This window comes from Sminthopsis crassicaudata, chromosome 3 (assembly GCF_048593235.1).
Source record: "Sminthopsis crassicaudata isolate SCR6 chromosome 3, ASM4859323v1, whole genome shotgun sequence".
NCBI classification, from domain to species: domain Eukaryota; kingdom Metazoa; phylum Chordata; class Mammalia; order Dasyuromorphia; family Dasyuridae; genus Sminthopsis; species Sminthopsis crassicaudata.
This window is the reverse complement of record NC_133619.1, coordinates 65,860,040-66,001,453: the sequence shown is the minus strand read 5'-3', so window position 1 is coordinate 66,001,453 and position 141,414 is coordinate 65,860,040. Positions and strand designations below refer to the sequence as shown.

Below are 141,414 nucleotides of genomic sequence, written 5' to 3'. Positions count from 1 at the left end.
TTCTAGAGACGTGGCTGCTTTCTAGGAGAAATACAAGTGCTTGTTCTAACAGGGTCAAGATATCTCAGAGGAGATGGGGTAGCTGAAGCTACCAGATCCCAAGAGGGTAAAACTAGTACCTCAGGAATCTTAAAGAACTCCTTAAAGGCTGAATGGCTTTTCCAATTATGAAAGGAGGTTTTGGCCAAAGGATCCATGACCCCTGGTACCAGTCCCACTGAAAGTAGTTATTATGAAGTCCACACTCATTGTGGCCTCTCAGGGGAGACAAATGAAGTCCAGAAGCAGAGACCTGAGTGGGATTCCTGATTCTTCCCTCGTTGAAAGGCAGTATGAATTGTGAGACAGAGCTAGCCTTGGAGACAGAAACCTGGATTCAGGTTCTGCCTCTCCCACACCCTGGTCATGTGATCCTGAGGAAACCACTTAACCTTAGTGTTTGGATATCTGTCTGCTACTAAAAGTGTAGAGAAGGTGTTGGCCTTCTTTGGTAGCAGAGGTTTCATGGAAAGCATTCCCTGCATCAATGAAATCAGAGATCTGATTTCTCTCTCTTTCCTCTGGTAGGTGAAAACATTTCTGTTCAAAACAGATCACATGGGGTTGCATGGGTAATCTAGACTGAAAGAGACCTCAAGTGTCCCAAAGTAATTTCATCTTACTGAGATCTAGCTAAAATATAGCAACAACCACTATCTCCCAGAATTTTCTTCTGTAATATACCATTCCCAATTCCTGCACCTGTCTCTATGGCCTAGGACCAACAATAGATGATAAAGCATTCTGCAACAGGTTGCCCACCATACAAAGTCAGCACCCATCTCATTCAGGAAGGGAACAAACAACTTTTTTTGCTCACCAGATTTTCACAAATCCTGTCTCTGCCATAAAATAACTACCTATGAAGCATTTGTTGAGGCTTGTAGTTCTGCCCTAACCCTCTTAACAACCACAAAAGCTTCTGCCAGCTTCTCCTTCCCTTCCTCAGGTTTTCTACTCAAACCACCTTTTTGTCTTATCTGTCATACAAATGTTATTTCCATTCCCTGGAACTTGTGAATTTGCAGAACATTTTCTAACAAATTGCATGTTCAAAGCAGTGTGGAAATGGGACTGGACAATAGCAAGAAATGTATTTATGGTTCTGCTCCAAAGGCCAGGAACCCCAAATCGTTGTCTTTTCACACCCCAAAAACTCTTTCTAACCATTTTGTTTTGAGCAGTTTTTTCCCTCTTCTTCATTCCCAGCTCATCCTGTTTTTACTGGGACAGATCCAGATCTCTCTGTTGGAATTTTTAATCTGAGAGTTGCCTTGGTAAGAATTGGCACAACTCAAGACTTTGAGGAAACATGGCTATTTCCCAGATGTGCTAGATATGCCAAAAGGCAAGAGGAAGTTCAGGATTTTAGAGAGGTTTAAGAGGAGTAAATCAGGGTGGCAGGACAGAGGAGAAAAGAAGCAGGAATTGTGGTCAGAATCCCATTAATAAGGTTATGTATTCTTATTGCCAAAAGACCTCATTGAATGGTCCCAGACTTTAGAAAGTCTTTCTACCCAAGGGTCTCTCCCTTTGGTTTCTGAATATAGACTGTTCAAGAAGCCATAAGTTTTAGATTCTTTAGAAAAGAGGAGACTTGCTAAAAAACACCATTCCATCTTTCTATTTAGAAAAACTTTAATCTCAATCTACAGTCATGGTAAAGGGAAAGGGGAAAAGGGAATAGAGAGGTTTGTTTGAGCAAACTGTATCCTTTGTATCCTAATGGGAATGTGAAAAGATGGGCACTTTAAAAAACAAAGTATTAAGGCTAGGATGCTCTTAAAATAAAAAGCACATAATCTGCTGAGGAAAGCCAGAGGTCTTGGAGAACTTGTGGCGACTGAAAAAGTCTACTGTGAAATTGGTCTTGAGATATGAGAGAGTGTCCCTCTGGATAAAGTTCAGAAACCTAAATGGAAGCCTGAAAAAATAATCATTGCTAATAGGCTTCCTTACCCTAATGTTTTTTGGACTCCTTATTCTTGAGTTTGAGGCTACTGAAAAAAAAATCATTCTGAGTGGGGCTGGGGTAATATCCTTGAAAAGGGAAATATTAACAACTAATATATGTCAGTATACCAAAGAACTCTCTTCTAGAGTCACTTCTCTCCATTCCTTTTGCTATTAAGACTGCTAAGATACCACTTGGATAAGCTATTGGTAAAATAATAGGAGAGACACAAAAGATTCCATCCCTTGGCCACCTGGCAGAACTAAAGAGAAGGATCAACAACCATTGATGAATCCCTGAAACTGGTAATGTATCTTTTGGGATGTTGAAGTAAAGAATATCTGATATTGGGCTCGTCCAGGGCCTAAGTTAGGGTTCATCTAAAATAGGTAGGTTAGTAACTATGCATCTGCAAGGCCCACAGGATGCCAAGGGGAAAGGTAAGAAGAAGAAAAAGGACTCACCTGTTCAGGACCCTGGAAGCAGATCCTGCAGAGGGGGGTCCTCATGCCACTGTCCAGGCTGCTGCCAAGTGAATAGCGGTCCTCAGCCTTCCCCTTACAGAAGTCATCTGAGGAGGTGCTGCTGAGCAGGGAGGCAGGTGGCTCCACAACCTGGCCACCCCAGTCGTCCTCTGCAGAAGAGGGTGGCAAGGGTGGCGGAGGTGGCAGAGGAGGAATCTCCCCGCTGGCCCCCTCTCGAGGACCCCTCCAACCGACCCATCCACCAGCACCCAGGGCTGGGAGGGTGTTGTTGTTGGCTGCCAAGCCAGGGGGCTGGGGGTCACCGTGCATGGGCAGCTGGGTCGGCGGTGGGCGCCGAAGCAAGAAGACCTTCAGGTCATTGAAGAGCATGCGACATCGGCACTTGAGGAGACCCTGGTGGCGCAACATCTGGGGAGCCTGATAACACCCTCCACAGCAATACCAGCAGCAGCAGCACCACCACCACCACCAGAGGAATCCACTCAGGGGCATTAGCATGTGCCTATGGTAGAAAGAGGGCCGAGCTCCCAACTGGAGTCTTTGGGGGTTTGGGGACTGGATGGAGTTGGGGGGACCACAGTGTATTTGTGCTATGGGATTGAGGGGGACTTTACTTTGTCACTCCCCTCTCTGAAATTTCCTCCAAATCACAAAATGCTAAATGCCCCTGAGGGGTGAACTTCCTAGGATCTGTTGTCACTAAATTCTCTCCCCCACCCCCCACCCCCAAAAAAGAAAAAAAAATTGTCTTTATCTTCTTTCTTCCCTCAAAACCAGAGCTTGGTTTGGACAAGGAGATCTCCTTTCTGTCTTTGGGGCTAAGTGGGTAGGGTAGGGCAACAGAGGGGCTGTGGAGTGAGGCTGAGAAGACTGGGCCTTTAGCCCAAAGCCTTTTTAAGTTAGGAATTCCTTTGCAATGGGAGGTAGGGTAGGGGTTGGAGAATCACTCAATCCTCCTCAGAGTCCTCATTAGGAGTTTGGATTGGAGGGCTGGGGCCAGAAGAGTTTAAGTCAAATAAAGAAATGGACTGAGTTCAACTCAAGGAAAACCTACTCTTAATAAATGGTTCCCAGTGTATGGAAAGGGGGTGGATTTTCTTTAGATAACGGGAACAGGGCTGGGAGGGGGTGGTGTGTTGGAAGTTTCAAGCCCTGGATGAAGAAGTTGAGGAGATTAATCCCAAAAGCACCAGAGAGGCTAGGAGGAGCAGAGCTGAGTTAGGAAGATTTGGGTATTTGAACTAGGGAATTGTGCTTTGCCTCTGCTGCCAAAAGGATGGAGAGGGAGTGGACAATAAGGATTTTTTTTTTAAGAGAAGAGGTGCAGAAAGCGACTAGGTGGTGGTGGCTCTTGGGGTGAGGGTGGGTCGGGAGAGATTGGAAAGCACGTTTAACTCTTGCGGTGCCGGCTCCTTCCTGAGCTTGGAGGTCCCTCCCTAAGGAAAGAGGGAGGTGAGCTTAAAGGGGAAGAAAAAAAGGGTGTGTGGAAAGGGAGGAGGAGGAAAGAAGGGGTGGTTACATGATCTCGGCTCCCAGACCACCCTTGCCGTAGCTTGTAGATCCGAGGTCCCCTCGCCTTGGCTCCATTAAAGGCCCCTGCTGGAGGGCAGCGAGGGCAGGGAGAACTGGAGATCAGGGCTGACCCTTTGCTCTTCTTCCTCTTCTTCCTCCTCCGCCGCCTTCTCCTCTTCGTCGCCGTCCTCCTCCTCTTCTTCCTCCCCCTCCTCCCCCTCCTCCTCCTCCTCCTCCTCCTCCTCTTTCTCCTCTGACCGAGTCCGGCGCTGCTGTTGCTGCGGCGGCGGCGGCGGCTGAGGCTGTGGCTGCTTCTCGGCGGCGTCCGGCTGTCTCCGGGGCGGGGGCTGCTCCGTCTCGTCCTCTTGCTGCCAGCCGCTCGGCGCGGCCGCGGGTCCGAGCTTCATGATCCTCCTCCTCCTCCTTCCCTGGGGGCCGGCCCTGAGCCCCAGCTCCCCGATAGCGCTGCCATGCGACCGTAGGCAAGGCGGGCGTGGGGTGGGGGTGAGGAGTGAGGGCCGGGAGGGACAAGGAGAGTGGAGGATGAGGAGGGCCCACTTGGAGAGACGGAATATTGTTTTTTATATATATGCGTATATATATGAAAAACAAAAGGAGTGTAATAATGCAATTAAAAATAATAATAAAAGCGTGCAGTCCGCGTCTGGGGTGGTTTGGGGGAGGGGGAGGGGGAAAGGGAAGGCTGCTGTGTCTTCGCCTGCAGCTCCTACCCCTGCCCCCTCCCCCCACCAGCCCCCCCACCCACCTCTTGGCGCCCGACCTGGCTGGGTCCCTACCCCCCTCCGCCCTCCCCTCCTCTCCGCTTCTTCTGGCTGGCTCTATTCGCTGTTGCTACCTCTCCTCGCAGATGCAACGAGGTAAGGCTTGTTTGCGGTGCAAGCTGGAGACTGAAGGGAGGGGAGGGTGAAGGGAGAGATGTGGCGGCGTTTGGGGGGAGCCAGGATGTGGCTTTAGCTTCCTGCCCTTGACTTGCCAAAAAAAATGTATAATATATATGCAAAAATATTATAAAAAGGGAGAGAAAGCAAATCAGCTATAAAGATGTTGGGTGTCGTCTTGTCTTCTGTGATGTTCAGAGCCCGCCGCCTCGGCTTCTGTCCCCCAGCTCGATCTGCGGTGCAAAGGCAAAGCAAAAGGGTGGCGTTGCAAGAGAGGCGATGGGGGCGGCGAGCTGCTGGTCCCCGGACTGAAAAGAGAGGTTCCGAGTGTTGTGGCTTCTGCTGTCTCCACCACCGCCTCCGTTGCCTCCGCTGCTGCATTCAGCACCCTGGGCTGCTGGACAGCTCCCACCCAGACCCCGCGCGTCACGCTACTGGGGGACTGACGCAGCCTGGGAGGGGTAGAAGAAAAGAGCAGGAGAGGGGGAAAGAGAGGAGAGGGAGACAGAGAGAGAGAGGGAGAAAGAGACTGAGAGGGATGGAGATAGGGAGGGAGGAGGAGAAAGAGAGGGAAACAAAAAAGGGAGGGAGTTAGAGAGAAAAGGGGTGGAGGGAGAGAGAAAAGTGGGAGAGGGAGAAGAGGGTGGGGGAAGCCAAGAGAGATTCACATGCTAACTCTAGCAGCTTCCACACTTGCTCTGAAGTGGAAGATTAGGGTGCATGCCATAGTGTAAATGACTCAACAACTACCTCACCATCTCCTGCACTAGGTATTGTTGACCTGCACATTTAAGTGTCAGTCTTAATTGGAAGTCTTGTCTTACAGGCCTTGGGAGGGGATATGGAGGGGGAGGTGTATGAAGTTTTGAGACTCCCACACAAAACCTGGAGGATACATAAACGTGGTGACGGAGAGAGTGCGAATTAAGATGTTATTGAAAGGCAACGATCTGAAATTTATTGGCTAAATATAAGCTGTAACAAAGAAGATGATTGCAATCATCTCCTTATTCTTTTTATCTTCATCATCTCGCATTATAAGAGTCTTGTTTATGATCTAGTGGATCCTGGACATTTAAATACACAGACAATACCATAATTTTATTTTAATCCAGCATTTCTACTGGCTATCATTCTCAACTTTTACTGAGAAACAGTAATATTCGTGCATTTCCATTTCTTTTTCTGCTTCAGTCCTCAACCCAAGAAGAACTGCTAGCAAACAGGAAAATGGACAGAAAGGTGAATTACAAGATCAAGGAGGAGAAGAAATAAAGGGATATGAGTAGTTAGCACCTGGATTAGTGAATCAACAACTTGCATGAGCTGGTATGGCTCAAATTATAGAAGACACATGAGCACTTCCTCAACCATTATTATAAGCTTCTGCCCTATTCCCAGCATCATGGTCTTAGATGAGTAACCCCTGTGAGTTATTGGCCAGGCATAGCAATGCTTCTAGATTTTTGTGAATTAGAGAGAAAATATCTAAAGGATCCTGCCCCTCAACATCATTGCCATGAAGCAATCTTCTCTTAGATGCAAGAAAATCACCCTTATTGCCATAGGAGTTACTGGTTCATTCCTAAAAGCTCTGGGGGCCAAGAATCCTGCATCTGGGCACACAAATTAGCTACTTGTTGGAATGATGCCCCTTTCCTTTCATTGTTACTATTAAATTCCATCATATCCCAAGGACAGAATATAAAAAAAAGTTTATGATGATACTAAATTTCCCCAAAATTATAATGATCATATTATTAATAAAAGTATGAGCATTGAAAGTATTTTCTCTGAACAGTAGAGATAAAAAGAATCTAAGGGAAATTAATAAAATGTCATCTGTTCCCAGTGAGACAAATCAATGACCTTTTTTTGAGTGAGAGAACCAGATTTCCATTCTATCTACCCACTCTAGTAAACTTGAAGATAGGCATTTGTGTGTTTAATTTTTTCATGATTTATAATTTGGGGTATTCCCTGTACCACAGATTGTAATCCTTAAACTCAGCAGATGGTCTTTGAGAGTTTCTGGGGCCAAAAAAATTATAATCCTGTAGCCAATCTGATAATGATTCTCTCCAAAAATTAATTAGCTTTGTATTCAGACAACAAATATACAATTTATCACCAGACTTATACTTGAAGATTTTCTAGCTTGGTTGAACCTGCCAGAACTTGTGTCCCATTGATACGGTCTTCTATACCAGGGTCAGTCACATCTCTACCATGATGAGGTACTCAAGGAATGCTTAAGTGGAGAATGTGGATCTGTTCTACTTGGCCTAAACTTGCAAGATGCGTCCAATTCAATTTAACAGTCATTTACTCAATGCCTACTATGTGCAAAAACATTGTGATATGTGATAGGAATATTTTAAAAAAACAATAAAACAGTCACTACCCTAAAGTTCAAACTCCAAATGTACAGAGTATATTCACTAATTGGCAAGGGGAGGAAGTACACTTATGTCTATATTCAGGATAATTGACTTCTTCATCCTCTTTTGTGAAAGCAGAAACAGATTGAGGGCCAAGGTGCAGCCAAGGATGGAGGAATCGTAATAGAACTGTCTTCTGAAGAAATGGAAAGGCTTTTGAATCTGATTTAAAACCTACTCAATACCACCCTGGATTTGAGTCTTCAAATGTCAACTTGTGTGTAATAGTCAAAAGGTCTGATAAGTGAAAACTACAATAAATGGTACACTGAATCCATGGACCTTGACTCTGGGAAATTATTTGTCCAACATTTGAGATATTTATTTCAGAAGGTTTTGAGAAGAGAGGATTGGGAAGGGGATAAAGATAAACTTTACATCTAAGCAGGTCATTTGGCTAGAGGAAATTTCACTACTAACAGGTGGGAAATAATCAATATTCTTCATTTCACACCAGGAGGTTTCCAGCTCATTAATAGATTTATTTGTTTAAACAAAATTATTTGGGGGCATATTTCACTACAGGCTGAGATGCTAGGGACAGATGGATAAGTGTAAGAGTACAGGATGCCTCAAGAAATCCTCTTCAGGAAGAAATATTGAAAGAAGAAAGATTTCTCAAGAGTTCAAGGGAGACACATAGAGGTCAATGCCTTCAAAAAAATTTTCCAGCTATAAAGAATAGTTGAGGGTACCAAGCCTTGCTGCTCTTACAGCAGCCTTACTTGCCTCATAATAGACACCTTGGGCTCAAATAATAGAGTGGTTGCTGCTGCTGCTGCTTTTGTTGTTCAACTGCATCTAATTTTTTATGACCCTATTTGGAGTTTTCTTAGTAGAGATACTGGAGTGGTTTGCCATTTCCTTCTCCTGTTCATTTTACACATGAGGAAACTGAGGCAAACAGAGTTAAATGGCTTGCCCAGAGTTACACAGCTACTAACTGTGTGAGGCCAGATTTAAATTCAGGAAGATACAGTCTTTCTAAGTCCATGTCTGAACTTTATCTGCCTCACTACCTAGTTGCCTCTGCTACTCTTTTCATGCTATTACATCTCTTGTCAGCTGTGCCACAATGAAAGATCTTAGCATCAGACTCTAGATCTGCAATGAGTCTCAGATATCAATTAGTAATTTATCTCCCTCATTATTGTATATTGAGTATACTGAAGCTTCAAAAGATTATCAGATTTGCCCAAGATCACACAGAAGAAGATTGGAATCTAAAACTTCTGCCTTCATAGCTAGTGTTTCTTCCATTAAACTGCTCTTGGAATCAGACCGCATAACCCCATGTATTATTATTATTTGTTTAGAATTTCCCCTTTGGGGAAAAATGGGCATGGGCATAGCTGACATCTACTCTATGTTTTCTTTCATCCCAAGTGACTCAGCTATAACTCCTGGTCCAGTGATTCCAAATCTAGGCTAGCTCTTCTTCTCCACATGGTTATTTCTGTGAGAGATGCTTGTTATGATAGAGGTTGGAAGATGACTAACACCCAGAGTCCTCTAGGAACTCGAGGTGTTTGAACCTGCCCATCCACTTGATAAGATCTGAATGTGTGCCATAGTAGGTAAATGACTTCACTAATAATTAGAAATCTCTGCTATCCATAAAGCAGGTTTTCATGCCTTCCACAAAGCCCCATGGACACAACTGATGTTCTTGCCACTCCCCTAGTATATATTACTATTCTTCTTTAAATGAGTGTGTGATTTCCAAGTCTATGTCAGATAGAGACAGTGTAGTTTGTAACGGAAACAGGCCTGGAATAGGAGTCAGAAAACTCAGATTCTAGCCCCAGCTCTACCGCTTGTTAAACAAATACAAATAATTTGTCCCTACCTTCTGTAAGCGTCAATTTCCTTAACTGGAAAAAGGAAAAGGGATGGGAATGGGAGTGTGTGAGAAAAAATGACTCTGATGGTCTCTAAGGTCCCCTCTGGCACTAACATTCAATGATTCCCTGAGCTACACTTCAATACCTTCAAGCTGAGCATGGCGTCAAGAGTCATGAGTATGTAGCTGGTAAGTTTTCTCAGCCTTCTCGTTCATCTTTTTGGCAGCCTGCCCCAGTCACTCTCATCAGTATTTGCTCTTCTTGCTCCTGTTTGGTTATTGAGCCAAACCAAATGACTACCTCACTTGCCACACCCTAAGGCCAGACCTATCTCTTACAGCCAGGCTTCAGGAGGCTCCTTGGCTGGAAGCTTTCTGATAGGGAGACTGTGGCTGTTTCCCCTGTTTAGCCCCTGGGCACTGAAAGGCTTCTTCAGGCTCCTTTTCTGGGAAGGCAAATGATATTATTAAATATTCAATAAGCCTGAAATGAGGCAGTGAACATGATAGACTGAAGCTGATTCCCAATTGTGCTGAGGCAGCAATTGCAAGCTGAGAGTCAGGCAAGGGAGGTGTTGGTAGGTGGTCCTTCTGTTCTTCCCACTAATCTCTGGGCTCTTCTGGTGTATATCTATGATATTGCCCAAAGTCCATAGAGCTTCCACCTTCTAAGGCAATTCATAAGTCTTTCCTCTATCTAAAGGAAAACATCTCTTTTTAAGTACAGCTTTTCTTTCTAGCAGTGCATCCATATATGTGACATATATACAATACTGTACACAATTTGCATCATTATAAGAATTCATCTTCAAATGAAAGGTTCATAAGACAATACTGGAAGAAGTATTAGAGATCATTTAGTCAATTCAACACTTGTTTGTTGAATGGAATTGGTCTAGCCTTGTTCTTTTTCAGATGAAAAAACTGAAGGTCAAAAAAATTAAAAGGCCTGTCCAAAGTCATGCAGATAATAAGAAGACAAGCCAACATTGGAATCCAAGTCCTTGTCTGCAAACCCAGAGCTCTTCCCATTGTATCATAATAGTTAGTATGTACACAATGACATATTAACTCAATCTAAATATGTATCATCCATTTAAAGTAGACTTTCTTTAGTGCAATGTAACTTTAAAATCAACTTGCTTTAAATAAGCTACCTGGTATATATATATATATATCAATAATCAGAAAGATAGCAATATTTTATACATAATAATAATCTTGAATTTTTATATTAAGAATTCAAAGGGCTTACATAGTAGGTTCTTGATACAGCCTGGTTTGAGGGCAGGAAATTGTATTTTTTCAAGATTACATGGTATAGAGCTTTAACATAAAACATATTCCTACCACACTCTGTTTTAAAACACCTCTCTCATATAAACTCATGAATCTGAATTGATGTGGTCTTCAAAATAGGGGAGAATTTGAGTACTGTTAATTGTAATTAAATAAATAATTATATTTTTGTATAATTGTCTATCAATGTAAAAAATAATAGCTGACATTCATATGGCACCTTAAAGATGGAGAATATTCTTTCCTCACAATATCCGTGTGAAGTACTTACAGCAAACATTATTGTTCCATTTTTATATGAGCAAATTGAGGCACAGAGATGCCTGGAGTCATGCAACTAATAAGTGAAAGATCCTAGAATAAGACCCAAATCTTCTGGCTTAAAGACCAAGGCTCTTCAATATGGAACTATGCCCAAAGAGCTATCAAACTGTACATATCCTTTGATCCAGGAGTGTCTCCTGGGCCTATATCCCAAAAAGATCATAAAAAAGAAAAAAGGACCTGCATGTGCAAAAATGTTTGTAGCATCCATTTTTGTAGTGGCAAGAAACTGGAAACTGAGTGGATGTCCATTAATTGGGGAATAGCTGAATAAATTATGGTATGTGAATGTTATAGAATATTATTAGTTCGATAAGAAATAATCAGCAGGATGATTTTAGAGAGGCCTGGAGACTGACATGAACTGATGTTAAGTGAAATGAGAAGAATTAAGAGAACCTTATACACAGCAACAAGAAGATTATGTGATGATCAATTCTAATAGACATGGCTCTGTTCAACAGTGAGGTGATTTAGGCCAGTTTCAATAGACTTGTGATGGAGAGAGCCATCTTCATTCAGAGAGGGGACTATGGGGACTGAGTGTGAATTACAATATAGTATTTTCACTTTTTTGTTTTTTTCATTTTTTTCCTTTTTAATCTGATTTTTCTTGTTCAGAATGATAACTGTGAAAATATGTATAAAAGAATTACACATGTTTAACATATATTGGGTTACTTGCCATCTATGGGAAGGGGGAAGGGAGGGAGAAAAATTTGAAACAAAAAGTTTTGTAAGGGTGAATGTTGAAAATTATCTATGCATGTGTTTTGAAAATAAAAAGCTTAAAAAAAAGACCAAGGCTCTTTTCCATTGTCCATTTCTAGTAAATATGATGGGTAGACAAAAAAAATGTATATTTACTATAACTACTTGCAACATTTGCAATTATCTCAAATCTGAGCAAGGTTGATAGTATACTAGGAATATACTTGGGGTAGGTCTTAGTATTCTGCAGAGAAATAGACCAATTGCTTGTTTGTCCCTTCATTTCATGCATGTATGATAGAAGAGGAAACAGAGAAACACACCTCAAAATTTTATGATGTCATTCCCATCATATATATGGCAACTCTGACATTCAGAGGCAATGAAGGACAAATTAGAAATAAATGTGGTCCAGAACATTTTTTTGCCCTGCTCCTAAAGAGTATGTGATAGGATGAAAAAGAACACTGGATTTGGAGTCAGAAAACCTGAATTCAAATCCTGAATTCTATTTATTGCATGGCCTTGAACTATGCATTTCCCTTCTTGGGAAATTTTCCCCATTAGTTTCCCATTTGTAAAATGGGGGACTCAGACTAAACTGTACACTTTCTTTTAACTCTTACAACTATTATTCCTCTTCATTCACTAAGGCCATTGTCAGTCATCCTCATCTATATCTTGCTACTGGATCCAGATGGCTCCAGAAAAGAAAAGAAAAGGTTGGTGACCTTGCACAGCCCTCCCTTATTTAAATCCAATTTACTCATATCCATAATATCAGGTTTCTCTTAAAGAACAACGGACAAACAACAGCAGCAACTGGTGCCTGTCCCATACCAAACTGGCAAGATCTCATTTCTGCTTCAAGCAATCAACACAGCTGATTCTCCATCCAAATTCTGACTTTGTGAGCTCCCAGAATTATGTTGCTACCAATGCGATAGGGTGAATTCCCATTTTTTCAACTGCTTTTCCATGATTCTCACCAAATTGAGCCCTTCCTTCCAAGAAAATACCTCAGAGAGAAAGAAAGAATGAGAGAGAAAGAGAGAGAGAGAGAAAGAAAAAGAGAGAGAGAATAGGGGATGGTAAAAGCAAAGAAAATATCCAAAGATCTCTTTAGGAAAATTTGAAGAAGGAAAAAGAATTTTAATTTGAGATTGAAAGCAACAGATAAGTTTATTCATATAAATGTCCTCCTCACAAAAACCTAAGAACCTTAGTTCTAACAAATAACTGTCACTAGAAAAAGAAGTGTAAACATGTGAATACTAAAGAATTTTCAATTTCTTGATCATATGGTCATATAAATAAAACTCATATAGCAGAATTATTGAGGCAATGTTATTTACTAAACTTCTTTAACAACAACAACAACAAAAATTGTCTGTCCATTGTTGATGAGGAGTACAAGTTCAGTGACTTGATTTCCAATGTAATCTTGTGAAATTTCTGCACTAAACTTGGTGGTCTGTGATCTATTAAACAAAGTGCCTGCTGAATAATTATTCACTTCCAAGGGCCCATTGAATTCAGATATAAATACATGGTCTGGTGATCTCTGGGATATGGAGTTGGGAAGAGAAGGTGCAAGGAGAAAGGAATGCATGTGTTATTCTAGGTGGACAAAAAGTTAAGTTCCAGAGAAATCCTCTAGCTCTGGAATGACGAGATTGGAAGATGAATGTGATTAATGATGACAATTGCCCCTAAATTGATCACTGCCTGTGGGAGGAGGGCCAGATACGTATAATGATTTGGTAGTGTTCATAAGTTAGGACAACTCTACTTAAGTATCCCTTCTTTCTCCTCGTGGGATGGGTGATGATTTTCAATAGTTTCTGTTAAGGGAAAAGGATGATCAATTTTCTGGCTGAAGACAAAAAACCAAAAACCTAGAGGTCCCCTGTCCATATACATTGGGTCTAGAAAGTGCTCTCTGTCTGTCTTTGTCTCTCTATCTTTATCTTTTGTCCCTGTTTTTATCTTTTCTCTTTCTCTCTGTCTCTCTAGATATCTCTGTCTCTCTCTTTGTCTCTCTTTCTTTGTTTCTGTCTATCTCTGTCTCTCCTTCTCTATCACTTCTTTTTTTTTAAGCCTTCTTAAAAGCAAACTCATACTGTCTTTTCTTATTCCTCTGTTATTAGTCAACTAGCCAGATATCACCTTTCCTGTGCTCCTTTTCTCTTTGTCCAAATTTCCTTCCTTCAAGAAGCCTTATTGACTTAAATAGAAGATAGGAGTAAATTCCTACATATGTTGTACTTTAGCCAAAAAAGGGAAGAAAGGTAAATATGATTATTTTTTGACAAAGAAAGGACAGATACTGTGTATTGTGAGCATCTTTTAACTATTCAATATCCTAGAGTATAGTAAGCATGTCTCTGTATATTATTTTACATAACTAGAACATTGTGGGTGAGAAATAATAATAATAGATAGGATAAATAAATGAATAATGAAAATAACAATACATATGTTTTTTTTTTTCTTTTCCAGTTCCTTCTGCTTAGTTTGACCTGGCCAGGCCTGGCTGTTGTAGCGCAGTTTAATTCTTTGACTATCTCTATTCTTTTTCTGATCCTCTTGGCTCTCACTTTGCTAAATTTACTGAGCATATCCTTAGGTGAAAAATGGTGGCTTCAGAGAGAGGCTTAAAGCCTACCATATTCTCTAGAGTGTAGTCTTGCTAGGTAATTGGTAGATACTAAATTTTCATAGCTTGCACAGTTCATGTTATACAGTTTTTTTATATATATATACCATTTCCTTATACAATCTCCAATGATAACAATCATCATCAACATTTGTTTTTGTAAAGAATGAAATCAAAGAGTTCTATTCCTCTCCTGGGAATGTTTGTATAACAACAACAACAACAACAACAACAACAACAACAACAATAACAACAACAAATGCTAGATATAGCAACAATTGATCTGGGTTCAAATCTCTCTGGGAGAAAAAGTTGCATAGAGGATATACTTGTAAGTTTAACCTGCCTTGTTAACATTTTCCCCACCATTTTCTTAAGTCTAGATGACAAACAAAATAACAAATCAAATCCAGTTTTTTAGTGTTTGATGATTTCTAAGATGTAAATGCTCACATTGAAAATTGAGAGCGTACACAAGCTTAACTGTGCCTCAGTTCAAAGCCCAGCTTTGCTAGCTCTGCCAGTGTCTTTTTCTGTGAACTTAGGAAAAAGATATAATTATATTCTGGCTCTCACTCAGTTTCCTCTTCTATAAAATGAGGGGGTTGAACTTGATTAATCAAGAATTTATTAAATCCCTACTCTATGTCAAGTATTATGCCAGAAGATGACTTTTAAGGTCTCTTCCAGCTCTAAATCTGTAAACTGAAAATAAGTAAGTAAAAAGAGAGAGCCGGGGGAAAGTAAGCAGATCCATTATGGACCTAGGAAAAAGACTGTTTTCTCCTTAACTAGGCTCAAGACCTACCAATCATCTCTGCATTATAGAACTAAGAGCTTTGGGTTTCTTTTGGATAAGAAACTGGAATATTGTAGGAGAAGACAAAAGGAACTTTCCCTGGAAAGTAGAGAATGAGGGGGGATGTAAAGGTGTCATCTTGCAGGCCATATGAGCTGCCATGAGGTCTCCTGTGTCTGCTGCTGCTACTATAGGAGTGAAGCTTAAGAGTCTTGAACTCATCTATTCTAAAGGGAGAAGAGTAGGTGGAAAATCCAACCTTGAGAAAGTTGCCATATAGTACATGAAAAGGGAATTAGCACTGAAATAGCATCTATCTTATCCAGCTCTCCTGGGAAACAGTTAAGACTATGTGTCAAGGGAAGTAAAGAATTAGAAGCAGTTTTATGGATAATTCAAAGATCTTTTTTTTGGGGGGGGAAACCCACCCAATTCTATTATGCATATACCTTGGGGAAGTTATTGAAAAGGACAAAGTCCCCATGTACACCATAATATTTATAACAACACCTTTTGTGGCAGCAAAGAACTAGAACCAGAGATGACATCTTTCCATTAGGAAATGGCTAATCAAATTGTGGTTCATGAATATGCTATAAGAAACTTGAAAGTGACAAATTCAGAGAAGCATGGGATGAATTCCATGAACTAATAAAAAGTAGAGAAAACCATATACACAATGGCTTTAATAATTGGAAATGAATATTGCAAAATTTGCTAACAACAAGCATAGCCCTAAAAAAAAGATATGAGGGGCAGCTAGATGGTGCAAGGGATAAAGCACCAGCCCTAAAGTCAGGGGGACATGAGTTCAAATATGATCTCAGATACTGTGTGACCCTGGGCAAGTCACTTAACTCCAATACCTTAGCAAAAAAGAAAAAAAAATATGAGAAGGTACTTCTTTGCAGAGGTGGAGAAGTTGACAAGTGTGCAAACTGCATTTGTTGTCAATTTTTTTTTTTTTTACTGGTTTTGATGATTTTTTTCCCCCTCTTTTTCTTTAAAAAAAAATTATATTATGTAAGATGGTTCTCTGGGAGGGGCTGAAAGGAACAGACAAATTGGGATAAATTTAAGTAATATAAAAATAAAAGTTAGCAATAAATATTTATTTTTAAAACATTTCTGCTTGAAATATCCACAAAGTTAAGGGATGGTACTTTCAGTCTTGAAAAGTATCCAAATAACTGGATATCTATCTATCTATCTATCTGGATAATTATATCCGGGACCCTATGAAGATACTCATTGAATATACCAGATAAGCATTGATTATTGAATGTGCAAGGCAGAGGCAACTTTAAAAACTATATAGTCTAAGGTGTAATTTTAATATGAGTAACTTGCTTCCCAGAGAGTTAGTTACTTACCTACATCCCATGGCTAGTTAGAGGCAGAATCAGGACTCAAATTCATCAGTGAACTCTTATTATTTTAAGGTTTTACCATATCCCTTTCTCCCCAAGGTTGGAAGCCTAAATGTTATGATCTTTATTTTACAGATTAAGAAACTTGAGATCTAGGGATTTTGTCACTTGCCCAGGATCCTATGATGAGCAAAAATATGAGCTGGAATTGAGCCCTTAATTCAAGGTCGAGAACCTTCTCATTATTATTCCACACTAATAATATTATTCCTTTCTTAATAAACATCAATCAGCTAGTCTCCTGATAGCGGATCCTACTTTCTTAAATGGCTGTTGATCAGAGAGATGGTCTAGGGAATTCTGTGGCTTTAAGAATTAGGAATTAAATTTTGTGGGTTCTCCACCGCACAAGCAGCTACAAACCAGGTCAGTTGCTGACTGTGAGGATAGGATCGACCGTCTTCCTGAAGCAGCTCTGTTATGTCAGCAGATTCAGGAAAGCCACGGGACTGGCAGGACCACCACCCTCAACTAGGACAGATGGCCAGTCTGACAAGGTTGTCCCGGCTGCCTGATCTCGTGGAGGTTGCTGCCGAGCCAGCTGGAGCTTAGAGAGGAAATGGAACCAGCAACGGTGGAGTGGGAGAGCTGGGCCCTCCCAGTGGCAGGCAGCTCAGTCTTTTGTGCCACCAAAAGCTCAATCCAAATTTAAATCTGCCACACAGGTGGAGTAGGCGGACACCTGTGATTTGATGGGCTCTGCACAGCTCCATCTGCCTAAAAATATCTTTTCTGCCAGCCTGCTGGGGCCACCCTCCCCACTTATCTGACCTGAAATTCCCACCATTTTATAGTCACTAAGGATTTAGATAAAAACGGTGGGGACACCGATCTTATGAAGGCTACTGTTCAGAAGTATCTTCAAAGTGACAACAACACTTGCTCATCCCCGCCTTTTAGCACAGATCAGCAACTTGATGCAGAATCCATAGAGAAAAGGAGTTTGGGTCCAATTTGCAATTATACCTATCTCATAGCCACATTTATCTTTCCACCATTTCTCATTCACATGCCCAGAATCTGGAGGAGACCCAACAGAGAGTTTTAAAAGAAATTAAGCAGCCCCCTGGAAGGAAAAAAAAAAAAGATGATCTGCCTCTCAGTTCTATTCCGTGAACATCAGTTTTTCTGTGGAATTCCACAAGTATGTATTAAGCATCTATTATACATTAAATGCCTGGCTTGGCAAAGAAAGGCCAAACAAACAAACTGTTCCTGCTGTTAAGGAGCTCACAGTCTAATGGCAAAGACAACATACAAACAGCTATGTACAAACAAGCTATATACAAGATAAATTGGGATGATCTTGGAAGGAAGGCACTTGCATTCAGGGGAATGGTAAAATTTTCTTGCAGAAAAATGAGATTTTAGTTTAGATTTGAAAGAAGATGGGAGACAGCAATGAAGAGAGAGAGAATTTTAGGCATGGGGGACAGTCTGGGGAAAGCAACTAATTAGGATACCAAGGCTAAAATGGGATGGAGCAGTTGCATCCCACCCTTGTCTGTGTAATTATACGTTTTAATTATGCATTTAATTATGTAATTATACATTTGGGGCCAAAAAAAGTAGGGTCCTTAGGAGGTGGAGTGGGTAGTGGGTCAAACAGCAAGAAAGTCTGTGTTGTTGGGAGTAGAATATAAGGAGAATGGAAAGGTAGAAGGGGCCAGATTATGAAGGACTTTAAAAGTCAAATACCAGATCTTATGTTTTATCCTAGAAGTAATAGAGAGCCACTGGAGTTTATTGAATTGGAATGGTGAAGTATGCCATGGTTAGACCTGAAAATTAAGATCAGTTTGACAGCTGAGTGGAGGATAGACTGAAATGGGGATAAACTTAAGGGAGGTCAGGATAAGGATGAAGGAGTTATTAGGGTTATTGTTATGAGGAGGGGTCTACAGGCTTCACCAGTATGTCAAAGTATCGATGATACCAAAAAAAAAAAGTAAAGACTTTCTTTAACTTATCTTCTGTTCTCTTCCTTGGGCTGGATAAAAGTAGATTAGGGAATAAAGGACAATCAGGAAAGGCAAAGCTAAAGACAAAGTGATAAAAGGAAAGGGAAGGATATCAGACAATAACCAGAGAAAAATAACAGTGGTAGTGTGGGAATTTTGCTAAGGAATTTTTAACTGTATTATAAAGATGGAATCTATTCAAATAGTTAAGCAATATTTTCCTTATGTTTAATACAGCGTGAGTTCTTTGACTTTGGATCAAGTTTTTTCTTTCTTTTTGTTTTATTGATGTCTCACATTTTTGCATCAGGTTGACTTCCTAATATACACCCTTCCCACCCCTAGTCTGTTACCCAATGTGGCTTTTATTGTAACAAAGATTTTTAAAAAAGAAGAAAAACCAAGCTACACACCAAATATAGATTAACAGTATGTACAATATTCCACACCTATAGTCCTTGTTTCTGTCTGTGATTTTCTCAGGGGATGCCTATTATTGAAATCTTTGAAAAATATGGGCATTTTCTTCACTTTTTAAAAGTGTAATTCCAACTGCTTATCAGAATAATCAAGCCAATTCATAGCTTTAACAGAGAATAAATATGCCTATGTTCCTGAAATCCCTCCAGACACTATTTCTACTTTTGTCATCTTTGCCAATTTGGTGAAGCAAAATCTCAAAGTTGTTCCAACTTGCATTTCTCTTATTAATGATTTGGAGTCATCTTTCATGGTTGTAAATAGTTTTCAGATCTTCTTTTGAAAACTGCTTAAAGATGATTAAATGTCCATCCTATTTGCTCTAGGGACTCTATTCCTAGGCAAATAATCCAAGGATGTCAATGACAAAAAAGAAAGGATCCATATGTAACAAAATGTTTACAACCATATTTTTTTGATGTAGCAAAGAACTGGAAACTAAGTGGAAGCTCTTTGATTGGGGAATGGCTAAATGAATGAGATGAAAATAATATTATACTATAAGAATAACTATAACAATTACTGAATACAAAGAAGCATAACCAAGGTACAAGAACATCAGTTCATATAAAGTGAAGTGAAACCAGGAAAACTATACACACAAGAGCAACCAAACAAATGAAACCAAATGTAAGATAATAATGACCATGCTCAGCCCCAGAGAAGAGATATGAGAAGGCACTTCCTTTTTGCTGATACAGGGGACTACAGGTACGAAATATTGAAGATAATGGAAGATAATGTCAGAATTTTTCAATATGTGGGTTAATTTTGTTGAACTGTAAATTTTTAAATTCCTTCTTACAAACAATCAAGATATTATTTTTTTTAGAATAATTTTTAATTTTTTTTTGTTTTTATTGTACCTGAATTTCCTCTTGGGAGAGAGGAAATATATATATATATATATATATATATATATATATATATATATATATATATATATGATTTTTTTATATATCATGATGAATGCAGGTGATTTGAAAATAAAACCCAACAATAAAAATGTATTTTTGAAAAGAAAATTGTTCAAATCCTTTGACCACTTATTTATTAAATAATATATATTTTGATTTTGTATATTTGTGTTAATTCCACATACATTTTGAGTATCAGAATCTTATTAAAGATATTTGATGCAAAGATATTTTCTGTACTTGACAGCTTTCCTTTTTAATCTATATGATGATACTTATTCAACAGATGAAATTCTGCTTTTCATAGTCCATAGACTTATAGTTAGGTGACACCTTTAAATATGATTTAATTCCTTCATTTTACAGAGGAGGTGATTGAGGCACAGATGGGGGGTGGCTTACCACCTAGACCTTGAACTAAAACCCTAGTCTCCTGAGTCCCAGTTCAATGGTCTTTTCTATTACACCTCCCAAGTTGTCTGAAAAAAAAACAATCATTCCTGAAAAGAAAATGACTCAGTCTCTCTGTTTTTATGTTGTCTGTGTTGGCGGATGCAGCGATAAGTAGCTGGGGATATTCATGTCAATCTTTGCACCAGAAGTAACAGTTTTGGCTGGGTGGTTCAATCTTTGCCTGACACCAGCGGTTTAATTCTCAGAGAATTACCATCAAACAATGAAGGCCATTTTTTTTTGTGTGTAAGAAGGAGTCAGACTTGAAAGGGTATCTTGTTTAGAGCAGAAGTGTCAAATACTCTCAGTCTGTAACACTCTTGAGTGGAGCCAGGATTACATTAAAATATAATTGAGAAAACACACACACACACACACACACACACACACACACACACACATATATATATATATATATATATATATATATATATATATATATATATATATATATATATATGTGTGTGTGTGTGTGTGTGTGTGTATATATATGCTCATATCCATGTATATATGTTACATATATATAAAAACATAGATAACATTATATATATTTATAAAAGCTTTTTATTTACAAAGCATATGCATGGATAATTTTTCAACATTGACCCTTACAAAACTTTCTGTTCCAAATTTTTCCCTCCTTCCCCCCCCCCTAGATGGAAGTCCAATACATGTTAAATATGTTAAAATATATGGATAACATTATATTTTAAAACTAATTTAAACTTTAGCCCATAGGGATCTTATGTCTGGAAAGATGACTCCTTTTTCCCCCTTTATATTAATGGTTTAGAGGAACTCCATAACTATGGTACATACCGTTCTTCCTCTTTTGGAAAACCCATGTCAAAATAGCATCTTGCTCACTTTAATGTATTTATCAATCATCAACAGCTGATTAAAATACTCATATTGAAGCCTTAAATTTCAACTTTCTCTTTCCAGTTTACTTGGACCTAAAAGAGAAATCTTGGAGCAGAATAGGATATGTAGTTGGGGCTGAGAGGGGCTCTCTGTCTGAAGCAACAGCTTTTCCTCTCCATCACCTTCCACACAATTCATCCTCTGCTTGACAGTGCTAACGAGGACAAGAACACTTAGTGTTCACAGTTCTTTGGAAGTGTCCATGGCCTGTCAGCTCTCTGTTAAGAATGGCTTACCTTACTCTGTTCTGTACAAATATGCTACCGAGTTTCATTCATTCAAGTATTTGTTAAGAACCTACCAACTATAAGAAGAGCTTAGAAATACACAGAAACATAAAAGGAATGTCTCATGCTCTCAATAGCTAAAATCGAGAGGGAAGATAAGGTACATTTACACTGTTCACTACACTTATGGTGCCAGCAACTATGAAAACACAGTTAAGAATGTCAACAACATCTGTTGTATTTCCCAGGTGTAATAAATAATCCTTTAAATACCTGAAAATCATTTTTCTGTGCTGTTCCTTTCCCTAACATGTGCCCTTCCTGTTCCCTTCTTTTCTCAGGCCAAACCATACTAGTTCCTTCCCCTTTAATGGATCCCTTATTTCAATGGTGTGGGAATTTCCTTCAATGGAACCGAGTCCAACATATCAATGTCTTCTCATCATGGGTGATTCCATGCCCTTCCATCAAATCCTCTAGAAGAGATCTAATCAATATGCTAGATACTTTCCTTTAAATCTTTGAATATTTCTTGTGTGCCAGCAGAGTATTTGGATTGCCTATTTATTATGTACCTTTATCTTGTTACACACCCAGCCCAGCTCCTTTGAGCATACATTTCCAGGTGATACATTTAGGATACTTCCTGATTACAAGCTATCACTGGCAAAACCGTGATTCCAGAAAACCAATGATGAAGTAATCTGACAAAGAAGTAAAGAATACAAGATACTAAAGAGGCACATATTATTTAGATTTGTTCAATACAGGATTTTGTGGTAGTTGTTGACTGTGTTTTGATGATAAGGATTTTCTTTTTCTTTTTTTTAATTAGGGGGTTTGTGCGAAGACAAGTAAATCAACTTTTGTTCACTGAAAAAAAATTAATTAAAAAAAGAAAAGAACACTAATATCTTATGGCAATCCATTTATAAAAAAGAAAGAAAGAAAGAAAGAAATTACAAGGGGAAATGTTCTTACTGCCAATATGCTGCAATTGACTTAGGCTTATCATACAGCTTTATGTTGCCCTTCAGGACACAAAATTTAAATTCTTTGAAAATAATATTCCATGAATTGCAATCATGTAGCATCATTACATGGATAATATTATTTAAGAGGTGTGTGTGAATAGTCATTTCCCAAATGAAATAAAGCCTACTCTTTTCTTCCCCTTCAATTTTGAGCACAGTTCACTGCTAATTGTAGTGCCAGTCCAGCTTATATGTCCAGATAGACCAATTCAATGAACTGTTCATCCAACAGCATGATGGGTACAGTTGTTCATTCTATCTGGACTTTCATCCACTTGGTTTTTCCTCTATAAATTACCAAGCCTGTATCTTGAGTGGGCATGGCTGCAATTAGAGATGTTTAGCAGTTGACTGGGACTTGGTACATAAGCACAATTTCATCCACATTAAAGAGTATCAGGCAGACTTTACTCTCTATGTGGAATCCCTTATCATTTGAATTCTCCATTGGATTCACCATGATAGGACTGGATACTTTTAATGAACATATGTCTCTACTAGATATTTATAATCGAGGGTCACTGAACAAAGTCATCTCTGTGACTGTATTTATGAAGGGATCTTGAACCACCTTAATATGTGCATATGAGATTATACTGAAGCAGACATGGTACTTAAAGCTTGGGTTTGATAAGGGAGAAAGTAGCAATGAGATATGGCTTTTCTGAGTATCATTGCTGTTATAGAAAGAAACAGAAGAAACACCATTCTGGATCATCATGGAATGCACCATGGGAAAAGCAACATGATATAGTGGACAGGATACTGGACCTGCTGGAGTCAGAAAAACCAGGGATATTTATTGTCTATATAACCTTGGGCAAAAACCTTCTCTATACCTCCACTTCCTCATCTATAAAATGAGAAGATTGGATTCAATGGTATCTATAGTCTCTCCTACCCTAAATCTATAATCTTATGATCACAGGAGCAAGGTCAAGGTCAAGCTCTAAATCTTTGTTTTGTCTTTCTAGCGATGAAATTCCCAACCCATATAGATATGGTGTCTAGCCAGGGAGGTTCCAGGACAAGTAATCCCCCTTGCCCCTAGAAAGGACTGTCCTCTAAGTCAAGATTAGATGGATACAAGTCTCCTCTCTCCGCTCCCATGCTCCTTAACACTTTTTAATCTTATGCTGACTTGGATGAGGAATGGAGCTGGAAGGATCAGTGACCAGATGGTAGGGTTATAAATGACTTGGATTTAACAATTTGCTGCTCTCCTCTTAATTAAAAGACTAAATGACTTCCTGATCAGAAAGCAGAAGTCACAAGTTGGGAGAGGACAAGAAAGTGAGGGAAATCTAGGTCTGTGAGGGAGGGTAACAAAGAGATGCCAGATGAGCTAAGGATATTTGCAGATTTGGAAGGACTCAATCTTTGGGCCTGGGCCTCCCTCTCCCTCTTCAATTTGAAAGAACCCTGCTGATATTAAGGACTTAAAGCAGTGGTTCTGAACCTTCATGAGTGTTTTTAACTTGTACCAATCCTCTCATGATAGTAGCTGTACTATTAGAATCCCTTGATCGAGATAACATCTGATGACCAAAAAAAACTACCCCGAATTCAGTAAATCTTTTAAATTAATTTGCATTTTATTAACCATAAGATCATCTACATATATTTGAAAAAGAGTGAGACAAATGTGAGACATAATCAGTATATGGAACATATATATGCTTATTTATGGATTTATATATGGATTCAGGGTCTTTCTGCAAAAAACGCTGCAGCTCCTATGGGATGAGAGAAACACTGATACACTGTGGGTGATACTATGAATTGGTCCAATTGTTCTGGGAAACAATTTGCAGTTATTTGTTAAAATGTCAAATGTTTATAACCTTTGACCCTGTGATCCCATGATCCAACTACTGTGCACACATATAAAACACATGTATATGTACATGCATATGTGTGTGTGTATAAACACACATAAGTAGCTAGATGGTGTAATAGATCGTCAGGAAAATATGAGTTTAAATTTAGCTTTAGCCACTTATTTGTATAATCCTGGGGAATTCACTTCTCCTGGTTGCCTCAGTTTTCTTACTTCTAAAATAATAGTAATAATAGCATCTATCTCCCAATACTCAAGTCAAAAATAGAAGGAAAAAAAAAACCCTATCTATACCAAAATTTGCAGTGGCACTTTTTTATGGTAGCAAAGAATTGAAAAACAAGGAGGTGCCTATCAATTGGGGAACATCTGAACAAATTGTGGGATATCATTGTGATGGAAAACTATTATACTATAAAAAATGATGAGCAGAATAGGTTTAGAAAAACTTATATAAACAGATGCAAAGTGATTTCAGGGGTCAATATACAGTGTGTGATGCCTTTTGACTTGAAGAAGGTGGATTTGCAAGAAGTTGTCAGCCTCATTCTTTCTTTCGGAGTCATTGAAGTTAACTGAAGTCCACTTGCAAGGCCGACTGGAGATATCCCAGAATGCAGTGCATGATCTTGGAGTCATTGTAAGCTCTAAGAACTCCACAGCATGTGCTTCTGCTACCTTCATGGTTTGTGAAACAAAATTTTCATTTTGTTACCTATTCCACAGAAGCCTTGTGTGTATGAATTGATGCAAATTGAAGCTCATGATTAATAACAAAAGCATCAACAAGCATAATGACTACAAGCATGTAAATGAAGAGCAATAATAATGACTGATCTTGGTTCTCTAGAAGAGAACCAGCAGAAGGGTGGAGGAATATGGTGATGAGGAGCCATAGTGCACAGAGTGGTAGGCCTGGAGTCAGGGAGATCTGAGTTCAAGGCAGGCTTCAGATACTTACTAGCTGTGTGACTCTAAGCAAACTTCTATTTGCCTTAGTTTCTTCAACTTTAAAATGGGGATAATAATAATATCACCTATCTCCCAAGATTGTTGTGGGGATAAAATGAGATAATATTTGTGAAATGCTTTGCAAAACTTAAAGATCCATGAAGAACTTAAAGTATTAGGGTATTGTATATACTGCCAGAACTGATCTCTTCATTGATTGTTTATGCTTAACTTGTCCTTTGGGTTCAAGAGGTTTCAGTATAGGATATAGGGGTGAGGGAAGGAAGAGGAAAAGATATTTAGAAATGACCATAACTTTTTTTTAAAGGAACAACACTTAAAAGAGAAAAACTTTTTTTAAAAGAAAATCCATCAGAACTGGCTCTTCTCAACAATGAAATAATCCAAGCCAATTCCAATGATCTTATGATTATGAGAGCCATCTACACCCAGAGAGAGGACTGTGGGAGCATTTTCACTTCTTTTTGTTGTTGTTTACTTGAATTTTATTTTTTCTCATTTTTTTCCTTATTAATCTGATTTTTCTTGTGCAGCAAGATAATAGGATAAATATGTATGTCTATATCAGATTTATATATACTTTTACCATCTTTAACATATACTGGATTACTTGCCATCTAAGGGAAGGAGTGGGGGATAGGGGGAATCGGAACACAAGGTTTTGCAATGATCAATGGTGAAAAATTATCCTTGTATGTTTTGCAAATAAAAAGCTTCAATAAATTAAAAAAAATCATCACTATATGGAGAAAAGGTTTGTCTTGCCAAGGAGAGAAGCCACTTCTTTGTGAAAGACATAGACTATAAGCTTCTCAAAGGTGGGAACCTTTTCACTTTTCATTTTGAATTTCCAATGTCTGGCACAGTGCCTTGATGCTTAATAAATGTTTGCTGATTGATTAATTTTTAAAATCCACTACTTAGGCCATTGCCTTTTTGGGGGGGAGGGTGCGCCTTAAAGGCTATTTTGGCCTTTGGCCTTATTAGCTTCTGGAAACAGGCACATGACATTCCATCTACCAAGGAGGCTTCTGTCCAATTTCTCAAAAGCTATCTTGAAACACAGGGAATCATAAGAAGCATTACTCACTGATTTTGATTTACAACAATTGATATTAAGAGCCAAAATGTTCACAAATCTTAAAGACCAAAATAACTGCCAGCTATTACTATTGTCAGTGTTGTTATTACTACTAATAAAGACAATGCTCCCCACATCTCCCCATTTCATATTGTCTTTTAGCCGGGTTCTCATGGTCCCTACAGCTAGAGCTAAATGATCCTGTTCTACCAGCCATCCGTTTTCCCTGCACAAAGTTCCAGTGACTCAAATTGGCTTCTACAGCAATTATCACATTTAGGCATGTTTCATAGCTCCCCTACGCAATTAGATGATCTTATTGACAAGTCCTTGGCAAAATGTATAAGGCTTAAGCTCATACGTGTTTGTGTTATTCTTGCTACTCTCTAACTGCAGCTGGATCTGAGCTATCTCAGATTCAATGAAAACCTGCATCACATTTCCACACTGAGGGAGTTCTAGGACTCATTTATTTGTTAAGACTTGTCCAAAGAACCCCGAAGAGCATTTCATGACAGGAAACGTGTGTTCCTGTCAAATCTATACTTTTGCACAAAACCAAACCAACCAACCAAGTAAACAAAAAACCCTGCTCTGTTCTTTAACCTTCTTTCATTTAATTAGTTAATCAAAATCTCCTTGCATTTCAGGCTCTTGAATCTTTTTATTCTTATTATGACCATTGCCATCCCGTTCCTATAGCACTGTGATACGTTAATGTGAGTCACATAAGAAAAGTCCCTGTCTACTAGTATCTTACAGTCTAATGTTCTTAACCCTCACAAAGACATGAAAAGTCAGTAGCACAAATGAATAAACATCCCCAAAGCATCTGAATTCATTAAAGAAATCGCTAATGTTTAATTATACTTTCAAACAGAGGAAGAAGTCTATGAGATGGTAGTGGAAGGAGGGAGCGATGGGGAGTCGAGGGATCACCACCTTTAGATGGAAGAGACAGCAGGGGTAAAGGGAGCTTGCTACCCAAATTGAAAGACCAGATGTTTGTGCCTTAAGCCTAAAAGATTTAAGTATGTTGATGCTGTGCTGCTTGCTGCACAAATCAAATTGAGATATCGTCTCTGCCCTTTAGAGAGCTCATAACAGAAAAATAAAAAATGCAAATGCAAGCGTGATTCAACCAACTGTCGTAAGGAGGGAACTGACTTCCTGGAGACAAAAGCTGAGGACCAAGACAAAATGTGACTGGGAGGCCAATTCTCTTTTGCAAAATGATCTGATGGAAAGCTCAACTCACAGTTGTGCATTATTATGCCAATGATTAGGAAGTTCTTACTGTATATTACCTAAAAAGCATCCTCTTAATTGCTCTATTAGGATAATTTACCCTCATGATGAATGAGGCAGTTCCTTCCTCCTGATTTAGCCTGATGGTGACATCTGCCTGGTATTGATGGAGACAATTCAAGTAACTACAGAAAGCCAACCTTACCAATGTATTGATTGCCATTGTCTGCCTGCAACAAAGCAGATGATCTCAAGGTTTCTTTTGCCATTAAAGCCTGAGCAGAATGGTAGAGAAGGTCTCTTGAGTTTTCCTGTGGATAAAATAAGCTTGTGAGAAGGGCCTTGGGATAAGATACACAAAAAAGAATAATCTGAAGATATTAGAAAATGTTATAGGAATTGAATTTCTTTCCCTAGAGTCTTCAAGACTTTCTGAGTATGTGGGGGCGAGGATTGGACCAGACCACCTATTGAGTGTATTTTTAACCTTAGAATCCCAAATTAAGTTTTTTTGTTTTTCTTTTTAATATTCTAGGACAGAAATGGGGCATTGTTCAAAGGGCTTTGACCTATGCAGGGAAAAAAAAATTAATAGATGGCCACATAAGTGAAAAGCAAATTGGCTTCTTTTTAAAAATAGGAATTTAAAATGTTCTAATTATCCACTTTTAAAATTAATAACAGGATGCTTCAAGATCTATTCAATGAATATAATACACAGTCAAAACCAAGCTTCTTTTTATCTGGTGGCTGAATTCTTTAATTGAGTGAGATGAGCATGCAGAATGGAGAGGTCGAGAATGTAAAAACAGACAGATCATAGATTTAGAACTTGAAGGGACCTTAAAGTTCACCAACTTCAATGCTTTCATTTTACAGCTGAGAAAACATATTCAGAAATGTTAAGTGTTTTGATCAAAGTTACATAGGTGGTAAATAGCAGAGGTGAGACTGGAATTTATGACCCCTGATTCCAAAGTGAGTGCTCTCCTCATTTCATCATGTTGCCTATCCAATACAAAATGAGAAACAGAGAAGGAGAGAGGACAAGAAAGATAGAGCTACAATGGGAGAGACAGACACCCAGACATACTATCCATGCATAAGAGAGAGAAAAAAATGTTATACACACAGAATAACCCAAAGAGACACAGATATAGACGTTCTTAGAATAAGATCCTCTAAATTGTGTAATAGAATATTACAAAAAAAGACTTTAAAATCTTGAGTTGTGTTTTTACAACTACAGGAAATGCCACCTCTTAGTACTTCACTATAATCTAGATTGAAATGAAAGCAATCACTGATCAAGGCAATGATCCAGGAAAATTCCAAAGGACACATACAGAAAAAAGCTACCCACTTCCAAAGAGTCCAGATGGACTCTGAATGCAGAATAAAGCATACTTTTAAATTTTCATTTATTTATTTATTTTTGGCTGAGGCAATTGGGGTTAAGTGACTTGCCCAGGGTCACACAGCTAGGAAGTATTACATGTCTGAGGCCAAATTTGAACTCAGGTCCTCCTGACTTCAGGACTGGTGCTCTATCTACTACACCAACTAACTGCCCCATGAAGCATACTTTCTTTTTTCTTGATTTTTTTTATCACATTTTCTTTTGCAACATGGTTAATATGGAAATGTGTTTTTTCATAACTTCACATGCAGGATTGATAATGAAATTGCTTGTCTTTTCAAGAAAGGGGAAGGATCAGGAGAGAAAGAGAATTTGGAAGTCAAAAAATTAAAAGATAATTGTTTTTAAAATGTACAAAAACATATCTTAGAAAAGAAGGAAGGAAAGAAAGAAAGAAAGAAAGAAAGAAAAGAAAGAAAGAAAGAAAGAAAGAAAGAAGAAAGAAAGAAAGAAAGAAAGAAGAGAAAGAAAGGAAGAAGAAAGGAAGAAAGAAGAAAGAAAGAAAGAAAGAAAGAAGAAAGAAAGAAAGAAAGAAAGAAGAAAGAAAGAAAGAAAGAAAGAAGAAAGAAAGAAAGAAAGGAAGAAAGAAAGAAAGAAAGAAAGAAAGAAAGAAAGAAAGAAAGAAAGAAAGAAAGAAAGAAAGAAAGAAAGAAAGAAAGAAAGAAAGAAAGAAAGAAAGAAAGAAAGAAAGAAAGAAAGAAAGAGGAAGAAAGAAAGAAAGGAAGGAAGGAAGGAAGGAAGGAAGGAAGGAAGGAAGGAAGGAAGGAAGGAAGGAAGGAAGGAAGGAAGGAAGGAAGGAAGGAAGGAAGAAGGAAGGAAGAGGGAGGGAGGGAGGGAGGAGGGAGAGAGAGAGAGAGAGAGAGAGAGAGAGAGAGAGAGAGAGAGAGAGAGAGAGAGAGAGAGAGAGAGAGAGAGAGAGAGAAAGAAAGAGAGACAGAGAGAGAGGGAGGGAGGGAGGGAGGGAGGGAGGGAGGGAGGAACTCAGACAAAAAGGCTGTTCTGAGTACTTTAGGGGGTGGTAGGAATTGGAAATTGGAAAATCTAAGTCTTACTATTGTGTGACAATGAATCAAACACTTAGACAAATCTTAGACTTCATTAAGATAGGTAAAGTTTCTAGGAGTAGGGGATCCTATTATATTCTGCTCTGGTTGGATCACACCTGAAGAACTATGCTCCATTCTGTTTGCTATATTTTATAAAGGATATTGCCAAGTAGGGGAATTTCAGAGTAGACCAACAATGATAACAATCATAATAACTAACATTTGTATTCTTATTTTGTGCCAGGCATGTTCCAAATATTTTCACTTGAAACTCACAGTAAAGTAACCACGTTATTAACCTTATTGTATTATTATCCTTATTTTATTATTTATTATTTTATTATCCTTATTTTTTAAATGGTGAAAGTGAGGTCAAAGGAGGTTAATTGACTTACCCACAGCTATAAGTGTCTGAGGTTGGATTTGAATTCAGGTCTTCCTGACTCCACACCAGGTGCTCTATACACTATACCACTTAATTGCTATTGATACAATTGATGGTGAAGTGCCTCAGGACCATGCTGTATGAAGACTGGTTAAAATAACAGGTTCTTGAGCCTGGAAAAGATGCAGTGAGGACATGATAGCTGCCTTCATATTCTTGAAGGGTTAGCATATGGAGGAAGGATTAATCTCATTCTGCTTTGCACCAGGAATAATGGGTATTAGATGCACAGAAAGCTGCCTCAGTAAATCATGTGTTCCCATCACAGGAAGTCTTCAAGCAAAAGCTAAATCATCTCTTGGGATATTGTAGAGGGACTCAGGTTGGACTAGATGGCCACTGAGGTCCCTTTGAACACTTCAATCATTCCCTCAAAACTCCATTTCTTTTTCTTACCAATGTTTTGACCCCAAATTACTCAGTCCATTCCTGCTACATATCGTTATCCTCAACATTCAGAATGTGATCTCCTTAACCATTTTTTTTTTGGTTTCAATTTTGCATCCCCAACATCTAGTGGATTATCTTGCACATAGCTCAATAAATACATGTTAAGTTAGACTGGATGTATGGTATAAAGGTTTCACTGAACCCAAGACGATCAATCAGAGTGAAAGCTCAACTTACTCCCCATCTACTTCCTAATTCACTTTTGCTTGGTTCCCATGGTTCTTAGTATCTGGAGGTAGGCCAGGGAGAGGAAGGGAGGAAATGAGGGAATTAGGACTCTGAGTATATTTGTTGGAAACAATTATAATTCCTCTGCCTAGTAAGATGGGTATTAATAGGAGGTTATGTTATTGTAGGGGCAGGGACTAATAAAATCAGACAGTATGAGAATCTAAAAGATTAGTGGGGGTGATTTTTGGAAATAAAGTTATCTGGATAATGTTTACTTTTATTTTTTTAATGTTCACCATTCATTTTCCTCTTCTTTAGGAAAGAAAGGCAAGAGGAGGCAGGGATGTTGAAATGATCACAGAAAGCTCAGGCAGAATCAAAGAATGTACAACAGAAAACATACAAGAGAGTCAGTTCTTTTTTGGGTTTCTTTTGGGAAAGGGGATAGACACAGTGGTGAGAAACAGAGTTGTTTGATTCTAGGCAATTAGGGAGATTGTAGCACTATGGAAAGGGGATTTCTTGGCTTATCAACTTCCGTGCCTCAGATATTTAAGTGCCTTTGCAGGCAGCAGAATCAAAGGCTCACAGGCAGAATCACAGGACTGGAGCAGTCGAAGGGACCTTAGCAGCCATCTAACACAATACACACATGAAAAGAGCCCCCACCATAGCCGACAAGTATTTGTGCAGTCTGCCTAAAGACCTCCAAGGAGGCAGAACATGGCACCTCTCAAGGCAGCTCTGCCCACAGCTGGAGAGCTCAAATTGTTAGGAATCTTTTTCTGACATCAGAGACAATATTGGCCTCTGTTCCTTCTACCTGTTGGTCCTGGTTCAGCCCTCTGGAGTCAAACAGAGCAAATTTAATTCTTCCTTTAAAGGACAGCCCTTCAAATACCTGAAGACAATTATTTTGTCTGGGCCTTCTCTGAGATAACTATCTCTAATTCTGTCCTTCAGTCCTCATGTTTCCCATCTTGACTGCTCTTCCCTATTTGGTTTATCAGTTCTTCTGAAATGTTAGCCCCCTCCAACTGAACACAATCCTCCAGATGAGGTCCAATGACAGCAGAGTGCAATACTCCTTATTTTTGGAAGCTTCTCTTCTATTAACATAGCCCAAGACTATATTAGCTTTTTTTTTTTTTGCCAGCTACATCTTACTACTGAGCTAGTAGTCCACTAAGACTCCAAGATCTTTTTCAGCATAATCCTGTGGAACAGTGGTTCCTGGGCCTGGAGTCAGAAAGATTCATCTTTCTGAGTTCAAATATGGCCTCAGACACCTACTGGCCGATTTTGACTGTAGGCAGTTCAATCAATCCTGTTTGTTCAGTTTCCTCATCTGTAAAATGAGCTGAAGGAAATAGTCAACCACTGCAGTGTCTTTGCCAAGAAAGCCCCAAATGGGGCCACAAAGAGTCAGAAATGATTGAAAAAGCCTGAACACACCCACTACCACCACCTCACTACCACTACTACCTTCCCTATCTTGTAGGACTGATGTTTTTCTGTCCAATTATTAGACTTTACATTTATCCCTATTTAATTTACATTGCATTGGATTCTTCATAAAACTCTTAACTTTATCTAGATCCTTCTGAATCCAAACTGTGATACAGAGTGTTAGCTGTCCCTTCCAATTTAAGGTCTTCAAAAATGATGAGCTTGTGATCTATACCTTTATCTAAACCACTAATAAAAAAGCTAAAAGAGCACAGGTCAAACGCACACTGCTGGAGTTCTCTGTTAGGGATGACCCAGGACACTAAACCCAAGAACCATCCACAATGCAACCGTGCAGCTAACTGTGATCCCATCTATAGGACCAATTGATCCGTATTTCTCCTCCACAATCGGATGAGACGCTTCACCAAAAGGTTATCTGGGTGAGCTACAGCCACAACATCCTCATTACTAGTTTCAGAACCCTGTCAGTCGGACAGCAGCAGGCCTGGTGGAAGCCATTCTGGCTCTCTGCAATCACTCTCTCTCTTTCCAGAAGATACGCTTTACTAACCATCTCATTGACGATGTGCTCCAGCATTTCCCCAGGAGTCCAAGTCAAGCTTGGAGATGGAGACTTTGCAGACTGCTCCACTCTCATGGCTCTTCTGACTGATCCTTCTGTCTTAAAAGGCTCATCATGGGTATTCCCACCCTGCCTCCTCTGCTCTCCCTAATCTCTCCTGATGATCTCATTATTAGCTCCAAGGGATTCAACCCTCATCTTCATGCAAATGACTCCCAAATCTAGGTTTCCAGCTCTGCTCTTTCCTGACTCCTGATTCCTTTTTCTCCAACTGCCTGCTCACCATCTCTGCCGTGATGTCCCCGAGGCAACTGAAATTCACTATGTTCCAAACTGAACTGATTGTCCCTCTACATGATTCACTCCTCTTATAATCCCCCCCCCTTTTTTTTTTCTTGAGGGTGTTACTGTTCAAGTTCATGACAAGGAGTCATCCTCTCTTTTCTTCAGATCCACTCCATTTCTCTCCATAGCTAACCAATTGACAAATCGCCTTGATTTTCCCTCCGCAGCATGTTTTACGTTCATCTCTTTCTCTCTGTTCACTTTACGGCCATCCTTGTTCAAACCCTGATCACTTCTAACTTGAGTTATCACACAAGCATCCTAATCGATCTCCCTGCCTGTGGTCCCTCCAGTGTATCCACACATAGCTACAAAATTGATATTCCTCAAGCACAGGTTTGACTTGTCGCTACCCTTCTTGAACAGCCTCACTAACTCCCTGCTGTATTGTCTTTAGGATAAACTACAAACTCCTCTGTTTGGCATTTAAAGCCCTTTACAATCTGACTCCAATGTCTCTTTTTGGGCTGATTCCACATTCCCTCCCTTGTATGCCATAAGATACCAAACTGGCTCACTTGTTGCTCCTTGCAGCATCTCCAGCCTCCATATCTTTGCAGTTTAAAACCTTCTCATCTCCCCTGAGGAATCCCCAGGCTCTTCCAAGGCTCAGCTTAAATGCTATCTCCTTTGTGAGTTTCTGCTAATTCTACAGGTTGCTCGTGCCCCCAGCCCATTTATTTTTATTTATTTTGCATGAACATGTTCATGGTTTATAGTAGATTACATGTAGGTTTCATTTTCCTTTATAATCTTAGTGAGGAGTCAACCCAGATGATGTTGTAAATTACATAATGTAAGTTCCTTGAAGGCAGGACAATTAAAAAAATCTTTGTATCCCACTCTCACCCCCACCCCGGGATACCACCTAGCATGGTGTATTGTAATGAATGTCAAGTTGAATTGAATTTGGCGTCAAATTAGAAAAAATGGAGTCATGCAGCTTTAATTATACATCAAAAACTTTGTAGTTTCACAGGGAACTCTCAATTCTTAACTGAAAGAAACAACATTAATCTGAGAGTTAGGTCTGGGGTTCAGTCCTTACTGTGACACTCAACTGTGTGACCTTGGGCTAGTGCTTAATTTCTTGACTTTCTCATCCATAAAATGAGGATTAAATGATCTCAAAGGCTCCTTTTCTCTAAAATTCTGCCCAAATGTCTATGTGTATTTTCCATTGTTCAGCTGGAGGCCACGCTCCTGACGGTAGAAGAATTAGGGATTTCCAGGTCAGGTGCATTGCTGAGGAAATGTAGAAATGAGGGATCAGATTGAATTCCAAAGCCCAATATAACTTTTTTTTTTTTTTTTGGCTGAGGTAATTGGGGTTGACTGACTTGTCCAAGGTCACTCAGCCAGGAAGTCTTAAGTGTCTGATGTCACATTTGAACTCAGGTCCTCCCGACTTCAGGGCTGGTGCTCTCTCCACTGCGCCACCTAGCTGCCCCATCCCATGGTATATTTACTTCAGGGTATATTATTTGTGCTATTTCCCATTAAAGAGGACAATCAATGATTCTTGAATGACTTTCTGAATTAGGAAGGAAACACATTTTGAGATATAAAATATCTAATGATATTGCTCAAAAATCCCCTCCTGAAAATGTCTCTCCCAAAACTGTTACTTAAAGGTAACAAACTCTAATGTCAACGTTTTCCATCCGCAAATGTCCCAGTCGGCTTTGGGCAGAGAACTCGCCCTTAGGAAGGTCAACCAGTCACCCTCGCTAGGGTTTAAGGTTCTCTTTCATTTTTTCTATACAAAGGTCAGTATGATATGATTCTCATTTTCCGCGTCCTTCACTTTCTGTGAGATGTCACTGTACCCATTTCAGAGATGGGAAAAATGAGTCACATGCCAGTGGTGGGGAAAAAAAAGAAAAAACTAGGCAGATCTGAATTGAGTTCTAAGATCCGGATTCCTAAATCCCAGCGTTTTTATAAGCGGGCTGACTTTGTCAGTGTCCAAACGCTTACTTTACAAATGAGGAGACTGAGGACCAAGAGCTTGGGTTAATTTTGCACAAGTAGGATCTGGAGAAGGCACTCCTCGTTAAACCTGGCTGAGATGGATGGTGGGTTTATTGGTGACAAAGTCAAGGCCCGCGCGCGAAGAATCATGGAGAATAATGAGCTCCAAAGATGCCTTCCCCCAGTTACGAAGTCATGGACTATAACTCCCGAGATGCAACAGGGCTCCGGCCTCGATCGGGACGCTACGCCGATCTCCCGCCTAGCCGTGCCAGAACTCCAAATCCCAGAGTTCCTTGCCCGTTTTCGCGGCGTCTCGCTCCCACAGTTAGCCTGCGCTCCGTGCCGCGCTGGCTTCTGGGAGGTGTAGTTCTTTAGTGCTCTGCGCAAGGCGGGCAGTCGGATGGGGTTGAGGCTCTGGGTAGGGTCGGGGTAAATAAACCGGGGAAGTTGGGCATCCGCAGTAATGAAGTAGCGAAATCGGGCACCTGCGGTAATGGAGCAGCGAAGCTGAGCACCAGGTACCGGATATCTGAAGGCCAGGCCTAGGCTCGGGAATTGGGGGTCACGGAAAACTTCAGGCAACGAGCAAGGCGCAGGGTCAGACACCGGATATAATATCGTTCTAGACCCACCCAAGAGAGGGGGGAGTGGGAAGTGGAGAGTGGAGTAGACCAACTGCTGGGGAGGGGGGGAGCGGAGGGAGGTTGAATCCAAAGAAGGGCGGGGCGGGGGACGGGAAAAGTCCCGAGGGAATCCGAGCTGGGGAAGACGAGCTGGGGATAGTCGGGGCTCTCCGCCTCCTGCCTCCAGGGAGACCGCTGCGGGGCTCCGGGCTAGTTTGCTGCAGGATCGTAGCGCAGGACCCGAGTTCAAATCCTAGGGATGCGCTTGAATGCTGTGTAACTGGGCAAGAACCAAACTGGTGATGAGGCGGGACCTCCCAGCAGCTTCAGCAGCTTCTCCTTGTACCCCAGAGATTGGGGTTCTTTTTTTTTTTTTTTTGGAGGGGTGAATAATGGGGACTCCAGCAGAGGACCACGCCCCCTTTAGCAATCCAGGGAGGAACAAACTATCTTGTGCCTACAATTACTTTGTATAACCTGGTGGTTAAACTATGCTTTCCACTTTGGAGTTTATCTTGTATAAACAGGACCGTCCGCTGATTTTCTGGCGGCATAGTTAGCAAATTTCATCCCGGGTCCATTCCCGTTAGGGGTCCTACCTCTCCCTTTGTTAATTGCAAGCGCTACTAGGGAATTTAATCGCCCGGGCCTACAATAAAGCCTTACCTCTTACCTGGAAGAGGATTTGCGCCTGTGAGTTCTTAATCTATGACCCCTCCCCCCCACCTTCGCGACTTCTTGTACCTTGTCCGTAGGAAGAGGGGTTGGGACTCCTTCCACTTAGAAACAGAAGGACTGCGCTCCCTAAATGGGGCCTAGTCCCCGGTTTCACACCATCAAACCTCATTCCCGCAGGTAGAGGCCGAGGCTGTCACCCTGCACAGAGTCAATGGGTCAGCCACAGAGGGAGGAAGAGAGAAGAGACTTTCACGTTGTTAGGTTTAGAGATCTAAAGCTGAAAAGGGTCTGCGTGGCCATTTGGTCTGTCTTGCCCTGGCAACACACACACACACACACACACACACACACACCCACCCACCCATGTTACACAGGTGTAGAAACTTGAATTTGAGCTAAGGACGTTTATTCCAGTCTGATTCTCTTGTCACTGTACCATCTATCTAATACTCTCCCTATGCCAACCCTTTTCCCATTTTACAGATGGAAAAATTAAGGCTCACAGAGAGGAATCAATAGGGGAACATGCTAATAATAGATAAGTCATGTGACCTTATACAATTATAATGTTGTAAGGATCTTAGAGTCACATATTCCAACCTCTCATTTAAATAAGGAACTGAGGCCCAGAGGTTAAGTGACTCGCCCAGATAGTTTGTCTGAGACATGTACCTGTCCTTAAAGAATTTGCCACATGGAGAGATAGATGCTTTATTTAATTGTATAAATATGTATCTGTATATTGGATTTAACATATTTAACATATATTGGTTTACCTGCCCCCTGGAGAGTGGGTGGAGGGAAGGAGGTGAAAATTTGGAATAAAAGGTTTTACATGAGTCATTGTTGGAAAATTACCCATGCATATGTTTTGTAAATAAAAAGCTTTAATAAAAAAGAAAGAAAGAAATGCTTCATCCAAAGTGATAGATTATTAAGTCCCCTCCCCTAAATTTGTGAGCATAAGTGGAAGACTTGTATCTATGCCCCTTGACTTCAAGAGCAAGGCCCATTGTACATTAAGAAGGATGAGGTTGTTTTGTTGCTGTTTTTTAAATTGTTTTTCCTTTGTTTTGAAGGGAACATCAGGGAAGGGATGCCGTGACTTGCAAATGAATTGGATTTAACTGAGGGAAGGTTGTATAAGGCCACCTGCCTCACTTTCCCCTCCAGAGTCATCTGGGACCACTACAGATGGCCCTGGATGCAGTGGGAGGAGATTAAAGTTAAATAATGAAGTGAGGGATTACAGGGGAGGGTAGCTGGAGTCCAGCTGTCCTTTGGAAACCTATATAAAACAAAAGTAGCTTGCTTTGCATATGAAGAGTGTACTTCCTCTTTTTCTCACCCTTCTTTGGCTACCTAGAGGTAGAGATGCCAAGTAAGGACTTATAAAACCCATTTCACTTCCCTTTTTTAATGTGGATGTGTGCCTCTGGTCATAGGGAGTGTTTTGGACAGAAGGATTGTGGTCTCTCCTGCCAAGGTAGTTTCTTTGACCACAGGTCCTGAAAGAGGAGAAACCAGGTCCTTAAAGGTGAGGAGAGGCTAAATACAATGGTTTGGTTCCTGAAATGCCTTCAGGACTTGGCTGCTGTGGTATCTCTGAGGGTGCACGGTCATTGACGCTGGTACCCAGGTCTCCGCAGCACTCTGTGGATGTGGTGGTTCCCTCTGCAATCATGCTTTGCTTGTCTGGGACAATGTGCAAGTAGTTTTAGATATTGACCAGCCCGGTGCTCATACAATACAGAGAGTTGATTTATTTAGCGCTGCCTGATGTTGAAAGGATTGAATGAGGATGTGTTAATTTCGTCTGTAATTGATCTAGATGCTCATTTATTTTTGGCTCCTCTAGGTTGGAAACAGGCTTTTTCAGCAGATGTTACACCGGGGTGTGTTGTCTCTTCAGCTACTTCAGTCTAATCTCTTATCCTTTTCAGCTTAAAATGCCTTCTTTCTCCTTATCTGGTGATTCTCTGTTATGTGGCCCAACTTCCTCGGTGCTTCTAGTGGATTAAGTGAATGCAATTCATCAGCCTTTATTAAGCATCTGCTGTGTGCTAGTTGCTGGCTTTGAAAAGCCACGAGGAAATTGTAGCTGTTTTAGCAGATCCCACTTGCTGCTGAAGAGATGCAACATGAATGAGCTGAAATAGTGCGTGAATGAGAGAGAATATTTTGAGCACTTTGTGCCAGATGCAGCGATAAGTTACGGAGTCCAAAAACAAAAAGACCATGTTTGTCTTCTAGGGTCTTCTATTCCTGGGGAGGTGGGCTCTCTGGGGAGTGGTGGCTTGGAGCCGGTGTTTTGGCCTGGGAAGTCACTGGGGAAGGAAAGGGGAGTGGGGGGTTCTTTGAAGTCTTTGTACTGTAGTTGAATTGATTTGATTACTGCTTTGGGCCGGGTCCACCATGGGTGAGGCTTCCTGTAGATTTTTGAAGGCTTTCCCCAGCACGAGGGGGGTGCATTGCACAGGTGACCATTAATGCAAAGACACAAAGATGGGAAACAGGAAGCGGAATGTCTTGTTATGCCCCATGTGGAGAACAGCTAGCAGGGCAATCTATATGGAAGAGAACTGCAAAGATGAACGAGAGCCAGACTACTGACTTTGGAAGAATTTCACTAGCTGACATTTACATAGAGCTTTTGGAGTTTGCAAAGGATTTTACATAAATTATCTCATTGGAGCCTCCCAATAACTGAGGTGGCCTTTGGTTCAGCCAGCATTAGACACAGAGCTTAATGCTGAGTCCTGGGGAAGTGTAATATTTAGGTTAGACTCCTTCCCTGTCTTCATGGAGCTTCCAGCCTCCTGAGGAGGCAGTGGAAGAGCAACAGAGAAGACCAGAATGCAGCGACATTGTGTGGGGATTAAAGTATCCAGCCCACAATAAGAGGCAGAGCTCTGAGCCAGCAGCACTGTAGGGACTCCAGATCTTCCTTTCTCCTTCTTCTTCCAGCATCTTATTTTTGTAAAGCAGAACATTCAGAAGAGATTATACAAAGTAGAGAATCCCATTGGTGATAAGCAAGCTCTATCACCAATCTATCAGGCCAGGAAACAATGCATCTACTAGAAGTGGTACGTCAGCAGAGGGCTCTCAGGCTGGGCAAGGCGAGGAGCATCTCCACCCAGTAAGCGGTCATGAGAGGGCCGTAAGCTTGTTTTGGATTAGAGAGTGGTCCTGAGGCTCAAAAATGAGTTGGAGGATTTTCTGTATAATTGAGTCATCTCAGCCACACTGAGCTCGGTCACCATGACTAGGAGAACAAGGGTGGAGGGCCTCTGTTCACTTCCAGTGATTAAGCAAGTGAATTTACAATCTGCAGCTCAAGTTCTAGAGCCTAATTACTACTTCTGTGGAATCTTATTACATTGATTAATACCAATTGGAATAGGGTAGGGATCCAAATGAATTGTTTCTTACAACTGAAAAATACTCTAGCATATGTATACACACTAGGATCTGTGACCCTGTGTTATATATACATACATCATTAGAATTCCAAAAGAAATATGTAATATGTTTACACGTATACCAGATTGCTTGCCACCCTGGGGAGTGGGAAGGGAGAAAAAATAAGGAAATCAACATCTTATGAAAGTAAATGCTGAAAACTATCTTTACATGTAGTTGGGAAAAAAATACTATTAAGTGGGAAATAAAAAAGGAATGTATGTCCGTTCCTTCTCTAGCAGATGGACAAGGTTTAATGCTTATTTTTGAACCTTTTTCCCTCCAACAGGTTTTTCATCATTTTCACATCATCACATCACATTAAGATGTCCCCAGGCCTCACTGAAGAACAGAAGAAAAAGATAGAAGAAAATAGACTGAAAGCTCTTGCTCGAAGAGCTGAGAAATTAGCCCAGCAAAGTAAAAACACAGCCTCAGGCCCCTCCAACCCTGGGACAGTCCACCAGTCCAATCACAGACATTCGGGTGGCCCAAAGGCCTTACCAGGAGAGACTTCTCATTCAGGCCGCCTTGCTATTAGTTCCAGTCCACAGAATCCCAGTGTCTCAGGCACTGAAGTTGAGGCATGTCAGGTTTCCAGAAGTTTTCACCCCAATGCGCTGGAGCCAAGGATAGCAACGCGAGGGAGGCTAGAGAAGGTCAGTTCAGCTGGTCCGGTTCACGTTTCAAGTCCAAAGACTGTCCATAAGATCTCTCATCCTCTGGCACAGAACTCTCTAAAGAACAAGCAGAATGCTGGTAAACTAGCTCAGGGTCCTTTGTGCGTCTTTCACAAGTCCAAGCCTACTTCTGTCCGTGGACCTTTGGGTGAACCAGGGCCCTCACAGGACTTTGAGGCTGCCGCTGCTTCCGGTCACGTGAATGACCCTGGGAGACAGTTGCTCAGCATCACTGGGAGCCCCTCCACCTCTCATCCTGAATGTCAGGAAATAATTGCACACTCCAGTTCTTTCTCTAACGACTCTTTGGACTCACGGAGTTATCCCGAGAAGAAGAATGGAAAACTTCAACAAGCTCTTCAGGGTTCTCCTCGGAAAGCATTCAACTCTCAGAAAGGAAAATGCACAAAGAAGGGAGAAGACCGTTTCCAGGTGGAGATTGGATATAATTCAGAGCTCCTTGCTGTGTTTAAGAGTCTGCCCACCAGAAAGTATGGTAAATGACGTGCTGACCTTTTTTACAGATGGGTTTTCTTCCATTTATTTGCCATTTTGGCTTTTCCTTGTGTCTCTCAAGGGTCAGCTTTTGTAACTGCTCTGCAATCCACTCTTGACCCCCTAGTTTTGCATCCTTGGCATGTGCCTTGTAGGCAACTTCCTTAATGAGCTTCCAAACCTGTTAACTACAAAACAGCCTTATGGAGGTGACTTTGCCCCAGGAATTGGAAGGTCTGGGTTCTAGGCCCATCTCTACCATGCCACACAAAGCTTGTCATCTTCCTGGTCCTGTTTCTTATTCCTAAATATGGAATCAAGAATTGTCCCTCTACATAATTGCAATTCACTTCTTAGGAATAGTGTGTGAGTCACCAAGAGAGCTCGTTGGTAAAACATTTTGAACTCTGGCTAAAAGGCTATTTGTAAGTACAAATGATTGTAATGACAGCAATTATCCTCATCATGGTCCTATTAAGTGGCTTCTGCTTCATTTCAGATCCTGCCACTAAAATGTGGGATTTCAGCCTGAAAGACTACAAGCCTCTGAGTAAGTAAACTAGTCACCCTCCTTGGTTGTTGCAGAGTTGTTGCCCTGTTTGCTTGGTATCATTTATTGTTTCTCCTTCCCTTTCCCCATGGCAGAGTCCTTGGCGGGGGGTGCTGCTTTGTATGGAGACCCCATATGGAGTCATTGTGGGCAGAGATGCAGGGCCCCTTGGGTCAAACCGGGATGCTGGGGCAAGGGCTCAGCTGAGTGCAGAATAATGACGGAACAATTAGTCTGGCTATAATGAAAAACTATGTATTTCAGGTTCTAACCCTGTTCTTGTGGCTTATCAGTTATCAATGTCCCTGAACCCCACTTTCCTTGTCAGAAAGTGATGGGATGCAGTCTCTTCCAGAGGCAGTCTGGGGAAATGGAGAGTGTGCTTAGATGGAGGCAGCCTAGGGAGCGAGGTAGCACACTCTGACTTGAGTCAGAGGAGCTGGGTTTAGATCTCAGCTCTGACATTTCCTTCCGTGTGACTGGGTAAATCACTTATCCTTTCTGAAACATTTCTTTATCTGTAAAAGGACAGTATGGGGTTCTATTGACTTAGAAAACCATCAATTAATATCAGTGACATAATATGATTTTATTTATTTTTGTTAAACGTTTCCCAGTTACATTTTTAATGTGGTTCTGGTGCACTGGGGAGACACTGAGTTTGACACCTCTAGATTACATGTCCTCTGATTATAAAATGCTATGATGTCAATATGGCAGCACTCTGAGTATATTTTGGCTATAGAACTAAACTGCAATGTTGGATTATCTGGATCCCATAGAGATAAGGTTTGGGTGGTAACTGGGAGGCAAATATGTGGAGTAATGTCATAAATAAATATATGTTATTTATATTTGGAATCAAAAATCTAGGTTTGAATACTGGGCTTTTCACTTGTTACCTGGGTGAACTTGGGGAAGCCATTCATTTCTCCCTAAATTCTAGGATTCTTTGATTCCTATGATAGGACCAGATCAATGGTGACCAAATGGAATGTCTCAAGATCAGTCCATTTCTGTCCAGATCTCCTGGAGCCTTCCTTCTCTTCCCAGGCATAGGCTATGCTCAGGCAGCAACATCATTACTTTCCCCCCCAGGACCCATCTGTTTCTGTCTAGTGGTGGGAAGAGCTGCCCCTCCAGGGTCCCTCCTCCCTAAACTACCCCCTTGCTGGAGCTACTTCACAATTCATAGAGTTTGAATGATCTTGAAATCAGCAACTCCACTCCTTCTGATGAGTTGGAGCACCATCTAGCCTGACCATCAGTCCTAAGTCTTACCATCTGCTCTGCCTCCCCCCCCCCTCTCATCTTAGTCACTTAAATAATGTGCATAGGGAGGTGAGGAGGATCCCTGAGTCCCCCCAAACGAAAGGACTGTCTCATTGTGGGGCTGCTGAGTACAGGGCCAGGCTCAGATTCATCTACCTCTAATATCCTCAGGGTTTCTGGACCTTTCCATCCACCCAAAAGCTGCACAATTAGAATGTAAACTTCTTCATAAAATTTTTTTTAATAATAGCTTTTTATTTTCAAAATATATGCAAAGATAGTTTTCAACATTCACCTCTATAAACCCTTATGTTCCAAATGTTTCTCCCTCCTTTCCCCTTACCCCCCCCCAGCAAGTAATTTGCTATAGATTAAACATGTGCAATTCTTCTAAACATATTTCCACATTTATCATGCTGCAAAAAAAAAAATCAGATCAAAAAAAGAAAAAAAAAAAGAGAAAAAAAGCAAGCAAACAAAAAAATAACAACAAAGAAAGTGAAAATACTATGTTGTGATCCACATTCAGTCCCCATAGTTCTCTTTCTGGGTGCAGATGGCTCTACATCATAAATCTTTTGGAACTGGCCTGAACCATCTCATTGTTGAGAAGAGCCACGTCCATCAGAATTGATCATTGTATAATCTTGTTGTTGCTGTGTACAATGTTCTCTCTTGGTTCTACTCACTTCACTTAGCATCAGTTCATGTAAGTTTCTCCAGGCCTTTCTGAAATCATCCTGCTGGTCATTTCTTATAGAACAATAATATTCCATTACAGAATGTAAACTTCTTGAAAATCAAGACAGTCTATCTTTTTCTATTTGTATCTCCAGTTTAGCACTTGGCACTGGCAAATGCCCTTTTTGATCAGTTCCCTTTTTTGCCCGTGTAGTTAAACACATCTGACAGCTGCTTCCTGTTTCATTTTCCCCTCCCCTCCTTTTTTCTTCTAAACACACTTATTTAGTCTATATATAAATGTATATACATATATTATATATATATGGAAATGTATAAATACATACATATATACACATACAAATATACATATATGTTATATATGTAAATATAAATATTACATATATGTGTAAATATATTTTATATATATATATATATATATATATATATATAGCCTCTTTTTGCTATTCAAGAGTTGGCTACAGCACTGTTTCTTCCCTTGCAGTGAAAGCCGTCCAGAACCTTCATACAATCACCTTGCAGCCCCTGGAAGGATCTGATACCACTGCTTCTGCAGGGTCCAGGCTCACTGGCGAAGTGCCTTTACAGCAGCTCCGACCCCCCAGCAAGATCCCTGCCACTATGAAAGGCCGATGTGTGCTCATCTCCCGGACTCGCTTCGAGGCAGACATTGGCTTTGATGAAGATCTGATTGCGACATTTAAGCGGATGGATTCCAGGAATTACGGCAAGTTTGCAGATTTAACTCGGTGACATGGAGGTAGCAGAGTGGGCCCCCTCTGTTAAGTTTGGCCTTCCCTCTCGTTGAATGTCCTAATGGTATCAGGCTACTAGAACCTGCTATCTTTCCTCCTTTTACTTCTGGAAGCCTTGCTCAGATCCCTCCAGACGGAGGATGTAGGGCAGCTTGGAGCAGGCTTTGGAACTCCCATCAAATAAGCCCTAGAACCTCCCTCAGGCCCTGGGCTGCATCTCCCAACTCATTATCGAGCTCTCACCTAAATCCCCCCAGCTTTCCATTCAGTCCGGCCTCCCCTGATCGGAGCCCAGTGGGACCGGGGAACAGCTGGTTACAGTCTTCTATAATCCTTCAGAGACTTGAAGATAATTAATTCTTTCTGCAGCTCATTCCATAGGTTAAATAATATCAGTTGTACTTGATTTTTCACAGCCAGCTTTTAGTCCTGCAGGTGAAAAACAGGACATCAGAATCCTGGGTTTCTAGGCTGACATCTCAGCTCAGACCCATTGACTTTTAAAAATCACTTAGCTCTCCCAGGCCTTTGTTTCCTTCCTTCTTTGAGAAAAGAGGGGTTAGAGTCCCTGATTCAGCAAACAGACAAACCACAAAAGCAAGCAGCACATCTAACCCAGTGCTTTATTATTGCTTTGAGTGAATGAGGGGAGAATTCCATAGAATTTGGAAGATTGGCTGGATTCGTGATCAGCTTTCATACAATATCTCAAATGAGGGTTTGAGGGCATCTCCAATAAGAGCCTTCAATTCTTTTCTGATAGCCCGGATGCATTCATTTTTAATTCAACAGTTCCAGCTCAGTCGTGGGTTTTGTTTTGGTTTTTGTTTATCTTTGAAAGGCGAATGTGAATCATCTTCCCGTATCATTGTCTTTGTGTTTGAAATGATGCTGCTTACATTGATTGCTATTTTTTTAAATTGCTGAAAATAGACAGCATGGCAACTCACATCTTGCCTTGAGTGTGATTGGAACTCAGTAAATCTCTGTTGAAATTAATACTCCTTCCTGCATTTCATATTTACAAAGACTGTCTCTGGACTTTTGCACCTAGCAGCCGGCATTCATTAAATATTTGTCACATCGCATCAAGTATCTGTGCCTTCACTTTCCTTCTTGACATTTACTGCAGCAGTCCAAAGCTCATCATTTTTTTTGTTTGTCTGTGTTAAGGAAGCTGTGCTTTTCTCTTGGCACAGATCTTGCAATCATCTTCCTTTGTTTCGCCATTAGTTGGGTACGTGAGCAAGATCAATCGGTTTTAGCTTAGATTTTTGGGGCCCAAGATCCTTTGGGTGTCTCTCTTTGGGATGTCAGCCACTAAGGGTTGGGAGGAGCATCCTGGTCTGGTGGGGAGAGCTTTGAAGGATTTGTTAAAGAGGCTTTGACTTTGGTTTGTTTTTGTTTTTGTTTTTTTTTTGTAGATATGAAGACCAGGAACTGGAATTTTCATTTGAAAGATCACACAAGACTAGGTGAGATGCCCAAGTGGCTGACTTAGTATTGTTAATTTTTTGTTGTTGTGTAATTTATCTCACCTTTGACACCCTTGGTGCAGGACAGAGAGAGCTGCACAAATGAAACTGGAGCACTCTTCTTTCTCCCAAGTATTTGTCTTAAGTTCATAGATTTAAACCTAGAAGGGATCCCAGGAGCCTCTAGTCCCACCCCATTACTTATAGATAAGGAAGCAGACTTAAATGTCAGGGTCACATTGGTTGGAAGTAGCCAAACTGGCAGTTCAATCCTAGGCCTCATTTATAGCTGTGACTAGGAAAGAGACATCCCTTTTTTCTCTGTAACCATCAGGAAGCAGTTGCAAGATTTTGGCAGTCCGGACTTGGCTGCCAAAGAACTTTCAACACTTTCATCAAATGCATCAGTGATTGGACTTGGGGATGTCTACCTTGTTGATGACCAAGGACATCATGAGGATGATGCCTTAACTTGCATGTGAACTGGATTTAAGTGAGACCCAGTTGCCTACAGCTGTGGTAGGAAAAGCGTTGCATTTGCAGTTCAAGAGCCTGAGTTAGAATACTAGCTCTGGGCCTTGCTAGCTGTGTGACCATAGACACATGGCTTTCACTCTCTCTGAGATTCATCCTGAGGATAAAAATATTTGTACTGTCTCACAGGGTGTTTTTGTTTTTGTTTTTTTGTTTTTTAAGGAAAAATGTAAATCTTAGAAACTCAAATAACTATTAGTCTCTTTTCTTACGTGTGTAAACTTTGAGCAAGTTTTTTTGTTTTTCTTGGGTCTCCACTTCTTCATTTGCAAAATGAAGGGTTTAGACTTTCTCCAAAGTCTCTTCTAGTTCTAAATCTACAGATTCTCTTATATCCTATTATCAGCTGACTAAGGAAGATTATGGTTTCTCTTTTTGTGAGAGGCTTTCTCAAGCACGCAATTGGAGGCGCTTTCAGATTTTAGGTTCCAGGATTGTGCACATTATGCTGAGCCCTGCATCAGATGGACAATCTGCACCCAGGGTCCCTGACCATCTTGGTAGACAGAAATGGACTCAACCAGGCAAGGGAAGGTACAATAGTGGTGCTTTCCTGCAAAGGTCACTAACTTTAAGGAGAACAAGTAATTGACAGTTGATCATTATTTTTATATTTTGTCCCATCTGGCTACAGGAATGAATGCTAATTTCACCTGTAAGAGGGAAAGTTGGCTAAACCTTATCCTTTCCTTGGGAATCTAGTTCCAAAGCTTGTTATTTCTTCTCACCAAGAAGAAGAAAGGTGGGACTAGTCCTGGATTCAGAATCAGAAAACTGGTTCTAGTCTCATCTCTGCCCTTTGTTTAGCTGTGCGACCTTGAACAAGTTCTTGACCCCCTCTGACCCTCATTTTTAAATCTGTAAAATGGGATTATTAATCCTTGTACCAGCTGCCTTCCTCATCTGCCATTACAAGGGACAGTAGAGGTGATAGATGTAAAAGTGTCTTGTAACCCTACAAGAGTCTCAATGTGTCATCTCATAATTGTTTTCAATAGTCATTTTAATCATTTTTATCTTTATCTCCAAGTCCCAAATAATTAAGATTCTACTGTGGTTTGTTCTACTGACAGCATTGATTATGCTTGGAATGAATCCTGTCACTTCCCCAGGCCAGTGGGAGGACTCATGTGTTAGCCCCGAGTTTGTCCGTGGACATAACTCAGACAAGAGATCTGGAGCTTGGGATGTGAACCCCTTGTTTTACTTAGTTTGCTTAGGCCATAGTACAAACCTGTCTTTTCTTGCAGCCACTGTTCTTGGATTACCTAAGCGGCTAAGTAATCAATGGGGGAGTCCTCCGGACCTCCCTTTTCCTCTATTTAAATGGAAAGGTCCCTTGTCTCTACCTAACCTCATAGGAATGTCAATAAAGTGTCAATGAAATACATTTGGCCTCTTCATAGGAAGGACCCCTGTAAATAGCAAGATCAAGTTGTATTATAAAATATTTATTGTCCATAGGCAGACTGAAACCAAAAGGTGGCTGTAGAATTATTACTGTCCTCTGACCACAGTCACTTGGGACTTCTGGGGAATCCTGGACCAAGGACAGATTTAAATGTCAGATGAATGGCTTCTCTTTGATGGGATATAGCCAGCCATTGAGTTCTTCTGTCAAGCTTTTTTGCTATCTTTAAAGTGGAAGCGGTTTTAATAGATGAGCTCGGCTATGTCCTAGGATAAAAATGATCAATTCTTCCTGGGGTTCCAAGAAGGGAAGCAGCTTGTTCAAAGCCCTTCAGCAAGTTAGAATAGAGCTGGGGGTAGAACCCCCTCCCTCTACTAGAAGTTGGGGTCTTACCTGGCACTTGGTAAAAGAAGGTGTAATCCAGAGAAGGTTGAAAATTGGCCTTGATGGTGAGGAGAGAAAGTGCCGAGCCATCCTCGCTGGCTTCTGACATGCTTGGCATCCTTGAGTCGTTAAACTTCTACCTCTGGATCTCACTCACCTTTTCTATAAAATAAGATTAATGCTTTAGGAAATCATTGTGTTCAAGGACTCCCAGGGTAAACTAACTTCTATTAGTCCTTTACATGCAAAGATTCATTAGAACATGGTAGTATGTTGAAAATAGTTCTGGATTCAAATTCCAGTGCTGCCATTTTACGATCTCCATGACTTTGGGGAAATTATTTCACTTCTATAGTTTTCAGTTTCCTCATCTATTAAAAGAGAAGGCTCAATTAAATCAATAGTATCAAATTCAAAAAGAAATGGATCTCTGCAGGCTGCACATTGATTAGAAAACCATAGGTTAACATTAGGTTAAATTATAGATTAATCTTTATTTATTTTGGTAACACTTCCCCAAGAAGGCCTCTAATGTCCTTCCTCTAGATCAGACTGGCAAAAGAAGATGGCCCAAAGCTGGTTTTTTTGTATGGCTTTTATGATTAAAAAAAAAAAAAAGTTTTATTGTATTAAACAATGTAAGAAAAAATATTCTTAGCTTGCTGGCCATTCAGAAATATGCAGTAGACTGTAGCTGGTGCCCCCCAGGCCATAGTTTGCTGTCCTTTGCTCTTACTGATGAGGATGATATCAGTGAACTCTGTGACAGATTGCTTTTAGAGGAAACGTTCCTTTTCTACGACTTTTAAGGGACTTGAAATCAGGATTGGATTGTGGGTTTTGCTCTACTATGGAGCAGGGCCATCCCTTTCAGGTATTGATTTCCCTTTGTCAGATACTGTTTGGAAACATTTGGCTCAAGGATCAGCCAAAAACCTCTTTCACAAAAAAGACCATCAAATAGTTCCCATTTGTCTGAAAGCTCACTATCATTGTTTTCCCAGAGAAAAGACAGTGGAGATAAGTCAACAAGCCAGGAAGAGACAATTTTCCTCAATGGTACACTAAAGTAGTTGGGAGCCTTTGTTATGGAGAGGATGGTAAAGGAGATCTGGGTGCCAAAATATTATGCTTATGAAGCACCATCCTTCTATTCTAGCCAGATAGATCATCAATCCTACCTTGATTTTTCACCTGCTATTTGAGTCTGAGGATCACCAGGATTAAAATGAAAATTGTTTCCGAAGGCACACCGAGTGCCTAGTCTTTTGAAGTATATAGAAACCAGCATACTTAGATTTAATTCGAAGGTGTAAAGTTCATTTCTGCATCAAGATGGATGTACTCTTACATTAATGCCTTCAGCCTTGCCCAATTTCACATCACAGTGAATTTGGTATGTGAATACTGCTTCCAGGAATAACTGGTGCTTGTGTTTTGTTGAGAACAGAAATGTGTTTTGATTTCTCTATAAAAGAGCTTAAGTAAATTGGAAACACAAACCAATTTAAGGTGGCAATAGATGGGTCAGCCTTCCACATTCACATTAATATTTATAATGGATATCTATTTGCTATTTGGTGTGTAGGAATTTTTTCTTCTCTGACTCATTTTAAGGCCTTGTGGAAAAAGAGGATTGTAAACTATGGAGAGCCAATCTAGAAAATCCAAAACTGCAAAGTCAAGACTGATTCCATTTCACAGGAATGTGGGGAGGGCATCTGTCTTGATTTAATAGTAATGATGATGATGATGATGATTTACTTTATCTCATTCCTCACAGCAACCTTATGGAGAAGGGACTATAAATATTATTCCCATTTTACAGATGAGGAGGCTGAGATTCAGGGAGATTAAATAATTTGCCCAAAGCCAAAGCCTTTGTTATGGAGAGGATGGTTGAAGAGATCTGGGTGCCATAATAGTATGCTTATGAAGCACCATCCTTCCAGCCAGATAGATCATCAATCCTGCTTTGATTTTTCTATAGAAGAGGTGATATTTGAACCACGTTCTCTTTTGCCCCTAAGTCCAGTACTCTGCTCTATTTGGGTATTACTGCTCCTATCACTTGAAATCCAGAGGATGATCTTGACCTTTTTCTCCTTCTCACCTTCCCCTCCTTCTTCCAAGCTTGCTGTCATCATTATTCTTAGGAAATCCTGAAAGTTTTTAAGGATAAAGAACAATTCAAGAGTTGTGAACAGTAGTTTATCAGCTGATTAGCATTCCAAAATGAAATGATCAGTTGGTGATTCTAGGAATCCCACAACTGAAGAGCTGGAATTGGGAATTCAGTAGAAAAAGGAAGAAGTAAGGGGGATCTGAAGAGGCAGAGAGGAAACTTGATTTTTGTCAGGGGACCAAAGAGTAGAAAAATGTCATTTGAGCATCCAAACCACAACAAATGTGGAGTTTTCTGGAGAGGAGAGCACTGAGGGTTTTAAGCATAATGTAGGGACTCATGCTCCAAGGAGTGAGAAAATGACTTGTGAGAAGTCATCCAACAAGGGTCAGAGGAAGAAGAAAAAGCTGGATGGTGGGTAACTTGCTGCCAAAGGACCCAGAGCAGCCCCGCTCGCTTTGTAAAAACAGTAGAAAGATCTGCTTGTTTCCTGGGGCTTGTATCCTAGTAAAGGAGAACCTAGTTAAAGTCAGTATCCTCCTTCTCATAATTCGTGTGGTCACATATGATCCCCTCAAAAGAAACCTGTATAGCAGAGGAAAGGTTTGGGAGTCTTTGGCCAGAAGCTGAGCACCCCCAAGGCTCTTGCTATTGTTAAAGAAAAAAGCAGATTTGGGAGTGAAGGGCTATTTAAGAAGTGGCAACAGAAAGTAGGATCTGGAATTCTCAGATAAAATTGAGAATAGAGGAATACTAAGCTCCTGGTTAGTGATAGGATGCCCTTAACTAAGAATGTGGTTCAGAGTCTGCATATCTCATCAAAAGGACTTTAAGCTGAAAAATAAGGTGGGGGAAAGCTAGTGTTTATGTAGTAACTGCAGTGTGGAAAGAAAAGTGACCCTTAAGACCTCTGGAAATTCACATAAATCCAAGAATGTTCCTGTAATAATGTTCCTGACTTCCCATAAAATACAGGGTATCTCAGGCAGGAGGCAGTAAACTTTTCTGTAGCACCTACTGTGTGCTGAAACACTCATTAAAATATATTTATCTCCGTTGACGCTCACAGCAACCCTGGGAGGTAGCTGCTATCATTCTCCCCAATTTACTGTTAGGGAAAGGAGACGGAGCAAAGTGTCTCTGAGGACAATTTGGAGCTCTGGACTTCCTGACTCGAGGCCTATCCCTCTGTGGGTTACAGCATTGCCAAGGAGCTTGAAACTGCACCAGCCCTTTGGGGACACAAGCGTGATGGAGTGGGAAGAAGAGTGATTTTGAAGTTAGAGGATATAAGTTCTTTTGGTGTGCTGTGGGACACTTGAAGCCTGGAGAATCATGTTCTTAAATACGTAAAATGAAATTCCCAGGATTACAAAGAAAACCAATTTCCCTGAAGCATAGCTATCAGAATATCGAAAAAAAAGGGTTCATATGCCCAAAGGCGGCCCATTAACCCGTGCAAACTCTTTGATCCGGCAGTGCCATTAATGAGTCTGTATCCCAAGGAAATCATAAAGGAGGGAAAAGGACCCACATATGCAAAAAATGTTTGCAGCAGCTCTTTTTGTGGTAGTGAAGAATTGGAAAATTAGTAGATACCCATCATTTGGGAAATGACTAAACAAGCTGTAGCATGTGAAGGTAATGGAATATTATTGTTCTGTAAAAAATGATGAACAAGCTGATTTTAGAAAGACTTGAACTGATGCTGAATGAAATAAGCAAAACCAGGAATACATTGTACGCAATAAGAGCAAGAATGTGCGATGATCAACTATGAAAGACTTGGTTCTTCTTAGTGGTTCAATGATCCAAGGCAATCCCAACAAACTTTGGGTAGAAAACGCCATCTGCACCCAAAAAACGAACTATGGAGACTGAATGAAAATCAACACATGCTGTGTTCACTCCCCCCCCGCCCCATTTCTTGGTTTTTTTTCCTCTCATGGTTTTGACCTTTTGTTCAGATTTTTATCTCCCTACATGATTCATAAAAAAATATGTATTTTTAAAAATTAATGTACATGTATAACCAAGAAAAAGGAAAACAAAAATAAGTTCAGCGGCAGCGAGATGATACAGTGGGTAAAGGACCAGCCCTGGAGTCAAAAAGACCTGGTTTCAAATCTGGCCTCAGACACTAGCCGTATAATCTTGGACAAGTTGCTTAACCCAAATTGCCTTCATCCTTGCCCCCCAAAATGTGAAGAGTCCAAGGACTTGAGGGTCTATCACAAGGAAGTCTTTCTAAGTTATCACTGAGGCTTGGTAGTATGAACCCCATGACTGAAGTTTGTATCTGAACAGTTGGATATGTTTATCTTATTCTATAGAAACAGAGTATGCATGTGGCAGGGGTGGAGGGAAGGGGTGAGGATTCAGGGTAGCAAATATTTGGAAAATATGATTATGTGAAAAAAATAGAACCAGAGGGAAAAAGCTTTGGGGTTATAATCGGTGGAGGGTGAAGCAGCAGTGATCTTAACAGAGGTGATTTTCGTCTTAGGAGTGTACCACAGACCACCGGGACAGAAGTAGGAACTAGATGAGGCATTCAGGAAAGAAAATTACAAGCCTAGCTCTGAGGTATGATATAGTAATCATGCAAGCATTCAATTATCTGAACATTTAATGGAGGTTTTTCTCTCATGAAAGCAGAGCAGTTGATTATTTCTTGCCTTAATGAAAATCTCATCTTCCAAAAATTGGAGGAACTAACAAAGAGAAATGCTGTTCTATTTTTAAAATATATACTTATTGTTATAGTTTTTTAAATCAACTTTATTTCTTTACAATAAATCTTTCCCTTTCCTTTAATTCTTTATTATGAGCCATTTCATAAGAAAAAAAGAAAGGGAATAAAAAATTGCTATCCCAACTCATCCTTCTCATTAGAGATAGCAAAAAAGTAACGAACTGCCTTTAGGTTCAGGTTATTTGCTGTACCTTGGAACAAATCACTGTAAGTGAGCTTTGGAAGATGGTGGAGAAAAGGGCTAGAGAAGGGCAGACTTTCAAAGTTGGAGGGGTATAGACTATGCGAACTCTAGGCCAGTGAGGTTGATTTAAATTTTTGGTAAACTTCTTAGATATATTCTTAAGGAAGTGGTTAGTGATTGTCTACAAGGAAAAATTGATGCTCACATAGAGCGGGCATTCATCCAAAATGTTATGACACTAAGTTTATTTCCTTGTTTGAAATTTTATCCAGTTGTTAGATCAGGAAAATGCTGTGTTGTTTTGGGGTTTTTTAATTTATATTTTAGTAAAACATTTGCTGAATTTTTTTTCCCATTCTTTCAGGAAGAGATGGAACAATGAGAGCAAAGTACTTAGATTGAGAATTGATTGAATGAATAGATCCAAAGATTTGTCAATAATTTTCAGTGGAATGCCCAAAAGATTTATGCTTGTCTTTGACCTGTCATTTCATTTAAAAAAAAAAATGTTTTCATGATACCTAATATTTTTACATCCTTATAGTTTTTTCAGTGTTCCTCTCGTTTTCTATCTCTGAGCGATATTCTGTAGACCAAATGATATTTTTAAGATTAAAAAAAGTAAAAGGAAGAAAATGAGCACAACTGATCAATTAATTGAAAAAGTCTGAAAATATTCCTAATGTGCAATTCCCGTGGACTTCTCACCTTTAATGAAGAAGTGAATTAGGAGTGTCTTTTCATAATTCTTCATTCAAGTCATGCTTGATATATATATAATTTTGTAACATTCACTTTTGTTTTATGTGTGTGTGTAGTCATATCTATTTTATTTTTGGCTCTGCTTACTTCACTCTGCATCAGTTCATATCTTTTTGTGCTTCTCTATGTTTAGTACATACATCATTTCTTATTATGATATTCCAATATATTCATGTATTACAGTCTAGCCATTCCCCAATTGATGGATATCAACTTTGTTTATAATTTTTTGCTATTGCAAAAAGTGCTATTATAAGAATTTTGGTGTACAAAGTGACTTTCTTCTTATTGATGATTTCCTTGTAATATAAACCCAATAACTTATATAAAAAATATAAATATATATTTATTATTTATATGTCATATATATATATATAATAAATGTCACTTATTATTATAAAAATATAGAAGATATAGAACCAAAATTTCTGGTTAAAGGAGCATGACCATTTTAGTCACTCTATTTGCATAATTCTAAAATGATTGTGCATTTCATAGCTTCAGCTACAACCCTTCCAGCATTGACTATTACCGTTTGTTGTCATATTTGACTATTTGCAGTGAGCATTCTTTCATGTGTTTGTGACTTCTTTGCAGTTCTTCTCTTAAGAACTATTTGTTCTTGTCATTTGACCATATATCTTTTGGGGAAGTGCTGTAAACTTTGCACGGTGTTAACATTATTGTCATTGATTTGATGGCATGCTTATCAAATTTGCAAATGGCATAAAGCTGAAAAGGACAGCAGGTACCTTAGATGATAGAGTCAAGAACTAAAAAGATCTTGATGGGCTAGAATATGGAGCCAAATCTGATATGATGAAACTCAGTGGGGACCAATATAATGGTTTATGCATGGGTGAGAGAGTGGATTTCAAAAGTACCAAATGGGGGAGACACGATTAGCAGGAGTTTGTCTGAAAACAATCTGGGAGCTTTAAGATTCAGCATCTTATGGTTCCAGGAAAAACTCCTGGGGTTACATTAAGAGAAGCTGAGGTTCCAGGTGTAAGAAGATGGGAGACAGATTGTCCTATGCTAGGTGAGGCTGGGTTTTAAGAAGGATGTTGGAGGTGTAATGGACAGTGTATCAGGTCAAGGAAAGACCTCAAGTTCCTATCATATAAGCGTCAGTGAAGTGAGAACAGGGGATGGGATAGCTCTGAAGGCTCATCTTTCCAGGTGAAGCCACAAAGGGGCACATTTAGGTAAATTTTTTTTTCTGATAGAAGGAAAAACTTCCCAATTAGAACTACCTAAAGTGGAATGGGTTGTCTTGGGAGCTCACTAGAGGTCTTCAAGGAAAAGCTGAGTGAGGGCTTGTGAGACATAGCATAGAAAGAAGCTGGGATGAACTTCTGGTTTCACTGGACTGAATACCTTCTTTCTATCCCTGCCCCTCCCCTCTCCTCACTTCTTTACCAGTGTGATGATTTGGGAGTGGGGGGGGGGGATAAAAATCAGTCTCACAATTTTTGTTAAAAACAAAACAAAACATAATATTTTAATCAGGTAACATTGAATCAGGGACAAATTCTCCATCATGGAATCCCTGAAATAGGTACAGGCCATGGAAAAATGTGGGAGGGGGATTCTGCTGCCTCTGGAACTTTCAATTCATGTTTCTGGCTGCCTGTGCTAATGATCAGCCTGCCGTGGTTTTAATTAGTTAGTGCATCATTTCTGACTGGTCTGATAGATTTAGAGTCAGAGGTCCTCAGGTCAAAGCCTGGGTCCAGCAATCAGTAGACTGGGCAGGACATTCATTCCCTTTTCTGGGCCTCCATTTTTCTCTTCTGGAAAATGAATAATTTGAATGAGGAGATCCTTGAGGTCCCTTTTAGTCCTAGTCCCCTAAGATCCTGTGATGCTTTAATAATGCAGAATGACCATTAAATCAACCACTGACAGTGGATATGAACCGTGTGAAGGCCTTTGGACCTTCCTTCTTGTCTTTCCCTTCTGATGCTCTCATCATCAGGGCCTACTGATGCTATGGAATTAATAGTAGGGAATCCTTTGACCATATCTCAACAACAGCATGTCCTTGTTTCCTTGCCATTGCTTAGAAGGAATCTGCCTCAGGTGTGGACATGCCCTAGTGAGGCTGTGCCCCCTAATGCTCCAGGAGGATTCCATTACCACATGGAAATTGTGACCATTTCTTAGCCTTTTTCCCTTCTCATCTCTTTCCCCCTTTATTTCTTTTTCTTCCTCATTTTTCTTCTTTTTTTTCATAATATGATATTGAAATATGTTCTTAAATGTTTATCATGTTTATTGAACAAAATGTTATATTCCCTCCTATTAAAGGAATCATGGGACAGTAACCTCTCTCAAAAAAATTAGAACAGACTTCAGGAAATTTTCATTTCCATGTGGGTCTCCATAAGCTTTTTTTTTTTCCTGCTATAGGTCAATAACTCTTATCATCTTCCCACTCCCATCCTACAGAGTTAAGACCCTATCACTAAGAGGAAAAGCATAATCAAAAGCCAAAACTCTGAGTGATTCACTAGTGAAGCAGGAAAGAAAATGATGGTTCTTCTAATAATAGCTTTAGGTGATGAACTAGTCACGCTTTTTCTTCCAGCCTCCAAGTATGTTTATTTTCATGCCTCTTAACCATAGGGATGATGACTAGAAGGGAAAACAGTGACATCTTTTTTTAAGAAAAGATAGGAAGGTATCCTCTATAGTCAATCAGGCTTCTTAGTCTTATAGGCTCTCTTCTCTCTCTCTGTTACACATAAACATATATGTGAACATAGATATAGAAAAACATACATATGTGTGTGTGTGTATATATAATTAATAAAAGTTTAAAATTTTTGGAATAATGTACATTTACTTTTTTAAATTTAAAAAATATTTTTCCTTTTAAAACAATAATTTTTAATTTTTTCAATTACATGTGAAGATAATTTTTAATGTTCATTAAAAAAAACAATTTGAGTTTCAATTTTTCTCTTTTCCTCCTTCCCCCTTTCCTAAGACATTAAAAAATTCGATATATACTTACATGTCTTTTGTCCCAGAATCATCCTTTCCCCCTTCCATCTGTATATTTTAAACTGACCTTAGTGAGTTCCCTCTTTTCTAGTTTTAATCTTACCAAACTAATATATTACCCTAACCAGCTTGCTTATCCTACTTATCTGTGACTATAAACTTGTCCACTAACCCATACATCTCAAATAAATCAACCTTCTCATTCAGATTTTTAAAGACGTGCTGTTTAGTTTTCTTCCCTCAGTCATTCTGGTGTCCTTTTTACTGTAGCTTATATGTGTGTACCTGTCCTATTGTTGTAACCTCTGGGTCTGTAAGTCCTTGAAAACAGGGCTCTATCATATCTGAAGTATATTTTCATTGTCTTTATAAGTTTTTTGTCTACATTCTGTAGTTGAGAAAACTGAAGAATTCATGAAAAAGCATTTTCTTAAATACTTATTATTATGAATAAAAAAGCATTTTCTTAAGTGCTTATTACTATGAGTAGAAAAGCATTTTCTTAAGTACTTATGAATGAAAAAGTATTTTCTTAAGTTCTTATTACTTTGAATGGAAAAGCATTTTTTAAAGTACTTTTTACTATGAATGGAAAAACATTTTCTTAAATGCTTATTGCTATGTAGCACCCTTCTGGTGTTGAGGATTAAAATACAACAGCAAAGACATTCCCTACATAGGGAATGTAAGGTGAGCTTAAATTCTAATGGAGAAGGCTGCACCCCTCCCTGGAATAGATTGATACACCCCTTCAAGGAACAGAGTAGAGTTGATTTGATCGGATTCCAGAACTGAAGTGAGTGGATCGGGTATCCCACTGGTCCACACTGTTTAGAAGAGGATGGGAGCAGGGTTGAGCCCTGCTTGGACTATTGGACTAGGTGAGGGACTCATCAACCAGGGACAGGGGCCATCAGAAACAAAAAGTTTCTGAGATGAATGGATTAAAAACCTCCCCAGGCCACTGGATCTGTCCCAGATGTCCAAGGGCTATTAGGAGCAAACATGATGGTTTGGAAGGGGACAGTTTTTTTCACTTTATATAAGTGGGGTATTCCATAGGACTTCTGCGTAAAGCAGTTTTTTTATGTAATGCAAAATTTGTCCTGTGCCACAGAAAAGGGAAAAAGGGGGAGGGAGTAAGAAAGGGGGCCTTGTGCCAGTGGAGGGAGGGGCCTGGCACATAATCCAAGGCCAGGTGGGGACAGAGAAGGAAGAGCAGGAGGAGGAATATATCTGGGTCTTGGCCAGCCACATGATAGCTGGGCTGGAACTAAGAGGAAGATAAAGGGGGCAGACACAGATGGGAGAGGACCGGCTGACATGTGGGGGCTGGGGACAGATGAGCAGTACTTATGGGAGACGGAGAGGGTGGGCATGTGGGCAGAACAGAGTAAAGGTCTCCAGAGGCAGTGGCAGAATGGGAGGCTGTGGACACAGAGCTGAGATGAGGGGCAGGAGCAGAAAGAGAGAGCACAGAACTGTCCAGTGAAGTTTATGTAGCTTTTTTTTTTTTTTTTTGAATGTGAATTTCTTTCAGAATTGTAGTTTTGCATAATGAGAATTTTAATAAAGTATGAAAACTGTCTGTACAGCTTTGGACCCCTCCGAGAACTATCTAACCCTTTTGAGAAGCTAAACTGGAGCAGATAACTCCCCGTTAAAAATTATACCTTTGGACCATGCCATCGAGCCATTCCTTTCCCCCCTTTATCTACACATTCTTTAGCTGACATGTCTTTTTCCTCTCCTCAGTGGAAGAGGTTCGCCAGCTTCCCGGCATCCAGCTGGAACCTTTGCCCAAGGTGGTGCTCCAGGCTTTTGCTGCCCACCTTGAGAAGAAGTCTCTTCACCCAGAGGAAGTACCTGAGGCCGACCTCTCCACTGTGGATTCAAAACTTGTGTCTAGTCTGATGCCCTTTCAGAGAACGGGAGTCAAGTAGGTGCCTCTTTCTTGGGTCACACAGATCACTGCCATGCCCTTAGTCTGTAAGATGGGTGCTGCCCTGTCACCTATAATAACGGTTTATCTCCTATTAGCTTCTTCTGAAAACATTTAGTTATTGATTAATGTGATTATCTGCGGTCTTAGAGTGAATCCATAATTTACAGGTAATGCTAAAGTCTTTTTTAGCCATTAATTTTAACCTCCTTTGCATGGCCTTTTTCTATTATTTAAATGAAATTTTTAAAAAATTTAGTGCCATATATTGGATTATTTGCCATCTAGGAGAAGGGATGGGAGGAAAGGAGAGAAAAAATTTGGAACACAGAGTTTTGCAAAGGTGAATGTTGAAAATTATCCATGCATATTTTTTGAAAATAAAAAGCTTTAATTAAAAAAAAATTTAATGCCTGGGATAAAGAAAAAAAAAAAATTCAAGATAGTCCTGCTATTAAGGACTCACTTTGACACAATACATATGAGAGAGATGATAGCAAGACTGTTTTCATTGTATCTTTTTAAATGTCATATCCATTCAGATATTGAACCATATGACTGTAACCAGGACTTTGGGGGGGGGGGAAATATTCTTTTCTCCATAGCTGAGACTGCTGAGGGGTTTGGGACGAATGATCTACAAAGAGATTGCTGGAACTGGTTGTGATCAGTGAGTTTGGAAGCAGGTGGATGCCCTGGGGATTAATGTTACTCAAAGTTTCTTTCAGTTCAGGGCCCAAGCGTCTTCACCAGGATCTGATGGGAGCTTCTGGGGGATGTTGGCAGTGCTTTGATCCTCCTGGAATCTCAGGTTAAAAACAACAAAATTCATTGGTTTGAGTTAAATCATCCTTCCTCACTCAGAGGCAGGTGAGAGATCAGAAAAGGAGCAGAACAATAAAGTTGCCTTTAATAGGCAATAACCACATTGCCTATTATTTCTGGAGAGACAACTGATGGACCCTTGAGGGCAGATTGAAGCATATTTATACTTAAAAAAAATTTTTTTTTTCAATGTGACTCAGAAGGAAATAATTTGCATGACTTCACATATATAATGGGTATCATATTGCCTGCCTTCTCAGTGGGTGAGGGAAATGGTGGTAAGAGGGAAAGAATTTGAAAAGGGGGGGGGGGGGGAGTATTTCTGTGCAACTGAGAAATGGAAAGAAGTAGCACCTGAATCCTTGATTATTTGGAAATAGTCTGTCAGCTCCTAACTAGAACCCATTTCCATTAAGAAAACGTATCATAATTTGGATAGATAGCTGTCAGATATTCTTCTGAATTTGCCCCTTAGAAGGAACCTATCCGCACTATATCCCTTTGCTTCCAGCTGTGTGTGCCATCTATTTCTTTCCCTTTCCTATCTTCTTATCACTACCAGAGGTTCCACCTCCGCCCCCGCCCAAATAAAACTCCTACAATCCTTATCTCTCCCTGACATTTCTATCCTTTATCTATTTAAGCCCTCCTTTAGGCCTTGTTTTAACCAATTTCTTTCTGTGCTGTTCATTCCTTTAATCTTTTTTCCTATGGTTTTTTCATTAAGCTGATAAAGATTACCCATCCCCTACTGTGCCAAGCTCCCTTCTTCATCAGTTCCATTGGACTCCTCAAGCTAGGGCTGTTTATTAACCTCATCTCCATTTGCATTAAACCAATTTCTGAGGGTGCCCGGGGACAAGGTGCGCGTCACTCCTGAGTCGGCAAACTGGAATCTTGGTAACTCTCTTGATCTTTTTGTACTCTGGGAAAGGGCAGGTGCTAAAGCCACTAATGATGTTTGTAGTTCTTCCCCACTTTCTGATTCAAATCCGGACTTGAGGGCAGAAATTGGGAGAGGAGTCCATCCCCCACATTGTTCATTTCTCTGTGCCAGAAGTGATTTTGGTCATTATTAGGAGACAATCATCCAGGTTGTCGATGATTCAGGCTTCTTTATCCTCCTTTTCTCTTTCTTTATGACTTTGTCACCTGTAACATGCCCTCCTGGCAGTTACAATTACTAATCTGTCCTAGACCCCCCAGAGTACCTTTGACCACTGTCCTCTGCAGTGTGAGCTCTACCCGGCTCGCCTCCTCTGAGGCCTTCTAAGGTCTCTGGCCACAATCTCTTGAATCTATAGCTTAATAACCGGTAGCGCACTCAAGAACAGCCACGTGTAATCTTAAAAGCCTTTATTATACCTACTCACATAATGCCCTGACTGATGCCCTGACTTGTTGGTTCCCGAGTGAACACCTGGTCAGAAGACCCACGTGTTCACTACCAAAACCCTTACCTCTTTCGGCCACCCATCTTGGCTTGGCCACCCAGGCTGGGGAGCCAGGGTGAAGAGCGCGAGGTTAAAGAGGGCGGTTGCTGCCTGCAGTGGGCTTACATAGGGCCTGTGAGGTCACACACAGCCAATCAGCGAGAGAGTCACCCATTACGAAGCTATCTCAGTATGGACAGGATCCCGCCCAAGGGCAGTCCTAATATCCACAGAAATTACTTCCGGGCCTCAATGATGCGCTGTGGTGCAGCCCATTTAAAGGCCCCTTACAGTCACCTACAAGTGCATGCATCCTGAGTTAATCAGGGGAAAGGAAAAGAATTAGAACCCATTGTCAGATTTTAAGTGTCCAGAAGGATCTCAGAGATCATCAGGCACAGTAAAGCATTTATAAAATGGTAGAGAGAGTATGGGCTCTTGGGTCAGAAAACCAAATCCTGCTTTGGTCATTTAGTACTGGTGTGGCCCTGAGCAAATATATCACTGTACTTACTTGGGTCTTAGCCTTTAATTAAATGGAATTAAACTTATCCTTAGATCATTTTTGTTATGTTTTGTTTTGCGGCTGTTCAAGAAATAGGATGAAGGAGCTAGGCAGAAGTTGGAAGTCCTGAGAGAAGAATCACAGAAGTTGAAGGGTCCTCAGCAACCATTTAGTCCAACTGCTTCCTCTTCCCATCCCACCATGGGCTCGTCCAGCCTTTGGCTTACAGATCTCCAGGGTCTAGGGGAATCCAGTGGTCCTTGGGCCACTCCATTCTGATTCCACAGAGCTGTTTGATGGGAGGTATTTCCTGACATTTTCCAGGTGCTCCTAACTCTGCCGTGTGTAGCCATGGGGAATGAGCCCAATGTCCCTTCCTCATGGAAGCTTTGAAGGACTTAAAGTGCCGCCATGTTCCTCCTCCCCCCACTCCACTCCTCCCCCTGAATCTTCTCCTGTCCCCCTTGAAGGTTCCTATTTCCAGGCTTCACAAGTCCTCCTGAGCTGGTCTCTCGTTTTTTCCATCATCCTAGTTGCCCCCTGCTTTGTGTTCTCTAGCTCACCTTTGTCTTACCTCGGTTATAGTGCCCAGAACCAGACACGGTGTACTCCAGGCGAGGTCTACCTAGAGCGGAATGCTGAGCGTCTCTCACTTTATTTCCCCTGGAAGTACGCTTACATGTATGTAAACATATTGTTTTTCCCCATAAAATGTTAGCTCCCTGAAGACAACAGCTAAAGCGATCACAGAAACTTTATTTCCTTTTCTGAAAAGGTTATTGAACTAGAGAGCAGAGAAATGCTGCAAATCCGGTTTATCTGGTTAATCAAAATCTTTGGTAAAGTCTCTCTTGTAGACTCTTAGGGAAGCTCATGCCTACTTGAACACTGTTTAACTGTGATGGGAATACTGTTGAATAAAGTTAAACTTGAAGACCACCATGACCCTCAGATCTTTTTCAGATAAATAGCTCTCTAACAATGCCTTTTCCATTTTGTATTTGTGAAGTCAGTTGTTTGAACCCAGAAGTAAGACTTTATGTTTATTCATATTAAACTTCACCTTATTAGGTTGAGTTTACTAAATAATGTGCCAGCATTGTCTTAGTTCCTGACTTCCATGGAGCGTCAGCCATCCCTCCTGGCTTTTGTGACATGTGATAAGCATGCCATCATCTGTACCTTCATCCTCTAAGTAATTGAAAAAAAAAAAAAAATTTAATGGTATGGGGCCAAGAAAAATCCCTCAGAGCCTCTCCTGAAGGCCTTCAAGAAAGCACCAAGTTAGTAAAGAGTCCTTTTGGATCCAGCTATTCATCTGGCCTTCTAATTCGCCCACCATCTGGTCCAAATCCCTCCTTATTTTTTGTAAGAGAGATTTTACCAACGACTTTATTAAAACGTGGATAAATCATCCGTATCAGCTTTCTGTTTATAATGCTTCTTGTTCTCAGGGAGTTTACATTCTGTAGGGAGCAATAATCTGCATATGTACATGTAAAATTATTCAAAATATGTAAAAAGTGAATGTAAAAAGGGGACTGTTCAGTACCAGCAGTTAGAAAGTCCAAATGAAGAAAGGCCTTTTCAAAGAATCAGTGATTGAGCTGGGTTTATTTGGAAGCAATTAGAGATTCTGAATGGAGGAGGTGAGAAGATAGGCCAGCTAGGTGATGCACTGGATGCCCTGCAGGCCTGGAGTAGAGTCAGGGAGGCCTGAGTTCAAATCTGGCTTTGTGCACTTTGTAAGCCCAGGCATGTCACATCCATCTGCTTTAGTTTCTTGATATATGAAAAGAATAGAATAACAGAATCTACTTCCCATGGTTATTAAGGGAATAAAACAATATTTGCAAAGCACTTTGCAAGGCTTAATGGGCTCTATAAGTGCCAGCTGTGATGATTCTGCTTATGAGGGACAACCTTTGCCATCCAAGAAATGGCAGATGAATAATACTACTTTGTCACACACACCAAAGATTGAGAATTACGCAAAAAGGATTTTGCTCTGTGCCAGGTATAGAACTCATGCTTAGTGGTCTCTTCACATTCACAATGATCAGTCTTTTTTAACTCTTCCTGGGCCAGAAGAACCATTTTGAATGAACATGTACTTTCACTGTGGATTGTTAACCTGAAAGCATTGCTTTTGACTGTTGGTCACGCTTTCCATGGTCAAGGATCCTAAAGCAAAGTCAAATGGCCTTCATGGGTATTAAAACTAGAACTAACGGCACTGACATTACGTCCTAATTTAGCCAGCCTACTCCACTGCATGTTCACTAACTGTGCCTTTAATAATATACATTCTAGCATGTGGCTAGGAATGGAATCAAAGCCAAGTTTACCAGCCTGCTGCTTGCCACTGCCACAATCTTCCCTCTGTTGGCAGCCGGAACAATATCCACCCTTCTCTCATCCTGTTTACCACAGTCATTCATTTATCACTGAGAATAATTAAGCAATCCCATTCACCAGCCCTTTAAATTCAGCTGAACTGAACTTTTAATGGCAGCCTTGGTCTTCTCTTCTTTATTCCCTTATTTAACTTTGGTATCGTACCTCTCTTAGCCATTCTTATTTTTTTCCCCATCCACCCATTCTTCTTGGCAGGAAAAAAAAAAGTGGAAGCAAAATAATGTTTGAGCATCTCTAGCTTCCTTCTGTTGTTGTTACTAACTTGATTCTACTTTGATGGGGAAAGGAATAGGGAGTTCCCAGGGAGTGCTGGGAAGAAAGTTGTCTCTTCTTTCTGGGCCGTGATCAGTTGTTGTGGTTGCTGAGAATACAAAGGGCAATAGAACAACATGAAAGACCTGTTCTGTTTGCCTTTGAGAGGTGGTAAAAGTAGTGGCAGGCATTTATCTGTATCCACTTAAAAATACTATCTCACTAAATGTAAATCAACCCATGCCATGTTCCCTTTTTTCTTCTTCTTCTGTTTTTTTTTTTTTTCCTCTTGTGGTTTTCCCTTTTGTTCTGTTTTCTCTCCCAACATGATTCATAAGGAAATTGTGTTAAAAAAAAAAAAAAAAAAAGTGAATGTACATGTATAACCAGAAAAAGAAATGCTTTATGTGTAACTGGGGGAAATGAAAAAATATCTATGTTATCTCATTAGATCCTCACAACAAATCTAGGATGTAGGTGCTATTATTATTCCCATTTTACAAAGGTGGGGCAATTAGGGGGAGCAGTGGATAGAGTGCCAAGCCTGCAGTCAGGAGGGCCTGAGTTCAAATCCAGCTTCAGACACTTTGGTCCTTGGCAAGTTCCTTAGCTCTCCTTGCCTCTCAGTTTCCTCATCTGTAAGTTATCTGGAGAAGGAAAAGGCAAGCCCAAGCCATTCCAATTTCTTTGCCAAGAAAGTCCCAATGAGGTCAGGAAGAGTCAGACATGACTAAATGACTAAACAACTTTACAGATAAGGAAACTGAGTCAGGTGTAGGTTAAGTGACCTGCCTAGCATCATACAGCTCATAAGAGTCTGAACTCAAATTTGAACTCAGCTTTTCCAGATTCCAAGTCTGGCACTCTATCCATTGTGTTATCTTTTTAGCAGTCGGGTATCTTTTTAAATGGGATACCTGCTAGACATACTTCTCAGAATTCTCTTGTTTTGTCTTGGGTATCATGACATTTTGGGGAAGGCGCCCAGGAAGTTAATTGTAGATTGTTCTTATGTTTTTATGCCGAAACAAGGGGATTGATTTGTGTGAGTTAGGGTTGGGATTTCAAGGAACATAGACAAAGCACCCATTAAACTAATCAGACTATAGGACTTGGAGATAGTACACAAATCGTTTTAGTGACTAGATTCACTTCTGCAAAAAGGGTGCAGGATCTTGTGCCCGAGCATCTCACTAGCCTCCTAGTTGCCTGCCTCAGTGTGACTGTAGGAATTAAGGCCTATAAAATAGAAACTCAGGCATCTACCCTGGTTCAGGCCACCATTTGCATATGTAATGTATTTTTGTAAATACTTAATTTTTTAAAAAAAATATGTATTTATTAAAAATAAATATATATTAACAAAATAAATGAAAATAATAAATATGTATTATTAAATTTATTTAATTATATATTTCTACATTTATCATGTTCACAAGAAAAATCAGATCAAAAAGGGAAAAAAATGAGAAAGAAAAAAAGCAAGCAAACAACAACAAAAAGGTGAAAATGCTATGTTGTGATCCACATCTTCTACTGTGTATTTTTATATTAAGATGCACAAAGGGAGCTAAATGCTTCAATCTAGGATGAACAAAAAAGCAAATCATACATACGCCAGCAGGAGAGGGTCTACTAATGTTAAGCACATAATTTGGTAGAATTCTTTGGGAGTTGGGCCACACTCAAAGATATTCATCAACAATGATGGACAGAAACAACTACACCCAGAGAAGGAACACTGGGAAGCGAATGTAAATTGTTAGCACTACTGTCTATCTACCCAGGTTATTTATACCTTCGGAAGCTAATAATTAATGTGCAACAAGAAAATGGTATTTACACACATATATTGTATCTAGGTTATATTGTAACACATGTAAAATGTATGGGATTACCTGCCATCGGGGGGAGGGAGTGGAGGGAGGGAGGGGATAATTTGGAAAAATGAATAAAAAAATTAAAAAAATTAAAAAAAAAAAAAAAGATATTCATCAATCTTTCTAGCTGCTGCTAGCCTAGCTGTTAACCTTTCTGGGTATCATGGCCTCCTGGCAGACTGGTAAAACCTTTAGAGCCCTTCTCAGAAGGATAATTTTAAAAGCATAATAAAATACATGGCATAACAAAGTAAACCCATGGGACTAAAATATAGTTATCAAAAATTTAGAAAATAAGATATACAGTATCACAAAGGAAGGCAGTTCTATTGAAATAGGTAACAAAATACGTATTTTTTAAAGTTCATGGATTCCAGGTTAAGGACTTCTGCCCTAGCTGCTTGTTCCTCTCTTTCTGGGGAATAAGTAGCCTGTTCTAATTGGCCTGCATCATTAACCCAAAACCATTTTGCCTAAAACATTTCATCTCATAGTTTCACTTTAGTATGTTTTGGTTTTGTCATTTTGTGTGAGTTAAATAGGACTTTCCAAGACTCTCTTCCCTTCTTGAGATGGGGTTATACAAGCAACTTGATTTTAGGTGAATTAATTTAAGCTGGACATTAACTTAAATTATAAGCTTCTGTAGACTGGATACATGCATATTTATTTGTAAAGTAGATAGACCCGAGTTTAAATCCAATCTCAAACACTTACTCGTTGTGTAATCCTAAGCAAATTCCTTAACCTCTATCTGCCTTATTTTCCTCATCTATAAAATGGTAATGATAGTAATAGCACCTACCTTTCAGGGTTGTCAAGAAGATAAAATAAAATAATATTTATAAAGCACTTTGAAATCTTAAAATGCTATGTAAATGCTAGTTCTTCTTGGCATTATTATTATTATGCACAGAGGTTTTTGTTAAATTATATTTGATGATTAATTACATAGTAAAAGTCATTGGAAAGTTGAGGCTGTTCTAATCCTTACTTTGTCTTTTTGTAGTTTTGCCATATCCCACGGAGGCCGTTTGCTTCTTGCAGATGACATGGGCTTGGGGAAGACGATCCAGGCCATCGGTATTGCTGCATATTATCGGAAAGAATGGCCTCTATTAGTTGTTACTCCTTCATCAGTGCGATTCACCTGGGAACAGGTTAATTCTGTGTGTGTGTGTGTGTGTGTGTGTGTGTGTGTGTGTGTGTGTGTGTGTAAGGAAGGCATTCTAGCTGGAGGGACTGGGTGACGGTGACATGTGTAACAAAATGAAGTTGTATAATCCCTTCCTTGAAGGCTTTTAAGGAAAGAATAAAGTCCTTTTCTGACTGGTTTAGGGAATTGTCCTAGATTATCGATCTTAAGTTTATCACTCTTTACTCTGTCTATATCAGTTTAGATCTGAGAATCTACTTTACTTATATTATTCATATATTTATAGCATTTATATTAATTAATTAATTTTTATTATTAATTTTTTTAAAAGAAGCCGGGAAAACTTACTTTTTGTCCTTCATGGTTTTCCTTTTTGATTTCTTGATATATAGCTCTGGAAAGACAGGTTTTTTTAAAAGCCTATGTTTTAAATGGCACTGCTTGACTCCACCTTAAAACCTAAATCATTCTGGCTTTCCTTGAATGACCTATAATAGATCCAGCCGAAGCTTACCTGACTCCTATGATGCCTTAGAATGATTGGAAATAGTAATTGTTTTCTATTCTGGTTAGAAATTGAGAATCTTCCTCAATTCCAAATTGTTATCTTTATGATGGTGAATTGAGCCATAATTTGTCTCAGTGCTCACCCATCCCTCAATCATTGAATGCCGTGGTCTCAGACAATCTGAGGCCTGGAAAAGACCTTAACTTAGAAAGGCCAAGGTTACCCACTGCATCCTGGGCCACAGCTAGTTATCCTGACCTTGGTCTTGCCACTGGGCTGCTATCACTGGAGGAGTGACTGAGGCTGGTGACTTAGACTCCAAGTGCAGCTCTACCCCACTCATATCTAATTCATGGTCAAGTCAAGACATCACCCTCAAGATATCACTGGTCCTCTCCTGAGAACAAAGGAGGAATAAAACAGGAAACTGGTATTGTCAGTTAATCAATCATCAGGGATTTCCCAGGATACAGACTGGAGTAAAACAGCCTCCGCCTTTCAAAGGCTTACATTCAAATGGATGTGCTCCTTTCCTGCCATTGGGACAAAGCTAACAATCCATTTTTAAAAATCTAGCCTTTTCCAAGGATTTAACTCTTCTGCCAGACTTCTCCATGGCCCAGCAAGGAAGGACTGGACTACTTCATTAACACTCTTCAGTGTAAGGAAAAGGAAAAATGGATTAAAACCCTGAGCCTTCATTCAGCCCTTTGATAATTATTTTGGCTTCCCAATAGTTTGATCCTTTCTTAAGTGTCCCCCGATTAATATCTGACCACTGGACGCAGAGGGCTCTGGAGGGGAAAGTGGGACAGGTGACCTTGCACACCCTCCCTCACTTAAATCCAATTCACTTGCATGTTATGGATCACCTCCCTGATGTCATGGCCCTCTTTGAGAAGGAAGGAAGAACATCTCTGATCAAGATAGCAGTGTTGTCCGGGATAGACCGATGTCTACACAAGCACCCACCTATGCTTTTCTCTGATAGGGAAGCAGAGCTTTCTCGTATATGCCCAAATAACCAGTCATTCTGTCTTTCTCTCTGTCAATTGAATCCGTGCTTCTGGTGACTACGCATTTCACATTTGTTTAGTTTGTGTTGCTTGTTAGATTGCCATATGTAGTACAGTTCTCTGAAAGAGCTGGGGTGCTTTTCAGAGGAAGAGCTGAAAACATTTCGGACCCTCACAAGTTCTTTGGCAAGAGTCTTTTAACCACCTTTGTCCCCTGGACCCTTTGGGTTCAGCTGATGCTGACTCAGGACTTCTCCAATGTTTTCAAATGTGTAATTTAACTAGGATTATAAAGGAAACCAAGGATACTGAAATAATTATGTCTTATTCACGTTCAACAGACTCCTCTGAGATCTGTTCGTGGATACCTGCTGGCAGGAGACTTAGAAAGACTTGGGGAGAGATAGGAAGAGAAGGAGGGGATTCAAAGCAAAGCACAGGGATGTTGGATAGCACCAGGAAGACACAGGGAGCACACAGAGCCTGCCCCTTGACCCATGAAGGACCCCCCCATGACTTTCCTCTGACTCACATATTGATTTGACAGGTGATGCAAACGTGAGAGAGTATGTCTGTTGTAAGCAGATGGCTTCACGTATGGCCCACTTCATGGCTCACAGTTGTTTTAGAGGCAACAGAGATAAAGCAAATATGAATAATAAAGTCAGGGTACTGATTTTGAGAAATAGAAAGGAGGTGTGACAGTTTCAGGGAAATTTTTATGGGCTTTCAGGCTTGTTTAAAGGGGAAATTTATAGATAAATGGTGGATGGCAGGGAAGAGGTGATAATATTAGTGAGGGGGTGGGGGATAGAAAAGGGAGATGACCAGATTGAGCTTGCAGGACATTGCACCTCCTGGTGGGGATTGTTTCAGTTGGGTTTACCTCTCCTTTCCTTTGCAGGCCTTCCACCACTGGCTGCCTTCCCTCAGCCCAGATAGCACCAACGTGGTCGAGACCGGGAAAGATAGTTTGACAGCTGGCTTGATCAATATCGTTAGTTTTGACCTTCTCAGCAAGTTGAAAAAACAACTAAAAACTTCTTTTCAAGTAATTATTATTGTAAGTATTCTTGTGTCTTTATGATTCCTTTTTTCTCCTGAACTCCAAGTCGCTTGAATCAAAGCTCCTAATTGTCTGTGGGAGAATCAGGGCGGCTCCTCCCTCTACAGTCTGAATGGAGGCTCTTGTTTCCTTCAGGAGAGACTACTGTAGAAGGGATCCTAGAGTGGCAGAGCCTTCAGCAGCCTGCCCTAGAACTGTTTAGTGTGTCTCCTCAGTCCTGGGCGTAAGGATGGTGTCTGCTCAAGTTATCCCTATTTCCTATTAGATTTGATTTGCTTAATTTCTTTTTTAAAAATATTTTGTTTCTCTTATTACATGTAAAAATATTTTTAACATTGTTTCTTTTTTTTTTAAGTTTTATGTTTCAAATTCTATTCTTCCCTCTCACTTTCTATTCCATATCCCAAGACAGTAAACAATCTAATATATATTATACATGTACAATCATATAAAACATTTCCATATTAGTCATTTTGTGCAAGAAGACTTGAAAAAGAAAGGAAGAAAGAAGAGGGGAAAAAAGTAGGAAAGAAGCAAGGAAGGAAGGAAGGAAGGAAGGAAGGGACGAAAGAGAAGAAAAAGAAAAATATGCTTCAATCTGTGTTCAGACAACATCAGTTCTTTCTCTGGAGGCAGATGCCATTTTTTATGAATCCTTTGGGATTATCTTGGATGACCATATTGCTGAGAATAGCAAAATCCTTCATGGTTCTTCATCTTACACTATTTCTATAATATACCTATAATCATCTACAATGTTCTCCTGATTCTGCACATTTCTCTTTGTATAATTTTATATAATTCTTTCTAGGTTTTTAAAAAAGCATACTGCTTGTCATTTCTTATACCACGATAGTATTTCATCACAAACATATCCCATAACTTGGTTCAGCCATTCCCCAATTGATGGATGTCCCCTTGATTTACAATTCTTAGCTTCCACAAAAAAATTTTTTTCTACCAATAGATCTTTTTCCCTTTTTAAAAAATATTTTATTTTTTCCAATTACATATAAAAATATTTTTAACATTCATTTTCATAAGATTTTGAGTGTTAAATTTTTCTTCTTCCTTCTCTTTAATATGGTAAGCGATTTGATATGGCTTATATATGTATAGTCATGTAAAACATATTTCCATATAAGTCATGTTGTGAAGAAGAAACAAAACAGAAGAAAACAATTATGAAAAAAACAAAATAAAAACTATGCTTAGATCTGCATTCAGACTCCTCTGAGGTGGACAGTTTTCTAGCATGAGTCTTTTGGAATTGACTTGGATCATTGTATTGTTGAGAGCTAAGTCAGTCATAGTTTATCATCATACAGTTTTGCTATTAATGGGTACACTGTTCTCCTAGTTCTGCTCACTTCGCTCTGCATCAGATTATGTAAGTTTTTCTGTGAGCATCCTGTTTGTCATATCTTATAGCACAATGATATTCCATTATATTCATATTCCACAATTTATTTAATCATTTGCCAATTGATTGGCATTCTCTCAATTTCCAATTCTTTGCTACCACAGAACAGCAACTAAAATATTTTCATTCAAATAAGTTTGTTCCCCCTTTTTATGATCTGATCCCTTTGGGATGCAGACTTAGCATTGATATTGATGGATTAAAGAGTTATGTACTGCACAGTTTGATTGCCTTTTGGTCATAGTTCCAAATTGCTGGATCAGTTCACAACTCCACCAACAATTCATCAGTGTTCTAGTTTTTCCACATTCCCTCCCATAAAAAGCACAACCTTATGATAAATTTGCATAACCAAGCAGAAGCAAAATCCCATGTTGACCATGTCTAAGATTGTCTCATTCTGTAATTTTAATTCATCACTTTTTGGCAGCAGGTGAATGATATGTCCTCTGGATTCATGGTTTATCATTGCAGTGATTAGAGTTCTAAAGTCTTTCAAAGTTACTTTCCTTCATAATGATATTTTATACATTCTTCTCCTGAATCTGCTCTGTTTGTTCTGCATCAGGTCATATATCAGTAAGTATCTTCCCAATTTCCTCTGGAGCTGTCCCCTTTTGTGACACAATATATTGCAACCCATTCTAATACCTCTTCTAACTTCTAATCCTCTTCTAATTTAACAGAAATATTATATCTAAAAGTAAAGTGATGTTTGTTTTTATGGTATGTTGAAGATTTTTTATTTTATGATTGAAGATGTTCTTGATGATTAGATATAAAGAATGCCAAGATCCTAGGATCCCAAACTGCTTAGGTTCTGAGAGATCATTCATTATACCACAGCTCTTTTTTGTGGTGGCAAAGAATTAGAAATTTACAGGATGCTCATCAATTGGGAATGACTGAACAAATTGTGGCATATGATTGTGCTGGAATACTATTGTGCTATAAGAAATGACAAGCAGAATGCTTTCAAAAAAGCCTGGGAAGACTTAAATGAACTGATATAAAGTGAAATGAAAAGAACCAGCAGAACATTGTACGCAGCTGGAAATATTACAAGATGATCGACAATGAATGATTTAACTATGATTTAACTCTTGTCATCAATGCAAGGATCCAAGACAATTCTGAAGAACTTATGATGGAAAATGCTATTCAACTCCAGAGGAAAAACTGATGAAGTCTGAATGTAAATTGAAGCATACTTTTTTTTTTTTCTTTGCCTTTTCTCACAATGATTAATATGGAAAAGGACTACACAGGTATTCCCTATGACAAATTGCAGGCCTTCTCAATGAGGGGAGAGGGAACAGAAGGAGAAAATTTGGAACTCAAAATTTTTAGAAATTAATGTTAAAAATTGTTCTTACAAGTTCATTGGGGAAAATAAAATACCAAATAAATAATTTTTAAAAGAAATTTTAAAGTATAAAATAAAATCAGGGAGCACAGAGTCAGAGAGATAAAATTAAATAAACAACCCACTCAGTCATAGCAGAAATTGGATTTGAATCCCAGTCCTCCTGATTCCAGCTACTGTGTTCTTCCTACTCCTTCAGTCTGCTTTCCCAGTGAACATGGACATTTCTATCCAAAGGGACTTCTTTGATCCATAGGCAGGATCCATCATCATCAGGACAGCTGTCTCCTCTTTAGATTGTCAGGGTTTGGGGTTTTCTTTTTTCTTTAATCAGCACATTCATGGAAGGAGGTGACAGCTGTGTCTGGTTTTTATTTGCTGTTTGTTTTGGGCCTGGGATCTGCTTATTTTCCTTCCTTTAAAGGAAAGCCACATTTTCTTGCACTCAAAATATATAGCCTCTAGATAAACTGTATTCCATGGATAAAACTGCACCTGGCTGTCTTGTCTTTTTAAGGCATTTCTGCTGATATCAGCTCCCTCTCCAGGGCTATCCAGAAGCAGAGGGAAGAGAAATAGAATAGAATTGAATAGAATCAAATCTTGCATTAGGTAACAGTGAAGCATAATAGAAAAGGGAGGAATTAAACCTCAGAACGTTCATACACCCTCCTCTAAGCCTAGCCCAAGCCTTTCCATTGTATGAATAACTTTTATGCAGGTCCCCATGTTTACCAGCCCATTCTCTCTTCTGCTACTTAGTAGTAGACACTGAGTCAAACAACTGAAAAGATTTTTTACTACTTGCATTAGTTTATGATTACTAGTTTTTTTCTTTTTCTTTTTTTAAAATTAATTTTATTTATTTATTTTTGGTTACATTTTAGTTTTAACCATCTCCCATTCTCCCTCCTCACTGCACAGTAGAGAAGGTCACCATTTGGTATAGAAGGGTGTGTGTGTATGTGTGCAAAACCATACTGTCTATACTTCTAATTATCAGTCCTTTCTTTGGGAGTGGATGGCATTTTCCTTCATGAGTCCTTTGTAGTTGATTCGAATATTTATGTTAGTCAGAATAATTCAGTTATTTTTTGAACAATATTGTTGTTACGCTATACAATATTTTCTTATTTCTTCTTATTTCACTCTATTATTTCATGCAAGTTCCAAAGTCAACTTGCTCATCATTTCTTATAGCACAACTGTATTCCATCATAATCATATACCACAGCTTGTTTATCTATTCCCTCATTGATGAGTGTCCCCTCAATTTTTAGTTCTTTGTCACCACAAAGAAAACTGCTATAAATATTTTAGAATTTATAGGTTCTTTCCCATTTTCCCTTATCACTTTGGGGAACAAATCTAATGGTGATATTGCTGGGTAAAAAAACATAGTTTTTTAATCCTTGGAGCTTAATTCTAGATTGTTCTCCAAAATAGTTGGATCAGTTCACAATTCCCTGAACAGTGTATTAATAGCCTAATTTTTCCATATCCTCTCCAGCATTAGGCATTTTCCCCTTCTATCATCTAAGCCAATCTGATAGATGTGAGATGATATCTCAAAGATGTTTCAATATGCTTTTCTCTAATCAGTAATGATGTAGAGCATTTTTTTTTGTATTTCTATATATAACTTTTATATTTTCATCATATCCCTTGCCCATTTATCAAATGCAGAATGTCTCTTATGTTTGTAAATTTGACAAAATTATCTATATATTTGATATATGAGACCTTTATCCAAGAAACTGTTTATAAAGCTTTTCCCCAACTTTTTGCTTTCCTTCTAATCTTGGCTACACTGATTTTATTTGTACAAAATTTTTTTAATTTAATGTAATCAAAATGACATTTTACAACTTCAATGCTCTCTATCTCTTGTTTATTCATAAATTCTTCTCCTATCCAGAAGTCTAATAGGTAATATGTTCCGTATTCTATTAATTTACTTATCTCCTTTTAGTGAATGGTGGAAGATATTGGTCTATACCCAATTTCTGCCAGACTGTTTTCCAGTTTTCCAAACGTTTTTACCAAATAGTAAATTTTTATTCTCAAAGCTTACATCTTTGCTTGTCAAACACAAACTTGCTATAATCATTTACTGTTGTGTCAGTCTTTTGGAAGTGATGATTTACAGACTTCATCTAATGATTAGTTTCTCAGTTCATTAGGTGAAGAATGATGAATGTTGTTTACTTCTCTGACCCGGACAATTGTTCCTTATTTGTCCAGGATGATTGGAGTAAAACCTCCTTTGGGCTACCCAGCTTCTAGTTAATCACCCAGTTTTTTCTTGTGTCCAGCACTATAAGTGATAATTTGAAGAATACTCTTATCTTTACACTCAGGGAGACTACTGTCTGCTTTGGGTGAGAAGTCATTAAAAAAAATCACCAAGAACATATGATTATGGCATTATTACTCTTTACAAACAAAAATTGGGCCAGAATTTTGAATTTTTAACTTCAAAGTAGTCAGTGGACTGCTATTTCTCAGACTTTTCTTAGAACTGTGTGAGAAAGCCTTCCGAGTTAGTTGACCAGCCCTACAGTTATGGGGTACATTGTCCTCTGCTCCCCTTTTTAATTCATTGAATTAGCTGATCTCTTCAACTCTCTTAGTCACTATTCTTGACTTGGAGTAGCTTATAGCTATTGTTACCAGAAATTAATTAATTCCACTCCCCCAGAGAGTCCCCATCCTTGTGGACGCTGGAAGTCATTCCAGAGGAGAGTTCCAACAGCAGTCAGTTCGCCAGTAAAGCTTTATTTGTCATTGCTGTTGTGGTAACAGGGAGCTGATCATTAAATATTTATGAAGTGCCTGCTGTGTGCCAGGCCCAGTACGACAGCAGCAGCATTATGGAGAACCCTGCTAACCGGTCACACCGCATCCCTCATTCAAGGAGACTGTGGAGGGAATGGCCTTCGTCGGCCTGTTTCTTGAGAGCCGTAATTTTACATACATGTGTGTGTGTGTGTATAATGTATGCATAAATATATATTATATAGAATGTAATACATACAACATATAATGTTACATATAATACATACATATAATACGGGTATAACATATTTCTATATAACATATTTAATGTAATATATGTGGTGCATCTATGTGTATGGCATATATCTGTAATTTTATAGATTATAACATGCATATGATGTAATATAGGTATAATAGATGTATAATTTTATAGATATGACAGCTATCACATAATATGCATACAACATATAATTACATATAACATACATGATGCGATACGTGAGCATCCTATTTAACATTATTACTATATTATAGACACTATATAATCACATGTATAACCTATATAATCATGTGTATGACACATATGATTGCATATGTAATGTGTCATCATTTATATATAACATGTAATGTATGTTAACACACATATACTTTTATATATTAATTAATATAAAAATGAACACTACGGGAAGGCAGTATAGTGTCATGGAGGGAGCACTGGCCTGGCGTCACCCGTAACCTTGGACTCTGCCTCGGTTTCCTCCTCTGTAAGTTGGGGATAGTCACAGTTCTAATCTCACGGTGTTGCTGCAAGGATCTGAGGAAGGAAGGCGTATAGCGGTGCTTTGCACCCTTTCGAGCACTCTGGGGGCTGCTCCTGTGAACTCTCTCCTGGGGGCAGTGCCAGGAAAGAGCCCCTGCCGTGGGAGGGATGCCACCCTGGCTGAGCCCCGGCTGGAAGGGCGATCTAGGGGAGCACCCTTGACCTGGCTGAGTGAGCCTGCCTTCCTCGGGCTTGAGCAGGGGGTTCTGGGAGGGGGTGCTAGTACCCACCCACTGCCCCCCACCTTCCAGGGTTGTTGTTTGTGTGCAAACTGGGGAATTCTGCTTGCTGCTTTCAGGACGAGTCCCATTTCCTGAAGAACGTGAAGACAGCCCGCTGCCGAGCCGCCTTGCCTCTGCTCAAAGTGAGTACGTGCCCCCCAACCCCGCGGTGGGCGGGGTCATCCCTGAGGCGCCCCGAGGGAGGCCGGCTCTGAGGCCTGACTTGGCCCCTGGTCCTTCGCCGCCTCTCCCCTCACAGGTAAGCGGGGGCGGGCCGGACGTGTCCACCTCCTGGTTACAGCTCCGTGCGACTGCTGGAGGATGTTAGGGGAAACAGCCCCTCCTTCCTTCCTTGCCTAACTAGCGGCACGTGGCTGATCAGGCCCCATCCAGTGGCGGGAGTCCTAGAGTCACAAACGAACAGAGAGCTGCCCCTGACCCTTCTCCTCTGAGCCTCACAGTGGCCCCGAGGAAACTCCGGTGAGTTTTATTCCCCCTTTACAAGCGAGGTCATTGAGGCTCGGAGAAGCCTGTGGTCATCCAGCCCGGATTGTCAGAGACCAGATGCGGCCCTCGGCCTTTCCCACTCTGAATTTCTGCTGCTCCCGAAGCTCGATAGTAATCATCTCGTCGGTTATCACTGCTGTTGTTATGGCTAACAGAAATTACAACAATAATTACAGCGATTACCATTGTCATTGTTATCATGACACAGCACAGTGGCAATAGCTGGCGTTAATAGGGCGCTTAAGCTTTGGAGGGTGCTTTACGGACGTCCCGTTTCTCACATGGGCAAATTTTACCAAATTAGAATTCAGCTGTGCCTGCTCCTCTGGGGGGGGAGGACGGTGTGCAGACTGGCCCCGGTGTGACAGAGCAGACCTTGCCCCAAGCTGAGAGTTCCAGGGAAGACCGTCGTCTGTCTGTGGAGCCACTGTCTAGAGAGCCGTCCTCCCAACAAGGAGGATGACGGTGATGTTTGTGTCAGTGCGATGGCGCACCCTAGGAAATAATGTAGGTTTGCTTCCCCCAGAAGGGACCCGAGGTCCCCGAGTCTTTTTGGGGTGAATTTTTAAAATTTCACTTTTGTAACAAAAGAAACTCAGGTTGTGTGATGCGTGCTTTACCTCCCATCCATAATGTTTCCAAACATGGCTATGTTGTAAATTGTACCCACGATTGATTTCCATTTTGTTAAAGCAGGTTTCATTTTACACTACTTTTGGGGGATAAAAATTCAGTTTTTGCTGCTTGAGAGAAGGCTTACATTTTGTAAAAAATTGGGGAACCCGATGACACCCTAAATATTGGTTAAACTGATTAAAATTTTCCCCCTTAAAGTGCTTTTTAAAAGCTGTCCTCTGGAATAGAAAGTCACATCATCCATCTTACAAGGCTAGATTATTTTTTGTGCTGTAAATTAAAAAGTAAAAATTTAAAAAAAATTCTTCAATGAAAAGATCTTGATTCCCACTTCTTATTTCTTATAAATATTTATATGTCCATAACCATTACGGGCATGTTTAAATGAAGCATTTTTCCCAGGGTGATGATCCTTCTTTGGAGAGCACTTAATATGCCTTTTTAGAAAAATCTGGCTGCAACAGGGCACTGTGGCTCTAATATTACAGCTATAACTAAAATTAAATTTGCCTGGCTTGATTGTTTAGACAAAAGAAACGGCATAACAGATAAATTACATCATTAAAGTTATAATACGGAACCTCCTTCGCATAGGCCTTATTAAGGGTGACATCTCCTTGTTAGCCTGAACGGTGCCGCATATTGCTTCCTCCACAATATACGGTTGTGATCCCTACCCTTTAAAGTAGCGCTTGAATTTTAACGTCTGGTAGTAGCTGAATGTTTTTCAGAGCGACGCTGTTACATCTCTTGACTGCTAATTCATACATAGGGTTCTGGTTTGGGGACGGGACACTGATAGATGAGTGCTTTTAAATGGGATCCGCGCATACGTCCTGTGAATTATGTTGCTGCCAGGTATGAGGGTTTCTCGAAATCAATCTCTCTTGCACCTTCACCTTTGCTTTCAAACACTTCTCTGGGTTGCAGCTTGGGTTGTCTTTCTCCTCTTGGCCAGACTCGTCTTTTGTGCTTTTTTCGGTCTTGATGTTCTTGAGTCGTCTGGATATTCTTGGATTGAGAAGGCAAGGGGGCAGGATGCCCTAATCAAGCATAGCACTCGGTGCCCCTAAAGACCCACCCTAACGCTCTGTGATTAGCCGTCTGATTTTGTGTGTCATGGTACTGGGCACTGAAAGTCAGGATCAGCTGCTGCCTGGGGAGGGCTGTAAAGTTTAGTCACACCTGAGAGAGATTAGGTCGGGGTCATGAGTGATGACAAAGGATAGATTACATTAGCTGCATTTCACTAGAACCTGTGAATAATTTCAGTTCCCAGAATCCTTTTCTCTTGAAATAGAGAAGTAGGGTGATCTTATATACAGTGTTGATCAGGCCATAAAATATACTAGTCTATTTTATGCCAAAGTTTTGCTCACTTCTCTGATTTTTAAAAATTAAATCTTAATTTTTTTCATTCTTTTTTTTTTTTTCCCCTGAGGCTGGGGTTAAGTGACTTGCCCAGGGTCACACAGCTAGGAAGTGTTAAGTGTCTGAGACCAGATTTGAACTCGGGTCCTCCTGAATTCAGGGCTGGTGCTCTCTCCACTGCGCCACCTAGCTGCCCCAATTTTTTTCATTCAACAAAAATCACCTCTCCTTCCCTCTTTACTCCCCACCCTTACATTGAAAAAGAAGAAAAAAACAAAACCTTGTAACAAAACTGCATATTCAAGCAAAATAAATTTTCATATTGGCCACTTTAAAAAAAAAAATCTGCACTTTTGAGTCCATCACTTCTCTCTTACTCACCTTCCTCCTAGAAGATCTCTAGAATCATGGTCAGTCATTGCATTGATCAGAGTTCCTAAGTTTTCCCAAGTTGTCCGTCTTTATTGTTATTATATACGGTTTTCCATCTTTTTCTGCTCACATCATTTAGTGTCAGTTAACACAAATCTTCTTAGGTTCTTCTGAAACTTTCCCCTTCATTTCCTAAAGCACTCAGCAAAGTAGTATATCATTGCATTCCTATGGCAGCTTGTTAAGCCATTTTCAACTACATAATTTCTTTATTAATTTTGTATCATAGGGGGCAGCTAGGTGGCGCAGTGGATAGAGCACCAGCCTTGAATTCAGGAGGACCTGAGTTCAAATCTGGTCTCAGACACTTAACACTTCCTAGCTGTGTGACCCTGGGCAAGTCACTTAACCCCCAGCCTCCAAAAAAAAAAAAAAAAAAAAAAAAAAAAAAGGAAAATTATGTGTCATAATCCCATAGTAATTTGAGCCTTCGAACCACTGGGAGCTGGGTGCTATGAGTATTTCCATTTCCTCTTCCGCAAAATGGTCTAATAGTAGCCCCCATTTTGAAGGGTAGTTAGGAAGGTGAAATTGGATAATAATGTGAAGTGCTTTCCAGACCTTAAGGAGCTACAGAAACGTTACCTATTGGCTATTGTGGAGAGTGAATACAAGTATATTTCCACCTACTTCACATCTCTGCCCCGGTGTATTATTCCCCGTTTTGTTTGGGATATATTTCCAGAATTGGAAGTTTTTGTTTTTGCCTTTCTGGAGCGTCTCTTAGTGTTTTTACTGTGAAAGCTACTTTGTTTGATGCTGTGGTAACCCCATCCTCTGCTTTTCTTATATTTGCATGGGCATGGTAAACCACGGACCATCCCTCAGCATTAGTCTGTTTGTATTTTATAGGCAATTGCTGGGTTTTATTTTTTTATCGTCAATAACTTTTCTTTTTATTAGGGGAAGCCAGAGCTTTTGAAATAAATGTTATTGATACATCTGCGTAGGCCCCCATTGCTCTGTTTCTCTGTCCGTAAGTGTTCATTGTTCTTTGCTTTCTCTCTTCATTTATGTGATTTCTAGTGTGAAGCTGACATTTTATAGTTCCTTTTAGAGTAGATTGGAAAGACTTGGAGTGCAGAGATTAAGGCATATATTTTTTTGGACATAGCCAATGTGGGAATTTTTTTTTGCTTGACTGTGCATATTTGTCATAAAGGTTCTATTTTTTTCCCTCATTGATGCTAGGAGATGTCGGAGAAACAGGAATTTTTGTTACTTGAAAAAAAAAATTTAAAAAAATTAACAAGATTTGGAGGTAGCATAACATTATGTAAATTTTCTATAACTTTTTAACATCCACTTAACCATTACCATTTTCCTACTATGTTATAATAATAAACAATAATAAAAAAAATTAACAAACTTTGAATTCCCTTTCCAAAGTGACATGTCTTGTTCTTTAGGTTGCCTTCTTCTTATCCTGCCCATACTTTGGTCAATGCTAGACTTGGATTAAGGGGGGAACTGGGCTTGAGACCTCCTTGACTTAGAGCTTTGTGACCCTAGACAAGTCATTAGCCTGTCTGAGCTTCAGTTTGCCATTTGTAAAGTGGGCATCATCCCCCTATAGAGGCTTCTTTCTTGATGATCATAGATTTAGAATTGGGGAGTCCCAACCTCATTTTACAAATAAGGGCAACTGAATCACTCCTCGGGAGATTAAATAACCTGACCCAAAGTCACAGACCCTCTGACTCCAAGTCCACCCCACTTTAGAGGGTACCACCCTGTCTCTATGAAATGAGAGATGTGTGTAGAACAATTCGTACCCTCACGGCCCAGTGGAGATGCCAACTACTTGAGGGAGTGGGATGCTGTTTTCAGTATTACATCTCAATAACTGATGTTTGTTGAACTTATAAAATTCCACGTATACCTTACAGTTCATTTGCAGCTATCTTGTCTAATATACAAATTGATTTTGTTCTATGTCATGTGAATTTCTCCAATAATCTCCTTGTTGGGCTCCCTGCTTCCAATTTCTTTTCTACACAGTGACCGTGTTAACATTCCTAAAGCACTAATCCGACGAGATTCCTTCCTTACTCAGAAATCTTTAGTAGCTACCTGCTCTCCCTGGGCTAACAGGCGGAATCTCTAACATGACCTTTTAGTCTCCATAGTCTGACTCCCACCTACCTCTCAGCGAGTTTGATGGTGTCCCCATTCGTGTTTTTGTGTGCACCAAACTAGCCACGTACCTGTGCCCCAAAGTCACTATTGCATCACTTGTCTCCACCTCTGCCTCTTCTGGTCCTTACCTTTGCTTGAGTCTCAGCTCAGGTGTCCCTGAGTCCCTGCGCCTTTTCCGACCCTCTGTATTGACTTACCTGCTTACGTCTATAATCCTTACTCCTAGCAGGGCAGAAGCTTCTTGAAGGTAGGAGCTCTTCATTTCCTCACCATCGCTGCACCTCACCTTACAGGCACTTAATAATGTCTTTTGAATTGAATTGATGTCCTAAGTCTCAGTTGCACTCAGAATGATGTTCATGGTTTTTGCTGACCCTTGTAAGGTTTTGAAGATAAATGTAAGTTTAGCCTAGTACTTCACTTAGTCATAAGCCCTTTTCTCTGAGCTTTGGTTAGCTAGCCCTTTCTTGGTCAGAATCCCAGGAGCCAGGTTATCCTTAAACTTATCCTTGTATCTTTAAATACTCTCCAGGTTTTTCTAGAAGCTCAGAAGAGCTTGTATTTGTCTTTACAAACTTGACGGATAGGTATGTGTGAGGAGGGGAAATAGGAACTTTTTAGGTCTATATTGGAATAAAATTTTTTTTAACATTTCTTTTATATCCATGATGAAATTTTCCTTCCATTCATACACAGTTTTCCCTCTTCGTCCCTCCCTCCCCCCAGTTTTTCCCTGGTTCCATATTTTAGATTATGACCTCATCTAGTTCTTCCTATAAGGTGAATTTTCTTTGCTTTCTTGGTTTCTTGAGTTTCTCTTGCATTATTAGCATGCATGTGCTCAGGTTTGCTGTGCTTGTATAGCTTCATTATTAATGGTTCTTTGATCTCCTGCATCAGTTCTTCTCCACCAACCTCCATCACTGTGGTTAGTTCCTGTGAAACATTTACAGACTTAGGGTTGTCTTTCAGGTCTTGCATCCTTTCTTTGCAGCCATTATTTTTCTTTGTATCCCCTGTGAATTATTAGTATTAATTTGTATTTGTCTGAGCCTCTTCAACTGGTAGAATTTCTATCATCCTAGGCGCTGTCTCTTTGGGTTCCTTTCATCTTTCTCTCTCCCATTGAAGAAGCACTTTGGAATGGAACTTGAAATGTTTAACTTTTGAACATTTTAAGAGTTCTCAAAGAACTGATGAATTCTGAATAAAGCTGTTGCTAAATTGCTATCTTGTTTTGTTAGTACAAAGCAATTTGTATAGCACCACACTTTTAACTTTATTTTTATTATTTTCTTTTGTTTGTGTTTTCCTTTGTATCCTAACTAATAATAGAAGTATGTTTGGCATGACCTCACATATAATAGAAGTCAAAATGCTTGTTTTCTCAGGGAGTGGGAGGAGCAGGAGGGAAGGAGAGAATTTTGAATTCAAAGTTTAAAAAAATGATTGTTACAAATTTTTTTACATGTGATTTTTAAATATTTAACAAAATAAATAAAAATAATTGAAAAAACAAAAATAAAGGTTTTTCATAAAGATCACTGATAGGATGAGCTAGAAAAATCCATATTTGAATATTGATCAGGAAATTACTGGGGATAATATCTCTGAGATAGAGCAAAGGGAGGTAGAGGAGTTAATTTTTTGGGAGAGATAGGATCTCTTCCATTACATTTTATATCACAGTACATTCACTTGAAATATGTTTTTCTATCATGTAACTACATCTGGCTTTTGATTATTTGATTGTAGGTTATTCACTCTAGATAGCTCTAGTAAAATTTTAAGTTTCAAGCTGTGTTCATTTTTATTATGTATTTTACTTCTATACCACCTTCCCGACATTCCTCTGCCATTTAATTGATATATGTGCCCGAGGAGGGAAATTTTGTTTTGGGTTTTGTTTTTTAAATAAAGACTGTCTGTCTCCCTATTTCTACCGTGCTAGAAATGTGCAAGAACTACTGGTGGGTTCCAGTCCTACTCCTGATTGACTTGAAAACTTAAAATCTGTTCTATTTCTCACCTGGGCTTATTTGTTCCTTGGACAATTTGATGCGTGCACCCCACTTTCCTCCTCAGGAGATAAACATACTGATATTGGAATTAATTTAGATCGTCTTAGTCCGTTGTGACTCAGAACTACTGAGCTCAAGAGACCCACGAGGCCACGGCCTCTCTGGTAGCAGGTATTACAGGCTTTCGCCACATGCCTGGAAATACATGTTTTTAATATTAGTCTAATCTAATAAGAAAGGGAAATCCATGGACTTTAGTTTCGTTTATTTGCATCATCTATTCCAAAGCAAAATAATTATAAATTATTTTTAGATGGTGAATGTTGATATATTACTTGTACCACTATTTCCCTCCATTAAAAGAATGAAGTTGACCCTAAATTAAATTATCAATTTTAATTGTCTGTTGGTAGTATCCACAAAATCCTCTGCTGCTACATAATAGTGTGGAGGTGACCCCTGGGTTCTTGAGGCTGTGTCATTGGAGAGCAAGCTCTTACTGATTTTGTAATGAATTTTGTAAAAATTTGAAAAAAAAATTTTTTTAACATAAAGGATTTTGACTATATGGTCTTATAAAGATACTGGTAGCTTTTTGAGACCAGCTCAAATTAGTGCTCATCAACAACGGGCCAACTTCTTGGTCCATATCCTTTAGCAATGGCCATCCTTGAAGCAAAAACAAAGAAATTAAAAATGATGGCTCTTTTAACTTTGCAGCCCTTTTCCAGTAATGGTGACAGGGTAGCAGAAAAGGGAATAGAGGAAAATAACAATCACAGTCTTTAGATTCACTTAGCTGCTTGAATGTGAAGTCCTTGTTTAGTGACCAGTAAGTGGACCTGCTGGTAGAGGGACAGTTGTCTCCATCTGGAATTTTCTCCATATAAAGGAAGCCAAAAGACAGAAGGAAATTGCAGCTAAATGAAAGGATGGCCCACATGTTCTTTTTTAGAGAGACAGACAAAGAACTTGGCAGGATTCCATGGATCTGCAGTTTCCTCTGTAATCCTCTTATTCTGTCTTACTGTACTTAGCTATTTATTTGGGGCTCATTAAGTTCAAAACAAAATAAATTAATAAAAATAAATTATAAAAAAGTCATTGCCAGAGTTGGTTTTATGGGTGTCCAGATGCGACAAGAAATATTTTCTGGCACATTTGGTCATCTCATTTCGGGAGAAGTGGGGAATCCCCATCCACAGTGAGACTTCCCGCACTGAAAGTTCCTCACACTCATGAAATCCTCTCTCCCCTGTCTTTCTTTGTCACTTAAATATTGGTATTCCCCTAAATTGGAAGCTTTTGGAGGTCAGGGAGTATATATAAATTGCTTTGTATAGCACCACACGCAGATGACAATTTAGCAACAGCTTTTAGATGACCGTGTCAGGGACATAAACCACATGCTGAGGTCTCTCTGCTCTCAGCCCACTGGGGGCTCAAGCTTTTCTTCAGAACTATCCATTGCAGGCCTTTTTTTCTTTTTCTTTTTCTTGTTTTTTCTTTTAAAGTAATGTTGCTTCTGCTCTCTCTCCCTTCCAAATATTTTCTGACCTTTCTAGCAGTTAAAGATCCCATCCCATTCCAGCCTGAGTAGCCAAAGGGAAGACTGACTCAGTCTTAGCAGGAACCTATAAATATCTGACAGCAAGGCCTGCCATTAATCCCCATCACCCGACGGAGGACCCAGGAGCCAGCTGGAACATGAATAGGTCCTGGGTGATAGGCAGATTTTCTCCCCGTGATAACAGACTCTTCCAGCTTTCCCCTTTTCATTGAAATAGGTGGAAAGCCAGGCAAGCAGCCACTACAGATGTCATTGAAGAAGCTCATTGTTATGTTAATGAGGCTGCCTTAAACCATGCAGGAAATTACCAGGCCTGGATGATTTAACTATGGGAAATTATAGCTGGAGAAATTCATAGCTCTCCTGTCATAATGGAATTAGGTTTTAGCAGTTCCCTAGAGGACAAAAGTGCATTTTTTCAGGACCAGGTCTTTATAAAGGCCCCCTTTTGTCTCCCTTCTCTCTCGGGGATGCAGGCTTATTTGCTTAGTTTATGGAAGCATCTTTTTCCTTTGAAGCCTCCCATTCTTTCCCCTTTCTGGTGATTTGTTGTGTGTGATTTTCTTCCAGTACCGATATTTACTCAAGGTCTTAAGTAGTTAACAAACTGTCACCAAAGCTACCAAGATCTACAGTTACATCTTTTCCCTGAAGCTATTATTCTCCAGACCTCTTTTAGTAGAAAGCCGCTTCTTTTTGAGTCCCTGTTGGTAGCAGGTGGAGTATCTGGGTCTGATTTCCTTGAGTGAATTTGATTTCCCAAGTTGAGGGTTATTTAGCCGCAGCTTTTGTTTTTTAATTAATTGTTTTCAATCAACAAGCATTTGTTGTGTGGTTTTTTCCTCCATCTCAACTTCCCATATACTTTAAAAAAATAGGAAGAAAAATCAAAACAAAATTCCTATGTCATCCAGGCCTCCTTACATGTGGTTCCTTCTACATACAACGGCTTTTAAAAGATGATGTTGGTAATGTAAGGCTAATGCTGAGGTGTACATAAAGATCACAGGGCAATCTCCTGCACCAAGCATAATACTGGCCTAGCTGCCGGAGATCCAGACCAAGTAGTAATTAGAAGTTCAGGCTCTGCCAGCGCTAGACCCTTCGTGTCCTGTTTTTGGGGTCATGGGTACTTTTGCTCTCCTCACAGTTGTTGGCAATATAGAAAAGTTTTAGTTCCTGGAAGGACAGGAGAAAGTGGTTCACACTTGTGTCTGCGTCAGCTTCCGAAAGGGAAAATTGCTTTTCCTCTATCTTTGTGCGATCAATTTGTTGACCCATTCCAAGAGAAGTTGGTGACTCAGTTGATGGGTTGTTTTTTTTTTCCTTCAAACCCTGGATCTTTGGAATTGAGTTTACCGTAGTATTCTGCCAAACATAACTGCTTTGTTGATGAGTTTTGTGGAACTGGTTTTCTTTGTACAAAGGGGGTTGTGAAGAGTTGACTGAAAAACAACTAAAAAAGAGGGGCTCAACAATAGAGCAGTGGGTTGGGATACTTAATAGCTTTGTTCCTTCAAGCAAATCACTTGAATCTCTGTTTGCCCGAGTTTCATTTGTAAAATAGGTATAATAAAAACACCAGCCTTCTCCGGTGATAGTGACTTTCAAATGAGATAATATTTGTCAATGTTTTGTAAATGTTAAAGTGCTACATAAATGCTAGCTGTCATCATTATTATTCAAATAATAATTATTATAAAGTATATATAATTATATATTAATAATAATAAATTCAAATAATAATAATAATAAAAGATTAATTAGGCCATCTCTATAAACTATAAACTTCAGGCTCAGCAGTCAACCAGCCCTGTAATGTATTTTCAAGCTTTTCAGAGGAGATTGTTCATCTTTCCTTATATATCCCCTATTGTTCCCAGATTTGGATAATACCTCTATCCCTATTTTATAGAAATCATGCAACAGGTTAATGTAAGGACTTTTTGAAATCCCCTAAAACTGTTTCCACTGTTGGACACATTTTAGCAAGCTCAAGTAAAGAAGCTGTGACAGAGAATTCTACCTTAAAGGGACTGTATTGTCACTCAGAATTTATGCCACTCAAACTGGGGAGTGCGGTAGGACATCTTGTGTGTTCCTTTCTGAGTCTTTTCATTTCTGAGACAAATTTTCATCTCTGAGCTCACTAGATTTCTTGAACTGAGCAGGTTTTCAGCCTGACATCCTTCACCAAAATTCCTCCCTAGCTCTGGTATAAGGATCAGAAGGTTGTGAGTCCATCAGGTGGAAACTCTTGCTTCATCTTAGGCTATTTTTCCTAATTTGTCCAATTAAGGCCCATCTGTAGTGTTCCAATCATATACTCATCCAGTCTGTGCTATGTTTTCCAGGCCGCCAAGAGAGTGATCTTACTGTCCGGGACCCCAGCCATGTCACGGCCCGCAGAGCTCTACACCCAGATTGTTGCTGTCAAGCCACACTTCTTTCCTCAGTTCCATGACTTTGGGTTGCGCTACTGTGATGCCAAAAAGGTACTTCTTCCTTCTCCCATCATCACGTGTCAATACTGCTCTCCTTGCCAGTCTTGTACCTTGCCTTGGCGTTGCCTACAGGGGCAGGGAGTCCATTCTGTAGCATGAACCAGAAGAGTGTGGGTGGGGAGGGAGCTGATCAAGGAGCAAAATTAATAGGAAAATTCAGAGAACTTGGGATCTGTCAGGTAAATGAGAACAAGGGTAAAGCCTGTGGAAAGTACTAGAATCAAATTAATGTAAACAAAATGCTTACTTAAAAGAAGGAGATGGTAAAAATCAATTCATCATAAATAAATGGAGAAAAATGCAAGCTTGGTGATTATTGCATTAATTGTAAATGGATTCAACAGCCAAATAACACAAAAAAGGATGGAAAAATAAGAAAACAAAACTTAATCAGCTGTGTACCAAAAATACATCTGAAAATAAATACACAAATAGAATGAAAAATGAACAGTTGGATAAGATTTACTATGTATCGGGCAATTCCAGAACAACAGGGATTATAATTATGCTCTCAGAAAAGGCAAAAATGAAAATTCAGAAAGTCAGGAGAGAAATATAGGGAAATTATGCTTGAAAGCACCATAGACAGTGGAACAATTAGCATAATTAATCATATTAAAAACAAAGAAAGCAAAGAACCATGTGACTATAGCAATAGAGCTTTTGAGAAAATATAATACATGCTAAAATCTCTAAAAAACAGAGTTAAATTTTTTTTTTCCTTGAGGCAATTGGGGTTAAGTGACTTGCCCAGGGTCACACAGCTAGGAAGTGTTAAGTGTCTGAGACCAGATTTGAACTCAGGTCCTCCTGATTTCAGGGCTGGTGCTCTATCCCACTGAGCCACCTAGCTGCCCCAGGTTTTTTGTTTTTTTGTTGTTGTTTTTTTAATATGATAAAAATACATCTCTAAAAATCAAAAACTAGCATCATTTGTAATGGAAAGATACTAGAAGCTTGTCCTGTATGAATATAAATTAAGAATTACCCTATCTTTATTATTTGACTTCTAGAAATGCCAGTAATAGCAATACAATGAGAAATAAATTAAAGGTATGAACACTAGCAAAGAAGAGACAAGGTTACTTGTAGATATTTATAGATAACATGATGACTTAGAAAATCATCCAAATAACTTACTGGGATAATTAGTAAGAAACTTCAGCAAAGTAGCAGAATTTTTATATATTCATATATACACACACATAAAACATATGCATTATGAAGGATAACATTTATATGTAACAATAACAAAAGCCAAGAGAAAAGAATAAAGTGAAATTCCATTCAAAGTAACTAAAAATTTCATTAAGTATTATAAAATACCAAAATATGCTCAAGATTTTTCTAACTACGAAACAAAATACTTGTTACAGAGATAAAGTTGATTTTGGAAGGATTGTCATTACTTATCATTTGTTGTCATTGCCCATCATTTGGACATGTCAGTAGTAATAAAAATATCAATACTACCTAAATTAATTTATGGATTTAATGCTATGTTGATCCAACTATCACTTTGTTTCTTTAGAAAATTAGACAAAATAAAATTCACCTGGAGAAACAAAAGGTCTGGAATCTCAAGAGAAATGTTGGATGGTTGAATACATGAAAAATAGTGCTTTTAGACCTCAAAATTATAGAATAAAGTTATAATGATCAACAAATTTTTGGTGCTAGCTAAAAAAATAGAACCATGAAACAATTTAAGCAGGTTTCCAGAAACAAACTTAATATTAATAGTCCAGTATTTGATAAATCCAAGTACATCAATAATAATTCTTCCTCCTCGTCTTCCTCTTCCACAAGGAAACTATCATTTGGAAAAATACTATTTCCTTTAAGTATCTCTGATAAACATCTGACATCCATATTTAGGGAAGGAACATAAATATATAGTTTTCCAAAACCATTCTTCAGTATTTTAATGATCCAAGAAATTGATAGTCTATATCAATCACCATGTGAAAGTTTGCTCCAAATCTCTAATAAGCTAAATGAAAATTACCTAAAACCCTAAGGTTTTTGTTCATGACCAGCAAATTGTCAAAGAAAATAAAGAATGGAATTAGTTTTTATTGGAAAGGCTGTTGGAAGTTAAGACATCCATATACTAGTGTTGGATTTATGAAGTGCTCCAACAATTCTGGAAAATGATTTGGAATTCCTTTTTTTTAAAAAGTGAGACTACAATGTGATGCTTTGTTTAACCCATTGATCCCTGGAAAGAATCCGGAGGGAGGTCAAAGACAGAAATGGAGACCTCAAATATATCAGTGTGTTTCTAGCAGCATTTTTTGTGGCAGCAAAAAATCTGGAAACAAAGGTGATGCCTTTCAGTGTAGCTAAACAAATTGTGGTGTGTGAAAGTAATTGAGTATTATGATCTGATAAAGCTAATTTGGTATGTGTGCGAAGGAGCATTAATATTTGAAAATTTCATGTTAAAAATTAAAGTGTTTTTTAAGTTGAGATTTCTAAAAAGATCTTGGGGGAGGGAATCTCTAGTCCCCTGGAATTGCTTATTTCAAAATTTTGTGTACCTCACAGTCATGTTGCTATATGAAATGGACATCAATATTCTTAATTCTGACCATTTACCTCCTGGAGGGATTGATACATCTCCAAGTACAAAATACCCAGGTGTCTTTGGCAGGTGTAGCCAGAACACACACAAAATAAAGTACTTTCTGGCTGTGGGTCAATTTCTTGTCTCTTTCAGAATCCAAAACAACCTACGATCTGTACCCCTATTTTGTGTGTGTTTTTTCCTTGGCTTTTCATTAGGAGCTGTTTTTTCAGGCTTATTGACAGAAAGTACTAAAAAGCTCATTGACGAAGAGAAATAATTCAGCAGCCAAGATGGACCAAAGAGCCTGGACGTGGGAGATTTTCGTTAATAGCATAAAGTCTTTCCTAGCTCCCCAGGGCCATTAAAACCAATTTAGGCAGGAGCATCAATTTGCTGTGTTGGGATCTTGGGAGTATGTTAATGGACATCAGGTGTGTTGTCTGGCAGAGAAAGTATCTCTTCACCTTTGCTTCATTTTCAGTAGAAAAAAAAGTAGAATATCTGGTTTTGTTAATGATGCTAATAAGCTCCTCAAGCTCAGTGAAAAACACCAAGTGTGCAGGTTTCTGTTTCTTTCTGTCAGCTTTTTAGGACAGCCCCATAAGGCCTCTTCAGTTATCCCTTGATGTGAGGGCAAAGGGCAGTTTTTCCTCTTTCAATCAGAAGTTGTTTTAAAATTTTTTATTACTCTGCCTCCCTCTTCTCCCCTTCTTCGTTGAACAAATTTAGAAAAGAATAAGACTGACTCAGTACATCTTTGCATAGCCTAGCAAAACAAATGCCCATATTCACTACTTCTGAAAATATCCTGACAATTTAGTATCACCTCCTCCCTGCCAGGAGGCGAATGGCTGTTTTACCTCATTCTTTTGGACCTGGGGCTCATCAACATGTGGATCCATGTACTAAAATCTTTCAAAATTGTTTTCTCTGTAACATTATCTTTGATTAAATTGTTCTCTCCTCACTCAGCATCAGTTCATAAAGATACTCCCAGCTTCCTTTGAGATTATCCAGTTCATCATTTCTGATGGTATAATAATATTCTATAGAATACTATTACATTCTTGTACCATACTTTGTTTACCCATTTTCCAGTAAGAGAATACTCCCTTAATTTCTAATTTTTTTATTACAGTTTTTTATTTTCAAAACATATTTATGGATAATTTTTCAACATTGATCCTTGCAAAACCTTGTGTTCCAAATCTTTCCCTTCCTTCCTCTTACCCTCTCCCCTAGATGGCAAGTAATCCAATATATGTTAAATGTGTTAAAAACATATATATGTTAAATCCAATATATGTATACATTTAATTTCTAATTTTTTGACTCTCATGAAATTAGCTGCTATATTTGGAGGTGACATTAGGTTCTTGAAAGTATTTTGTAGATAATTCTGATAACAATGAAAATCTCTCTCACATACACACACCCCTCATCATATTCCTACATGACTGATTTCTTTTCCTATGTCTCTGTTTTGAAATTTTTCCATTATACACAGTTTGGAGATAATGAATATTTGGTAGATCTACATATAAATCCTTTCCTATAAAAAGCATCTGATGGCATAGAGGATAGAGCCTTGGGCCTAAATTTAGGAAGATCTGAATTCAAATCTAGCTCAGATAGTGACTAGCCATTCATCGCTGCTGACCCAGTGCAGCAGGGCCCCTTGTATTATCACAGCATTTCAGTTTTGGCCTGGGTGGCAAGGACAGGGAGCCTTCTCCTTCACGAGCCCAGCTCTTCTACTGAAAGGCCGCTCTAAGGGTTGGAAGAAATCTTCATTTTGAAATGAAATCATCTCCTTATAATTCCCACCTCCCAATTGTAGTTTTGTCCTCTAGAGCCACAGACTACCTAATTCTACCATGTGGCCAATTCTGAACTCTCCTGAGGACAGCTATCACGTACTATCCAATATTTCTCATTTTCCAGGTAAAACTTAAGATCCTAATGATAGGGTTGATCCAGGTACATGTAAGGGTTGGACATGGAAAGTGTGTATATTATGAAACCAAACCAAACATTAATAATAATAATAATAATAATAATAATAATAATAATAATAATAATAATAATAACAAATTAATAAAAACAACAACACTAATAGTAATAGTAATAAAAGAATTGAATTAAAAGATTCTCATCAGTTGGAGAATGTCTGAATGAGTTAAGGTATATTAATGTTATGGAATATTACTGTTCTGTAAGAAGTGACCAGCAGGATGATTTCAGAGAGGCCTGGAGAGACTTACATGAACTGATGCTGAGTGAAATGAGCAGGACCAGGAGATCATTATACACGGTAACAACAAGACTATATGATGATCAATTCTGATGAAGGTGACTCTTTTCAGCAATGAGGTGATTCGGGCCAGATTCCAATGGTCTTGTGATGGAGAGAGCCATCTGCACCCAGAGAGAGGATTGTGGGGGCCTGAATGTGGTTCACAACACAGCATTTTCACTCCCTTTGTTGTTGCTTGCTTGCATTTTGTTTTGCTTCTTTTTTTTTTTTCTGGTTTGATATGATTTTTCTTGTGCAGCTCAATAATTGTTTAAATATGTATGCATATATTGGATTTAGCATATATTTTACCATATTTAACATGTATTAGACTACTTACCATCTAGGGGAGGGCATGGGGGAAGAGAGGGGAAATTGGAACACAAGGTTTTGCAGGGCTAATGTTGAAGAATTGTCCACGCATATGTTTTGAAAAATAAAAAGCTTTAATTAAAAAAGAAGAAGAAGAAGAAGAAGAAGAAGAAGAAGAAGAAGAAGAAGAAGAAGAAGAAGAAGAAGAAAAGAAGAAGAAAAGAAGAAGAAGAAGAAGAAGAAGAAGAAGAAGAAGAAGAAGAAGAAGAAGAAGAAGAAGAAAAGAAGAAGAAGAAGAACCACCTAATGTCACCTCCAAGCCACACTGAAGCATCAGAAGAGGACTTTGTCCCTTTTCCCCATTTTTTTATTATTTTCTCTCCATCCCCAGTAGACTAGTGCTACTGTTATGGCCAGCACTGTGTGTGTCTGACATCAGAAGGGAGAAGAGATTCTGCCAAAGATGAATCCTAAGGGACTTTCACTTGGTTTTTAGGATAGTGTTTCTGATCCTTAAGAATAATTTGGTCTAACTGTGATTCCAGATGAAATATGCTGCTCACTTCCCAACAGGGAGGGAGTTTTTGAGTCATTGCCGACATGGGAATTTACTTTTCTAGACTCTGTATAATTGTAACAAGGGTTTTTTTCTTTCTTTTTCAGCAGGATTGAGGCAGAAAGGGAAAGAAAGTGAATTTTGCTTATTTGGCCTCTTTAAACCTCCTGTTTCTCTGCCTTGATTCTCCACAGTTGCCCTGGGGATGGGATTACTCCGGCTCTTCCAATCTTGGAGAACTCAAGATTCTCCTCGAGGAGACTGTCATGCTTCGAAGGCTCAAGTCCAGCGTCCTTTCCCAGCTCCCGGCTAAGCAACGCAAGATGGTGGTGGTCGCCCCAGGGCAGATGGACGCCAAGAGCAGGGCTGTCTTGGCTGCGGCTGCAAAGGAAATGACCACGGAAAAAAAGAGCGTGAGTTGATGGTTGAGGGTAGCCGCCAGAAGTTTCCAGTGGGCAGAAAGTGTATCTGAGCGTGGTTTAAAAGCATGAGCTGGTCCAAGCCAGTCTTGGTTCCTTCAGGAGAATGCTGACCGGTACTCGGTGACTCTCTTGAAGCCTTCCCTGTTTGTCCTGTTTTAGGATCAGGAATTGCCAAATATATGTAAAAGCCTCCTCGGTGTAGTTTTCCTGTGCGGGATGCCAGCCGGTAGCCTAGTTCTTTAAGGCTGTCAGTCTTGTGCATGGTATTGATGTTCCCACCACATTTAAGAAGGCAGAATGCCCCACTCCCGCAGCCTGATAAATGACAGGAATTTGTTTTAGTGAAATAACAGCCTTAACTTGACCATCATCTCTGTTTCACCAAAAACCATTCATTCAGTGCTTAACTGGGCTTGACACAGTGTACAGCGTAGCTCAGACCTAGAGGGACGCGGCCTTCTGGCTGATTACAAGACAAATGGGCCGGGCACAGAATGCCACAGATTCCTGTTTGTCATTCTTCTCCGTAGTCCTCTGGCAGGCAGAATGGGCCGGAAAGAAATGGAAAGTACCAGCGACGTTCGAGCCTGCTTTCCACATGCTGGCCTAGGCGACTGCTCTGAGAGGAACTAGAAGTCATGCAGACAGATGAGGAAACGGCCCAGGGGGAGTGCTCTGACTTGTCCAGTCACCCAGGCGGCGGGAAGCAGTCAGGGACTCAGTCTCCAAACTCAGAGCTCACCCAGAGCAGGGTTTCTGTCCTATGGAATATATAACCTCGTTCTAGCAATATGGATATCAAAATAACAGGGGAGAAATCCCAGGATACCAGAAATAAATAAGAACCAAGCCATAAACAAGTATCATTAAATAGGAAGACAACATGCATTTATTAAGTACCTACTGTATGCAGGCACTATGCTAATTACTTTACAATTACCTCATTTGATCTTCATGATCTTTGATCATCATGTTCTTCATGTTATTATTATATATTCTATTATTGTTATTATATATTTTAATATTTAATATATTATAACATTTATTATTGTGTTATAATGTATATATTATTGTTATGCATTATATTAACATATAGTATGTCTTTATGGAAATTATTATAATATATTATATATATATATATAACACATATATATATTAGCATCTCTTATATTATTATTATTATATAAATCCCTGATTTATAGATGAAGAAACTGAAACAGACAAAGCCAAGAAGTGTCCAAGACTGGATGTGAACTCTAATATTCCTGGCTTCAGGCAGTTTATATGCCACTCCCTGCCAGCTCCTTCAGTGTGTCTGCTACTCGGGCCACAAAAGAAAAACTGAAACAGACCCTGCCCTTAAAGAACTTATATTTTTGGGAAGAGGAGACAGTATATATGAAACAAAGTTCATGTCATGCACAAGGATAATCTCAGTCCATCAACCAACATCTGTTAAGTGCTAATATTAACTGATCATTCCAAAGTTTATTAAGCAATGTTTCCCACTTCCTAAGAGTCTTATAAAATTTTAATAATTACAGATCCCCAGAGAGTGGGGATTGTGTTGATTAAAGGCCTCCTTCTCCAGGATATAGAACAGTGGGCTCCAGAAAATGTGAACAACTTGAATGTTGCTTCTTAGCAACGGTAATGAAAAACTTTGAGATCCTGGATTGAAAGGGTTAGAAACGAAGGGACCCATGGTTTTTGGCCTAATAAGGAACCATTATGAATCTAGCAAAGACTGTTCCCACCCCGCCTCACCCCACCCCACCTCCTGTTTTACAGTAGCTTTTTAAAGTCCAAAAATCTCCCTGCAATTTTGCTCATCACATTTGTTCCAGCAGAGCCTGGCAAACCTGTCAAGAATCCATTTTTTCTTTGTTGTCTCATGCTCTTCCATCTGGGAAGAAGACATTTTTTAAAAAGCCCTAAATCCCAGAAGCCAAGGTGAAGCAGCCAATTTATGAAATATCATGTATAATGAAAGGCTTTTTTATATCTCTGCCGAAATAATAGGTATTGCTTCACAGGCTAGAGCAAAGCTAAATATAATCAACTTTTGTCTGAAGCCATTTTTTGATCAGCAAGACCAATGGCTGAAATCTGGAACCTGGCCATACATCCCTTCTCAGTGGCAATTATACCATAGTAACCTCTCAGCCTCTTGGCAATTGATTCAAATTTCTGGTATTTAAAATTTGTTTCTATGCCTTGAATGAATCTTATTGAATTCCTAAGTGGATTTGGACTTAGAATAAATGGATTTAAGCCACATCCACTACTTAAGTGCCTTCATCTTTCTGAGACCCAGTTTTTCCCTCTACAAAATGGGACTAATACATGCTATATCTTTTTCACGGAGTTATTGTGAGGGTCAAATGAGATAATGTGCATTTCTAAAAGTAAAAACCATTATACTAAAGCAAGTGATCATCTTAAAAAAAAATAGATAAGCAAAAGTTATCAAGCTACTTGTTGAGGAATGGCTGGGGCAGTTGGGGGAAAAGGAACTGGCCAAGAAATAAAATTAATAAAAGTGAGATTGGAGAATTAGTATTCTCCAGTGTAATGTAAGTCTAAAGATTTCTGATATCTTTTTATAGACTCTGCATATCATCTTCTCTCACTCTTAGCTATATTTTTCTAGGGAAAGGGAATATGGTGTCATTGCTAGTATGTGAGATTTGATTAAGGATGCAATGGCAAAAAATGCCACGGGTTTCCTTTGACCTCAAGAAGTTTATGTTCTACCGAGCTGAAATAGAGAGGAACGTGACAACCTCCAAAGGAATGAGAGTGGAGATTTTAGTCTACAATGACTAGAAAATTGACTGCTTAGTCAGTGTAGGAGGAAGCACCTTACAGGTGAGTAAGACACATCCCACTGTGTAGGGCCCTATTCTAGGCCCTGTGGCAACAGCCATTCTCTCTCCTCATTTGGCAAATTACTTCATAAATTCTTTAAGGGCTGGAATGACACATGTGCTTGCCTGGAGCACAAGATGAACTGGAGAATAGCAGACAGTGATGGTGGTTAGTAACAATGATAATTTACATGTCCTACCTCTCAAAGCGCTTCCATGTTATTCATCATATACGGTCATTCAAGCCACCCTCTTTGAGCTAGGTGTAATCGTCGGTATCCCCATTTGTGGAAAAGAAAATTACTGTCCAGAGATTCAGTAACTCTCTCATCATCGTCAGATCCAATGCTAAGTCCTAAGTCAAGGCAACAAGCATTTATTAAACTCTTACTATGTGTTGGGCAGTAAGTGCTGGGAATACAAAGAAAGGGGGGGAAAAACAGGCCCCACAATTAACAGTCTACTGGAGGAGACAGCATACAAACAAGGTTTCATCTATGTGTGTGTGTGTGTGTGGATTATATATGTATTTATATACATACATGCATACACCCACACAGGAAAAACTGGAGGTGATCAAAAAATTAGAATTGAGGCTTAAGCTAAGATTGTAGTCAGGACTGAAGAAATATGAGATTCTGAACTCCTTGAGAACAGGGACTTCCCCTACGCCTTTCTTTGTTTCCTTTGCACTTAGCCCAGCACATACTAATAAATACTTATTGATTGACTAACGTGAATGAAATCGGGGACACTAGGAGACGGAGATGAGGAAGGAGAGAATTTTAGGCATGGGGCCCAGCCAGTGAAAATGCCAAGAGCAGGGAGAACGCCGGGGTAAGTTGTAAGATAGACAACCAGGAAGGGCCAGCTTATGAAAGGCTTTGAATGTGAAACAAGATTTTATGTTTGATCCTAGAAGTGACAAGGAGTTGGTGGAATTTATCAAAGGGAGGGAGGCAGTGAGATTTAAATTATGCTCAGGTTTGCTGGAATCGGCTCCAACCATCTTGTACATTTACACCTCAGAAATGGGCAGTTGCTATAAATCAGTGCTTTTAGTCTACAATGACTAGAAAATTGACTTTTTTATTGATTGTTTTATTGATTGTCCTAGACTTAAGTTGATGGAGAAAAAAATGTTAATGCAGATTAAAAGTGTACACAAACACGGGTACATTTCCCTCCTGTTAGCACCCCTGCTCACTCCTGCAGGTGTGCACTTTAAGATCATTTTGACAGCGGAGGGGGAGGTCAGACTCGAGTGGGGAAGACCAACCAGCAGGCTGTCCTCATGGTGCAGAAATGAGGTGATAAGGGGGCAGCCGAGTCTCTGTGTCTTGGCTGGTCACTGGTAGCACACACAGCAGACTTATCCCGGAAGAAGGAAGGTAGGCAGGTGTTCAGTTCTGGATCTTTGTGTCCCCAGAAGCGGCAACAGAAGGAAGCCCTGATCCTTTTCTTCAACAGAACAGCAGAAGCGAAAGTCCAGCCTGCCACGTAAGTGCTCGGCAAGGATTGGGTTGTCCGGTTCGTGTTCCTGCCCGCTAGAGACTATCCCATTGTCCCGTGAGAACTAGTGTTAGGTGACTGTGCCCTCCTCCACCAGCCAATAACTGGGTTATTGCCAGTGGATAGAGTTCCGCTGTAGCTGCTTTGGGGAAGCAATCCTGCGGCTACCAACTCCTGCTTCCAGGAAGTCTTGTTCCATCCGGGAGTGAGATGGATGCTGCTGCCGGGGTTCTTGTTTGCAGTCCGTGGGAGAAGGGTATAGTAGAGTACCTAGCCAGGACAGAACACCTGCGTGAGAGAGAGGGGCAGTGTGGGGAGCAGGTGGATGCTATCTTGTACCCCTCATCACTTCCAGATACTATTTGACAGCACTCATTCTGGAAAACTGTTTAGTGCAGTCCTATACCTGGCTGGATATCTTTTCCTGCCCTTTTTCTGCTAATACTTTTTTGTTCATAATTCTCCTTTGCCATCTCCATCAAGCAAGCAGTCAACATTTATTGAATGTTCCAGAGACTGTGCTAAGTGCTGGGGAAGCAAAAAGAGACAAAAGACACTCCCTGGACCACCTTTGCTCTATTACCCTTACTAACACCTGCCCAGTTTAGCCCAGAGATGAAAAGAAAAACCAGTCTCATACTCTTCTGGGCCCTCTTTTTTTTTAATCACTGTTTCATCTTTCTGGAGTACACGACTTTATCAAACTCAAAAAAGCACTCCAACCAGACAAATTATTGACCCAAAGAGTAAGTTACCATTTAAAGGCAGCCGTCCTCATGAGCCACAAGTAACACAGATTTTATCCTGGAATTATTCACCTGTCTCTGGCGTTCTGTTCTAAATCCTCCCCCACTTCTGTTCTTAAGAGAGGAGGAAACCCACACTCTTTCACTCTCAGTATGATGAAAACTTGGGGGTGTTCTGTCGACATGCAATTTGGCTGATTTTTTTTATTGTTTAGAAATCACACTGAATTATGGGACCATAATGGTCTAAATGATGAAATTGTGAATTTAGTGTGGGTGAGTAGTGCCGACAGAGTGACAGATGGGAGGCCTGATGTCTATGAATAAATGGAGGAACCCCCAGTGGCGGCGGCCCCTCTCACCACCCAGGACTCATTTCTCTAGGCCCCTAGGACCTCTTCTTCCGTCCTTTCAGGAGGGTGAGAAGAGAGTTCTCTGTGTTGTGTGTACCTGTGGCTTTCCATAAAGGGCCAGTGAGTTTTATCCAGTTCTCCTTCACCCTCTGCACAATGCCCTTTTCATTTATGACACCATCAGGATACTAATGAACTCCAGATGTGGTTTTTATAGTGTGGGAACTTATTCACTAGAAACTGATTGGAATTGCCCCCACCGTCCCATTTCTCATAGACTACTGAACAACACAGATGGTAAGGATGTGAGCTCTCTCCTTTCCGAGCTAATGACCTACAAACCTTGGTATCATGTTGGTATCTTCCTCCCCAGGCCCTGGGCCCAGAGCCACCCCATTCCCTTACAAGTTTTTAATTCAGCCATTTGCCTCAAGTCATAAATAGCTTGGCATGTGTAAGACAGTTACCATTCTTAGGAATGAAATAGCGAAAATATGGGTGACCTCAATACTCTCAGCCTAATGGAAAGTGGGCAGTGAACTTCAAAAATGTCTTTTTTTCCTGCCTGTCCTCCTTTCTGCCTTTTCGTTTCACGGTTTGCAGGACCAGACGTGAGACTGAGACCACTGGGGTATCCCGGAGACAGGCAGATGGAGTAGGGAAGAGAAACTCCTGTCTGTATTTTGGGGTGAGCCTAGAATCTGGAGGGCTCTTGTGACTTAAAAAAAATAACACTTCTTTGAAGCACTTTCTGAAGTAGTTAGATAAAAAGAAAAGCCTTTAGTTTGGGAGCTGATTGGATGGTCCTCTGTCCTTATCAAAGAGAGCTGGGAAAGAAACGGGCAATCTAACTGAAGAAACTTGGGGCTACAAAGTTGAGGGATTTGCGCCCCCCCCCATCTCCACTTCAGGACTCAAATGAACCAACCCTCAGCTCAATTTTGGGCATTTGTTCAGCAAACATTGAGTACCTATTGTGTACTGGTGACAGACATTTATAGGACATGGAATCAGTTCTGAAAGTGCTTGCAATTTAATTGAGAGGAACCAGGATAAGAAAAGAGAAGAATAGACAGAATGAGGGATTGTCTACCTCTAGTTTTATCTTTGTTCTCCCATTAGCTAACTAAATGACTTCAGGAACCTCTCTATCTCAATATCCTTTGTATGTCTTCATTGTTACTACTTCCTGAATTGGCAACAAAACTTTCAGAAAGCTTCTATCACTGATGTGGCTACCCAAGCAAAGCAAGCACCTCATGAGCCTTCCTAATTTTTGTTCTGAGTTATTAAACCACACCTTGCCCTCTGCTTTTCTGCTTTCAGTGACAAGGTGCTAGCTTAGGCCTATTGTTTCAACCAAGGTATCATCGCTACAGATGGTGATGTCAGGGAGAGCCAAGAGCCCAAGGCAGGGTCCGCAGCTAATTCTAATTCTTAGCCTTCTACCGTATCAATAACCAATCCTCAACAGATGAACAGTTCCATGACAAGGATTTTGTTGTTGTGAATTGCAGGGAATACATCATGGACTTACTGGAAAGTGGGAGAGAGAAGCTCCTGGTATTTGCACACCACAAGCTAGTCCTGGATGCAATTTGCTGTAACCTGGAGAAAAAGGTAACTGAACAGTAAAATCTGACCTAGTTCTTGCTACTCAGGTGACCCTAGACCTAAATAGAGTTGTTCTTTTAAAAAAAAAAAAATCAATTTGTTTCATTTTCAGCTTCAGATTCTCCTCTTTCCATTTGCTTTTACCTCAACTGAAAAAGCAAGAAAAACAAAACCTATTACAAATAATGTGTAATCAAATAAAGCAAAATCCCACGTTAGCTACGCCGTGTATACACACATACTCATATACATATGACACATCTACCTATACACACACTCGAGTCCATCTCCTCTCTATCAGAAGGTGGGTAACACGCCTCATCCCGGGTCCTTTGGAGTTATTGGGTTGATCAGAGTCCTCAACATTTCCAAGTTGTTATTATATAATTATTACATAAGTTCTTGTTATTATATAATTGTTTTACTAATTCTTCTCACTTCATTTTACATAAGTTCATATAAATTTTCCTAATTTTTTCTCTGAAATCATGTAATAATGGTTCTTATAAAGTGTTCTTTTTTTGTTCTGTATTTAATGATCATCACCAAAAGGAGGAGAAGGAGGAGAGGAGAGACTATTTCCATATGCAAAGTAAAATGGAAAAGATACAGGAAACCATGAATCTTTATGAATCTCTATGTACAACTTTTTAAAAGTTATAAACTACATTCAACATATTATTTTCAAAGCTGTCTAGGATATCTATGTTTCTCTCTGAACCTCCCTTCAGTACATTTTTAGAAGTGCATTAAATGGTCTTATAAAAAGTGTTCTCATAAAGATTTCTAGAGGCAAATCTCAGACTTTTCTTTTGGAAGTTACTGGCTCAAGGTCTCTTGCTAGCCACAACATTTTAAAGGGGACCTTGAAGGTTTTCCTCTATGGACTATAGTGAGATGACCCCAAAGTTAATGCTTTAAAAGATCAAGGATTCTCAACCTTTTTTTGTAAAACCTAAAAACTTCTCAGGATCAAGTTTTTAGGTGCATAAAATAAAACAATAGTTTTAATCTACTATTTTGTAATCATTACAAAAACCTAGTTATATTGGTTTATTATTATTCATTTAAACTGATTAAAAAGAAAATCAGATTGGTTTATTTTATTATTTATATTGATTACAAAGGAAACCAATGTAATTGGTTTCCTTTGTAATCAATATGAATGTTAACATAGCTTTATAATATTATATACCACATACTGTTATGTCATATATTGTAATGATATATCCATATTACATGGATTATATTATTGTAATCATGTTATGCTAATAATAAAGTTTTTTTTTTAAACAAATTCATAGACAAAGGCTAAGAATGCCTGCCTTAGAATATCCCCCAAAGGGATTCTTTATTCTTTTTTTTCCTTGACTAAATTAATCCTTTATTCTTTTTCTTACTGACTAAATTATTGCAACATTAACAAGAGACAAGATTAGGGAGAAAAGTGCCCCTACCTTATAACATGGAAAGAAAAGTATTTAAATCATTATTTTATATGTTTTTCTTTCCTTTTTAGGCTCCTTCTCCTTTTCCCTCTTATCAAAGTTTTTTAATTAAACACTTTTCTCCATGGCACTGAGATAGGCTCTGCAGAGAGCAGGAAATGACAGCCCTCTAGCAGCTTCAAGTTCATTGCTCTTAATTGCTACTAATTGAAATGGAGAGGCAATGTGGAGACCAGTGAAAGATCTCTCCCCTGGATCTAATAGCAGCCCATTTTGAATCCCAACTTTGCCATATACTCCCTTGACCAAATTCCTTTCCTTCCCTTCCCTGTACCTCGGTTTCCTCATCTGTAAAATGAGATAATTAGCCTACATGATTCTCAAGGTCTCTTCCAGCTCTAAAGCTATAATCCTATGAAAGGCTTTTGGGGGAAGTGCCATTTAAAATCTCCACCTCTCTTTATCCTTTGCATCTTTTTAAATTCTAGAAACATCATTTCCCTTAAATAATAATAATAAGATGATTTAATGGAAACCCAAAGTGCTTGATTTTTAGAACTCCCTATAAAGTATTCCTTTGTCTCCCTAATGTGAGCATTAGTTCTGACCAAAGGAAATAGGCAGTAAAAATTCAAATAATGAGACCACACCCTGGTCTATCTCTAGACAAAGTTTTCATGGTGTCCATCAATATATTTCATGTCCAAAAAGTGTTCTGTGATCAGAATAATTGGAGATCTCTGGTAAGGGAATGTTTAAGCTGCATCCTTTGGTGGAAGACAGCATACCCTCACAGAGCACTGGATTTTGATTTGTAGTTAGTTCTAATTCTGTGTTTGCTACTTATTATCTGTGAGACTATAGATTAGCCGTTTTTCCTCCATGAGCCTCTGTTTCATCATTTTTTTTTTTTTTTTTAATGAAAAAGTGGGCCTAGAAGTCTGCTAAAAGTCCTGTGGCCTTCAAAAGCTTTGCTGCTGGTGGAACATATTTGAAACTTTAAAAAAAAAAAAAAGGTATCTGTTCACGTTGATACTGAGTCTGGATCCCAAAGAAATCATAAAAGAAGGCAAAAGACCCACATGTGCAAAAATATTTGTGGCAGCTCTTTTTGTGGTAGCAAAGCCCAATAGTTGGGGAATGGCTGAATATGAAAGTAATGGAATATTATTGTTCTATTAAAAATGGTAAATAGGTTCATTTTAGAAAGGCCTGAAAAGATTTACATGAACTGATGCTGAAGGAAACAAGCAGAGCCAGGAAAATATTATACATAGCAATAAGATTATGCGATGAGAAAACTGTGATAGACTTGGTTCTTCTTAACAGTTTAATAATCCAAGGAAATCCCAGTAAAACTGGGATTCAAATCCAGACTGAATATAAATCAATATATATATACTATGTTCACTTTTTTCCTTGTTTTTTTCTCATCATTTTTTCTTTTGTTCTGATTTTTCCCTCTCAGTGTGATTTATATGGAAATATGTAAAAAAATTAATGTATATGTATAACCAAAAGAAAATGTTGTTTTACATGTAATTGGGGGAAATAAAAGTTTTTTAATAAAAGCCTCTACTCTTACAGAATTAAGTTCATATGAAGGAGTCCTTAACATTAGTTCCCAAATCTAGAAGAGTAAAAATAAAATATCTGGAAAACTTTGACCACACTTGAAGCACTATTAGATTTCAAGCAAGAATTTGAATTGAAATGGGCTTGCTGTGAGAAGGATGACCATCCATCTCTTACCTTGTCTCTAGCACATCAACTACATCCGCATCGATGGGGCCACGTCCTCAGCTGACCGCCAGGCCCTGTGTCAGCTGTTCCAACTGTCTGAGAAGTACCCCGTGGCTGTCCTCTCGATCACAGCAGCCAACATGGGGCTTACCTTTTCTGCTGCCGACTTGGTGGTGTTTGCAGAGCTCTTCTGGAACCCAGGGGTAAGCGTGACAAAGACCTGAGTTGTCTGTACATTGGGCAAAAGAAGAAGTCCTTTTGAGGAAGGGGAGGCTGAATTTCTTTGATCTTATCTAGGATAGTACATGTTCCTCTGTAGACTGACTGTCAGGATGCAAGAATAATAATAGAGCTTTATATTGGAATTTGCTTTAACCTCCCGTAAATACTTTAATATCTAATGTCTCATTGTCTTCTCAACAGTCTAGTGAAGTAGGAATTATTATTCCCCATTTCACAGATAGGGAAAACTCAAAAACATACAGTTGAGAAATTTATAATCCATAGACATTCCAGAGAGCTACAAGGAACTTTAGAAACCACTGAGACCAGCTCTCATTTTATAGATGAATAAAATATATGGATTTGTATGTATAGCATGTGTGTATGCATGTATGTATGTATGTGTATGTATAGTACATATACACTTTACAAACCTAGAAGAAGCTGAGACCCAGTAAGGGAAATTGACTTGTTCAAGGTCAGCTGTCTAGGACTGTCCGGCTGATTAATTGGACGTAGAGCTAGGACTGGACCTTGAGTCTCTGACTCAGCCTTATGCTTTTTCTCTTAGACCTCACTGTGGCTTGCTCTAATCCTTCGAGCCAATAAAACATGCAGAGTTTTTTGGTACAGCTTGGGGTTGTTGGTTTGTTTTTTACTTTGAGCACCGTTGTTACTCTTGATGGCTTCATCCCTGGCTTTGAAGGCTCTCTATCACTTCTGCGATGAGGAACATTTTCAGCCTCATTAAATTTCTCTCTGAACTTCTCTGTATTCCCACATAACATTTATGAAACCCTATTATAATGGTTTAATTAAGATTGACATTTATAAGTTAGTGACAAGTGACTCTCTAGGTCATGAAAGAACACAATCAAATTCTGAGTTGTTTAAAAAAAAAGAATGGGGACTCTACAGGCAAGCTAGTTTTCCCAAAAGGTCATTAGATTCTCCTCTTGGGCACATATTTAGCTATTACTCCCAAGAGAGAGAAAGCTTCCATTGCTCTGGGGATTACAGAGGAGATAGAAGGAGCTGGAGTTACTTTTCTCCCATTCACACATCCATGACTACAGCAATTCTATTAAATAACAAATGCAGTTGAAAGAACCTTAAGAGAAAAGGCAGAAGTCCTAGTCCCTATGTTACTGTTTTCTAATTGTGTGACCTTGGACAAATAATTTGACCTTTATGAACCACAGGTTCTTTATTTGTAAAATGGACATCATAATACCTGTCCTTTTGACCTTAAGGATTTGTCAGGATTGAGCAATGTCATCCAAGATTCCAAAGCACTTCAGCACTATATTGATGCAATGTGGTGGCCAAGAAAATTAAAAGTTCTTGGAGAAAAATGGGAGTGAGGAGAAGTGATTTTAAAAAAAAATATATATATATATATATATATATATATATATATATATATATATATAGTGTGTGTGTGTGTGTGTGTATGTATCAATCACATCCTATAATTGATTTGAGTGCTTTTTTTTCCTTTGGGAAACAGATATTGGTCCAAGCTGAAGATCGTGTGCATCGTATTGGGCAGACCAATTCAGTGAGCATTCACTACCTGGTAGCAAGAGGCACAGCAGATGATTACCTATGGTATGGATCGACTAGCCCAGGAATTGAGCTCATCTGGTTTGAGTCAGGGACCCACATTGGGTGGATTATGTTGTTGATTTCTCCAAAGGCTTTCTCCTTTGCTAGAGGACTCTTGAGACTTCCAATAAGGAGTTCACTTCTCACTGCTGCCTCTCTTCAGCCTTGGTACCATTCTTGTTCGCTAGCTTTTACTAGCCTACAGGACTAAGTCCAAGTCCCTTATCTTAAGCACTACAAAGGGTGAAAAAAATATGGTCCCTATCCTCAAGTTGTTAACAATCCAAAGAGATGACAGTCTAACAAAAATATGTAGGATCTTGTTTTTAATTTGCTTTAGAATTCTTTAAAGCCCTGAGCATAGTATCCAAAACAGAATATATTTTGTAGTGAATGATATTAGGTGACGCCTCAGAGTGCTAATGAACAAGATCAATTAACGTTATTGTCTATAAGGAAGTGACTCACACTAGAACAGGCTGCAGATGTCACCAATCTTAGCATGTGATAGTGAAGATTCTTTTGGTATATTGTTGAATTAGATTGCCAGTGAGCTCCTTTCCAAGTGGGAAGTTCTGTGAGGGTATGCCATAGATCTACTCTAGCCTTCCTGTCCTGTCTGTTTCTTGAATGTATTCTTCCATAGATCCTCCATAGACATCATGGACATTTGAGGGAACAGAGCAAAACAGTCTCTGAGTGAGTTCTGTTGTTTAACCAGAAGTTCCCAAACTATTTCTAATTTTTTTCATTATGGTTCCTACCCTTTGTTCATTCTTTGAGACTGATACCCTTGGTTTCTTTGTTTTATAAGTATATATAGATTGATTCTGTTGAGGTTGGGAAGGAAGACCCCAAAAATTTGGGGTCCCAGACCATTGTCATGAGGTGTCTCAAAAGAATTTGGAGACTTGAACCCATCTCCAAGTCAAGGGGCAAAGCTTTCTTGCTATGGTAACGCCATTTATCTAGCTTTCAATCACAGATATGCTAATTCTATGGCTCATAGGTAGGAATTTGGTTCTCTGGACCAGATTGTTACTGACCAGATTATCAGTCAGCAATGAATTGAGGAGTGGTCTTATTCACTATTGTCTCAGGAGTTTTCTGAGGTCAGAAACTATCTGATTAAGGAGTGGTTTAGATATTGGGCGTGGGGGTTTCCTGAGGCAGATTCCTAAGCTAGAAGATTTAGGATTACTGATTTATTTTTAGAACAGAAGCCCCCTAGGCCAGGGGACCCCAAAACCACTGCTATCTTTCCCTAGAAGCTATACCATATCAATTCCATTTCCCTTTAATACTAAACCTCAATTCTCCTTATCCTTTTGTAATGCTTTTAAGTTACCATGATCTCCCAAATCATCCTTAACTTAGAGCAGAAATGGGGTTCACATAAACTTGGGTTCGTTTTTTTTAATGTATTTTGATAACTATGTTTTAATCTAGTTAATTTCCTCTATAAGTCTATTTTATATGCAATATATAAATGCATATAAGTATTTTATGCATTTAAAAATTGTTTTGAGAAAGAGTCCATAGGTTTCACAAGACTGTTTCAAGAGTCCATGACACAATAAAAAGAATCCCTTCTTTAGAGAGTTAGTCTGCTGTCTCACCCATACACATTCCCCATGTCTTTAATTCCACTATGGCATAATCTGTAGAATTCCTTTCCCCAAGTAATAAGGATTTTATTGCTTAGAATGTCCAGTTTGCTTTTGGCCAACCATTGACTGAAGTTATATACTGGCCATCTAGAAATGTGACAGCTCTGAATAGCTCTTCTATCCATAGTTTCTGGGCTTTGAGGCAGGACATTTCAGTGCATAGCAGGTCCGAGAATATACACCAATAAAAAATAAGAGCCAGTGACTTTAAAGGCCCAGCTCTATCTAGAAAAAAAATCTGTTCTCTTTTTTATTTTCCTTTACTGTAATGTGACAGTTTTTCTTAGGCATCCCAATTGGAAAGAATTTGAGTCTAATTATTTTAGATTTACACAGAGGATTAGAAGTCAAATTGAGAGGGGCAGCTATGTTCAAGGTCACCTTCCTGCCTCAACATTTATAAAACAAATTATCTAGTAGCCACATGGGGGGTGGGGGTGGGATTGGCAATTCGAATTTCAAATGACCAAGAGTTTTTTTCAGGTTATGGTCACACATTGCCTTTCATTTTTCCCCTGCAGGCCTCTGATTCAAGAGAAGATTAAAGTCTTAGGTCAAGCTGGGCTTTCAGACACCAATTTTTCAGATGTGACCGAAGCCACTGATTATTTCCACAAGGTAACGCTCCCTCCATGCAAAGCCAGGACAAAAAGTTGAGCTGCTTTGGGGCTGTTGTGTTAAAAGTAGGAGAGCATGAGCCGCTGTTCTTGGAGATGGTGCTGATTGGTGTGCTCATTTCAGTCTGTGTGGACATCTGTTTTGGGAAACATAGCACACTTTATGAATATCTGTGGTGGTCACAAATCAGGGATACCTAAATCCCTGCCATTCTCACCAGCTACTAAAAGCTGGCAGAAATTTTCTCCTGAGAGCTCTTGAATCTTTTTCAACCTCTATTGAGAACAAAGAGACAGGATCATCCTCACAGCAGTTTCCCAGAGGGGCTTCCCAGTGGAAATGCACACAAGCAGCAACAAGTGGAAGGACTATTAATATGTTACATTTCTGAGGTCCCTTCATCCCTCTTGCTTCACTCAATTGGTACAGTATTGTTGATCTGAGCAATGAGTTGTACCCATTTTACAAATGGGTAAATTGTTTCCAGAGTAGCTAAGTAAGTGTCTTGCCTAAAATCACCGAGAAACTCAGATTAGTCTATTGACTTGTAGCTCAGTTTTCTTTCTTCCTCCTGAGAGCTGTAGACATTCCCAAATGGGAGTTCTCACTGTTCTTTAGTATCATTCCTGGGAGAGCAGTATTAAAAAGGCTGAAGAATTAAGTTTATTGCCTGCATAGGGTAGCATTCTGCTTTGATTTATCAACCTCAGATTCAGGTATCTACTTAGATAAATGCTTCCTACTCTATTTTTTAATCTTCAAAAAATTTTAATTTTTTTCCTTTTAACTAAATGCTGTTTACTCACTTCCACAGAACTAGTGAGTCAGGAGACTCAAGGGCATCATCCAAGTGGGTGACTGGAAGTTAGAAATGACATTTATTACTTAATGATGGATTTCTGTTTCTCTCTTCCTTTTTGCCCATCTTTTAGATCTTCTCATGAGATTGCTTTGGAAGGTATCAAAGGATGATTTTTATCAACTCTTCTAGAAAGGGTTGGGGAGGGGAAAACAGGCCTCTTCTCATGGCCTCTAAAGGCAGATTCTTTCATATTTGGGAAGATGAATTGGAGCATCAGAACATCACATTATTGCAGATGGATTGGAGAATTTGTGTCTTTCATTTCCTATTGCAGTTAAAGCCTGTAATTAAAAGGTTGGGTGATAGTTTATTATACCTGCTTGCTAAGTTCTCTTTTAAAAATAAAAATTAACTATGTAAGAAGGACTAGAGGGTGAATGCGTAAGCTATCTTCCATCCCCAGGATCACAAAGACCGGCATCCAAGTCCCATTTTTAATAAATAAATGAGTGAGCTAGGCAAGTCACTTAAACTCAGTGCTCTCTGTGATGGCAAATTATAGACACATTGCCTATCTGTATTTGTAAAGTGATTATCTTCCCTAGTATTATGTTAATTAACAAATAATCTCATTTTTTAAAAGGTCTCTTTGGTCTTGTGAATATATGATCTTGGTTACCCAAATTTAATTTATTTCAGTCAATCAGTAAACATTTACTTAGCACCTACTATGTGCCAGAACTTTGCTAAATGCTGGATATAAAATTGCTAAGTATAAATACATCTACTTGAAAAATAAAACTGCATTTGTTGTTGAAAAGTAGTTCATAACTCAGACATTTTATGGATTTAGTTTGTCCTTCCCCCAGTTAGTCTAAATTAAGTTTTACCATGGAAAGAATCAAAGCCTTAACCATGAAATCCTTTGGAAATGGCATCTTATCCACCTGCATCTCAACAGATAGAAAACTTCATTAATTTTCTTTTTTAATTAAAGTAAGATGGTGCTAGTAGATCTCTCATTATTAAAATAAATATATTAATTAATGAATAGAAAGCAACCTTTTCTGTTTAGGAGACAGATTTTTTAAAGGAGTTATTCTCCTTAGATAATAATCCTAATAAATGAGACTGAATTAAAAAACTCTGATTTGGAAAACTTTTCTATTAACTGGTATTAATAAAACTCATAGAATCAGCGCATCTTAATCTTTCTTGTGAGATAAGTATGGGCAGTAAAATTTGATTTAGACAGAAGGAAAAAATATAGGATTTAAATTACATGAATGACTATTCTAGCTAAATCAGAATTAGCCTTATATGTCATCCACATACTATAGAAAACAGTTACTGTTCACATTATATATGTTCTGCTCAAAGGAATTAAGGAGTTATAAAGGGGAGGGAGCCAGTTTGGGAAGTAGGGGGTGACTCTAGTTTTATACATTTTTGAGTTTGACATGACAGTGAAATTTCAGTTACACAAATGCTGATTAAGTGCCTACTGTATTTAGGCCCCTGGGATACAAAAATGAAATAATTCTGCTTTGGGGGAGCAAAAGACCCTAAGGCAGGAAGAGAGCAGCATCTTGGAAGCCAGGGGGGATTAGCAATATTGAGAAGAGAGAGGTTGATAGTATCAAAAGTATCAGAATGAGTATTGAAAAGAGATTTAGTAGTTAAGAAAGCATTAGTAACTTTGGAGAGCAGTTTCAGTCAAGTAGTAGAATCAGAAGACAGATTGTAAGAATTTGAGAAGCGAGTGGGAGCTGAGGAAGTAGAGACAACAATGTTGACAATCTCTCTAGGATTTTGGAGGTGAAAAGAACAGATGGAGGACCATAACTTGACAGCAAGGCTAGGTGAAGGATTATTAAAGATGAGAAAGGCTGAGCATGTTTGTAGGCACATGAAAAGTTCTGAAAGATAAGGAGAAATTGAAGATGAGTAGGCTTAGGAAGAGTGGGACAAGAAAGTTAGGATAGGCTGTTAACAGAAAAGGAAATGTTAAAGTTCAATATTAGAGAAGTAGCATAATGATATGTGATGATCTGATTGGGTAGATTATAGTAGGGACTCTTTAGGGTATGAGTTGTACTGGTTGGCCTCTGAGGCTTTTTGAGCCTACTATGATAACAACCATCCCCTTGGGAAGCGAAGGAAAAATTAAAATATAGGTCCTGAGAGTTGAGGAAATTGATGCACTTGGAGGCTAGAATGTACAATGAGATATCAGCATGTATAGCAAAGTTTACAATATGAAAATAGCATTTGAGGTGGAGAAGAACATTATAAACCAGAAATTGGAACACCTTAAGTAGAGAGAGGTTAGTAAAGCTTATGACTTTGTACTACTTCAATTGATTTAAATCCAGTTAATGAACAATTGATGAAAGATCATCATCCTTCTGATATCATTAATCCTCTTTGAGAATAAATAAAAGATGGACAGTACCGTAGTTGACTGAGACAGGAATCTATACTCAGGTGAAAAGATTCATGGAGTGAACAGCAAAGATGATGTAATTTCATACTTTGTATATGCCCATAATAGGCTTTAGTAAATACTTATTGATCAGTTGATTGCTGAGCAATTTTATCAAAGAGATAGTCTAAAAAATGACACTGAGGAACAAATGTATTTCTACTCTTCTTCCTATCACAGTGTGTTAGGGTTTGAGAGAATGAGCATCTAGTCCTGCAGAGGGTCTCCAAGGGGAGAGAGACACTTCAGGCACTTGGAAATATAAAGCTGGGGGAGTTTGTGTAGGAATTGGGGGGACAGCTGAAGCCATGGGAGTGGATGGGTCCAGTGACTGAGCATATAGAGAGAAGAATAGAGGTTTGGCGTGAGTCCCCAGGAAAGAAAAGAAACCAGTGAAGGGGGCTTGGAAAAGTAATAAGAAAACGAGGAAATAGGCCATGTCTAAAAATCTATAAATGATTTCATGTTTTCTATGGCCAGAGATGCACAGAGGGCATTAAGTGGTAAAAAATGAAATACAGTATCAGAACCCTGGTTAGTAATATAGGAACCTTACATCTTAACCATAGTTGGAGAAGGCTTTGTGAAATTTTAACCCATTGAAGGTTGCTTGAGACCTAGTGAGCCAAAAGATGGGAAAATCCATTGGACATGAACAAATCTGGCTAGGAGAATACCCTTCACTTCCCCTTCTCTCATTCTTTGTTTTTATTTTTCCTAAGACTATCAGCATCTTTTTTTAAATCAGTGTTGAGGTGAGAAAGGAAGCAAAGGTGTATATGAGAGTCAGATAGTCAGTAGGTAAATGCTTTGGTGAGATTTACTTAGATCTCAATATCAAGACTGAAATCAGATAGATTGATGGACTGAAGGACTTCTTTTATTTTTTTCATTTTAAAAATGTATTTATTTAAAACTCATACAAAATGAGGGGGGGGAAAGCTGAAAAAAGAAAGAAAAGTGGGGGGAAAGCCAACAAAACATTGTCATGTACCCAACAGAACATTAGAGAGAATCCAAAATATGTAGCAATTTCCATTTCAAGAAAGCATATGTTATTTTTACCATGTTTTAACATATATTGGATTACATGCCATATAGGGGAGGGGATAGAGGGAAGAGGAGGAAAAATTAAAACACAAGGTTTTTCAAGGGGCAGTGTTGAAAAAAAAATTATACTTGCATATGTTTTGAAAATAAAAAACAATTATACACACAAAAAAGAAAGCCTATATAATAGTAGAAGACATTTCTTTATCTTCTTATAAATTTTCCTTTGTTCTCTGTTGTGCATCATACTTTATTTTTTTCCCCCTTTCATCTTCCCCACCACTCCCAAGAATTAAGCACAGATATATATTTGTATGTGTATGTGTGTGTATACATATACACACACATATCCACAATCATATGCATATATTTATATACAGACATATATATATGCATATACAGATACATAGACACACATATAAAATAATATTAATATGGCTGGCATATAATGTAGGTTTCTCTCTCTCGATTGGATCTCTAAGTTTGACTTTGTCTGAGATCTGTGATTACTTGTTCGAATAGATTCTATTCCTGATAATTGTTATTCTGTTTGTGCATTTCCTACTTTTCTACTTTAGTTCTACTCCTTAACTTGCCTTGCTATAATTTACCCTCTCCCTCATTCCATCTTCTCCCTCTACCGCTTTGCTCCTCTTTATTCCTTTCCCATTAATCTATGGGATACTTTATCGCACTACCTTAATCTCAACACTCTTCTATACCTTATCCTAGTCTCTCCTTCCTTATTTTTTTTAATAGATTTTGTAGGGTTCTATACTTTCTTGATTGTGTGTGTGTGTGTGTGTGTGTGTGTGTGTGTGTGTGTGTGTATTGTTCCCCCTTTAACCCATTCCCAAGGTGAATAGGTTTTCAGAGCTATCCATCCTCCTCCCCCCATCTAATTCCTCTGTGTCCATTCTTCCTCTGCATCTATTTGCTTAGCAAAATTACTATTTTTACCTTTATTTAGACAGTTTGTTTTTTAGAGACAAATTATACTCAGCTCTGTCTCAGTCTTTCTTTTGGATACCCAATTATTAACGTCAATCTTAGATATGTGGTTTACATTTCTACACATTAAAAAAAAATTGTCCTTATTGAATCCCTTGAAATTAGTTTTTGATGTTGGTTCTTATAAGTTAAATTTTCTATTGAGTTCAAGTTTCTTTGCAACAAAATCCTAAAGATCTGACATTGAATGTCCTTTTTTAAAATTTAATATTACACTTAATTTTGTAGGCCTATTCTTATTCCAGAACCTTCAGCCTTTTATTGTAGTTGCTGATAAATCCTGTACACTCCTAATTGTAACTACAGAATATTTGAGTTGGTTTTCTTTGTTTCTTATAAATTTTCTCTTTGATCTGGGAGTTTCAAATTTTAGAAATAATGTTCCTATATGTTTTCCTTATAAGGTCTCTTTAAGGTGGTGATTGGTGGATTTTTTTCAATTTCTACTTTCCCCTCTATCACTTCCATCACTTCAGGGCAGTTTTCTTTGATTATTTTTTATGTTATTGTTTCAGGGTGCTTTTTTTTGGTCACAGCTTTCAAATAGTCTAATTAATCTTATATTTTCTCTTGATCTGTTCTCCAAATCTGTTGGATTTTTTTTGTTTCTGTTATGTTTTTTTTTCCCCCCATTCTTTTCTCTGGCTTCCCCTTGCCCAATTCTAATTTTCAAAGAATCATTTTCTTCTTTAAGTCTCTGGATCTCCTTTTCTAGTTGATTGAAGGACTTTTTAAAGTGCTGCCTGGTGTGTGGTCTCACTGATTTGAGAGTCAAAAGGCCTTTGTTGAAAACTCCAGCTGTTTGTCTGACCTTGGACAAACCCTCAGCCTTTCTGGGCTTGTTTTCTCATCTGTAAATGAAAAGGGTAGACTTTGCCTCTTCTTTTGGTCCTGAATCCAAGATCCTGTGGATTCCAATCCAGCTCTGCCTTTATAAGCTTTGTGACTTGAGGCAAGTGTAAATGAGTTTGTTAAAAGGTGGTGGGGGGGGTGATAATAGATATTATTGTTGTGAATGATCTAGGTGGAGAATTAGCGATTGCCCACTTCTCCAAGGACCTAGGAAAATTGGGAGAGAGTCAGAGTATGATGTTTCTTTCCCTTGTGATTAAATTATCCTGATTTCCTTTTCCTACCAAAGGACCCAAAGCAGAAGAAAATTTACGACCTCTTGAGAGCATCCTTCGATGAAGATGACTATGGAGAAGATATGGACGAGGCACTGTTGCTAGAGGCAGCGGAAATCAGTGAGAGAGGAACCTCCTCGGAGATGGCAAGTGATTCCCAAGATGAAGTCAGCCCCTGGGAAGCGAGCTCACCTAAGAAGAGGCGGATTATGGACTTTTACAATCAAAAATGACAAGAAAGGCTTGTCATTTGACTTTCAGGGGGAAACAGACCTTAAAAGAAAATCACTGATTTTTAAAAAATAAAAAATAAAAATACACCCAATAAAACAAAGCAAGTTGTCTTCTTTTTTTTTTTCAACCTAGTTTCATTATTTTCATGGCAATTTCTAAATTTATTCCAGCTGTTTTGACTAGACACCATTGAGTAGATAAAATGTTGCTTTTCACACATTACTTAGTATGTGACCCTCGATAAATCATTTACTCCTTTTGTGGCACAAGCAACTGATGTGATTGGGATAGCAATACCTAGTTTGAAATAAATGTGACAAATTCACAGTGGCCATTCTCTTTTACAGAAGGTAGATTTATTTAGGGGAAGAGAGTACAAACAAAATGGAGGGATACAATAGACACCAGGAATGGAAGATATGAAATAGAATTGGGAGAACATAGAAAGGGGCTTTCCTGAAAGGACATAGCACCCCAAAAGAGTTAGCTAGCAATAAGGAGGAGAAGTGGGGTTGGGAAGCAGAGTGGAGTTACAAGAAATACCAGATAGCTTGGGGGAAGGGAAAGGGAAAGGGGAAAGACACTCAAGGCAGAGTAACCTGGGGGACTGACCCAAAGGAAGGCAGCATCTGTGGGTGGCCCATAAGTAGATTTAATAAGGAAAATTTAACCCCAAGGACTGGAATAAGCCGTGGTAAAATGAGACTGCTGGAGATCCCTATAGAGTTGGATCTCAGGGGTTTGACATCAGACCGGATGGTCTCCCCATGGAAGCATTATAAACTGATCTCCATCAGAGCCTTCTCCCTGCCAACCTCAGGGATCAATTCCTCTGCCAACCACACCTAATACTGAAGTCCTCATCACTGTGAGAGAGAGAAAGAGATTACCTCAGAGCAAGCTTAGTCCTGAAGAAAATTTAGCAAATATCTTCATCAAAAGCAGATCTTTTATAGGGGAAATTTTTCCTTGGAGGCTTCTGGGAGAGACCAGAGCAGTAAAGGTGGGAAACTCAGGGGAAGGGGTCAGGAGCCAGACCTGCCTGAAGTTACGCTAATCAATATCTCAAAAAGTTATTTGAAGATACCCAGAGGTTGGGGGATGGATTATGATGGTTGCTATGGAGTTTCTTACAAGCAGAGCAGTCCAGGAAAGTTGTTCCCATCAAAGATTGTGGTGAATATCTTTAAAGATGCTAACTAGATGGGAGACAGGATGGATAAATTAATGATAGCCTGAGTTCACATTATTCCATATGAACAGAATCTGAAGTTCTTCCTAACAGGGAAGTCACATCACAACTACTCCCCTACGGCTGCTCTTCTAAGTCATAGATGTCTTCCCATACCTCAAACTGAGGAAACCCTGTATCACTGTCTTCAGGTATGTGACCATCAAGTCCTCACCTAATTTCTCAAATCATATATTGAGCATCTACTGTGTTTAGAGTTCTGCACTAAGCTCTGAGACAGACGCAAAGTTTGGATGAGCCGTTGTCCCCACCTCTGGGGAGTTTCACAATCTAGTAAGGTTATGTAACAGGTACACAATTCCAATTACATGTAAAGATAGTTTTAAACCTTTGTTTTTATAAGATTTTGAGTTTCAAATTTTCTTTTCTCCCTCCCTTCTCCAAGACAGCAACCAATCTGATATAGGTTATATATAGGACATTTAATTTTTGTAAAATTAAATAGACAAGTCAACAAGTATTTATTAAGCACTCAGCATGTGCCAATATTGTGTTAATTCCTGAGAACAAAAATACAAGCAGAAAGACTGTTCTGCTCTTTAGGAGTTTATATTCCAATAGGGGGAAAACATTTCTAAAAGGGAGCTGGACAAAAGTGGGGAGAGGAAAATCCTGGAGGGAAATTAAGATTAGACTGGTCTAAATCTCCTTATTAAAGTGGAGATAATGGGAGGAACTAGCCAATGAGACGAGAGTACTTCTATGTGTGAAATCCAGAGTGAGTCTCCAGAGTAAAGTGGTTTCTGGAGTATTGAAGAGAAAGACCAGGAGAATCAGGTTGACAGCCTGAAGAGGAAAGAAGAAAATGAATGGAACGTAAGAGAAACAAAAGTAAAATCAAGCAAGCAATCAATTTGATGAAATCCTGAATGGTTTGTGAGACAAAGAGAAACTAAAGAATTGACCACTGAGGCAAGCAGGGAGAAAGTACTGATAGAGCTCAGTTTAACTCTATGATCCCATCCTGTGGGGAGATCATCCAGTCAGAAATTCCGGTTATGTCAAACCCTCTACAGGGGTCTCCAGCAGAATCACTTTGCCATGCCCTATCAGAAATCCCAGTCATGACCCCAAGGTTAAAATTTCCCTATAAAGCCTATTTATGAGCCATCCCATGGCTGCCAGTCTTCTCTGAGTCAGCCCTCCACAGCATCCTGCCTTGGGGTATATTTTCCCTTCCTCCATACCATGTGGTATCTCTTCTGACTCCACTATGCTTCCCAACCCCACTTCTCCTCCTTACAGGTAACTCACTCTTTTAGGGTGCTGTCTGGGTAATTGTGAGTTCCACTGAGGAACTTGTCTTTCGTGTGCTCTATTTCATATTTTCCATTCCTGGTGTTTATGTATCCATTAATTTTGTCTGTAACCTCTTCCCCAAATAAATCTACCTTTTGTCAGAGAATGTAATTGTAAATTATAAATTCTTCACATGACCAAACCCCAATTTTTGGTGCTTACCATTATCTATGTCTACCTCACCCACATCATTTTGGTGATGAACAAACATCAATTTGACATTCATTAAGTGCCTATTATGTGCCAGGCAGGTGCAAAGTGCTGGACCATGGCATGGGATGGGTATCTTTGTTACTGATTTACCACTTCCCCTATTGAAGAGCTTTGGATCCTGGGTTTAAAATAACCTTGTATCTGGCTGGAAATAATAATGCAGCTATAATATCATTTACCTAGCACTTTAAGGTTTATAAAGCCCTTTACAAATAACATCTGACTTACCCTCATAACAACCCTGGGCTTTTTATGAGGTGCTCGTATTATTTCCTTTTTGTCTCATCCAGGAAATTGGGGCAGAATTTAAGTGACTTGTGCAGAGTCACACATCCAATAAGCTGGACTGGAACTTGCATCTTCCTGATTTCAGACTCAGTGTTCTACCTGCTCTACCTTGCTGCAAATATGTAGAAAGCAAATTAAATGCCTCCTATCAATCACATCCCATTCCAATTTTTTCCAAAACTCTGAATAAGCTAACTAACCTTCACTATTAACTGAATGAATGAAGCATTTATTTAATGGATACAAATATAAGAAAGCAAAATAGCTATTGCCCTCAAGGAACTAACTTTTTATTAAGAGAAGAAGGAACATAAAAAAAAAAAAATGGGACCAGGGTATGCTAATAAATGTTTAACAAGCAGCTCTCTGAGAGAAAAAATGTGCCTCTGAAAAACTTTTAAATTTAATCAGTTTTACTAACATTTTCTCCATAACTTTCTAGTAAAGACAATATAATAATTCAAAACCTGATATGTAGCATTTACAATTTCCAAAATACAGGTACACATATTGCAAGCTAACTTGATCTGATCTAGCATCCCACCCCATAGTTTGCAAAAGGCTTGGCTTGGGGAAAACCATAGTAGAGCCCAGGTAGGGCAGCTAGGTGGTTAGTGGGTAGAAGACTATGCCTGAAATTAGGACTCATCTTTTTTTTTTTTTTTTGAGGTCTTTTTTAAATTAATTTTTATAATTATAACATTTTTTTGACAGTACAGATGCATAGGCAATTTTTTTTTTACAACATTATCCCTTGTACTCCCTTCTGTTCTGAATTTTTCCCCTTCTTCTCTACACCCCCTCCCCTAGATGGCAGGCATTCCCATACATATTAAATATCTTATAGTATATCCTAGGTACAATATATATGTGCAGAACCGAATTTTGTTGTTGTTATTATTGCAAAGGAAGAATTGGATTCGGAAGGTAAAAATAATCTGGGGAGAAAAAATAATAATAAAAATGCTCACAGTTTACACTTTTCCCTTTCTGGGTGTAGCTGATTCTGTCCATCATTAATCAATTGGAATTGGATTAGCTCCACTTCCATCAGCATACATCCTCGTACAGTATCATTGTTGAAGTGTATAATGATCTCCTAGTTCTGCTCATTTCACTCAGCATCAGTTGATGTAAGTCTCTCCAAGCCTCTCTGTATTTCTCCTGCTGGTCATTTCTTACAGAACAATAATATTCCATAACCTTCATATACCACAATTTACCCAACCATTCTCCAATTGATGGGCATCCATTCATTTCCCAGTTCCTGGCCACTACAAAAAGGGCTGCCACAAACATTTTGGCACATACAGGTCCCTTTCCCTTCTTTAGTATTTCCTTGGGATATAAGCCCAGTAGTAGCGCTGCTGGGTCAAAGGGTATGCACAGTTTGATAACTTTTTTGGGCATAATTCCATATTGCTCTCCAGAATGGTTGGATTCTTTCACAATTCCACCAACAATGCATCAGTGTCCCAGTTTTCCCACATCCCCTCCAACATTCATCATTATTTGTTCCTGCCATCTTAGCCAATCTGACAGGTGTGTAGTGGTATCTCAGAGTTGTCTTAATTTGCATTTCTCTGATCAATAGTGATTTGGAAGAGGACTCATCTTTTGAGTATAAATCCAGCCTCAGATATTTGGAGTCAAGGTACCTGGCTTTGGATTCTAGCTCTATTACTTAATATTGAAATGACCCTAGGTAACTCACTTAACCCTGCTTGCCCCAAGTTCCTCATCTGTAAAATGAGCTGGAGAAGAAAATTCGAAACCATTCCAGCATCTTTGGCAGGAAAATCCTAAATATTGTCACAAAGAGTTGGACATGACTGAACAACTTTAGAGCCTATTAATTAACATCAATTGCTTCTTCCTTCTCCTAGAATTGGATGCTTGGTACCAATAGGTCATTTCTGCTCTCTTTTCCCCTCCAAAATAAAATGCCTTTGAATTCATGTTCAAAGTGTGGCTTCCATTTTAGCTATTGCTTACTTATTTAGTTAAGGACCTGGGGCAAAACTGGGAGCTTTGTGAAACTAGGATTTTTATTGCTAAAATCACTTTTTTGTTTGTTTGCTTTATTAGGTCTCCTTAAATGAACTTTCTTAGAACTCTAAAAACTGTCAAGTCACCTCACCTGCCCAATCAAGCTCTCTAAAACAAAGTGCTTTCTTGTTCCCAACTTGACCTTGTTCAGCTCTTCCATCCAGAGCTAGGTTCAGGAAGCCTCCTTCAGGTGGCTGCAGGTGATCCAATTAGGATTGATGGCCTAGTGCTTGTAGTAGCTGTTTTCACTTCCTTCTTGGCTCCAAATGAGCTTTTTTCTAGGTCACTGTCAAACATTAAACATCAGGAGCCATTTCTGAAATCCTGGTCTCCTGGTGAACTCAGCCTCAGAGGCTCCATGTCCTTCAAAATCTTTGCTCCTTGGCTCTATGAGAATTTGTATTCCCTCAGAGCAAAGAAGCAAATCACAAAAGGGTGGAATAAAGAATAATAAGTCCAATCCTATTTGTTACCTTAGAATTATGAGATTTAGTACCCTTCAAATTTCCTGATGAGGAAACTGAGTCCAAGAAATAGGAAGTGCTTCAAGTTATATTGGTATTAAGTAATAGAATTAAAATTGAAAGCCAGGTATCTTGACTCCAAGTATAGTGACCTTGCCACTTGAGAATTCAAATAGGAGCAGAAATGTAATCCTTGCCTTAAAGGACTTTGCATTCTTTTTTTAAATAGTATTTTTATATTATTTATATTACATACTATTTTATTAAATAGTATTTTTGTTCAATTATGTATAAAGATAATTTTCAATATTAATTTTTATAAGATTTTAAGTTCCAAATTTTTCTCTCCAAGATGATATGTTATACATGGGTAATATTGTTAAAATATTTAGACATTAATTATATTGTGAAAGAAAAAATGAAACGGGGGAAAATCATGGAAAAAATGGAGAAAGTGAAAATAGTATTCTTCTATCTACATTCAAACTCCATCAGTTCATTTTCCATCATGAGTCTTTTGGAATTGTCCTGGATCATTGTATTGCTGAGAAGAGCTAAGAAATAGCTCTTCATAATAGAGAATCATAGTAGAGAAACCACAATGTTGCTGATACTGCATACAATGTTAAAGGAGTTTACATTCTAAAGTCTGAAGACAAGACAAAAGGGGAGAGCCACTATCTCTGGGGAATGGTAGAAAAAGTCTGGAGAGTCTAGAGCCCAGCCTGAAAAGAAGGCATGGGCATTCTCCTAAAATAGAGATTGTGGGGGGAAACCAGCCAATCAGAAAGAGATTAAGTCCAGAGTCATGAATGCATCCTGGAGAGAAATGAAGTTGTTTGGCTTGGGTGCAATCGTGGGAGTCACCATTCCATCTTACATTCTAGTGCTGAAAGGATCTGCCAGCATACTACAGCTGCCTTTCCTAATTCTTTCCTTCTTGCAAGTTCTATTAGCCCCAGCTGGTTAAAGTCTGCCTACTGGCTGTTGAGACTAATAAGAAAGGAATCTAGGTGGGAGCTGAGCTCTGTCCATGGTGATGTTCTGCAAAATAAAGACCAAGGGCACTGGCCCTTGCTCTTGTATAGAAATTAATTTATTGGGTTTAGTCACATTCAACCTACATGAAAGGCACTGTGCTAGCACTGGAAATATGGGCAAAATGAAAAATTCTCCTTGTCCTCAGAGTCTGCTTATGTGACATATAGGATCAGTCCATCACACATCTATGAAGGGTTTGCCATGTGCCAAGCATCAGAGAGACAAAGAAAATAAAAAATCACAGTCCTTGCTCAAAAGTAGAACATGTTGTAATGGGAGAGACAGCATGCACAAAATTATACACAAAAGATAAACATGGTATACATGGAAGGTGAGCTCAGCGAGAAGGCTCTAATGGTAGAGGGGTATGGGTGGGGTGGAAAACTAGGAAGGTGTCCTGCAGAATGTGGGAGTTGAGTTCAATCATGAAGAAACCCAAGGAAAGTAAACTGGGAATAGTCTTTTAGGTTTAGGAGACAACTGAAGTTTAGAAGACAATTGATGCAAATGCATGGAGTGAAGAGAATACTAGAATTCATATCCAGCTGTGACTCTGGGCAAGTCACTCCATCCTGTCTGCCTCAGTTTCCTCATCTTAAAATGAGCTAGAGAAGGAAATGGCAAACCACTCCAGTATCTTTGCCAAGAAAACTCCAAATGGGGTCATGAAGAGTTGAACAAGACTGAATAGCAATAACAAAAGAAAACCAGTATCATTGAGTCCCAGTATATGCTGAAGGATATTAATTGGAAGAAAATTGAATAAGTAGAAAGGAGAAGGTTGTGAAGACTTTAAAGTGAAACAAAGCATTTTATATATGATCCTGGAGGCAATATATGTGTTTTTTTTCTCTGCCTTGGTAAGGAGACCTGGGTTTTCATTGGTATAGGGAATGCAGGATGAGGAAAAACTCTCTACTAAAGTAGGTCTGCAAGTGCTCTTCATTGTTATCATCTTAGAGAGTTGTTAAAGCTACTGAAAAATTAAATGACTCGTTCAGGGCCATTGTGTATAAGTGACAAGTTTTGAACGCAGGTCTTTCTGGCTTCAAAATCATCTATATCATCTGCACCAAGATGTCCCTTCAACATGTAAATAGGGAAATATCAATATAATAATAAAATCTGATGAGAAGGGAAGCAAGAACACCTAGAGATAAGGAAGGAATGCATTTCAGGCATTGAGGCAGAGAGTGTTGTATTCAGATAATGGGAAGTAGACAACTTTGGCCAGAACACAGTGAATAAGAAAGGGGATAAGATACAATCAACCAGGGAAATTCACCCAGATTTTAAATGGCAAGTTGAGTTTTAGTTCACTTTTGAACCATAGACAGCCTCAGATCCAGTCACTGGAACTTGGAGAAAACAGGAAGGATAGCTCTTGATGAAATTTGACTTTTCTTCTTGACTGTTGAATTTCTTAAATCTCTGGTTTCCTTTTTTCTGCCAGCTTCATGCATGCATGGGGTTACTTGGAGTTTTAATGAAGCTCAAGAGCTCTTCAAACCAGAAGTGAAGGAGACATAGCAGAGAAAACCTGATTATTAAGGCTGTGACTGTCTGATAGCAACTGCTTCCTGTCTCCAAGCAGGATATGCATTTGGGATGATAGTGGCAGCTGTGAATACTTTCAAGGGGAAAATATTCGTTATGCTGCTGGAGAATTCCTTTGACTCAACAGCTAAAAGAACTTCTCTCTGGGGGCCAGTTTTTAATTAATTTATTTATTTTTATAAAGGGGAAGTGAATTTTGAGTGTTAAGACTTGAGGTGACTCAGCAGAGATTATACCAAGGTTTTTATGAGGATGCATTATAGATAAAGTGTATACCTGACAGCTCTTTAATGGGATTCAAGATTTATCTGTGTGTAGAGAAGATAAATTGAGATTTTATGAGAGGCAGAATTCTCTGAAGACCCTTAGAACTGATTTCATCAAAGTACCATTCCCACTTCCTCCAGTCTGCTGTTTAAAGGGAATTGTTCAACTTTGACAAAATTACTCAGTATGTGGGAGAAAAATGTCTCAAGTATTGAGTGCCTCATTTTCTGCCATTTTAATGCTGAAGTTCAAGAGCTCTCTCATTCTCTCTCTCAATTGCTCTCTCTCTCTCTCTCTCTCTCTCTCTCTCTCTCTCTCTCTCTCTCTCTCTCTCACACACACACACACACACACACACACACACACACATGCTCTTGCTCTATCTTTCTCTTCTGTTTCTGTCTCTTCTGTCTCTCTCTCTGTGTGGCTCTTTCTCTCTGATTCTATCTTTGTCTCCCTTTTGTATTATCCCTCTCCTCTAACTCTGAATCTCTTTTTTTCCTTCCTTCCTTCCTTTTTTCTTTCTTTCTTTCTTTCTTTCTTTCTTTCTTTCTTTCTTTCTTTCTTTCTTTCTTTCTTTCTTTCGTTCGTTCTTTCTTTCTTTCTTTCTTCTTCCTTCCTTCCTTTCTTTCTTTCCTTCTCTTTTTTCTTTCTTTCTTTCTTTCTTTCTTTCTTTCTTTCTTTCTTTCTTTCTTTCTTTCTTTCTTTCTTTCTTTCTTTCTTTCTTTCTTTCTTTCTTTCTTCTTCCTTCCTTCCTTTCTTTCTTTCCTTCTCTTTTTTCTTTCTTTCTTTCTTTCTTTCTTTCTTTCTTTCTTTCTTTCTTTCTTTTTCTTTCTTTCTTTCACTTCCTTCCTTCCTTCTTTCCTTTCTCTCTCTTTTCTTCTTTTTTTCTTTCTGTTTTTCTATTTCTCTCCCCTTTTCACTCTCATTCTCTCATTTGTTCTTTCTCCAACAGTGTCCCCTGAACTGTTGCTGGGTCCTGATTTAAAGGCAGTGTGGAATAACAGAAAAAGCCATGCATAAGGGAGTTAATTCAAGTCCTGGGTCTGTCACCTCATGCTTATGTTATTTGGGCCAAATCACTTCCTTTGTCCTCAGTTTTCTTATCTATAAAATTGGTATGGGGAGCTGCTTCCACTTCTAAATGAATGATGAAATAAGACAGTTTCAGGGTGTGAAGATCTCTCCGTTGACTGTCTAGGCAATACTGCTTTGGCTGGTTTCTTGAGAAACTGCAGTATGTTATAGTAGAAAGAGAACTAGTTTTGGAGTCACAGTGGCAGGGTTCAAATGCTGCATCTGATGATCATTATCTCTGTAACCTTGAACAAGGCAGTTAGGTGGTTCAGTGGATGGAGTTCTGGGCCTGCAGTGAGAAAGACTGAATTCAAATCTGGCCTCAAACACTTACTGTGTGACTGTAATCAAGACATTTAACTGTTTTCTCACTCTTCTCATCTATAAAAATGACTTGAACAAGGAAATGGTAGACCACTCCAGTGTCCTTGCTAAGAAAACCCCACATGGGGTCACAAAGAATAGATTGTAACTAAATAACTGAACACCATTTCTCTGAGCTCAGTTTCCTTATCTTTAAAATGAGTGGGTTGGGGCACTTAGGTGGTTCAGTGGATAGAGTGTCAGTTCTAGAGTCAGGAGGACCTGAATTAAAATCTGGCCTTAGATTCTTAGTAATTGTGTGACCCTGGGCAAGGAAAGAAAGGAAGAAAAGAAGAAAAAAAGGAAGGAAGGAAGGAAGGAAGGAAGGAAGGAAGGAAGGAAGGAAGGAAGGAAGGAAGGAAGGAAGGAAGGAAGGAAGGAAGGAAGGAAGGAAGGAAGGAAGGAAGGAAGGAAGGAAAGAAGGAAGGAAGGAAGGAAGGAAGGAAAGAAGGAAGGAAGGAAGGAAGGAAGGAAGGAAGGAAGGAAGGAAGGAAGGAAGGAAGGAAGAAAATAGAAAGGAAGAGAAAGGAAGGAAAGAAGAAAGAAAGAAAGGAAGGAAGGAAGAAAGAGAGAGAGGGAGGGAGGGAGGGAGGAAGGAAGGAAGGAAGGAAGGAAGGAAGGAGGGAAGGAGAGAGGGAAAGAAGAGATAAAGAGAGATTGAAGAAAGGGACAGAGCAAAAGAGACAGAGACAGTGAGTGAGTAAATGAGGGAATGGAGAGAGAGAGAGAGAGAGAGAGAGAGAGAGAGAGAGAGAGAGAGAGAGAGAGAGAGAGAGAGAGAGAGAGAGAGAGAGAAACAGAGAGAGAGAGAGAGAGCAGAGAGAGAGAGAAGAGAGAGCAAAGAAAGAGAGAAGAGAGAGAGAAAGAGAGAAGAAGAAGAAGAAGAAGAAGAAGAAGAAGAAGAAGAAGAAGAAGAAGAAGAAGAAGAAGAAGAAGAAATACAAAAGAAAGAAAAGAAAAAAGAGAAGGGGGAGGAAGGAAGAAAAGGAAATAAAAAGGGGAAAAAATGAGTAGGTTGGATTAAATGGCCTCCAACATCACTTCCAGCTGTAGAACTATGATCCTGTGAAATCTTGCTGTCAGTACGTGAATTGTGGGTGAGCCAGAATCATTCTCATCAAAAGATAGAGATTGAAGGGCTAGAATTAGAAAGTATTTCTTCTTAGCTTTTTTGTTCTTGCAGAGAGTTATTGATCACATCCAGAATTTATTTTTGTAGGGAAGAATTACAGTGCCTGTATATCAGGGCTTTCACTTTCCAAATCTTAAAAAAAAAAAAAATCTCTAAGGAAACAGAATTTTCTGTCTTGCTCTTGTCCCCAAAGAAGCATGGATCCTATTGCCCCATCCATTTCTCTAATCTTTCCATCCTGCTTAGAGCAGAGTGCCTAAATCTCATGGTGTATAAAATAGGCAATAGCAAATAGGATAAACACAATGGAGGTCTCATCTCATGCATCCCTCCTGGGAGCAAGTGGCAAACAACAAGGGATCCTTATATCTATTTACTTGTGCTGTGCTTTTAAAGTGTAGGTCTGTCTATGTAAATTCCTACTGTATAAACGCTAATGGTTCCCTATTACCTCCAACATCAAATATAGAAACAAGAACAAAAAATACAACAATATCTTGTTTACAAGACACACTTGAAACAGAAAGATACACACAGAGTTACAATAAAGTCTAGAGCAGAATCTATTATGCTTGAGTTGAAGTAAAAAAGGCAGGGGTAGCAACCGTGATCTCAGACAAATCAAAGGCAAAAAAATTAGACCTAATTAAAAGAGATAACCAGGGAAATTGCATTACACTTAAAAGGTAATACAGACAATAAGTTATATCAAAAAATTTACAGCAATTTTTTTCTGATAAAGTCCTCACTTCTCAGATATATACTGAGTATAGAACTGAATCAAATTATAGAAATAAGAGTGATTCTCTAATTGATAAATGGTCAAAAGTATATGTAGGTTGTTTTTAGAAGTCAAAGTTATATGTAATCATATGAAAAATGCTCTAAATCACCATTAATTAAAGGAATGCAAATTAAAACATCTCTGAGGTACTACTGCCTTACATCAATCAGAAATGACAAATGCTGGAGGAGATGATGAAAAAAAAAACTGCATTCAGGGCCATCTCCAGTCATCCTAATTTATATTTGGCTACTGAACCCAAATAGCTCTGAAGGCGAAAGTGAGGCAGATAACCTTGCCCAGCCCTCTTTCCCTTAAATCCAATTCACTTGCATGTCACTGATGTCATGATCCTCTTCAACAACAAAGGACAACAACAACATTAATGAACTTACTGGTGAAATAGTGAACTGGTCCAACTATTCTGGAGAACAATTTGTAACTATGCCCAAAAGATTACAAAACTGTAATACCCTTTGAGTCATCAATACTATCTGTATCCCAAAGAGATCAAAGGAAAAGGAAAAGGACTTATAGATACAAAAATATTTATAGAGGTTTTACGAAATGATAGGAATATGGTTTTAAAAGCAAAGCAAAAGATGATATGATGGTATACTTAGAGAACCCCAGAGATTCTATTTAAAAGCTATTAGAAATAATCCACAACTTTAGCAAAGTGGCAGGATACAAAATAAATCCACATAAATCCTCAGCATTTTTATACATCACCAACAAAATCCAACAGCAAGAGATACAAAGAGAAATTCCACTTAAAATAACTGTCAATAGCATAAAATATTTGGGAATTTATCTGCCAAAGGAAAGTCAGGAACTATATGAGCAAAACTACAAAACACTTTCCACACAAATAAAATCAGATTTAACAAAATTGGAGAAATATTAAGTGCTCTCGGACAGGCCGAACGAATATAATAAAGATGACAATACTACCTAAACTAATCTATTTATTTAGTGCTATACTCATCAGACTTGCAAGAAACTATTCTAATGACTTAGAAAAAATAACAACAAAATTCATATGGAAGAACAAAAGGTCAAGAATTTCAAGGGAATTAATAAAAAAAAAAAATTAAAGTAAGGTGGCCTAGCTATACCTGATCTAAAACTATAGTATAAAGCAGTGGTCACCAAGACCATTTGGTACTGGCTAAGAAATAGACTAGTTGATCAGTGGAATAGGTTCACAGGACAAAGCAGTGTACAACTATAGCAATCTAGTGTTTGACAAACCCAAAGATCCCAACTTTTGGGATAAGAATTCATTATTTGACAAAAGCTGCTGGGAAAATTGGAAATTAGTATAACAGAAACTAGGCATTGGCCCACACTTAACACTGTACACCAAGATAAGATCAAAATGGGTTTATGATTTAGGCATAAAGAACGAGATCATAAATAAATTAGAGGAACATAGGATAGTTTACCTCTCAGACTTGTGCAGGAGAAGGAATTTATGACCAAAGAGGACTAGAGATCATTATTGAGCACAAAATAGAAAATTTTGATTCTATCAAGTTTAAAAGCTTTTGTACAAACAAAACTAATGCAAACAAGATTAGAAAGGAAGCAATAAAGTGGATAAACATTTTTACAGTTAAAGGTTCTGATAAAGGCCTCATTTCCAAAATATACAGAGAATTGACTTTAATTTATAAGAAATCAAGCCATTCTCCAATTAATAAATGGTCAAGGATATGAATAGACAATTTTCAGATGATGAAATTGAAACTATTTCCACTCATATGAAAGAGTGTTCCAAATCACTACTGATCAGAGAAATGCAAATTAAGACAACTCTGAGATACCACTACACACCTGTCAGATTGGCTAAGATGACAGGAAAAGATAATGATAAATGTTGGAGGGAATGCGGGAAAACTGGGATGCATTGTTGGTGGAGTTGTGAACGGATTCAGCCATTCTGGAATTATGCTCAAAAAGTTATCAAATGCATACCCTTTGATCCAGCAGTGCTACTACTGGGCTTATATCCCAAAGAGATACTAAAAAAAGGAACGGGACCTGTATGTACAAGAATGTTTGTGGCAGCTCTTTTGGTATGTCTAGAAACTGGAAAATGAATGGATGCCCGTCAATTAGAGAATGGTTGGGTAAATTATGGTATATGAATATTATTGTTCTGTAAAAAATGACCAGCAGGAGGAATACAGAGAGGCTTGGAGAGACTCAACTGATGCTGAGTGAAATGAGCAGAACCAGGAGATCATTAAATACTATACTATATGAGGATCAATTCTGATGGAAGTGGATATCTTTAACATAGAGAAGATCTAATTCAGTTCCAATTGATCAATGATGGACAGAATCAGCTACACCCAGAAAAGGAACACTGGGAAATGAGTGTAAATGGTTTGCACTTTTGTTTTTCTTCCCAGGTTATTTTTACCTTCTGAATCTAATTTTTCTTGAGCAATAATAGAATTGTACAAATCTGTACACATATATTGTATTTAAGATATACTTTAACATATTTAACATGTATGAGACTGCCTGCCATCCAGAGGAGGGGGTGGATGGAGGGAAGGGAAAAGTTGGAACAGAAGTGAGTGCAAGGGACAATGTTGAAAGATTACCCATGCATATGTTCTGTTAATAAAAAAGCTATAATTAAAAAAGAAAGAAAAAAGGTTGGGAGCACATATTGAAGGATTCTAAATGACAAAATAATCAAGGTTGACTTTTTTCTATAGGAAATGATGAATCAATAGATTTATGTTTATTGATTTATCAATAAATTTACTATTAACATAAAAAAGCAAAGCAAAACAAAACAAAATGTCTTGTAGTACAAAACTATTTATAGAAATTTTATGACATGATAGGGATATGATTTTAAAAGGAAAACAAAACAAAACATCGCAAAACCTATATGAACTGTTGCAAAAGGAAGTGAAAAGAACCAGGAGATTAATGCTGTAATGACTGTGAAAGACCTGGCTATTTTGATCCAAGATAACTTAAAGGACTCACAATGAAAAAAGGAGAAGGCAGGCGTTGCAGTAGAAAAGAATATTAGATCTGACTCCAGAAATACCAAAGTCCAAATCTGACCTTAATAGTTGTATGACACTGAACAAGTTATACAAGTAATACTAGAAAGGAAATGGCAAACCATTCCAGCATCTTTACCAAAAAAAAAAAACTCCAATGGGCAGAATGAAGAGTTGGAAATGACTGAAAAACAACACTATGAAAAATGCTACCTCCAGAGAGAGAACTCATAAATTCTGAGTCCAAATTGAAGTGTCATTTTCTCATTTTATTTTTCATGTTCTTTTAAAAATATGGCTAATATGGAAATGTTTGGCATGATTTCACATGTATAATTGATATATCGCTAGCCTTCTCAGTGGGTGGAGGAGTGGGTGGGAGAGGATTTCGATCTCAAAATTTTAAAAATGTTAAAAAATAAATAATAAATTAAAATGTAAAACAACACATCAACAAAACCATATATAAGCAGCCTTCCCCAAGCTCTTCTCCTTACCCTCAGATGCCTGTCCCTGTCCTCAAAAGCTACCTTCCCTCTTGTCTAATTATTTATATGTATCAATTTGGGAATATGTTCTCTCCCCCATTAGAACAAAAGTTCCTTCTTCTGCTTCTTGTATCCTTAGTATTTAGCCCAGTGCCTGGTGTGTAGTAAGCACTCAATAAAAAATTTGTGGATTGATTTTCCAGCCTGTTTGAAGGACCTAGGATAATTTTGGAATAAAAAAAGGACTTCCTATATGCAAGTCCAGGCAAAGTACTTAGTATGTACAAAGCCCGTATTAGATGCTAGATACACAACATAAAAAAGTAACTTCTTCCCTTAAGGAGTTCATGTCCTACTGAGTAGAATATAGTATGTATGTACACATATAAACATAATACAAGCCTAATGGGGAAAGGAGAGGTACTGTCAAAGTCCTTTAGGAAAAGTTGAGGAAGGAGGGAGCATTTGAGCTTTTCTCTTTCTCAGAAATCTTTAGAGATCAGGTGATCCTTGTGAGCCTTGAAGGAAAAGAAAGATATGAATACGTTAAAATGAGAAAAGGGAGGCGGCTAGGTGGCGCGGTGGATAGAGCACCAGCCTTGAATTCAGAAGGACCTGAGTTCAAATCTGGTCTCAGACACTTAACACTTCCTAGCTGTGTGACCCTGGGCAAGTCACTTCACCCCAGCCTCAGGAAAAAGAAAAAAAAAAAAAAGAAAATGAGAAAAGGGCACATTAACTAAAAGAGGTGTTTATCAGCTGGAGATGGCTTAATGAATTGTGGTCTGCAAATGTAACAATGTTATTGTGCCATAAAAGTAATGAATGTGCCACTCAGAGAAATTTGGGGAGGCTTGTACAGATGAATGGATGTGGAGTGGAAGTTAGCTGAGCTGGGAGAATGGATTATATTAGAGCTTCTTGATCTTGTTTATGTTCATTAACTCCTTTGGCCATCTGATGAAGCTTAGGGACCTCTTTTCAGAGTTATGTTTTTAAATGCATAGAATAAAACAGATAGCATTATAAGGAAAATCAGTTTTGCTGAAATGAATACCAAAAGCCATTTCACAGACTCCAGATTGAGAACCCCTGAATTACATCATATCAAAAGATATCAGAGTTCTCACAAATTTGGTGTCTACTCGTGATTTCTGAAGAATGACTCTTGGCAGAAAGATGGTAGACTAGAGATACAGAATGGAGCATGCATTTTCACATGTGAACAATATACCAGAGTTAAAGCTAAATTTCATTTGAGCAAAAGAGATATGGAGACTTCATTGGCCGGACTGCCAAAGGCATCCACAACACACAAAATACGTCAAGAACTCCTGATCTATGTCTGTTAAATACAGAGGGACTTGGGAATCTCTTCCTACATTTCTTATGAAATCTCTCCCAGATCCAGTATTCTGTGGCTGTATGGTCTCCTATTTTTAAATAGGATTTTCCTATGAAATCTCTTCCAGATCTAATATTGTATGACTGTATTTCAAAACACTCGCAAACAAGAGCATCTTGGAGGACTCATCCTTAGCTTTTACAGCCCAACCATAGAGTTCTGTTGCTATCTAGCCCCACCTCCACGACCTTCATTTCCGGCCTGAATGCAGAAAGTGCGCATGCGCACAAGTTTCTTTCCTCTCCGAGCCCCGGCCCTGCATCTGTCGACATGGTAAGCTTCCCCTCCGCCCTTAGGCCTCCCACTATCCGCCCCAATCTACCCCACTCCTGGGCCCCTTCTGATCCAGAACACCCCCGTCCTCCTTCTCAGTCCCCTGCCTTACTAGTGTTACCCCAACCGGGCCTTCTAACGTCGCGGTGGCCTTTGCCCAGGGCCCGGTCTCGGGGAGTTGTGCGCGGCCTGCACTGTCCGCGCTACTGCGCCTGCGCCCGGGGAGGGAAAGGAAGCGTACTCGGAGGCCGCGGGGCCCGTTCCCCGGCTGAGCTTAGGGGTTGTAGGAGGATGGGAACCGGTAACGGGCAGTGGGGAGGCCCGGGAGGAGCCTGCGGGTGGGGAGAGCACGCGCGTGAAGGAGGAAGGAAGCCCTGATCTTAGTGACCCCTCGCTGCGACCACGACAGCCATCGGGCACACGCTGTGCAGCCGGCCTGGAAGCATCCATTAGGCGCCTACTGTTTGTGGGGAGCTGAGCTTAGGAGGACTGAGTGGAGTCAGGCAAGGCCTTTCACTGTCTGCCTCGGTTTCCTCATCTGTAAAGTAGGAAAGAAATGGCAAAACCGGTCCAGTGTATTTACGAAGAAAACCCTAATTGGGAACATGAAGAGTTAGGGACAAGTGAAGAAAAAAACGGGGGTGCTTGTTGCCGACCCCCCCCCCCCCAGTTGTTAGGATCAAATGAGATGACATTTGTAAAAAAGTTGGGCGGGTGTTGGGGGGGCAGGGGGAGAAGAAAGGGAAGGGAGAAAATCCCCCTTTTCCAAGAGTTCATGGACTAGGCCCAGGGGTTCTCAAACTAGGGCCCGCCGGATTATGGCAAATAGGCTGAGGGGCAGAGACAGTGTGATTTTTTTTTTTTTTACTATAGTCGGGCCCTCCAACATTCTGAGGGAACTGGCCCCCTATTTTAAAAGCTAGAGGAGCACTGGATGTGCAACAAGTATAAGGGAGCTTGTATAAATTAACTGAGATGATAATGTAGCTCTTAGAATTCTTTTCTAGGTCCCTTTTGTACTGGGTGCTAATTTAGTACATTACATGCATTGGACTCTCTGTAAGGGGAATGAAATGGCATTTTCTTTCAGCCGTATTTGTAAGTTTCTTGAGGTCAGGAACTGTTTTGTATCCTAGTACTGAGTCTAGTACTTAGATAACAGTAGATATTGATTGTTGGTTCCATTGCCTCTCTTCCAGTGCAGGGTTCTACCTTTGTGACAATTACCTGGGGACACTGAGGTCGGAGTAGGCCTTTACTGAGTGACCCCCATCAGTGTTACTTTGGTCTATATCATGCTTTATTGTGGTTGCTAATGAAGTAATAGTACAAATACTTCATTTGATCCTTAAGGCAAGGAGGGGCTATGATCTCCATTATGTTGAACAGATGAGGGAACCTGCCCAGAGTCTCTTCTGGCTTTGACTTCAGGGCTTCCTGACATCAGATGCTGTGACCCTTAGAAGCCCTTTCCTGGTCTATCTTTGGTACTTGGTTCTCAGCACTAGATTACAAGGGATTGTTGAATCTTCTTGATTTCACTTATTTAGAAGCTTCTTGAAGACAAAAATGTTCATTTTAATAGGTTTGGTGCTTAAATCTTATTACAATTGTACCATTACAGGCTAAACGTACCAAGAAGGTCGGAATTGTTGGTAAATATGGAACCCGTTACGGTGCATCCCTCAGAAAAATGGTGAAGAAGATTGAAATCAGCCAGCATGCCAAGTATACCTGCTCCTTCTGTGGCAAGGTAAGGGGTAGGGACAGGCAGTAACACTTAACCCATCACCCATAGTATTGTTTTCTGGCTGCTTGGCCCCTCCCAGTTAGTTTTTGTTTCTTTGTTTTAATCATTAAAATAACCTTTTAAAGTTAAATGCCTTCTTTGTGCCCTAGAGATAGAAAAGACTGTAGTCCTTGTCTTCTAGGGAGTTTGAATCTTTAAGTGGAGAAAGTAAGAATTTAAGGATCACTAATCCCTTGGCTTTTGGATAAAAAGACTAGGAGGGGCAGGGGAGGAGCAGGGAAGGCTGGGGGCCCTGAGCAAAGGCCATGAAATGGGAGATAGAACATTATCTGTTTTTTGGTTGTCAGATGTGAAATGTGAGGCAGTTTACAATTTTGCCCTTCTAAAATTGCAGCTGTCCTTGTCTAACTGGCCTTGAGCAGTCTCATAAAGGTGCTGCCTGCCTAAAAGTTGAAGGTGATTACATAAACATAACTGTTAGGAATGAAGCTAAATGTACAGTTCTTAAAGGTTTAAGTGGAAAATTGCAAAGATTTTTTGCAGATAAGTCATAATAAACTTGTTGACTAGAAGTTTTTAAAACTTTGGGGAGAAGCATTCTAAAGGAGAGGTCATATTACTGCCCAGAACAGAGCATTACATCTGGCAGTTTTTAGAGAGCTGCAGCAATGAAGCTCCTTGTATTCTGTAAAGATGAAAGAAAGGCTGGCTTTGGGTTAATGCATGTGGGAAATTTTCTTTTTTATAGACCAAAATGAAGAGACGGGCCGTGGGTATCTGGCATTGTGGATCCTGTATGAAAACAGTAGCTGGTGGTGCATGGACCTACAAGTAAGTTTCCCAGGGTGGGTGGGTTCAGGGAGCAGAACTGAAAGGTTAGTCCAGTTCTGATGCCCACGATGTTCCACGGCACGGGTTATGATGCCAGCATCAGATAATGTTTTTCTGAGGTGGCACTCACAACTAAAAATACATACCTACATGTACACAGGTATTGGTCTCTGGGAGAAGGATATTGCCTTTGAGTGTAACAAGACAAATTGTGCAGAGCTATAGATGGAGAAGCTGTGGGATAATTTGCATGGGTCAGAATGGGGGCGGGGCTTCTTTGGAAATTGTTGGCATATTAAGCCTTTGACCAGGTTGTCCCTCAAGTCTGTGGGGCACTTCCTCCCCATTTTCACCTGTTACAAGAAAACCTTCTTGATTTCTGTATTTAGTCTGAAATTACCTTTATTACTTTAGAATATTGTTTGTATATGCTTAAACGTGTGCATGTTGTATCTCATGGAATATTAGCTCAACCCCAGTGAGTCAATTCTTATCACATCCAGATTTTGCTGGTGGCTTTGTTAATTTCTGAAGATTCATCATTGATCCTAATTTAATGATGGAGAAATTTGGAGAGGGACTCCATTTTTATATGGAAAGGAAAAGAGGAAAGGTACTCCCTCTGCTGGTTGCATAGCATGGAAAAGAACACTGCAAAATCTTGATCCTGACCAGTTTTTAACTGGAAATAAAATTGCCAATTTATTACATATTCATGGAGCTTTTGATGGCTGAAGGATCAGTATGACAAGTGTCTTGAGAATGTGAGTCAATAACGATGGTGAATTGAGTTTTAAAATATTTTCAGAGGGGCAGCTAGTTAGTGCAGTGGATAGAGCACCAAGCCTTGAAGTGAAGAGGTCCTGAGTTCAAATCTGGCCCCAGTCACTTAACACTTCCTAGCTGTGTGACCCTGGGCAAGTCACTTAGCTCCAATTGCCTCAGTGGGGAAAATATATTCAGAAACATTCGACATTTTTTGGTAATTTTTTCCAGATTAGTGTTGAAGCTTTCTAAGCTGTCCGCTGAGCCACAGTAAGGCTGACGGTGTATAAGATTATGAAGTCTTCCTTATTAAAGTGTTCAAAATTTAAATTTATTTTATTTATTTATTTTTTAACGAAAGTGATTGCTAATCCCATGAATAACAACTCTTGCTTCTTCCTCTTTTGTATGCAGACCTGTTTCCTAAACTCTTCATTCCAATTTGCCATTCTCTATTCTGGGCTGATAAATCAAGATGCCCAGGATTTTTTAAATAGTGCAGAAATTAGCAAGGTTTTGAGTTGTGAATGTGAAAGCCTTTTGTGACTTCTGAGCACTAGAAACTTTTTGAAGCTCTGGGAATGGATTTGTCCCATTTCTGTACAATTCTCAGCAATTATATATATTCAACACAGGAAGACGGTTAGCCCTGGTCACTACAATAGGGATCAAATGTAAGTGCAATTCACTTACAGGATGCCAAACAATAGTTAACATAGGCTCTATAGTCAAGATTTTATTTTCTGCAAGATTTAAAGACAAAGCCTCCCAGATTGATTATTTGTGAATGTAATTTTGCATGTCCCACTAGAAAATCCCAGAAGAAATTGTAACATTAAGATGAGACTTAGGAAAGACAATTTCTTGCATTTGAAGAAATTTTTAGTTGGGATTTCATAATCTTTCTTGTGTTAAAGAAGGAAAGTTGGGAAATCTTACTTTGTTGCTTTTCTTTCCAGTACCACCTCTGCAGTCACAGTCAAATCTGCCATCAGAAGATTGAAGGAATTGAAGGACCAGTAAAATCTTTTTCAAATATCTGTAACCCAGTCCAACAATAAATGGGTTAATTTATGGAATTACATTTGGTTTCTTTGGTTCATAATTGGCTTGCAAGCAGTTGGTCATACAGGATGTGTGGTTAAAAGTTGAGCTAGCAGGTGGTGGGAATGGATGGTTCTGTTTTCTCATGGGATTAGGAAGAATTGGAAAAAAAAGAAAAATATACCGAGAACCATAATAATTAACATGCATGATACTACAAAAATTACAATGATAATGTTTGTAAAGTGCTATATAAATCTTAAGAGCTCCATTAACAGTTAGGATCTCAGTCATAAACCCAATGTTCTTAGCATTCAACACCTAATTTGTCAGAATTCAAAGGAAACAGCATTTTTCTTCAACAAATGAAAAAGTACAGGCTTGTACCTTGGTGTCTTGCATATTTAAGGGATAATATTGATTGTAAAATTACATCTTTATTTCAATATATTTGGTTTCCTTTATATAGTATTTTATGAAAACCACTCCAAGGAGGAGTCCCTAGGCTTCACCCAAGTTGCACCAAGGGATCAAGAGGTTGTCTAACAAAAGATTTAAGAACTCCTGTTTTAGAGTATAGAAACACAAATGACTTCCAATGTCATTAAGAAAATAAAACAGGTTCCTGCTTTTTAGACTGTCACTTTTGTACATTTCTTTTAAATATAATTTGTGAGGCTTACTGAATAGTTTTATATTCATGGGAAAATTAGGTAGAGGAAACAAATAGGGATATATAAATAAAAGTCTCTGTGCCTGCTGAATTTTCACTTTGAAAAGTAAGACTGCCGCAGTATTACAGATTGAAGAATTCATTCTTTTTAGTGAATTCATCCAACTCAGTTGATGTTCATTTTAACTCTGGGCAAAAACCAAATCATTTTTATAGGGATGCTTTGATAGCCTTTAGGAAGGGAATTTGAACATTAACAGGAGCTAGCATGGATTTATCAAAACCTGGTTAGGCCACTAGACTGGCCTGATTTAACATTCTTCCTTTGGGAAGTTATAATACACCTGGATTAAAGAAAGGCTTTTGACAAAGCTAAGAACAAAGTGGAGATGGAGCCAGATTTTCTTAGTTATTTGGACCTAGTAGATAGTCACTTGGAAATGCATCAACTTATCTAGAACTTCTTAGGAGTGTTATGTCTTCAGGGTGTGCCTGTGGCCTCTTTGTGTTCATTTTCATTAGTGCCTTAGGTCAAGTCCTAAAATTATAAAATATAGGGCTGGTAGTTTGTTGATCAATAAACCTTCAATACAAGCTACAAATAATACCAACTCTTCCAAATTACAAATTAATCAGGTCCAAATATGACTTCCCTAAGCACCATTTATGCTGATACTCTCCTCTATTCCCTTAACAAGAACCTTGCTAACTTAACTGGAAAAAAAACCAAACAGACCATCAAAGTGAACTCTCTGAGACTTCCTCAGTTTCCCACAATAAAATCAGTGTTCCACACGCCCTACTCTTGGTTGTCCACTTTTTGCTGATATCAACCAAACCCTATATCCCAGATTGTGTTCCTTCTCTTTTCAATTGCCTTTTTCACATTCAGTCTCAACTACTGATGCTTAGTTGCTTAGGACCCCTCCTTTGAATAACTATCTCACTTTGAACTAGAAAAAACCCTCATTGCCTCCAATTTACTTCACCCCTTAAAATATGGATTCTATGTTTAAATCCAATGTCCTCACCCTTTAAGAAATGCAACTGATAAAGCTAATGGCCTTTTTTCAAACCATCATTCGGCAGCTTTTGATGTCAATCTTTGCTGTCCCTACTCTTGTACCCCATCTTCCTGGTTTCTCTTTGGTTTCTGTGATATTGTAGCACAATGCAAAGAATTCTTGACACAAGGCAGACTGTCTCAGTTTGAATACTATTAACTTTGAGGCTCATTGACTTTGTGATCTTGGGCAAGTCATTGCTTGGCATTAGTTCTTGCAGTTGAAACAGATAAATATTTAAATCTTTCCAGGCTCTAAATCTATGCTCTTACCTGTTTATCCTAGCTGCTCACCTATACCTTTGTCTCTTGTGACTTATTACCCATATCACTTGTCATTGGCTTTTTTCCTGTACGCTTTTGGTACCTTAGTTCTCATGGGTTTAACTTACCCTTCATATGATTCTTATATATAAACCTCTTAATTCAAATGTATCATTGTATGTTTTAAACTGAATGTTATGGAGATATCTTTAGTCTGACAAATTCAAAACTGACCTTTCTCTCTGACCCTCCTCTCTTCCAAATTCTCTATTATTATAAAAAGCATCACCATCTTATAGTCTTCCATTTTATAACTTTGGATTATCTTCACTATTCTTCCTCCCACATGCCAAAAAATTGCCAAATTTTATTATTTCTACCTTCGCATCTCCTGAATCTAATCCCTTCCCCATTCACACAACTATTACCTTAGTTCAGGCCCTCATCATTTCTGTTCTGGATTATTCCAATTATTTCCTAATTACTTTCCATCTCTCAAGTTTCAATCAAATTATCAAAAAATATTTATTAAGTGCTTACTATGAACCCAGGCCCTGCTAATTCTTGAGAATGCAAATAGAAACAGAAATGTCCTTGCCTTCTGGAAGCGAACATAATGATTCAAGGAATCATAAAAAAAAAAAAAAAAAAAAAAAGAGGTGGGGAGCTACATTCCCAGAGGTATGGTAGAAAAAGTCTAGAGAATCCAGAGTACAGTATGAAAAGGAAGCTATATGTAGCTGGGTCATTCTCTCTAAAATGGAATTGCGGGGGAAAAGCCAATTTTCATCAACCATGTCCCATTCATATAACATGGGAATGTTCCCCAGGCTCCTTTCCTCTCTATACTTCCTTGATAATCTCATCTTCATGGATTCAACTATCATCTCAATACAGATGACTTCCACATTCACAAATGAAGCTCTCATCTCTGACCTGCCATGGGCATCTCAAACTCCATATGTAATAATAGTTGGCATTTTATATAATTTTCAAGTTTGCAAAATACAGAAAAACCCCACCAGGTAGGTAGTGCAATTCTACATCAATCCTGCCTTCATAGGTAGAGACCCATTGCGCCACCTAGCTGCATGAATCCAAAACAATTCATTACCTTTCTTACTAAGTGCATTCCTCTTCCGGACTTCCTTATTTCTAAGGTACTATCATTCTTCCAGTGTCATAACTAGAGAATCTTCTCTTCTGTCTCATAGGTGCAAAATATAGTTGATGTGTTTCCCAGTATCGTTATCTATCCCTCCCTCTACTTACATTATAACCATCCTACTTTAGGTTCTTCTCCATTCTTATCTGGACTTTTGTGAGCTCCAGCACCCTCTCTATTGGTCTTCCTACATCTTTGCTTCTCATACTCCATATGTATGCTAAATTGTTATTTTTAAAACACAATTCTGACTATCACTTGGCTGCTCAAGAAGCATCAGTGGTTCCCTGTTTCCTTTAGACGAAAATACAAACTCTCCCAGTTGACATATAAAGGCCTTCACAAACTAGCTTCAGTTTGTCTTTACAGGCTGATTATGTCGAATTCCTCCTATAAGCAAAGAACCACACATAGAGGAGTCTTGTTTGGAATTCAGTCTGGTCCAGGACGTGCTTAGTTGCAGAGTTTTTTTCTGTACCCTGGAGTCAAATATCAGGTATACTCCCTGGATTGGTGCAGTGCTTGCCAGCTAGAAAAGCAGTGATGGCACCTGGCCTTCCACAACACATGAGAAACAGTGGTCCTTGACCTATCTGTCTGATAGCCTTCATACCTACAACATGATAGGCCACCTACTTCCACAATTATTACATTTGCTGCAAAAATATTAACAAACATATTTCTAATGATATAACAAATATTAATACAACAGTTATTGAAATTAATATATATGACACGAATATGTAATCTTCAATGTTCAAGAATTGTGTATGCCTTGATTTACGTCAAGCAATATGAGTTGAGGAACGTGACTGATAAAGCATGAACTCTGATAATGCTGTCTCATCGATAGCCCCTATATTTTAATAATTTTCCTCTTGAAAGTGCTGTGCTAAGTGCTAGGAATAGAAAGTCAAAAGGTGATTCCTGCCCTCTCAGTCTAATGGAAAGGAAAACAGGAAAGAATTTTCTATAAACAAAAATGGACAAGATAAATTGGAAATAACAGAATAGGTATAAGAATAAAGGGGGAATCAGGTGAGTAAATTACCGGGTCTTGAAGGAAGTTGGAAAGTCAAGAGGTGGAGATGAGGAGGGAGGACATTTTAGGCATAGAGGACAGCCAGTGAAAAGCCCAGAGTGAGGATATGGAATTTCTTGTTGAAAGAATGCCAAGGAGGTCAGTGTTACTGGATGGGAGAGTAAATGAGGTGTGAGCAAAGAAGAAATGAGGTATAAAAAGGAGAGGCAGGGAGGTGGGTAGAAGATAAAGGACTATGAAAAACAAAGGATTGAAGGTTTAATAAATTGTGTGTGTGTGTGTGTGTGTGAAGGGGAGGGAGGGAAGGAGTAACACAATCCCACCTGCAAAAGGGAAAACGACTTTGATAGCTAAATGGAGAAGATTAGGAGAGACTTGGGCATTTATTGCAATAGTCCATATGTGCCTGGAAATTGCTTGAGGTCTCTCCAGTTTCCCTTAGAAAAAACATAAAACCAAGCCCCTAAACAGACTGGAAGTACAGAGC

At 39.2% G+C, this 141,414-nt stretch overlaps 3 protein-coding genes across 5 annotated transcripts in view; 2 read left to right on the top strand and 1 right to left on the bottom strand.

The window, feature by feature from the left end:
* MARCHF4 (membrane associated ring-CH-type finger 4) overlaps positions 1–4,178 on the bottom strand; it is a 131,518-nt gene extending 127,340 nt beyond the window's left edge. The window contains exon 1 of the mRNA XM_074298740.1: positions 2,458–4,178. Within this exon, the coding sequence (XP_074154841.1) occupies positions 2,458–2,976 (519 nt within the window). The 5' untranslated portion in view covers positions 2,977–4,178. The remainder of the gene's footprint in view (positions 1–2,457) is intronic.
* A 31,564-nt stretch (positions 4,179–35,742) lies between these two features.
* On the top strand, positions 35,743–115,443 carry SMARCAL1 (SNF2 related chromatin remodeling annealing helicase 1). Of its 3 annotated transcripts, none has more exons than XM_074298738.1 (17): positions 35,743–36,018; positions 40,477–41,363; positions 41,862–41,912; positions 44,371–44,613; positions 46,066–46,116; positions 59,039–59,222; positions 67,548–67,698; positions 70,123–70,281; positions 76,970–77,035; positions 87,923–88,063; positions 94,003–94,221; positions 98,530–98,600; positions 101,229–101,331; positions 104,537–104,719; positions 106,249–106,349; positions 108,538–108,634; positions 115,124–115,443. In XM_074298738.1, the coding sequence occupies exons 2-17, from the start codon at positions 40,514–40,516 to the stop codon at positions 115,340–115,342; spliced, it is 2,889 nt and encodes a 962-aa protein (XP_074154839.1). In that variant the 5' UTR covers positions 35,743–36,018; positions 40,477–40,513; the 3' UTR covers positions 115,343–115,443. The 3 variants fall into 3 exon arrangements, with proteins under 3 accessions (XP_074154839.1, XP_074154838.1, XP_074154840.1); XM_074298737.1 differs by having other exon boundaries at positions 35,745–35,939; XM_074298739.1 differs by lacking the exon at positions 35,743–36,018 and adding an exon at positions 36,586–36,737.
* A 16,804-nt stretch (positions 115,444–132,247) lies between these two features.
* On the top strand, positions 132,248–136,760 carry RPL37A (ribosomal protein L37a). Its single transcript, XM_074298736.1, has 4 exons — positions 132,248–132,330; positions 133,955–134,083; positions 134,829–134,911; positions 136,636–136,760. Exons 1-4 carry the CDS (start codon positions 132,328–132,330, stop codon positions 136,697–136,699), a joined length of 279 nt encoding a protein of 92 aa, XP_074154837.1. The 5' UTR covers positions 132,248–132,327; the 3' UTR covers positions 136,700–136,760.
* Positions 136,761–141,414: the final 4,654 nt, after the last annotated feature.

Bases quoted from the DNA above. Each gene is read 5' to 3' on its own strand.
- SMARCAL1 (XM_074298738.1), top strand. From the start codon at position 40,514: ATGTCCCCAGGCCTCACTGAAGAACAGAAGAAAAAGATAGAAGAAAAT. The intron at 41,364-41,861 runs GTAAATGACGTG...GCTTCATTTCAG, and splicing joins TCTGCCCACCAGAAAGTATG to ATCCTGCCACTAAAATGTGG. The intron at 104,720-106,248 runs GTAAGCGTGACA...TTTGGGAAACAG, and splicing joins AGCTCTTCTGGAACCCAGGG to ATATTGGTCCAAGCTGAAGA.
- RPL37A (XM_074298736.1), top strand. The intron at 134,084-134,828 runs GTAAGGGGTAGG...TCTTTTTTATAG, and splicing joins CCTGCTCCTTCTGTGGCAAG to ACCAAAATGAAGAGACGGGC. The intron at 134,912-136,635 runs GTAAGTTTCCCA...TTTTCTTTCCAG, and splicing joins GGTGGTGCATGGACCTACAA to TACCACCTCTGCAGTCACAG.